The sequence below is a fragment of the Synchiropus splendidus genome, chromosome 17 (assembly GCF_027744825.2).
Source record: "Synchiropus splendidus isolate RoL2022-P1 chromosome 17, RoL_Sspl_1.0, whole genome shotgun sequence".
NCBI classification, from domain to species: domain Eukaryota; kingdom Metazoa; phylum Chordata; class Actinopteri; order Syngnathiformes; family Callionymidae; genus Synchiropus; species Synchiropus splendidus.
This window is the reverse complement of record NC_071350.1, coordinates 19,696,776-19,834,068: the sequence shown is the minus strand read 5'-3', so window position 1 is coordinate 19,834,068 and position 137,293 is coordinate 19,696,776. Positions and strand designations below refer to the sequence as shown.

Genomic DNA, 137,293 nt, shown 5'->3' with positions numbered 1-137,293 from the left:
CAAAGGTGGAGGTCAGCAGGTCAGCAGTGCATTGACAAGGGACAAAAGGAGTGCTGAGGGGAGCCAGCTCTGTCTCTGCCACTCCTCCCACTCGCGCTGCCCTCAGCACAACAGCGGCCAGTGTCAGGAGTCACATCTGAGCGCGTCCTTCAGCCTTCAGCTGGAGTTGTGCGCTTTGTGACTTTGACACGTTCGGATGCCGAGAGAGAAGAGCTGGGGATGGCGACAGCAGCAGTGGGCTGCTGCGTGTGTGTGTGTGTGTTACTGATGGCATGTGTCGCCAGTCTGAGTCACTGGTGGGGATTACATCATCCCGCCTGGATGCTGGAGTTGATCTATCGAGCGTGACGTCGTCACATGGAGGCCCGTGGCCCACACGTTAAGTGGCTCTGAAGGTGCTGCCGACTCCACCGACGGTCTCGGTGTGTCTTTCAGGAAATTGCTGGAATCTATGGAGATCAAGCGATTTCTGCTGTGACTGCAGTTCCATCGATGAGAGAGGAAGGGAAATGACTCGGGTTGAACCTTGTGACCAGGCCCTGTGGTATCGGTGTGTCCGCCGGCGCTGCTGTCCTTTGTGCTGGTATTGACAGCTGCTGGTACAGGCAGGGTTCTGGTCAATGCGCATCCTCTGTGACTGTCGCTGTAATTCAATTGTATTGATGCTTGTCTGCACCACCAACAGGAAGTCCGATTGAGAAGCTTTCACCTATCGATTGCTTATATAACACTTGGCTTGTTTGTCTGTGAGTGTGTTTCCGTGTAACGTGGCCGACCATGTGCATCCTGTATGAATAATGGCACCCTGCTGTTGCCCTGCTCTAACCAGGCCATGCCAGTGTGGACGGCACATGCTGCCTCCTTCAGTCCTGGGCACATCAGTTGTACAGTCCCCCGCTACTGAGGCATCAGTCCTGTGTGGTGCAAGTGCAAGGCTGGCAACATAAACGCCGACAATGTAGTCCAACACCTCCTCATTGGGAAGTGGACGCTTGGGTCCGAGCTTGATGCCAAAGGCTTTCAGCGTTGCATGGTGACACATGAAGCTTTCAATTGAAGCGCATGTTCCGCCTTCCGCAGCCTGTCCTGACGCCATGGACAGCGCAACGCATAGAAGATTTGAGTGGTCAGTTGTCTCCGTGAGACCAAACTGGGACCATTAATCTCCGGAGATGAACTTGGTGGAATCTGGATCGTAAATGTTCAGTGATGGACAATGAAGTGCCAAGCAGCCGGTCAGTCAGGCTCGTTTGAGTTCTGCACACAAGGTTTTAGGAAGACTTGTGTTTCGGATGACAATTTTAGCCTGGCCTTACGTCACCCGTGGCTGCAGCGATTATACACCAATGAACGGGGCTTTTTAACTAACTTAGCAATAGAAGCTAAGTGAGAAGGAGCTTTTCAGATGGTTGGAAACAATTCCAACAGAGCAGACATTTGTGCTGAAGCTCTGACTTGAGTGTGGTCTGCTCCCAGGTATCAGTGAAACCTCTGGCTGCTGAGACTGTTCTTGAGGCACTTAGCAAATGCAGTCAGACAGATGATGCTGAGAGAGGAAGCGGCTGAGCCAGAGCGCCTTCATCCAAAGGTCAAGTGTCATCTAGCGGACGCTCCGACGGATCAACTGGTCTTTAGTTGTCAAAAGCACATCTTGAACTCGTCTGTGATTGATCCTTTTTCTTGCCGTCAAACTGTTGCCAGATTCCTCATACAAAGTGCCGTATTCTTTAGAAGTGACAGCCGCTGTCTGGTTGTCCCCTGGTTAGAGGTTGTTTAGCAGACTTTCAACCAGAGGGCGCCGTGAAAAAATGGCCGCCCTCCAGCACTCCAAACTGGACACCTTGTTTCCTCAGCAGGACGCCCTAAATGTGTTATTAGTGTCTGTATAATGCCCAACTCTCAGTGTCATCTCACTGCTTTACATGAAATTGTCTTTCCGCCTGGTAATTTCGACGAATATGATCCAAATTCACACATCCTTGAACCATTCACAACCGTAATTTGGCCATCGCGGTCGCCATATTTGCATGGAAGCACTGCTATTGGTGAGATCCGTGACGCTGATGACAGCAGGAAACCACAGATAAGTTCCAAACCGCCCGGACGAACACACAGCCCTTTCAGAATGAGAGCAAACTAGCTTCACAGGGGTCAAAATTTGAGTTGTTTTATTGATTAAATCGAGCCACAAGCCTTTACATATGTGTTGTCTGAATGAATGGATGTTGTGGGTGTGACAGTGTAGAAAACCATCACAGCTGATACACCTGCTTATCTGGCATCAATATATGAAACAAGATGGAGACACAAGGCTGGACACACCACGGCTCGTAGTGAGGGAAGGAATCATTATAGAAATGTTTTTATTATAGTAATGAATGAGGCTCAGCCCAGTGAAACAGCTGCCCAGGGACCCCTGCATCTTACAGTGTTACTGTGGCAACAGACTTCATGTCTGTTTATGTTTGTTATTTGACTCAGATGCCTGTTTATCTGTTGTTGATCAAGTTATTTTGGTACAAACAGATGTCCACAGCTGTGTTTTTTACAAAGCAGCTTGTTAGTCGTCAGTCGTTGACATGGTGTGTCGGGAGGGGGCGGGGTTATAGGTTGGGGGCGGGGTTTTGGATGCCCTGTTTCAAAATCCCAGCTAAAAGCCTGTTGTTCAGCTATTACAAGTAATCAGCATTTCATTATGGAAATGTTGAAACATCCAAGCAAGTTATTGTTTTCATGACCTGAAAAAGAGTGAACAGCAGGGATGCAGATCTTCAGAGTTGCTCCTGGCTCCTGCAGCTGATGCTGTGCTATGCTGCACCAGTTTTTGCAGCGCAAATCAGGGGCCCGTAACAGCAGTATAAATAAGGGGAGAGGGTGTATTTAAAGCTGCGTTAAACCTCCTCACGGGCTGGATTTGGCCTCCAGGACAAGAGTTAGGCTTATTTGAACTAGACCTTCATCTTAAAGCCATTTCACTCGCCGTGCAAGTGCCTCGCTGATTTCACTTCCAACCATGTCTAATGCCATTTTTGTATTCTTGAAACCCAAAATGACTGTCGCGTAGCATTTACTTTCAAGGCCCTCCTGACGCGAGAGGCAAAACTGGCTATAATGAGATGGGCGAGTGGGCAAATCAAGCCGAGTCGGTGCTTTCCTCAGTCAGATAAAGAAGGATGTCTGCAGGAAATCTTTAGAGAGGAGCTGAGGTCACGCAGGAGGTAAAGATAGAGCTCTGAGTGAGAAGATGGAGTTTTGTCTGTGGGAGGAAATGTGTCACACAGACCTCTCTGCCCATTTCAGCGATCAAACAGCATTCAATTTGTTGCTGACATCTAGTTCCAGCTAGGTCTGTGTGTTCACCAAAAGACGCAGCGGACCTTGGACCTCATGAGTCCGTGCTCTGGTTTATAATAAGGCAGCACATATCACAGGGTATGGATGGAAATGGTCATTTATTCAGCAGCTTTTGACCTCAAGTTAAGCTTAATTGCACATTTTGAGTCGTGTGGGCTCCTCATGTTACGTATCATTTATCTAAATATAAAGTTACGAGCAAACAACAGTGTTCGCATTCTGCCAAATCAGTAATCTTGCATGTCTGAGGGCGAGTCTGGTGTGGGAGAGGGAAGCTCAGTCAGCTGCTCTCTGTCGCTCTGACACGACAGTGTGGCTGCTCCATCAACGCAGTGAAGGCAGGCTGCTTTGTAGCAACACTAATTCTGTAAATATTTCATGTTTATTAATGGGTCACGCCAAGCCGTCTGTCTGTGCCTCACCTCCTCCATCTTATCTGTGATGAAAAGGACCTGTCTGCACCGTCATGATGCAGATTAGTGGGATTATGAGGTCGTCATCAGGGTCCTCACTAATGGATCTGCGACTCTGGCGTTGTTTTCTCCAACACACGTTTGTGTTTGTCCACTGCCATCTGCTGAATTCCAGCACAGCTCGCCGGCAGTGACTCGGCGCTGGTCACGTGAGCGGTGTCTGAGGGGCAGCGCTGCTTTCTGCATGAGCGAAACTGGAGTGGCGTTCATGTAGCGGATGTCTGCCAGCTATTCAGCCGCTCTCCTCTGAAGTGCATTATCTCATCGCTCACGTTTGCTGCCTCGACATCTGAAGCCTCCTTGGATTTCACTCATTTCTGCACCAGAACTAATGACCATTACTTGTTTATACGGTGAGTGAATTGTCATCCATGGATCCATGCTACGTCCATGAAGCACAAGGAGAAGCTTGTGCTTGCTTCGAAAGGTTACAATCAAGCTAATCCTGCCTGCAGGGCATTAGCTCCACAGGAGAGACCACCTAGGAAAGGAGATGGGGGTGTAAACGCAGGGAGGAGGGCATGGGCGGGGGGAGGTGCAGGTCACAGCAGTGTGTGTTCTGACTCCAGAAAAGTGGAGGATGAGGGTAGATTGGGGGTGAAGACACACGAGTGATGGAAGTGACGCGAGAAAGGAGGAGGTGGGACAGGATGGATGAGATCAAATGGTCAGAGATGTGATGAAGAAGGTGCTCCTGTTCACTCCACGGGGGGTCATAAACCTTCCTGTGGGGTCTTCTCACTCTCTCCCTCTCTGGCCTGCTGACGTGTCCTTTTGGAGTCAGCTTTCCAGTGACTCAAACACAGAAGAGAATGACTTTTGAAGGTGCTTCATGTGATCCAGTTTCACATTGACTTGTTTCAAATGTTTTGCACCTGACTCTCTTCCGTCTGTCGGCTTTCTTTGGTGTCGCGGCCGGTGTTTCGGGAAGAAGCTTCATGTGTGGAGCACCTGACTTAATGTCCACCTGGTGAACGGCAGTAAGAGTGTAAGGATCGTCAGAGTGCATGATGCACTAACTTGTGTTGATGCTCTGCCTCAACACTTTGTGCGCGTTTCAGCTAAAGGTCATGTTGTCCTTGAGCAAGATTTGCTTCTGGTGCAGCCTGAATTGTATTTCCCCATGAGGGAATTAATGCAGTCTAACCTTTCATTTGTCTTTTGTGAAGTTTGGTTCCCTGCAGCGCTCCAGCCTCGTCATTTTGATCTCTTAAGGCTTCATTCGCCACAATTGTGTTTCCCTCTGTTTTTCATTCTGGATGGTAGCGTGAAAGGACGAGGTCTAGACGCTGAGTGAGCGACCCGCTGGGAATCAATTGAAGCATACGAGAACAATTTCATGTCTGGTCTCTGGGCTCCTAACGCAGACCCCTTGGACCTTTTCAGTTGTGTGTGTGGGGTGGGGTGGGGAATGTAGTGATAAATATTTGAGTGGATTTATGCTTCACCTTCATGCATCAACCTCTTGCCTTTCCAGCGCGTTAGAGTCCCGTCCCACTGGCTCCGTCCGCTCTTGCCCTTGCCCGTCTCCTCTCCCAGCGCAGCGGGCCCTTCTCCAGAAGTGTCAGCGTTTTCCCTTCGTCCTTCTTTGGCATCAGATCTTGTCATCACTATCACGGTGTCTGCGCCGCATCAGCACTTCTGTGTTGGGTGATACAAGACTCCTTCCTGACGTCTGTGTTGTTATTCATCTTTTTTTTCATTCCACATTTGCAGCATCCGTTTCTTTTTCTTCGTTCATTTCTCTTCCTGAAAGAATGTAGCGGAATTCTGTGGTCCCACTGGAGATGAGCACAACAGAGCCTCGCCTGGATGAGGTCTGATGTGGGAAGTGGAGTGTCCTTCAATCCTAAACAGTTGCAGATGCACAACAAAGTAGAAATGTCTTGTCAATCTTCTTCCTGTCTGTGTTGAAATCGCTGGTTTTCCCCTCTTAAATGTTATTGTACTAGAAGTGGAGATGCTGATCAGAATCTGCGGTTTTTATGGTGAACACAGGCAGAAGGTTGTTGTGTAGCTTGACGTGTCGGAGGAACAATTATCAACGCAGGTTCAGATGAAGAGATAATTCTTCATGCTGCCGCCGCTGGCCAAGACTCTCAAACTCTGCTTGTCTTTTGAAGTCCACTGCAAAACCCTAGTTGTTTTCACACATAATGTACTTAAACGTCGTCCTAACAGCTTTTCTCATATTGCATGTTAATGTTGTGAAGATGTGTGCCGCCGCAGTAGCTTATCATGTGCATGGATCTTGGCCCCCTGTGGAGCCACTGGGTGCATTAATGTCACCCTTGAAGTGTTTCCAGGACGGCTTTGTCACCAAGTCACCAAAAAGCTTCTGTGCCAGTTCCGCTATGGTGACCCACGCTTCTGCTGAAGGGCTGCGGGAGTCGCCCAGCGCTGACCAACGTGGTCGTCTGTTAATGTTTGACCAGGACTGAAGGTTCTGTGTCACACAGTTTGAGCCGCCTGGGTCCCGGCTGCTCAGCAGAAAGCTCTTCCTCTGTATGAACCTGGAACCTCCTGGCTCATCTGAGGATCTGAGCTCTTCATCTGGGAAAAGATGTTCAGAATAATTGAAGAATTCAAGTGACAAAGGCAATTGGTAAACCTCTCTCCTCTTTAGTCACAGCTGCTGTTGCTCTTCATTTGGACACTCGACCAATCCTGATCAGTTCTTGTGGAGTTTGTTCTTGAGGCGTCTGGAAGTTGAATTGCGTCAAAACATTCTTTAATGTGAAGAGGTGTTGAGAGGTCTCAGCGTCCCTAAAAAGCTATTTCAGAAGACAGCCACAGCAGCGTTCGGTCCTCATTTGCATGCTTGTTCTTCTGGCTGGGCTGTTCTGAAGTTCGACAATAATGCGGTCCAGAGTGGCGTAACTGCCTGGTCTAAGCTATGCTAATGAGAGAGGGGAGTGCTATCAGAGGGAGCAGCAGACAGGCTGCAGTTGTGTGTGGATGTGGATGGGTTCCAGACATGATGAGCGAAAGCTGCTTTACCTGCTTCTTTCTTTTGAAGTATGTCGGTGCGATCAGCCGCTGAGCAGGGGAGCAGTGGTGGTGCGGGCGGAGCTGTCAGGTGCTGCGCTGGCTGCACTGCTGGAAACAGCTGACCGTGGCCGTGACAGGAAGGAGAGGCAGGGGAGTGTGATCAGCAAGTCAATATAGTGGAGGCTTCCTGGACGTCAGTAACAGCAGAAGGAAACACGAGGTTGATCATTGACAGTTTCAGAAAATCCAGGCGGAAACCCTCTTCCTATGTCACCAAAGTCAATCAATAATTCAGCAAACCGATGTTGCAATGTTGAGACTTTTATTTCCTGTTTGAGGTTTGTGTTGGGCCATGAAATAGCCTGAGTACACTTGGCGTGATGAAGCGCTCCATGCAAAATAAGCCTCGCGTTAGTATGTGGTTCAGTCAAGGTGTGGTTCCATCCACTGTGTGTTTCTAATGTCAACGAAACTAACTTCAATAAACTTCAAGAGGGAAGCGTTTTATTGCTGTCAATAAGGTGATAATCTCATGTGATAACTTCCTCTCCTCTCAGGCCCCTCACCATCATTCCATAGGCTGTTGATGTCACTTCCTGACGCCGCTTCTCTCTGCCACCAGGCAGATACAAAGCTCCACTTTTACAACGTGGACTGTAAAAAGGCCATTAGCCACCTTTGCCGCAGGAAGTTTGCATGACGCCCTTAAATGCAAGTCTGATGAAGGTCTGTGGTGTCGACTGCCACCATCCATCTTGCTGTGGATACTGTGTTTAATGATTAATGCCCTTTAATAGAGTCCAGCAGGAAGGAAGTCCATTTTTCATGTCCGCCCAGGAGTCGACTTGAAACGGGCGCACAAAAAAGGACTGAGAAGAGGAAAAGAGATCAGATGAAGTCTCATTTACACTTGGTGTTTTAGAGAGAAGAATACACCTTTGATCTTTTGTATAGGGTGGAGAACCTGTTTAATACATGTGGGTTAGCACCCCTGACTGCAGTGACAGGCAAGGGTGGAACATTCCCAAGTTAAAGAAAGACCCAGGCTGTTAAATTTAGCTTCCCTATGATGAAGTCCACCATCAGGCCATTTGCTGCCACTCTTGCTAAACTCCCCTCTACAGCTTCTGAAGGGACTTGTTCAGCTGTCACTTAGTGATTTGTGCGTCTGCTGCCTGCCTTCATTCAGGAGTACTTCAGGTTTGAAAGAGGATTACTGGGTCAGAAATGTGCTGCGGCTCGAGCTCCTCAAGCACCAACATGTTAAAAACCGGGCCAAGCCCACGGATCTCACTGCCACAGGATGTGAGACTTTTGCTCTGTTGGTGTTGGAGCAGGGAGACACCCCTGACCTCCAGCTCCGGGTCAACACCTCGGGTCCGACCCTCTGAACGGTACATCCATCCGCTTGATTCTGGAGGTGATGGCACGGCCAGCGTCTTGGACTCTATCAGGGTCTTCTCTGTGCGAGTGCAGCCGGGTGACTTGTGTGTCGACCTCTGTCTCTGTAAACATGTAATAACTGCTGCCACTCTGATCCTCTCCAGCCGCTTCACAGCACGCGTCTTTGTTAAATAATAAGTGGTCTGCGCCTCTTTCCTCTCTACGTCACGGAAACGTTGTTTTCCATTTACCATGCGGCGTATTACAGGGTGTCGTCGAAGTGGGTCAGAATGTGACACACCAGCCATTAGAGATAAGTGGCTGCTAAAGATAATGAAGTCACCAAACACAGTGGAGCTGGGTCAAGGATAGAGCGCTGGTGTGGCGCTGTGCTGCTGAGGTGTGTCACGCACCTATGGTGGTGTTTATGAATTAGATTGTTGGTCACAGCAACTGTGGTCGCCCTGGATGTTTTCCCGATTGTTTTGGATGTAAATGAATTCCACTGTAGGGAGGCTCTGATCAGGATAGTTGCTGCTGATCACCGATACCGATCACCTTGATTGACAATGAATTTGTAATCCAAATGATGAGGCCTTCTGAGTACATGATGTGAAAACGTGAACTTCAAATCATTTTAGTTCAGACACGTTTTAATATACCTCTTCAAGGAGGCGAAAATAGAAAAACCTTGCAACTATTCTGTCAAAAGGACTCAACTGAAAAACATGTCATTTGATGTGAGAGGTGGCAGGTGAGTCTCTAGAGACTGTGCTGTGTCCGTAACATAGACAGACTGTAGCGGGACTACGAGACAGAGAGCACTGCAGTTATCAAAGTTTCCACTCCGAACATTTTCAACAGTTTCAGACTCAGGTGGCTGACGAACGCAGCACCTGACTCCAAAACGGCGACGGATCCGGTCGTTTCCGTCTCCACGTAAACAACACCTGAGAAAGGCTGCTCTTCCAGCTCAGTGAAATTAATGATTATTTCTTATCATTCCGAATGTCACACTGGGAGTGGCGGGTGTTGCTCAGCGTCAGCTGCGCTAACAGCTGCGCTAACAGCTGCTGAGCAACCAGCGTTCTCACTTTCATGAGCCCAGAAAACTCTCCGTGCTCCGTCAAGTGCTGGAGCTGTAAATGGCGTGTTTCATTTGAAGGCCCTTCCCTGCGCAGCATTGTCCCCTGCATGTCACACCTGATCAGGTGTTGTGATCGTCATTCACCGATCACGCTGAAATCGTGATCGGTGAGCGATCGATCGATCGGAGCATCCCTAGAACGTAACCATATGAGAGAAAGGAGAGAGCTTTTGTCAGAGCAAGTGGGTTCAGTAAGTTAGCATGGTGTGTGTCTCAGTACAGCATGGGTCTGATGTTGAGACCTTGCTCTTTGCGTCTTTCGTCTCTGCTTTGTTCCTTCGTGTCAGTCTGATGACTGATATTTCTCCACTGCAGACTGGAGTTTCATGACGCACACACCAATCACACACCAACTGGGAGGATTACAAATCTATGCCTGTAGCTTTGTTTGCTCTTCTGGCAGTCAGCAGTTATGTAACGTCCCTGTGTGCACTTACGGCCACATGACTGAAGACACGACGTATGAAACAGATCCATGATGGTGGCGACCTTTGTACGGTCCAATCAGATGTGTGCGCTAGTCAGGCTAGTCTTTCCTTCCTGCGGCGGTGGCCTTGCTGTCCTGAAACAACAGTGTTCTGACTCCAGCTGCTCTGGTTTAGACACAGCGTTCTGTCTGGACGGCCTGCTGACAGCAGCAGCAGCGAGCGAGCGAACGACCGTTGACTTCATATAAAAGTGCTCTAATATGGTCCCACAGGAAGACTTCCCACTCTGTAATTTGTTGACTGCAGCAGTGGGTCTAAAGAGCAGCAATACGCTTTAATGCACTTATAAACTGGAGCATAAACTGGCAGCACTGCCTGCAGACAGACAGGAGAGTGGCGTTCACGGAGGAATGACTGGCTGCCTTTGAATTTCCTCTTTGACGCCATGAGCAGTCTTTTGTCTCGCATGGCGGCTGAAAGAACACGTGACTGTGAGTGTCGTTCTCCTGGAAATGCTTTGATATGGAGGATGGTGCCTCATCTGTGGCATGGGAAACACCATGTCCACATTCAGGTCTCATAAGAATAAGAAGGGTGTACTGGTGCTCAGTGCGCCATCGTTGATGGCAACTTTTTCAATTGGTCGTCACCTTGGAAACAAACAATGGGTCCGACAACAGCGGCGCTTTCTATTGTTTTCGCCTCGGTGTGAATGGCATCGTGTCTCCGGTGTAGATGAGGAACATAGCCTGGACGCGTGATCTCTTCTGCATGAATGAAGAAACCCATCTCCTCCCAAGCTTCTGCGCAGAAGCATCGGCGGCCAGCGTGGCTGGTTGTCTGAGTGAGGTCAGACAACCATGCTCCTCGTGTTTATGTGTTCACGTGGATGTTTGACGCTGTTGTCTTTGTTAGACAACCTCACTAGTAATTGAATTGTTCTTTGGAAACTCATTAAGATTCATGAAGACCCAGTGAGGAGGGGTGGGTGGGGGCGAGGAGGGCTCAGGAAGTCACATCAGAGGGTGAGAGGATGGAGCGAGTGCTGTGCAGCACGCTTCTCTGAGTTTAGCACCACAGTTTCAGTGTTGTTCTGCCCTCCTGCATGCCTGTGGTGGGGGTGAGGGTGGGGGGAGGGACGGAGTGGAGATGCAGAGGTTGCTGCAAGGAGAGGACGACAATATAATGTGACACACCGGGGGATCGGAGGGGGGTTTGGCGGCGGAGGTGCTGTCAGCCAAGCAGCCCGCCACTGGCTGTCACCATGGTGACACTATGGCAACCGCCAGGTGTTTGGCCAGGAATGTTCGTGCTCTTCACTTGTCACTCGACACTGTGGTATTAGCCAAGTCACTTCATGTGTCATTCAAACATCAGTTTCAAAAATACACCGATCCTGAAGCGTGAAATCCTACTTTAATGTTCATGAATCAGCTGCAGCCTCGTAGTGAAGCATCAGTCAGTGAGCAGCACATGCCAAGGCTCATTCATTCATTCATTCATTCATTCAAATGCTCATAGCTGTAATGTACAATTCACAGTAACATATCACTCCCAGTGTACAAATGTAAGCAGACGCAGACGAAGAATGTGAGCCTGTCATTTTGATCAGCTGATCCCGATGATAGTGCTCATGTCAGCCCTGATAAATCAGTCGTTCACCCTGAGATTTAGCCGTTTCAATTGAACCCTTAGAGTTACAGTGTGGGCTAAGACGTCAAACGTGTGGAATTGTTCTCACTGGATCAACAGGAGAGACGCAGCATTTCTAAGCCTCCGCTGCGTTGTTGCCTCCGGCAGCTTCGTCAGCCGATCGCAATCCATGTAGATCTGCTAGTGAAGTTCTTCTCACTACGGCTGAACCTCTCATTTCATCTGGTCCTTTTGAGTAGAAGTACACTGAACTTCCATCACAACAGAGGAACGCTCAAGAGTGCAGGCTGAGCCAGGCAGCTCGCTCCACCGGACGCTTAGTCAGTTCCACCAAATAACTTCCATGATTCAAGAATCTACTTCCTGGTCCGAGACGCCGACCCACCAACTCCCGAAACAATTAGTAAACTCCAAAACCACCATCGACGACCAGGAAAACACCCACCACCTGTTACAGTACAACCACAAGAAACACGACGACACTCATGGCAGCTGTAAGTACAGTTACTACAGCAAACTCAACACTTCTAGTCTTTCCAAAACTGTCTGCAACAAGTACTACCACATCACAGCACAATCACTTCATTGACCTGGCAAAAGTGTACAAAAACACCGCTCTATTTTCAGCCACCGCGCACAGAGCACCTGTGCCACCAATACGTATTTCCCTCCTAAGCGTGAGTGAAGGTACAAGTGCGTGAGTGTAGGTACCAGTGTAAGACAGGACGTTATAATGGCAGCTGGGACTCTGCTTTCAGAAGTGCTTAGACTTAAAGTGAATGCGAGTATTACTGCGCTCGGCCCGTCTCTTGGGGGAGATCGGCGCGTGTCTTTCTCGGGGTCAACTTTGTGGTCAAGTAGAACTTTAATATGATAATCACTAAATGTGCTTTTTTTCTGTGTGTGTTGGTGAGAGTGAGCGTGTGTACGCAGCGTGTGTGTGTGTGTGTGTGTGTCTCCTTCAAGCTTAAACCTTTAAGCTGATTTGATAACATGCTTACAGAGATCTCTGTTTCAATCCAGGGGTGTTACATCACCGCGTGTGCGCGGGTGTGTCTGTCACTCAGCGCTGAGCGAGGTCGGTGGGCGGCGGCCGAGGGGTTGGGGGGACGAACAGATGCTCTGCACATGGAAATACACTTGGAACCACGTCCCACACGTGATGGTCCACAGGCCCTGCAGGCTAGACACCCCAGCGCATGTGAGGCCGCGCTGCACTTGGTCACGGCCGCTGGATGTGGGAGAACACTGAGCTTGACGCCTCACTAATCCAATCCTGAGTTCATGATTGATGTTTGATGACGCATGACGTGAGTCATGTCAGTCACACCTTTGGGGCACGACACTAGTTCAGGTGTGTTTTTGACCCTGAAATATGGAGCCACGTGGACTTGCAGGGTCTTGACGTGACAGTGTATCGTGTGCGTTTTGATTTCGGTCTAAGGTCGTGTTGCCACTGGGATTGTCAGGTCTGGACAGCTCAAGTTTCCACTGCACATGTGAATCCTGTTCCCTCTGGATCTTTTGGACCGAGTCTCTCCTGCCGTCACTTGAACTGGACTGAAGATGAAGGTACAGTCATGACAGACCTGAGATCAGGCACCGGTTCAAGTACATCTTCCACCGCCAGCCAAACCACCGGCCCAAAACAAAGGCTCCCACGGCACCATCACCCGGGCCACTCCAACCTGCAACTGAAAAAGGACAAACTGCTTAAACAGCAATACGGTCGCGAAGGGCCTGTGTGACATCTGCCTCTGCCCCCTGCACGCACGTGCACGCACGCACGCACACGACAGCGCATAGACCATGCGACCATGACTGCAGCCGGACCAGACCAAACTAGCTAACATGCCTTGTCCTTCCTTTGTGTTGCAGATCAACCTCAGGCTCATTTTAGTCAGCGGGAAGACGAAAGAATTCCTCTTCTCTCCCAACGACTCTGCAGCCGACATCGCCAAACATGTTTATGACAACTGGCCAATGGGTGAGTCAGCACATTCTTCTTTGATTGACGCTCGACGTGTTGCTTGAGATCATCGACAGTTATGAAGTTTCATTTCAGTTACCGTGATTCTGAGAGATTTGGCAATGAGGCAGGCATCACCTCGGTGTGACATGAACCTTGACCCCTGCATGTGCTGTGGTGACAAACTGTTACTGTTACTGCAACGTTCTAAAGAAGAAACATGTTGCAGTGATCTACCCAGTCTCATCTCGGACAGGACCACCTCCAGACCTGCCGAATAAAGGGGTTTTATTTTGAAGCTAAGTGCTAAAGTATCCACAGTTTCCCTTAAAGTGGCAGTTTAATTATTGGATGAAATTTATTGGGAGAAAAATTCACAAATGATGATGACGATGAGGAGGTGGAGTTCATTTACAATATCTCTGTCTAAAGTTGACATTTCTTTGGTTCCACTGACCTCTCAAAAGAAAGTGCCAGCTCAGCGGTTCTTCACTTCCCACAGCACATATTGCCGTCAGGCCTCGGCGACAAATGAGCGCAGAAATCTGGCGTGTATAAATACTGCCCTCAAAGTTTCTTAGCGTCATGTGCGGCTTCATGGAATGCTAATTTCTGCCAGCGTTACGAGAGTGCTTGTGGGCGTGAGGAAGTGAGCTGGTGGGAGAATCCGTTTGACTTGGTAAGTGAGGTGTGGGCGAGCCGCTCGGAGGTGTCGTGACTGCCGTCATCATATTGAGTCGAAAATCATTCAAGTGCTGCAGATGGAGTGCAACATAGCCACAACATGGTGGAGGCTTTCGCTGCGTTCAGTGTTATGGATTTGTGCTCGCGACCCGGAGAGACGAGAGATCTGCGTCTGAGTGTGAGAATGTTCTTAATTATAGCCAGCGTTTCTGCGAGTGTCCTGGAACGAGGCTTCGCAGTACGTTGTGTGCAGCACACCCACTCCCTCTGCTCTGCACCGGTGTTCGGATTCACTTGATAGCTCTGACCTAAGTGCTCATTAGCATGGCTTTTCCCACGGTGCCAAAGCTCAGTCACATGTCAGATTAGCATGACGGCGTGCGAGAGCGTTTAATCATGCGGATGGACTGGACTTTGCTTGTGAAGCCGGGCTCCTCCCGACCTCCTCTGAGCCAGGGGCCAACATCTGGAGGGCAGATTCTGCTGCCGTTCACTGCACTCCTGTGTTTTCCCTCCGCCACACTTGTCTTCCTCCAGCTTCTCTTCTGCTTCAGCTCGCTCTCGCGATTCAAACATCTGAGAATATGAGTTCTCACCTCTCAGTTCTCAGTCCTCACCAGACGACACAATACAGAAACTGTTCATGGCTAGCGATTACTTCCTCTGGCTGACTTTGAAGCTGTATTTTCCCAGTGGACTCGAGGAGATGTATCTGGATCGCTGTCGTTAATGTCAAGGTCGATTAGCTCCTCCATTAGCTTTGTCTTCTGTTTCCACCTGAGCAAAGATACCATCATCCATCCATCCTCATCTGCTATCCGTTACCGGGTCGCGGGGGCAGCAGCTTCAGAAGGCCATGCCAAACGCCCTTCTCCCGAGATGTTCCCAGTGTAGAGCTCTCATCCCTCCTCCTGGTCCTGGGTCGACCCCTCGGCCCCCTCCCAGCTGGCCCTGCCTGAAACCCCTCTAAAGGAGGCCTCCAGAAAGAGGCCACCTCAACTGACTCCTCTCAACACAGAGGAGCAGTGGCTCTACTCCGAGTCTCTCCCGAGTGACAAAGCTCCCCACCCTATCTCTGAGGGAGACGACCGCCACCCGTCTGAGAAAACGCATTCCAGCCGCTTGTATGCAGGATCTCATTCTGTCGGTCATGACCACAGGTGAGGGTTGGGATGAAGATTGGTCAGTTAATAGAGAGCTCTGCCTTTTGGCTCAGCTCTCTCTGTCACGCACAATAGTGCGCTGGAGCGACTGCAATACCGCCCCTGCTACACCGATTCACCGACCGATCTCCAACTCCCTCGCCCTCCCCACTCGAGAACAAGACCCCAAGATACTTCAACTTCTCTACTTGAGGCAGCGACTCATTCCTTAGAGAGAGCAATCCACCCTTTTCTGGTTGAGAACCATGGCCTCGGACTCAGAGGTGCTGATCCTCATTCCAGATGCAAACCGATCCAGCGAGAGTGAGTGTGACCAGAATCCAACCACAGCATGAGGCAGTATAGCTGTCACGTGTAATGGCGGGAGGGGTTTTCTGACAGTGGGAGGAAACATGAGTGCGACATGAGAGCTTTGTGATGATGTCACTAAACGTGATGATGCAGTGTGGCCTGCCTGACTGCGCTGTCCACTCTTGACCCTCTTTGTTGTGTTTCAGACTGGGAGGAAGAACAGGTCAGCAGTCCCAACATCCTGCGGCTGATCTACCAGGGACGCTTCCTACACGGCAATGTAACACTAGGAGGTGAGAAAACACTCAGGCAAGCCAGAGAAACGCACACAGAGAATCACGGCAGTGTGGCGCTGGAAACTTCTCCTCTGCGCTCCTGTTTTTTCTCCCCCCGGGCCACACGAACAGAGGAACCTCAGTGCTCCGGACAAGCCGTCTTTGATGGAGCGAGGGAGGAAATGGAGGGAAGGAGAGTGGTCAGGAAAGGGCCAAGGCTGGCCATGAGAGGAGACGTCAAGCAGCACAAAGGCTCTTAAAGCCGCCTTTCAGGGTTTGGAGTCGCTCCTCGGACTCGCCCATGACTCCGCTCTAATCTGCCCCTCATCTCATCATTTGGTCGTCTTCATATCGCGCGCATTCAAAAGCCGTCTGTCAATCAGCCGCTGTTTTTGGCAGCCGCCCTGTTCCAGCCAATAACAGGATGTGACTGGTGCCGCTCGCCAACAAAACACTCTGTACCCGGACTCTTTGGCCAAAAACAGGTCTCCGTGACGTCGGAGGCTCCGCTCAGCTCCATGTCACAGCCTCTTCCTTCACACCAGTTCAGCTGGAACATTATGAGCCCAGACCAGATCAGCCGGTTGCCATGGCACCTGTCCACACCTGGAGCTGCAGGAGTGCCTTTTCACTCGCCGGCTTCTGTCTGGGTGGCTTGGCTGCTGTGCAGCCTCGCAGCCCTTTTTTCCTTTTTGTCTGATGTGCACAGGCCCAGGTCAGGCTACCAGGTGCCGTCTCCCAGAGAGCTCCCGTGCTGTGGAGTGCACAGTGAGCTTCCTATTGGGGGGAACCATGCTGATATGCTACTATTGGCTGGAAATGTTCTCCAGCGACTTCAGCTGCACTCTGGCTGGATAATCCCATTAGATGAGGATGAAATTCATCTCCTGCACTCTCATAAAGCTGAAGGAGGTTTTGTTCAACCTGAGGAAGTCAGACTGTCGAGCATGTGAAGATCAGACCGGGAAGCCATTCTTGGTCTCTCAACGTGCGCCGGAGTGAGCGGCGCGTGGCTCCGTCACTTCGTGCATTTCACACTTCACATGGATTTTGTAAAGAGGAATATTTGGTGCAACCTTGTTGGATGAGCCACTTTCTGTCCACCACAACCTGACTCTCTCTCTCTCTCTCTCTGTCTGTTTGTCCCTCAGCTCTGAAGCTGCCGCTGGGGAAGACCACAGTGATGCATCTAGTTGCCAGAGAGACCTTGCCCGAGCCAAACTCCCAAGGTATGTGTGTCCCTTCACAGGTCGCTCCCTGGCCCAGCCACTGTCCGGCCATGGTTTCCAACCAGACGTGGCCTGTGTTGGAGGAGGCCAGGACAGGCCTCCCTGCTGTGAAGGGCTGGAGATAATAAGAACTGCTCCGCCGTCGCAGGAGCTGCTTTTATTAGCAGCGCTACCAAGAGTGGAACCTTAAATAGGGCCCTTCTTTCTCTCACTGAAGCAATAAATGCAGGGTGGCTGATGCTGGTGTGCAGAGAAATGAGGCTGAAAGTTTCCACCTGCCGCAGCGGCGGCGTCTGCTGGAAACACAGCTGTGAAATACTGAAACAGTGACGCCACTGTTCAGAGCCATTTCACCTCACGTGACTCCAGCGTGTGTTCTGAGTCGGTACTGACACGGTCATGTGACGGACGTAGCAGAGTTCCAGCTCATGATTGACAGGGTCACTGACGAAGACGTGGTCACAGGTCCTCTGACTCACTCCGAGTCTCCCCCTGTGGTGCAGTACTCAGTCTGGCCAGCAGAGGGCGGCAAGCTTTCGTTTCAGAGAGACTGACTACACAGTCACGGGTGTCACCAGTGGGTCGACTCAGCAGCGCCCCCTGCTGCCCCTGTTGTGTATACGCTATATTGAAGTTCACTTTCAAATGAGGACGAATTTCATGTCCCGAGACCTGAAAACAAACAGATATAGCTGCAGGGTTCGAGAACGAAGGCTCTGTTGTTTGGAGGACGCTGAAGCAGTTGATGCGACTGAGATTCCTCCCCCTGCTGGGCCTCTGTCAGAGCAGTGAGGCATCAAGTCCAGACTGGGGCCAAAGCTGGGTCACTTGTGTCCTCACCTCTGACTTTGGACCCATACGGGCTTGGATGTCGTCCATAGAGTGAATGCACAGTCAGGACAAGGTCGCTATGATTTGCTCATGAAATCTGTGTGTGTCTGTGTGTGTCTGTGTGTGTGTGTGTGTGTGTGTCCGTGTGTGTGTGTGTGTGTCTCTGTGTGTGCGTGTGCGTGTGCGTGTGTGTGTGTGTGTGTGTGTGTGTGTGTGTTGTGTGTGTGTGTGTGTGCGTGCGCGCGCGTGTGTGTCTGTGTGCGTGCGTGCGTCCAGGCCAGCGGAACAGAGAGAAGACCGGCGAGAGCAACTGCTGTGTGATTCTGTAAAACTCCCCGCTGCCGACCCGCGACCCGCTCATCATTCTCGCCCTCTTGAGTCCAGGACGTCTGGCGCCGCCCCGTCCTGGAGCCGCCCCGTGCTCCAAACACACACTCTGTTTGCTACACTCATGTTTTGGAGCAGAAATTGACCAGCTGATTCTTTTGTGTTCATTGATTTGTCGTCATGAAATTAGAGGAAGATAATGCATGTGCCGCTTTTCTCGGTTTCTTTGTGCGCAACGCCTTCTGCCACACACACACACACACACACACACACACACACAAGCGGGCGCCGGCCTCTGGTCCGGGCTGGTCGTCACAGCGATGTGGCGGCTGGGTTTGTGCGTCTGTGAGGCCTTGTTGATGCCCTAGTGTGCGCCAGGATTTGAACCACTAACTGTCAGACTCCAACACAACTGCAACACTGTTCACACGCACACACTTGCTAATACGGTGCACGATGACTTTGTGTTGTCTTCTGAGCGGCGCAACACAAAACACTGAGAGCAGACGTTGTGGCGCACCTTTGTTTGACCTTTGTGACTGTGTTTTGACAGTCCAGTGTTTAGCCCCGCCCCCTCAGCCTTCCCAGAGTGGAGGTCAGGAGCCGCTAGCTGTGTGTTGTGAAGGATCCAAACAGGGAATTTAGCTGTCTTGACTCTCGATATTTGCACAAAGGACGCTCCAACAGCAGATGCGTAGAAAAGTTTTCTCCTCTTCAGAGTAGTTCCGACCTCAGCTGTAGAATATATTTAACACGACTCTCGTACACGATATTTCGCTGATATCTTGGTGTGAAGTCTGGTTGTGTCGCTCTTGTACTGGACCAGCGCCTCCCCAGTCCTCCATCACCAGTTCTACTATCTCCTCTACTGCTTCATTCAGCTTGCTCTCATGATTTCATGTCATCATTTGTGTCTTTCTTTTGCTTTCAATACTTGCTTTGTAACAGCTCTAGGTCTTAAAAGTAGTGTTTATATTGATCAGGGTGGAAATCTGTACAGAAATAAACATTTTGGACTGTAAATAGCACTAATGCTCCTCCCAGCCACCGAACGTCAGTGGAAACATCTGTAAACTAAATAAAGGTTATGGAAGTGCGGCGTGTGGCCTCAGGTTTGAACTCATGACACCATGTTCAGCGCCATTTTGGAGCCCCCGACACTCGGAATATTGCAGCAGGTTTAATAAAGTCAAGCCAAGCGAACGAGAATAGGTGGTTTATTTTGGACGTTGGAGCCAGTCGGGGCCGGAAATTCCTTTTTAAACAAGAAGCGAGTCAAACCAGTAACCCTATCTAGTTAGTCGCTGGGCGCTAATCCCGGATAATCCGCCTAAATCCGCAGCCTTGACTGGATTCCTTCTGCAAACTAATGAAAGTCATGACGGATGGAGATTCAGGCGCACGCTGAAGGACACGCCGGGTAGAAGACTGCTCCGAAGGTGCGCCGTGCGTTCAAGACGTGGGGATAATGTTCTTTCACAAGTCAAGACGAATCACGGCTCCATGTTTTCATTTCCATGAATGTGTCACGTGCACTTCACAGAGACGGCAGTTCCGAGCTGCCCCTGAACACACCGTGGAGTTGACGGACAGCCCAAAAGGGATCTAAACCAGAAATGAGTCCACAACGTGTGTGTGTGTGTGTGTGTGTGTGTGTTTTCAATGTCCAAGCATGTCCAAGTTCCCCTCGCCAGTCGTCTGCTCCAGGACACGCTTGGGTGACGTCATGGACGCTTTCCAGGTGAGTCGGCCCTGTCCAGTTTGTTCTAGTTTTCTGCCTCGGTTCCAGTTTCTACACCGTTCAGACGCGACTGGCCGCTCGGGTGTGACGTCATCGGTCTGCATGTTGTGTTGAAGCCCAGGTTCGTGTCTCCTTTGCTGTTTCCTGACCAGCGAGCATGTGCTGATGAAAACGCCATGCTAATGTGGGTTGTTTGGGTTTCGGTGCTGGTACACTGGAACCCTTGCCACAGAATGGAAGGCGTGAGGCTGTGCGTGACCCCTGCAGCCTCACGACGAGCGAGAAGCTTCTGATCCATCTGGAGGTCAGCAGTTGGACTGAGCCTGTCATTATCCTGTGGGGCTGTGTTGCTCACTGGTGCAGGGGGCCTGTCCAGGGAGTGAACCGCAGTATCTTCAGCTCTGACTCATCTAACTGTGACTCCTGAGTCTCTAACCAAGCATCCCCTTCACAAAAGAAGTGTATTCAAGTGGACTGTGCTAAAACTGCGCTCGACACACTACATTTGGAATACTTGAAAGTAGTAGTAGTAGTAGTCTGGCTGAGGTCCGGTGCCAAACACTGGGTGGGTCGGAACGTCTCGTCCTCCTCCAAGTCCCTCCCTGCTGGGACACCATGGCCAGCTGCTGTGTGCCAACCACGTGCTGCTTCTGTGGTAAATATTTGTGTGTTTTGGAGCTGGAACCTCGGCGGAACAATTAGAGTCAAGACGCAGCTCCAGGAGGAGGAGGAGGCAGGCGGAGCCTCGTGAGGCTGACTGCTCTCTGGAGGAGGACGCCGGCGGGGAACCTGGGCTCATGAGCGTTCTTCAGCCCCTCGTCCCCATCACTGCTGCTTCCACTGGCTGATAACTCGCCATGAAGACTGCGGCATGAGTCGGGGGCAGTTAGCGTGTTGCGTGGAAGAGGAAGGTGTCAGCTGGTGAGGGTTTGGTCAGAGAGAGCCACATGCAGAGCAGGAGATCTGGATCTCTGGGAGTGTCTCTGGCAGCCCGGCGTATAAACCCTGGACCTTTCCAAACCCCATGACTTGATGAGTGTCAGTGGAGGAGCTCTGACCTCTTCTGACAGCAGGCCAGACGCCTCGCCTGGTTGGTTGTTGACTTGTGTTTGTCTCACGTTGGAGAGAGGAGCTGGTTCTCCTCAGCCCCGCTGCAGGCCCAGTGCTGTGTTGTGGCCATGTATGTTCGCACTGCTGCGACACTCAAAGATCCAAACTGGAAATGTTGCTCATCTATGTTTGCTCTACTTTCTTGTCATCGGTCCAATACAAATCTAATTTTTTTTAAATCAATTTTGACCTATTTTCTAGGCTTTTAAGAGGTGTAGAGTCCATGTTTGCCAGCTCTGTTCTGCCTCTGACCAGGATGAGGATGTGTGCTCCAGCAGCATGGTCACCAGCAGATGAGCTTCTGGACTCACCTGCTTGGTGACCACTGGGCCACACCCTTCTGATCAGCGGAGTCCAGCAGGCTGTTCTGACAGCATCCAGAGCTGCCACAGCATCTCACACACCTGAGACTGCTGACAGAGCCTGAGTCTGTGGACGGCCTCCAACACCTTCACACTACTGGGACCAACAATACTGCAGTGGCAGAAGATGCAGCCAGTGGTCAGTGGGACCATCGTCCAGAGAGTTTCTCATTGATATCTGTGCCAGAATGATCCCAATAGAGACCTGGGGAGACGCTCTAGAATCCAAGCTCATGCTCCTCTGGAAATGGCAAACATGGACTCTACACCTCTTAAACCCCTAGAAAACAGGTCAAAATTGATTTTAAAAAAAGAGATTTGTATTGGACCGATGACAAGAAAGTAGAGCAAACATAGATGAGCAACATTTCCAGTTTGGATCTTTGAGTGTCCTCTCACCTCTCATACCTGGCTACATGGAGGTGGAGGTGTGGTGTGGTGCTGAGGAGTCAGTTCACGGAGACCTGTGGTCATGCGGTCGTGCCTCTTCAGAGGCCCAGATGTGAGCGTTAGATACAGAGGAGGCTGCTCCAAACACCCCAGGAGCCCATTTCAATCGCTCAGTGTGGCTCCCTCAGGACCGATGAGTCTCTGGGCCCCGGCGCTCCAATAGTCTCCGGAGACGCCTGGGATCATCAGGCCAAATTGAAATCTCCTGGATGGACTGTGGACCAAAGAGCTGGAGGTGGACGGTGCAGGAGCCAGCTCCAGCTCAGCTCTTCCAGGAGTGTTGTTCTCCCTCCAGCAACAACAGGCTCAGGATAATGAGTCCAGGCTTCCCCAGGCAGCTGGTCCTGCGCCGCTGCGCCGCACAGACACTGGTAATTAGACAGAGTTGCAGCACTGTCCCGGGAGAGGAAGCGTTCTGATGCAAGCGTCCCGTGTTGATGAGGTGGAAGGCGACCGGAGAGAAACTCAACTTACAAATGAACCTCAGGTTTGGTCAACTGAAACTCAAGTCAGTGATCTGTTCCAACGGCGTGAGGTGTTTATCCGGACATGTGACGGGTCCAGAGTCACGGCTCGCTCCGCCCCCTGCCCTGGTGATCTGTGCCGCAGTGCTTCATTTTGTCTTCTTTTGTGTGAGACGGATGGTGTGGCGCTCCAGCGAACTGCCGTCTCCACACAGACACAAAGAGCTGCTCCTGCCCAGGTGGCAGGCGCTGCGGTCGCTGTGCCGACGCAGTTTCCCCTGGTGAGAATCGCACCTCACATCCTTCTGCTCTGCCATGAGAGACAGGCCTGCCACCCAGTGCAGAAGAGTAAGGACGTGTTGCTAACGCCGCAGCTACTGTGGTTAGTAGGGATGCTCCGATCCGGATCCGTCGCCGTTTTGGAGTCAGGCGCAGCGTTCGTCAGCCACCTGAATCTGAAGAAAAAAAAACAGACCCTGATCGGAGCCTCCCTAGTGGTTCGCTCCCGTTGTCCACACTTGTTGCAACTTACTTTTCAGAAGCTCACACTTCCTGCTGGTGCTTGTTGCTGCATTTGGGCCATGTTGTCCATTCTCCACTGCGGGGAAACCCAACACCCGGGACACTTGACGTGGCCTTGTGTGTTCGTCAGTCCAGCGTCACAGGCGTCATGGCGTCACGGCTCAGAAGTCAGCCTGCAGGGTTGGACCCCTCAGCCTGGTAGAGGTCCAAACCCGGCGTGAGGCAGAGCAGCAGCCTCAGCTGCCATGCTGCAGGCCTGGTGACTGCTGAAGGCTGTGGCCCCTGGGACCTCCCATCTGGTGAAAACACTGGCTGACCCCTCACAAGGATCTCCAGGTTCTGACCACAGCTGTGAGCAAGGGTTTGGGAGGAACCTGCGGACGCTGGTGCCCAAGCTGCTGGACAGTTTCCTCTTCCATCATCCGTACATGACAATAATGAAGCGTAGATCATTATGTAAATCATTATGAACCATGTGGAAGACAATAGAATGACCTTTGTCCTCTGAGAGCCTCACTAGTGTTCACGCCAAATTCTGTCTCACATCTGCTCAGACGACATTTGAAATCTGCTTTTCTTGAGTTCTATTCTGCAGGTGGCTGCGGGTGGCTGCAGTGCTTGCATGTCTCCAGCAGGGGCAGCAGAGTGCGGTGACAGATCACAAACCAGAACGAGCTTTATTGCCCCAAGAAAGTGTTTCGGTACATCGTGCAGTGCTCAACAACATAAATCATTGAATAAAGACAAACAACAATAACAGATGAGCGTGGTGTTTTCAGTCAACTCTTTAAAATGAAAGCCACCGCCTTTCAACGCTGGTTGCTGCGTGTTTGTTTACGTTTGTCCTGAGTCCTAGATGACGCTCATCTAGGACTCTGAGTGAGTCTGAGGAATCACTCTTCACTGCGGTGTTACAAGGAGATGACGGTGTAACAAATGGCCAAGCCAACTGCTGACATCACAGGATGAAGAGTCTGTTGACATGCGACCCTTGTTTTCTCTTCTGTCTGTCTGGAATATTCCACCATGTTTTTAATGTCCTACTTTGATCCCTTCAGATTAAGGAGGAAGATGCAGCACCACTACAAACGCTGCCGGAAACATTTGTGTGTGTGACGGAGAACATGCGCGTCAATGGAAAACAACGGCAGCTGGTCGGCGATGTGAGCTGGACATGGAAGCGTCTCCATCTGAGATGGCCCCCAGGTCAGCTGAAGTCACTCAAGTCTTTCAAACATGATGTGCCCTGCTTGAACTGGAGAGGTCCGGTGGTGAAAGTGGAACATCACAGTGGCATTTCTTCATGTTGAGCTGCTGAGAGGGGACACTGTTGCCATGACGCCAGCTTTCACCTGCTGTATTTTAAACCCATTCATCCTCCAGTTCGTGGCTTCAGTTGAGTAGTGGGGGGGGCGGAGCTGCACCCCAGCTGCTTGTTGGTGCCTGACGGCAGGGTCAGGTCAGTTAGGTTCCCAGCTCAGTCGTCATTGTAGAACCGCTGCCTGCTGAGGCATCACATCAGCATGGCCTCGGTGGAGGCCCCGGGGCAGAGCCAGGCGGGGCAGCCTGGGAAGTCTCCTCGCTTCCCTTAGCTCAGCGTGACCTTTCTGTACCTGAGCCACCTGTGCTGTTGGTGGTCGGTCGTTTGGGGCGGGCGCAGCCGCTGGAGGGCGCTGAGCTTGGCGACACAGTTTGGCGACAGCACAGTGCAGACCAGACGAGATGATGCAATGGTTTGAGGGCTGTGGCCTCACAGGAGAGCAGCTCGTGGCAGAGGTGACACCCCTCCCTGCCCTGATCTCATAAAGCTCCTCTCACTCGGCTGACGGCTGAGCTCCTCGCCAGAGCTCCAGCCACCCTCGCTCCGTCGCAGGAGCTCCAGTCTTCAGATGGAGTTCTTCAACTCTGCTGCGGGCAGAAACATCACCTACGTGCGCCCGGCACACTTTACCATCGGTGGCCTGGTAGGAATCCCCAATATCCAATACTACTACGTCTGCCTGGTCATCATTTACGTGGTGTCCATGGTGGGGAACACCTTCGTGATGGCTTTGATCGTCTGGGATCACAGCCTGAGAAACCCCAAGTACGTGGTGGTGTTCAACCTGGTGCTGTCCGACGTGCTCTTGAGCACCACGCTGGTGCCCAAGCTGCTGGACACTTTTCTCTTCGACCGCCACGACATCTCCTACAGCAGCTGCCTGACCTACATGTTCTTCATGTTCGTCTTCACGTCCATGCAGTCCTTGAACCTGGTGCTCCTGGCCTTCGACCGGCTGGTGGCCATCATGTTCCCGCTGCAGTACCCGGTCAGGATCACCCACCGGGCCATGCGCAGGCTGGTCCTGCTGATGTGGCTCCTGTCCGCCACCCTCACGCTGACTGCGGTGGGGTTCATCACCAGACTGTCCATCTGCAGGTCCGTGGTGATCAGGAGCTACTTCTGTGACCACGGACCCGTGTACCGGCTGGCCTGCAACGACTACACGCCCAGCAGGGTGATCGCGAACGTCTGCTCGGCCCTGATTCTCTGGATTCCTCTGGTCTTCATCCTCATCACGTACTGCTTCATCGCCAGGGCTTTGATCAAAATCTCCACGCTCCGAGAGCGAGTGAAGGGTCTGAAGACGTGCTCGGCTCACCTCACCCTGGTCTCCATCTACTACCTGCCCGTCATATTCATCTACCGCTTCGCTCCCGTGACTCATCCGAACATCCGGATCATCAACCTGTCTCTGACTTCCATCCTGCCCCCCATGCTGAACCCCATCATTTATGTTCTGCAGACGCAGGAGATCCAAGTGACTCTGAAGAGGCTGCGGAGAGTCGGCGGGCGCCGCCCGCTCCAGGTCAGAAAACAAGTCGTCAAGCCCAGCGAGGATGGAAGGGACTCTTCCCCGCCTCACTGACACCAGAGAGTCAAAGACACACGCCACTTTCCTGTGAAGCAACATGTGAAGGCAACACGCTCCTGTCTCTCCACATCTCAAACCCAAGACCTCTGCCTTACCACAGCCCTCTTTCATGTCTGTGTGACTCGAGTGTTTAGCTTATATGAAACTAAAATCTGACAGGAATCACTCACAGTTCCCTCTCTCAAACGTCGGGCGGACGATCCCACAATACTATTCTGAACATCACTGACAAGGTTTAATTTAATTCAGGTTTAATTTAATTCAGTTCTGAGACAAATGTAAGGATGTATTTCCATGAAAACGCTTGCAGGACAGAGAGTGAAACTCAAACACAGGTGCGCTTCAGTCTCACACCTGCTCCAGGAACCGTCAGTCTCACGTCTCAACTCGGCTGGAGACCTGCTCCGCTGGGTCGGAGTGGCGGGCTGACTCGGACTGCTTGATCAGCTGCTGGCGACTCTTCTGGAAGCTGCTCATGCAGTCCTTGAAGGCTTGCACGTGGCTCTGGCACAGGCGCCAGTCCTGCTGCTCCGCCATACACTCCTGCAGGGCGTAGTGAAGCTGGGCGCAGCCGGTGCGAGAGATCATCCTGTCCAGCGGGTCGTCTTGCTCCTCGCTCCTGCTGCGGTCATGAGAGGCCATGGAGGCGAGTCCCACTGTCGGCAGGTGAAAGAAAGGTCACAGCTCTGCGTCGACACCACTGTCGCCATCATTGGGAAGACACGGAGATACACAGGCTGCTGTTTGAAAACTAACAACACCGCGCTGGCCCTTCAGTCCACACGCTAACGAGGTTTCTCCCCACGATTTCTCGGATACAGCAGACATTATTTTGTGTATTATCAGAGAGACTGAACGCTCTAATGTGAAACTCTGTCACGTGGAAACGTCTCAGCCACACGACCGCGACAGATACATGATTAAACGTCCAGATATCGCGACGATAATGAAACACAAATATCCACGTTGAGCTCTAACAACATTACAAAGCTCTTACCTTTATCACACGTCTGTTTTGCCGTGATTTCGTGTCATAACGTGAGGAGGGTCAGTCGGAACCATTTCAATGTAGCACCATTGTGCAGCTGACAAATAGTTCCGTCTAGAAAAAGTTCCCCCAGCGCGAGTGAAAACGCGTCTCGATGATCTACTGCAGTGTGACGCGGCGAAACCGGACCTGATCCAATTATATTCAGCCTTCATATATGTTCCTCCATGTGTTATGAGCCAGAATGAAAGGTAACAATACGTTCATTGGCAATTATCTCATTTTCGTTCCAGTGACACTCTTATTTATGCTGCTTTTTATTTCATTTTAGCGACTGTTCGCTCATCATTAATGATTTGAAAGGTGGACAACAAAAATAAAGCTGCAAAAATAGTCTCTGACGCAACACTTCCCTCTTGTGGCGCCACAGAAAACAGCCAGCGACATTAAATGTATATACAGTGGGGCCGAAAAGTGTTTCGTCAGCCGCCAGTTGTGCAAGTTCTGCCACTTAAAAAGATGAGCGAGGCCTGTCATTTTCATCACAGGTACACTTCAACTATGAGAGACCAAATGAGAAGAAATAATCCAGAGAATCGCATTGTTCCATTTTTAATGGCTTCATTGGTAAAGTCCTTGGTAAATAAGTATTTGGTCACCTACAAACCAGCAAGATTTCTGCCTCTCACAGACCTGGAGCTCCTCTGACCTCCACTCCTGCTCTGTATTGATGGCTCTTGTTTCAACTGGTTCTCAGTATAAGAGACACCTGTCCACAACCTCAAACCCTCACACGCCAAACTCCACGATGGGCAAGAGCAAAGAGCTGTCAGAGGACCTTCCCCAGGCTGGGAAGACTGAATCTGCACAAGGCAAGCAGCTTGGTGAGAAGAAATCCTCTGTGGGAGCTACATAACAAGAACGCTGAGCAAAAATCCCAGAACCACACAGGGGGGACCTAGTGAAAGACCTGGGGCGGGACACGTCATGCTCTGGGGCTGTGTTTCTGCAAAGGGACCAGGACGACTGATCCGTGTAAAGGAGAGAATGAATCATGTGTCGTGAGATTTTGAATGAAAGCCTTCTTCCATCAGCAAGGGCATTGAGGATGAAACGTGGCAGGGTCTTTCAGCATGACAACGATCCCAGACACAGCGCTCGGACAACCAAGGAGCGGCTTCATCGGAAGCGTTTCCTGGTCCTGCAGTGGCCTACAGCCGGTCTCCACATCTCAACCCCATAGAAACTCTTTGGAGGGAGTTCAGGGGAAAATCCCTGTTGCCCAGCGACAGCCCCAAAACATTGCTGCTCTCGAGGCACTCTGCATGGAGGAACGGGTGAAAATCTTGTGAAGAGTTACAGAAAACGTTTGATCTCTGTCATTGCCAACAAAGGGTATATCACAAGGTATTGAGATGACTTGTTTTTGACCAAAGGAATTGACCAATGAAGCCATTAAAAATGGAACAATGTGATTCTCTGGATTATTTCTTCTCATTTGGTCTCTCATAGTTGAAGTGTACCTGTGATGAAAATGACAGGCCTCGCTCATCTTTTTAAGTGGCAGAACTTGCACTGGCAACTGGCCCCACTGTATATAAAAAAGCTCTTATTGTGACGGATGTGACATCTCAAGTCACTTAAGTGACAGTTGTCATCTCTTATTGTGTGTATGTCCGTTGATGTGATGAGCTCCACGGTCTTTATGTTACATGGCGACTGAAGTGTCCTGGAGACTTGCTGGGATGTAACGCCTCGTTTCACCCACTAGGTCACAGTGACCCCAGAACAAAAGGCGACCCCCGCTGCTCCTTGGATCCTGGGAATCCTGAGCCCCGATTAGACGTCATCATCAAAGAGTTCTGGTAGGTGACCTCGTCTGCAGCAAACACATTTAATCCTAATGAATATAATCTGCAATCCGAGGGAGGGTTTAATTCTCATGGTGAAGAAAGAGGGGATTCTCCATCTTGTTATTTTTACTCAGGATAAACACTGAATGAATACACTGCAGGCGACAGAAGAAGAATCAAGGTGAAGGACTTAGACAGAGGTGCAGGTGTGGTGTCCTCCTCTGGTAGCTCTTGTTTGGGGACTAGCTGCTCACGCTGTCCACCAGTGGCCGAGCCTCCGTGTGGGGGGGGGCTCCTTCAGGATGTGGCCACGCACAGAGGTGTTTGTGCACGCAGCGCTGCTGGTGGAGCCCCATCAGGGAGGGCCGTCCTGTTTAGAAGCTGAGCTTCGGTGATGAGTCCCGCCGCCTCTTGATGGCTGCAGCAGTGAGGTCATCACCAGCGTGGACCTCTGCTCCATCCACAGCCCGTGTTTGACCTCCTGCAGTAAAGTCACAGCTGGCCAGGTTTCATCTTAAAAGTAGGCTCTGTCTCAAAACAGCTGCTGTTGTTGTTGATGCTTCGGTCCAGTCAGCACAACTGGAGCTGTAACTCGCTTCTCTTGAACCCAGGAGGAGAAGATACGTTTGCCAAATGCTCAGATCGAAAGTGTTCTGGAGGAACTAAAGTTATGAAGCAGCATGTCATGTCATGCTGTACATGGAGAAGTCTTTTCATTTTTAAATGTTTCTCCCAAGTCATCATCAGCCCAAATATTTGATGATCTAAGCAGTCCAGTCCAGTCTTCAGCTTCAGGTGAGGCGGATGTGCCTGTTCGGTCTGTGATCCATGATTATTATTCTCACACTTTCTTTCCTCGACAAAATGCGACTAATAAGTCCAGAGACGCCTCCGGAGCAGGTTTGTTTACCAGCAGGCCTCCCTCCCCTGCGGCCCCATTAGTACGTTCTGAGAGGCGTGTGAGGCTCCTTCAGTCCGTGGTCATCGTGCTGCGTTGTGATCAAAGGCGTCTTCTTCCACGTCGGCCTCGGGAAAGTGTCATGCTCCTAAATAAGAGCCAAATCTGGTCATGAGCATCCGCTCCTTTGTGTTGATCAAAGAGGAGTTTAAATAGAAGCGCGGCCTCTAAATGAACAGTGCTGAGTCTTAAGAGCCAGACATGAAGCTGCAGGCTGGAGGTGACCTGTCCTGCTCTCTGACGCCCCTCAGGTCTGCCATCAGACCGACAGGTGGGGACAAACCCAAGTCCCTCAGGCGGCTCCTTGTCAGTCTGGTAGGTGACGTGATGATGCCGATACCATGTGTAGCATGAGCCCCAATAGAAGGCCGTCTCCAGGGAGAACCTGGCAGATGTTGTGGGCTACATGAGGGTTAAAAGTTCATGGGGATTAGTGGTGTTTTTGGTCAGATGAGCCCAAACCCTGGCATCATATTAGGACTCCTCACTTCAGAGCTTCAACATTTTTACAGTCGCTCCGACCTGCCAATGCGAATCCCTGGCTTTTTTGCTTTTGATTGTAGCGGCCAAAAATGTCCTCGCTTTGATGGCAGATCTTTTACAGATGTGGCACCAAAGTTCCAGAGCAACATGATGGGACCATGAGCTTGTGTGTCTGTGTAGTGTTGGGGTGACGCTGCACCAGTGAGTCCCGTCTCTTCCTCCCGCCTGTCCTGCATTTCATTCATGGGAGTCTGCACATTCCTGTCTCACATGTGAGCAGAAGAGTGCACTCACTGGAGCGGCATGTGCTGCTGCAGCAGCAGAGTTCATCCAGTGGTCAGAAGAAGGAGCGGCGCACTTCAGCTGGTGAGCGACGGCTTGTCAGTTTGGAGTTTCCCTGCAGATCGGCAGCTGAAGGACGCATGAAATATTCACAGTGCTCAGCCTTGACCAGTCTGTTGATCCAGCCTCTGGTTCTGTTCTGACATCGTCGGGTATTTCTCCTTAAATATTGACATGACTCGCTAATGAGAGTATTGATCTGTGGTTGGCTCGTGGAGACGCAGCCTCCGGGTCGGAGGCCGATCGACCCCACCGAGCTGTGATCTTGACCTTTGACCTGTGCGGGGGCAGACTCAGGTGCCTCCTCCTGGTTCCCATGCTCTGTGATGCAGACGAGAGCCCTGCGGATCGCTGCTCCTCCTGTCTGGACCGACGTGTGAAGCAGCTGTGAAGAACATCTAACCAGCGAGGCGTGCTGGGGAGTCAAATCACTCGTGTGTCTCTGACGTTGTGCAGCTCCTCCTCTGTGTTTGCTCGTGTGTCTGAAGGGTTTGTTTTGGTGTAGCTCGCCGATGTGAGTGTGTGGAATGGTAGCGGTGTGTTTCACTGTACCTGTGACTGTGCTTTAGGAGGACATTCTGCTGTGTTGTGCTTCGTTGCAATTCAACCCTGTGTAGCACGTGTGTGTGTGTGTGCGTGTGTGTTTAGGAGCTTCATGGTATTGCTGTGTTTTCCGACTGGGTGTTGATGCATTTCCTTGGATAGAAGTGTGATTTGTGTGTGTTTTGATGTTTGTTTTGGGGAGAGAAAGGAGGGTAAGAGAAAATAGAAAATAAAAACCAAGTGATGGCATCATGTGTGATTATGAAACGACACTGCAAAAATGCACATAAAATGTTGGTTTGTCGTGTTTTAGTTAATTTAAACCACACCATTTAAAGATTCTCGATGTGTCTTATGCTTTTCAAAATCTACTTTCAATTCTGATGTATTTTAAGGGACAAGAAATACTCCTAAAACTGTCAACAGGAAAGATGAAGAATTAAGAAAAAGAATCAAATGAGACAGTTGTGTAAACAATGCACCAGACAAAAATGTCAGGTGCAATGGGCCACATAAATGCAGTCAAAGGGCCTCATTTGGCCCCCGAGCTGCAGGTCTGGTCTACAATCTGGCTGGTTGTTTGTGTGGTGGCATGTCAGACTCGGGTTGTTTATGTGTGAAGGAGCCTAGTTATTCAGGAGTGAGCTTGTGTGTGAGAGTCATGTGTGCGCCTCCCTGTTTTGTTGTGCGTCGCTGTTCGCGAGTGACTGTGAGTGAGGCGCAGCGTTGTAGCTCGAGTGTGACGTGGAAGACTGGCGTGAGAGGTTGTCAGGTCTGTCAGCATCCTGTAAACACTAGATCACGGCGGTGAAGTGACCGTTGACTCGACAAACCTGTTTCCTTGGCTGCAGCAGTTGAGCGTGTTTGACGGAGGTGAAAGTCCCAGGATGTGGAGGAATGGCAGGTGTTGCTCCACACGTGTGCTGACTGTAACTGCACACTGATGCAAGTGATACACTGAAACCAGAACCGGCCTCCTCCTGCGTCAGAGGGAGATTTGACCCTTGACCTCAAAACAACTTCATTCCTACATAACAGTGCGGCGAAGAGCGTGTGTTGGGGACAGTCCCACACATGGCTGCTGGCCTCCACAGATGGAGGAGGTTCAAAACTGCTGTTAAATGCCCCCATTTCCTGCCATTCAGTGGGTGAGTCATTCATGAGTCTGACCACTAATGGATCTCGCCGCTGCTCAGCCTAAGCACCGTCCCTTCGTCCTTCCAGAGTCACTCAAGTGAATCAAATCCCTGAATGAAGAGGTGAAAACAGAGCGGGGAGGTGAGAGCGGCGGAGGCTGGGTGCCGGTGAGAACGCCACCGCGAGGACCTTCCGAGTCACTGTCTGGTCCAGAGACCTGCGCTCCTGACAGAGAGGAGCAGCAGGATGATTTGACGACAGGCTTGTCTGAATGAGCCTGTTCAGTCGACGGCTGACGGCCTGGGTGAGGTCACGCTGATGCCCCACCTCAGCGGGGGGAGAGAGAGCAGGCTGGCCGACATGTCGCTGGCTCCAGAGGTGCTCTGCTGCTGCTGTGTTTGGCTCATCACCCCACGCTGCCTTCCACGGTCCTGTCGTGCTGTTGTCGAGGAGAACAGCTCCTCCCAGAGTCACAAATGAGTCGACCTGTCGGAAACTGTCCCGAGCAGCTCTGGCTCTCGTGCGCCGCGTGCTCACAGCAGCTCCTGGACGCTGCGTTGGTTGCTTTCAACATCTACCGTCATTTTCGGACTGTAGAGCGCAGCACCCACTAAACTTAAAAAGGAAAACAGATCTGGTTCATACATGATAATAATGCACCGGCCTAATAGGCCCGGGTGCAGTGGTGCTGTCTGTGCTGTGGACAGGTCAGTGGTGCAGCGGCTTAAGAACGCTGGCTCCAACATGGAGAGTGAGGAAATAGCTGCGTCACACGGAGCCTCTGGATCGCTCCACGCTGCTCCCACAATAGACCAGGTGCAGCTCTCCAGCCCGGATCAAGTCCGCGGACAAAACCCGACTGGCTTGTGTTCACGTCTCAGACTTTTGAGCCAAACGCACTTGGTCTGGAGACAGAGTTGCACATCTTTGATTCACATTAAAGCCCTCAAAATGCCCTGTTTTCTCCCAAGTGTCCAAAGTTCCGACACCGCTGCCGGTCTCAGCGGATGCTTCTGGAGTCCAGAGCTCCAGGAGATCCACTCTGTGGACCGAGCTGTGGACACGTGGACACGTGGGCAGAAACAGTGCGTTTTGAGGGCTTTAAGGGTCAATAAGAAGCCTCTGATTTCATCCATTTGTGCCTGTAAAAAACCATATATTAACCGCACTGTTGTATAAGCCACAGGGCTCAGACCGGCAGAAAAAAGTAGCGTCCTATTGTCTGGAAGTTACGCAGCTGCAGTAGTTATGCACTGGCACTGACTCCATCGATCGATCCACTGGTCCAGTCCGTCTCTTGTCTTGTGCAGCGACAGGTGAAGTGATGGCTTCGTCCCTTCGGTTCCACTTGCTGATCAAAGTTAGGAATCACACACTGCTGCGTCTGGAATCATAAGGAAAGTGATGCCTCTGGGCGGAGCTAAAAACTCGCTGTATTTGTTGGACTAGATGACACGACCTGTAATTCAGAGTTGGGTCCCAGTGGAATCCCAGCAGGCGACTCATCTTCTGTGGTGAGCTCAGTGGTGTTGGAGGTCCTCATCACATCAGCCCAGTGTGGGAGTAATTTGACCGTCTTCAGAAGTGTAATGAGAGGAGCGCATTATTTCACACACGTACAGCCAGGCTCGCCCGCCCGCCCTTTCTGGGTCAGAGGTTTCCTGACCGTGACCGTGAATGGCAGCCATGTTGGAGAGCGCCGCTGACTCCCGCTTCCATGTCATCTTTTGTTGACGTCTTCCTCTGCTCCCCAAACAAGCACCCACCCTCCTGCACCCTCGTGCACCCTCGTTCTGAAGCTGTGAGGTCAGTGCAAGCTTCTGCAGTTACTGACCCTCGGTAATAACCAGACATTCATGACGTGGTGAGCAACGCTGAACAGTGCAGGAGACCCAAACATGGAGCCGCCCTCACCTGAGACAGGACCTTCCTCCAGGCCGACCCCTTCATCAAGGACTTCCACAAGTCGGTTCCATTTTCATCTTTTATTTTGCATTTACGGCATATACTCCTGCTGAGTCATCTACAGTTACGCTTCCTGGTCTAGTTCGCTGATACTAAGTGAGCTGTGATCGTGAAGCTTGGGTCGCGTCGCTCCAAACACGGGCTCAGACCTGAGTCCCAGCAGAGTGACGGGACCTGGCCTCCTCCAGGAACTCCGATTTGCTCTCTGCGCTGTGTGGACTCACAGCAGGTTCCCTGCGTTCGCCCCAAAAAGACGCTTTATCCACTCGTGATTCTCGAGTCTCTCTGAACGAAAACCTGGGAAGGTTTTGCCGACAAGCTTCCTCCGGCTGCCAGTCTCAGATAGGTGAGAGAAAGTGATGGACGTCAGCCGGTGAGGACCTGTAATGATCTCCAGTGTGAGGTGGTTTACTCCAAGTACTCTGGCTCTCGTGGTTCCTAAAATACTGCTGACTCGGTGCATGATGTGGAGGCTGCTGTGATGGCGACTCGCTGAGAGTGAAGTGTGACGCAAGTGTTTCAGTGAATAGTCAAAATAAGTGGTTGATTCTGGTGGTCTGTGATTATAACTCATTGATCAGGGGCCAAATTGGTTTTTGGTTTTGAGTTTCAGTTTTGCATTCAGTCTGTCCATCTGTCCGTTCTCTGACCATAAACCACGGAGTGTTGTCCGCTCTGAAGGTGGATACGGTTGAGTCATGGTGAGGTCTCGGACCTGGCCATGAGAGGTGTGACGGACGAACCAGAAGGGAGGGGATGGGAGTCCTGGGCGTGGGAGCTGCTGGAGCGAGGGCCAGAGCTTCGCTCCAGCAGCTCCTCACACCGCCACGTTCGCCAGCCTCGGGTCAGAGTCCTGCTCGTATCGATAATGGTAGACCTCCATCTGGTCCCTGCACGCCTCCCTGATGTTGTTGAGCCAGCGTTTGATGCCCTCTCGGTTCAGATACAGAACCATGAGGAACACCACTCCGATCAGAGCCAGAACGATCCCCAGGAAGACGTAGGAGACGGCCTCCAGGTTCTCCGTGACGCAGTCCACGTCCTCGCGCCGCAGCTTCTCCAGGGGAAGCCCGCGCTTGCTCTCCGGCTCGCTGCACACCAGCCGCGCGGCGTCCTGGCACTGGGACGAGTTCTTGATCCAGTAGTAGAAGGCCTCCAGCTCGCAGTTGCACCGGAACGGGTTGGCGGCCAGGAAGAGGCGCGTGCGCCGGTGCCGGTCCAGGCTGCTGATCTCCTCCCTCCCGACGCTCTCGATGGAGTTGTTGGTCAGGACCAGGCTGTGCAGGTTGTAGAGGTCGAACCGAAGCGGCGGGATGGACCGGAGCCGGTTTCCCGCCAACTCCAGACGGTGCAGGTTGCGCAAACTTTCCGTGCTGAGCGCGCTGGGGAGCTGCGCGAGCGCCGCCGGCAGCAGGGAGCAGTTGAGGTAGAGGGAGCGCAGCTGCTGCAGCCCGTGGAAAGATCTGGCCGACAGGAAGCCCAGCTGGTTGTGGCTGAGGTCCAGCGAGTGCAGCCGGGTCAGCCCCAGGAAGGCGTACGGCTCGATGCTCCGGATCCCGTTCCCGGACAGCGACAGAGCGGCGACCTCCGACTCGCTGCCGTTGTTCATGAAGGCACCGCGCTGTAAAGTTGACACGTTCCCCCCGCGGAGCACGAAGGTGCGGGTCCACTCGGGGAGTTCTGGCAGCCCCGAGTCCCACCAGTCCTCACAGGTCACCGTCCCCGCGTCTCTGGCACAAACACATCGTGACGGACAGGCGTCGTCCGTCCTGGCAGGACAGGTCAGCAAGCACAGCACCGCTGCCAGGCACAGCCGCTGCCGGCCGGACAAGCCGCAGTCTGTGTGTAAGATCCACGTCTTCTCCTCCATGGCGCTCTCAAAGCGGTGAGCCGTCATCTGAGACGGTCATGACAGAGCTGAGGCTGTAGAGCGCACTTTGCTTCGGGACGTTCAGAGCTGAGGTCCAAACAGGACTAGGTGAGCTGCCGATCCGCGCTCCTCAGAGGGAGGGGGGAGGGGGGTGAGAGGGGGAGGAGAGGGGAGGCGTTTTCTGCCCTTCACTCTGGCTGAGAAACCAAGTATTTCCATGACACAAACAGCGACTCCAGTTGTTGGTCTTCCTGTCGCGAGCCTCGTGAAGGTGCTGGGACGGGTCATTACGGAGGTGCAGTTTGGCTCCAACTCCTCCACATCATCCTCCATGATGGCGGCTGGATCTGTCCCAGCGCTCGCTTCTGGCATCCAGCAGGTCTGTTTAATGAGAGGTTTGCCTCCCTGACTTTCAGATGGACTCGGTCCCCAAAGAGCGGAGTCCAGCCAGCAGCGTCACGATTCGTGCTCGTTGTTTCCGCGTGTTGGATGCTTGCCTCTGCCTCACCAGAGTCGATGGTGGAGGCAAGAGGAACCGCATCTGTCTGTGGCAGGTGTCACAGCAGACGTCGCCTTCTGTGACCTGCTGCCAGCCTGAGCAAGTCACGTGCCAGCCCCACACCTCCGACAAAAAAAAAATCCATTCTCCAAAGCATCAATACTTTTGATTTTTGAATTTGAGGTCATGTAGATCCGTCGCAGGAACACGGTGAAAAGTAACGAAACTACTGAGCTCCTGTCTGGTCTGGAACTGCTTTTCTTCCGCCTGAGATGGTGCGTTATGTTTAATGGCAGACCATAAGAGGAGCCATGTGTGGAGCTACTTCAGCGCCACCAACAGTCAAGAAGCGATGTGTGACGTCTGTAAAAAAAAAAAAGGAAAAAAGAAGATGCAATAGTACGTTTATCACTGAAATAATCTCACCCATCCCAACTTTAGCCTCGACACATCATGTAAGGATTCCTAGGTAATTCACCATGACCTGGGCAAAGTGCGGCCCGGGGGCCATATGTGGCCCGTTTGACGTCAGACTAAAACTATAACTAATATGTCCTCATTTTTCTGCCTTTTTTCGTTCGCTTTTAGTCACCACCACTTCAGCAGTAAATTTCGCATGTTAGCAAATGACTCATCCTTGTATTCTTAAGGAATCGATGTCTGTAATACCAGCCTGAATATTCAGTATCAGTACCGGATCGGAAAGGAAATCAGTGGAATGGAACATCACTGTCATGTGCGTTATTACAACTCAACTTCTATACGGACAACCTTTAAACATGTTCAGAAGCTCTTCTGACAGTCGAGTCCTTCACAAGGCTTCAGCTTTCTGGTTCTGGCTTTCATTCACTTCCAACTAGAATCACACTGACTCAGTGCAGCAGTTCAGCAGACGCACCTTTGCAGACCAGTCCTGACTCCTTACAGCAGAAGTTGTTTGGATTCAGAGGACAGAATAGGAACCAGGCTTCACCAGGGACACGCTCGCACTTCAGCACCATAGACAGCTCCCGAGCAGGTCCTTCCACAGACCTAAATATGTCTGACTTATTTTAATGGAGCTTTAACTGACTTAGGAGTCTTTTAAAGTGACATGTGGCCCTATTGAACACACAACCAGAGATAGTTACTGTGTGACAATGAAGATCAGACCACTGTGAGTCACACAGTCCAGCTCTGATCTGATGCCAAGCTGACACCTCCCAGCCACGGCTTCATCTTAACTGGAGGTGGGCGGGGTCTGAGATGTGCTGGAGGCGGAGCCCAGCCCGCTGTGATGTAACAGTGGGCTCTGCTCTCGTAACCTGTGGAGCGCAGGAAACACAGGCGTGAGTCGGGACAGATGTAGGGATGAGCTGCTCCTTCACAGCTTCTGGTGGACCTTTGTTTACCCTCTGTGAGCTCAGTTTGAATCAGAGCCAGAGTGGCTGGTTGGTGGTGGGAAGTGGGTGTTTGAGGTCAGGTGTGCTTGGTCCTTGTATCTACTCACCATCAGAGTGAAGCGTGCGAGGCACGGAGCTGTCTCTGTGTGGAGCACAGGAAACAGAGTCTAAAAGAATGGCTCTGTGCTGCGCTGCGCTGCCAGACATTGAATCTGCTGGCCGTGGTCGGAAGTAGGGGTGGACGTAGGTCGAGCAGGTCGGATGCTTGTGTACCAAATTCAATCAAATTGAAAAATGTGGCTTCTTGTGGCAAATATCCTGATACCATTAAACTGAGAGATTAGCTGATGCAGCAGTCCAGGTCCAGTCTGCAGGGTGACCTCCTATCAGCACCGAGGGCCGAGGTCCACAAGCACAAGCCCCATTGTGTCTCTTTCACTCCGCGGGTCTGTGGCGCCTGTGATAAAGAGAGCATGAAAGAGGATCCTGCCATTTACTGCCAGCACAAACACGTATGGAAGCGGCGAAGCGAAATCACGCCTCTGAATCCTCATCACAGTGGGCTTCAGCCTGATGATCTTCTGATCTGTTGATGAAGAAAGTGTTTGATGTTCGTGGCTACATTTCATGACTCTCTGGGTGAAGCGTCAGACTGGAGGCACCACTGAGCTGAGGTTCTCCCGAGCCCTGCTGCTGCCGAGGACGCTGACATTGGTGTAAATATCAAGCGCAGCAGAGAAAATGAAGCGGAGACAGAGACACTGTAACTCAGGGAGATAAAGAATGATGGAGCGCTTCTGCTGCTTCTGCTCCCTCTGATAAGAACCAATCCTCAGCAGAATATTGTTTCTCCGACTGAAGTGTTTTCAGGGCATCCGTCCTGGGGTGGTGTGTTCTGTGCAGTCCTCAGCATAACCACTGCTGCGGCCACAACTTGAGTTCCGCCACAGCTGCCCAAATCTATGGCTTGTGTGAGGACCCGGCCAGTGGGCAGCAGCCGGGAGCCCGGGGTGGAGTCGCCGCCGGTCTCTGGGTGGGGAGGGGCCCGATGAGAAGTTGCTGAGGCTTGGACTGGACATGTGACCTGCGACTCTTCTCTCCTAGTGGAGGGAACGTGGAAACGTCGGCTGGTAGACCAGTCATCTAGAGCAGCGTCCTTCACCCTCGTGAGCCATGTCAGGTGTGGCTGCTGGTTCGCCGGTCAATATTTGGGTTTCTGTCCTTTCAATTAGGTTGACTGGCCTCCGCTGCTTATCGCTGCTGCTTCCTCCAGGCCGTTGTTTGTTCTGTGCCGTGAAGCAGTGATCACGTCATGATGGACGAGTAAAGCACAGCGGAAGTAACTGAGTCCCAGGTCTCCCCCTAACACTAGCACTGGGTTGTGAGCGCCCTCCACTGTGAAGCGCCCTCCGACCACCAAGTGAAGCGGCTGACCCCTTGTCATTGGCTGCCGTGCTGCGTTTTGTTTCCTGCATATCCGGTGTTGGAGACAACGTTTTGGAAATGGCAGCTCCAACGTTTCTGCAACCTCTTGCATCTGCGCTGATCATCTCACTTGGTTTGGTGAAACCAATCAAGTCCTTTGGTCTCCTGGACATCTCTCCACACTTCATCTTCCCACTTGGTTTCAAGTCAGCTCCGGAGCTCCCTGGGTTTGAAGGGATCATTTCAAGTGGTGAACGGCCAGTGAGGAGGAGTGGGACACACCACACTGACACGTGAGGCGCTGAGCCCAGGGTTAGAGGGAGGGATGGGACACAGCCTGAGATCTCTCTGGACTCAAGAGAGACTCAAACTAGAGCTGCTGCTCCTCCAGCCCAAGACAAGATGTTAGAGGTTGCTCATTCGTCAGGATGCCCCCGGCACACCCAACACTCAGAGATGCTTCATGTTCTTCCAGGTCCAGTCCAGGTCTCCAGCTGACTCATAGTGGACTTTGAGAGGCTCCTGTCTCAGAGAGAAAGATGATCACGCTGTAGGCGGCTGCTTTCCACAGTGTCAGTTACCGTGGACTGACTTAGTAGGAGCTCCACTCTTGCTGAACCCGGGCCGGCTACAGTGGGAGACGACCTGAGGTCAGCGGCCGGGGAGACGCGTGAGACCGGAGACTCGGGAGAGGTGCGGCTCTGCCGTCACATCCAGTCTGTCTCCCCCTCACACGTCTGCCTTCCACATCAAAGGCAGGATGTCGCCACACCTGTCTCTCCATCTGTCCGCCTGTCTGTCTGTAGAGCTGCCTCTTAAACAGTACTCCAGCGGCGGATGAATAAGAGATGAGGGGATGAGGGAGGCGATGAGAGGACAGAGGTGAGGGAGAAGTGTCGCTCCAGTCCGAGCCTCGCGGGGAGCAGGGTGTAAATGGATCTGGAGGAGACGGTGTCACCTGTCCCGGCACCATCAATTAGTCATTTAGAGTTGTAATGGAGTGAGCTGTAAGCAGACAGTCACAACTGCCCAGGCAACTTTGGGTGGAAACACTGGCACACACGTGCCCTCAGTTTCCAGCACTCACGCATCCCCGGCGCTGCCAACAGGCCGCGCCGGTTACATCAGGGAGGATCAGGGTTCAGGCCCAGGACAGCAGCCAGGGAGTCAATAGCTGAGTCTGGGAGTTGGTCTCCTGCTTCTTGTCACTTTTCCATAGCTCCAGTTTGGTTTCATTCATGTTGATGTATTTTTGTGTGTTATTGGCTTGTTTCAAACCTGAAGCTGTGATTTTGTTTGTTCTCAGTTTGCCTCAGGTGAGTGCAGGAATGATGAGCTTTTATTTGAGGAGAACAGTTGGAGATCAGGAGCGTCCTCCGATGTGGCTGCTGCTGCGATCCGTCCATCATGGAGATGCGCTTCCTGCCGGGGCTGGTGTTGCGTGAGGAGCTCCTCCTCTGATTTGCTCGTGGCTGATCTGCCGGTGCCGCCGTCATCTCGCACTCATCACACACACACACACCTTAAGTTTCAGACGGTGCGAAAATGATACCGCGATTTAGATTGGATTCCGAAACGCTTGATATGTGATGTGACCCCCGTGTGTCCTTCTGGCCGCGGGAGCTGACACTTGTGGGGACCAGTCTTCTGTCTGATGGTTCATGTGTCTGAGCAAACACACTCTCTGAGCCACCTGTCGCCTGTGGTGACTGCCGTGGTAGTTTATCACAGTGTTTAAAATAATATGAAAACTATATATTTACAGTTTGAATAATTCGCATTGAGCCTTTCAATTGTCTTTGAATCATATAGTTCCTTTACATATTTATTCGACAGAATCCTAATGTAATGTAACTCTAGTCAGTGAAGTCACATGACACCATTGAGGGCACTGGATATCAAAGAACTTTGACAAACATTGCTCCTTTCTCGAGCGGATGGATGAGGCTCCTAAGGGAAAGGAAGGAAACACGCGGTGGAACAGCGCAGTGAGCGCTTCATCTGACTGCTCTGATGTCACCAGGCTTCATTTCTGGGCGATTTATGTTCACTTCAGGGTGGATTTGTGTTGCGCCGCGTAGATGTTTCTGTGCGCAGCTCAGAGGGAAGGTTGTTGGGGGGAGTATCAGTGACCCGGCTGCCAGTCTGGGTCGCGGGGTCAGATGCTTCCATGTGACATGATGTTAATAAGATGGAGCCGCTCAGTCATCCAGCTCAGGCTCAAACAGAGCCTCTTCTGCTCCACAAGCTTGCTCAGAAACTCTAGCATCCACAGCTGGGAGGAGGTCCTGGGGCAGACCCGGCTCAGATCGGATGAAAGCAGGCCCAGCAGTTCAGGTCCCTTGATGCACTGCAGCAGCAGGCGCTCTTGTATCGCTGCGCTCGGACCTCTGTTTGTGTTCACGTCGGCGTCAAGTCTTCTGATTTAGTGAGAGAATTTTATTAAGTTCATAAAGTAGCGTGACCTTGAAAGCCTCCTGCAGGATCAACCTATAAACCGCAGCCATTGTTCCCAAAGTGCGACGCACAGGAAGGTATTTATGTTGGGCCCGGTGCGACAACAGCCTCCATCCATCAGCACCGAGGCTGCAGATCACTTCAGCTCGCAGTCAGAGCAAACTTTGAAGGGCAGCCCGCCGTTCCTCTCTCCAGCCGCCGTCATCATGGAGATGGACGACTGGCTGCCCACCACCGTCCAGTGATCCAGCCTGTCATTTGTGGAGTTATTAATGAGGCTGCTGGGAGGGTGTGATGCTGGATGGAAGCTGTGAGTCCGCAGAACACAGAGGACAAAGAGAGGCCACCTTTGTTCTGATAGTCGCACCAAACCTCTTGGTAATCTGCTGCTTCTGCTGTGTCTTAAACGATATTTGCTGGAGAGCAAACTGTCCACTTAAATTAAATTAAAACGATTATACACTTCACCTTCACCTTCTTCTGCCGCTTATCCAGGGTCGGGTTGCGGAGGCAGCATTCGGAGCAGGGAAGCCCAAACTTCCTGGTCCGCACAAACCTCCTACAGCTCCTCCCGGGGGATCCCGAGGCGTTCCCAGGCCAGAGCGGAGACATCATCTCTCCAGCCAGTCCTGGGTCTTCCCAGGGTCTCCTCCCGGTAGGACTAATATTTTAAATATTTTTTATGTTTTTTGTTGTAATTAATTCATCAGAAGTAACTTGTTAAAGTCCCACTAGTAATAAATATATATATATATATATATATATATCAACTCATATGAAGCAATAAAAACTTCATATTATTGCTTCATATTAATGCAACTCATTCACATACTGTATATATATGAAGCAATGAAAACACACACACATATTCAGATATGCTGTCACGAATCAAGGGAAGTAGGAGCGGGAGCCAAAGCCACGTATAGAGGACGTGGAGACTGGACCCAATCGCGAGTGGTGAAAGTCACTGAGGCAGGAGCGAGCTATAATATTTAATAATTAAACAAACAAGAACAGAACAGAAAGCGTCACCGAACCGGGAAGAACTACAAAAGAAACCAGGGAGCACACGGCAAAAACAGGAAGAAAACACTGACTCAGGCACTTCAACACAGAGAACTCCAAAAAACTAGCTAACAGAACAAAAGAAGCAGGGAGAGACACGAGAACCGGGAGTTAGAGCTAGCAAACAGAAGAAAAGAGCCGAACACAGGAAGAGACGCGAGAACCGTCACCGAACCGGGAGTTAAGAGCTAGCTAGCATCAGAGACAGAAACAATAAGAACCAGGAGTTAAACGAGCTAGCTGCATACAAAACAAAAGGAGCCGAACACAGGGAGAGACACGAGAACCAGGAGTTACCACAGGGAACGAGTCAGAGGAAACATCACAGGGAACGTGGAAAACACACAGGGACTACGAGAAGTGGCAGGAAACAAACACAACGATCTGGCACACGTTGCTGGAGCCCAGGTGTTTTTGAAGACAGTAATCATGGGGTAATCGGCTCCAGCCGTGTGCCAAAGGAACAGAGGGAGAGAAGCAAAACCAGGACTCGGAGCCTGGAAGCGGAGCCATGACATATGCATCATCATGTGGTGACAGTAGCTAAGTGTTTATGGCATCGCAACAGAGATCTGGCCCCATGGAGCGTGAAGCGGGGGTCAGCAGAGAGGGCAGGACCAGCTCAAGCCCGTTCTGACCCGCTGAGGAGAGTCGAGCAGCCGCGAGGCGAGAGTTGGACGAAGACTGAGCTGCTGCACCTTCCTCAGCGAGGCCTCCAGCTCAACCTGCCACTGACTCACTGAGGTCCATTGCTCTTCCAGGCCCACACAGGAGGGACGGCTGATGAATGTGCGGGGCCCGGCTCCCGCGCATTCATCAGCCGTCTCTATTTAAAGACGCGGCTCTGGAATAGTGTGGAAGGACAGACACAGATGAGGAGGAGCATCCATATTTCATGCAGGAAGAATTAAAGGAGGAAGATCATCATTCAGAGCTTGGTGACCATGTCCCCACACTGTGACGTGAATCATGCACGCCTTGCTAGTGATAGTGTCAGGCAGAAGCAAGAGCTTTCATTGCTCAGCTGCACCATGAGTTCTGCAGGCAGCAGAGAGGAATGCTGATGCGGCGCAATGTAAACAGAGCGACGAGATGCTTCTCCCCCGAAGGCAGCTCTGTCCTCAGCACCTTTATTGGATTTCAGGGGCGCATCAGCTGCCAGGAGTAGTACCCCTCCTGTCCATTTATGAGCTTGAATTGAGAGAAGGAATGGACTTCGTCCGCCCTCTCAGCTGCGGGCTGTTTCCTCTCTGGTGAAGGTCAGCAACAACAAGCTCACAAAGCAACATTTCAGAGGAAGCTCAAAGGAGACTTTCATTCTTGGCTTGCTGAAGTGAGTGGGATATTTCGGGGAGGTCCTTGACGTGACCCCGGCCTTGTCCAGCCCATCAGAACTGCCAGGTTTGGACTCTCAGTGGAACTTTCATCAGAGGCTGATTGAGGATTCCACCCACGAGCCCGTTGTCCTTCTATGATATGGAAGTTGGAATTGAAGGCTGCAAGAGAGAGCTAATGAATATTTCTATTTTTTCACCTCCGAAAATAAAGTTGAGGACATCTGAGACTTTCCAAACTTTCAAGCCTTTTAAATGCATGGCTGTGTTGAACAGTCCGTCCCAGTGACAGTGATTTACTGGCTCCCATTTCCATAATAGTTGGTAATAACCTTGCGTGAGAGAGTGATGGGGATATTATTTTTACATGAGGACCAACCACATTACCATCCTCTGCATCATGTAGCAGATGTCCACGGCGGCTGCGAGGGGATGTGAAAGATGGAGGGTTAAAAAAAGACAAATCCATTTGAAGACAGGAGGACGAGTCTCGGCGAGGGGTGGAGTCACCTGCGGGTGAGGGAGGAGAGGAAGACCTGGGCGATGGAGGCTTGCAGCAGTGAAGCTCAGACTGGAGGTTCACTGCTAGTCTGGAGGAGGCTGGTCTCCATTAGTCACTGAAGCACAGACTGATTCATTTCTTTCTTTGTGGACTTTTGAGGGTTTATTGTTGCCCATCTTTGTCCAGCAGAAACATCTTATCGCTGGCGAGTCCAGGTGCCACGCTCCTCTTTCTGTAAGATAGGGAACCGGAGTCTTTGCCTCTGTTGGGTCGACGTGGCCTGACCAGCGACTCAGAACGGATCCTCCTCGCCTTCACGCTCTCGTGTCACCGAGTCAGGCGGCGAGTTTTACAACAGTCCAGCTCCATTGTGCTGTTGAACAGAGCCACATGCTACAGACAGCTGCTCACCTGGCTCAGTAGAGTGGTTCAAGCTCATCCCTGTGTGTCACCAGCTTGATGTCTTTTTCAAACTCCTCCATTTGACCCTGATCCTCCTGGAAATATCAAGCGGCGTAGATGTGGGCGCCATTGACTTGACTCCTCTATGTTTGGACGTGGCTCCTGCCACCAATAACGTGGCCCCGCTCTGTCTGTCTGTGTGTGTGTGAGCCACGCTGCAGACTGGAGCCTCTCATCTTCACGGACTTCACCTCCATCAACAGTGAGTCACAGGTGAAACACGTGCCAGAGCTTCAGTTGAGGGAAGGTCAGAGTCAGACGTGGAACTGAGTCATGTCAGTGGTGTTGGTGGTGGATCTGATGAGGCTCCAAGTCTGAGGAGCACCACTCAGCCAGTTGAGTGAGAAGAGCCTGGACACACACCAGAGGAATCAGTGCACGAGGACAGCTCACCTGAGTGAGAGGGGAGAGTGGAGTTACTACTGTATATCAAGTTCATTTAAAAATTAATCGCCAAAGGATTGTTTGCCGACAAGACTGGAGCGAGAGGAGAGGACAGACGAGTCGGCGGGCGATGGTTGGAACAGAGCCCACACACACACACACAGATTTGAGGGTCAGAGTCAAACCGGCGCTTTCTCAACTCCGTGGTGAGCGGACACCCACCGAGCTTCTGCCCATCCACAGAGCAGGACGTGTTTGACTTTCCTTCATGTGGCAGAGGGATCCCTGCGGTGTCTGCTGGCTTCACTGTCTCACAGCTCCTCAGCGGCGGGTCGACCTTGCGAGCGCACGCGCTGCTCGGGTTGGCTGCTCTCCAGCTCCAGAGGATGTTGCTCGCTAGCAGATGCCCTGGACTTCAAGATGGAAATGTTGCTGTTCCCCACTGCCCTCTGCCTCACCCCAGACTCCATGAGATCTTAGTGCTCCAAGTCAGGTTTTTGCTCTCAGATGGGTGGCTGTTGATGTGAAGCCAGAACGAAAATAAACCGTGTCTCACAATACAATAACATTCTGAAAACGACACCCGCAGATAAGACCTCCTGTGAATTGGTGGCTTTGAGTCGGCTGCACTTCACATCTCTGCTTGCTCAAACCAAGGTCACTGACCCCTGACCTTCTGTGTGCCGTCCTGCCTCCAAGCTGAGCGGATCTGAGTCCAAGTCTGTTATGTGACGTTAGGTTTGTCATGCGCACGAGTGACATGTCATCCCGTGACGTCCTGCAAGGCGTGCTGGAAGTTACAGGAAGTCCTGAAGGTCATCTTCAGGCCGGCATCTTTCATGACAAAGTCTTGGCTTGTTCCATTGTCCTGGGACCCTGTGTGTCTACAGACCAGCGGAAGACACGAGGAACTGGTTGAGCCAAAGCCACCAGCATCCTGACCAAAAGTCACCGTCCATTCGAACATGGTGCAGCGTCGCAGCAAGAACCAACGCCGGCTGTTGTGGAGCGAAACCAGTCAGTCCTGAGCGACTGGAGACGAGTTTCACCCGAGACTGGACCCACACAGGCAGAGGGGTTTGCTGAAGGACGCAGGTCGGATCACACACCCAGGCGTGAAATGAGACATGTTGGAAGGATGACTGCTGCCACCCAAAGATCAGACACTGCTCTCTGCCACGCACCCGCTGGCAGCAGCATATTGGCGGGGACAAACGGCTCCTGACGTTGAAGGAAGAGACACTGCCTCACTCTGGCGCCGTGTGTCAGGTCAGTAGCCGGGGATGTCGTGGCACATCTGCTGGTCCAGCAACAAAGTGAAGTCACTGACGGATCCGTCGTGACAGGGGCGTTGCACTCAACTTCAACACACAAACAAGGGGCGGACGGCGAATAGACACTGGACGCCATTTGTCTTGTTGGCTTCATGTGTAGTACCTGCATGCTAGACTTGGTGGCATGTGGCCGGATAACTACCCCACAGCCGGTGAGCAACTGGGGTGCGCGGCTTGAGCCACGAAGCTGTGGAGCGCTGGTTCGCCCGTATGGAAAGCTTGTGTATATGATGTTGATGTGGTGGATTCAGTGGACGGAGATGACGCGTCCACTTCAGTTCACTGGCTCAGCCGCCCCTCAGTCGTGGCGTGGAGGAAACAAGTCACGACACACGCCGTCAGTGTTTGACTTTATTTGCTGTCATCAGGAAGTGATGTGCTCCTGCAGACACCTCTCCATGGCCTGCAGCTCCCTGACCTCATGGCACTGAGGACCACAGTGAAGGCTGAGGAGGCGCTCGGCCCGGGGGATGACGGCGAGCGCCGCCCTCCTGGCTCCGCTGGAAGATCAACACAGTAGATTTGTGTTCAGAGCTGGGAGGGGGAGGCTGGCGCAGGAAGTGTGACGCTCAGGGGACAGGAAACGGCTCCATCTCACCCGTTGAAGTGCAGCTGGGCTAATTTGAAAAGCTGTCGACCCATTTCAACGCTGGCCTGGCCGTACTGGGAGCCAATCACGGCGGCGCTGCGCTCCAGATGTGACGCCGCCTTCGTCCACTCCCCTGCAGCCCGGAGCAAACGGATCCGTGGAAGAAACACACGTCAGTCCAGCACCTCGAGTCGAGTGCGTGCGTGCGTCTGACCCTTGGTGGCGAAGGCTCTGGCCGTGGCATCAGCCAGCTCCCCACGCGTGGGATGCGTCTCCTCAAGTGCCAGCTCTGACTGTCGGCTGGCTCGATCCAGCAGAGCCAGAGCCTCATCTGAGCGGGGACAAACACCAGCGTCCCTCACAGGTCCTGACAGCAGCGTCTCACCCCTGCAGATGGCTCACCTGCTCTGTCGGCCTCCAGCAGGTCCACCGCCTTCACCAGGTCCACCTGAATCGCCTGAAGTGTCCCGCTCGATCCAGACCCGGGGGAGTGACGGCCACAAGGTGGCGCCACACACAGGTGCTCGCGACTGTCACCGCACTGCTGAGAACATCCAACTCCATTAGTTATGTCTCTATATATTTACTTCAAGGTAAATAATGGAGCAAATGGAAAGTGGGAAATTACTGAACAGAAAACAAAACACCACAGCTCGTCCCCATGTTGACCGGAGCCCCTCACTGAAAACAGGAGGAACGTACCTCTAGAGAGCCTCGACCCGCGCTGCATCGCAGCCCCGACGTGTTTGCCCCGCCTCCCTGAGCCCACCTCAGGTGTCTGTCCGGCGACGTGTCCTGCTCCTGCTGGCTGCAGGCTTCACACCGGCACAGGAAGAAGTACTGCTCCTGCAGGAGGCGCCGCCGCTGCGGAGTCGGCATCCGACTGCTGTGAGGACCTACACGAGAGAGAGGACTTCAGAGGTCCAACCGGTCTCCTGGACGGCGTCTCTCACCGTAGCAGTGCAGGATCTCCTGTCCAGGCTGGACGGCCGCGGCCGCTCGGACGGTTGCCGTGACGCCACGTTTACTGCCGGCAGCGTCTCCCTCTGTGGTTTGTCCGGCCGTGAACACCAGGCTGGTGTTGGGGCAACAGGAGTGATTCAGGAGGCTGAGAGTGGAGAACAGAGCCGTGGCGATGCGGACTTCTTGGCTGGACTGCACCAAGGAGTGTGACACACCTGCGGCGTGAAGAGTTGGGGAGAAGATAGAAATGGTGCTAGTTCTGCTGTGAAAAGCTGCTGTGGCTCACCTGTGTCCTGCAGCGCCACCACTGCCTGGGCGTTGCACCTCAGCTGCAGCAAGTGTCTCAGAACCGCACCTCCCAGTGAGCCGCCTGACTCTGCTCCTTCAGTTGTTGGGGCGTCCCAGGACGCCGGCGTCCGTCCCGTGCTGTAAAGCTTCCTGCAGAGTGCAGCCACCGTCACCGCGCACAGGAAGCGCATGCTGCTGCTGAGGGAGTTCAGGTGGTGCAGCAGGTGAAAAATGCTCACGTCCGAGTCCTTGTGAAGCGTTTCTGCGGCATCACCGGTGGCACGGATGGGTCCGGACTTGAGCGCCACCCGGAGAGCCAGGTGCGACAGTACGCCCAGCGCGCGCAGGTGCGCCATCAGCGGACACTCCCAGCGGTGGTGCTCCTGCCAAGCCGCCTCCATACAGGCCGCCGAACAGTAGCGGCTGTAGCTGCAACCCTCGCACGGCACGAGACACAGCGTCTCTCTCAAACACAGGTGACAACGTCTGTGCTCTGTTCCGAAGCCCGCCGTCGCTGAGGGAATGAGGACGCAGCTGTGCGGCTTCTCACGCACTATCACTTCCCCAGCAGCGATCCCGTCTGTGGCCACGAGGTGTCGACCTTTCTCCGTGCTGAAACGAACGTCAGCGCGTGGCGAGAGGCCAAACCGGAGTTCTTCACCTGGCTCTGAGGCGGCACCGTGAGTGAGGCCAGAGAGGTGTTGGAGGCAGGACGCTCGACGGGCCTCCAGTTTGTGAGAGAGATGAGCGGGGTAGCCGCTGCGTCCGGCTCTGTCCACGTCGTCGAGGGATTCCTGACAGTGACGCAGCGCACTTTAGCCACGCCCACCATCACAAACCCGACTGGAGGCTCACCTGGTACCGACGCAGGCGGTGAAGAGCAGCCGATCGGTTGGCGAAACACAAACTCAGCTGAGGAGAGCCTTGAGGCGCCAGACATATCCCCTGGAAGCAGACGGGCATGATTTTAGCGGACCGCACCCAGGCCGCGCTCCTCACCTGGGAGTAGTGCAGGGCTGCTGCTGTGTAGTCCCGGGCCTGGAAGCTGGAGTTCCCTCTCTCCCGGCTCGCAGCCGCCTGGCCGGCGTCCTTGTCTGCGCGGAAGCCCGCAGAGATGTCGTCCAGCTCCTGCACATCCCGCACACTGTGGTGATGAGGACACGAACACGCTTGCAGAGCTCACCCGAGACAGACCGACGCGCGTCCAGCCAGCCCACCAACAGTGACACGTACGTGTGTGTGTGTGTGTGTGTGTGTACTCACGCTGTCAGAGCCGCGGCGCACCTGAACGCACCGTCTATGTCACGCGCAGATGTGAAACTCTCTTTCACGTCTCGATCAAGTCCGACCCATTTACGCGCTACGTAGTCCTGCCACGGAACACAGGGAAGATCCATTTAGAAGTCGAAGTTCACATGAAATGTTTGGCGTTTCAACTGACTGGCGTCGAAGCGTGGAGCACCGCGCTCGTTTGGTGGCGTCCATAACACTTCCGACGTATACCTTCAAAATAAAACACATATGCGTGAAACGCTTGTCATGTTATGCGAACAAAGTGCCTGTATCCGCTGAACTTCCTCGGAAAATGGTCTTGAAACACAATTAATGACATGGTCCGCTGTTGTACTTTCAATATTTATCCTCAACAACTTCCAAAATGAACCTTGTGTTTTTATTTTGAAAAGACACTTACTACTGTACACATGACTACGTCTCGTGTAATATCGCGAGAGCTGTCACCTGTTTTTAGCGACAGACCTTTAAACCTCAGCTTGCAGCTTGTGAAGGCCACACAAACTAAAACAATGAGTGTGAGACTTACTGAAGGAGCGATTGAAGTAAGCGCCTCTTCACATTTCCCTTCAGTTTGTTGTGACGCAGACGTCGAGATTGAGTGATTGTTAGCTACAGCGGCTAATGTTTGGTGACGCAGTGACTTGTTTCGCATCAACTGCTGATGGGTGCAGTCAGTGACGTGCGTGACGCGCTACCACAGTGTTGTTCGTTATTACATGTAATTAGAGCGTCATGGAGCCGGTGACGCCGTGAGTCAACAAAGCGACGTGTCACAGAATGGCTCCTCAAGCATCTGTAATGTTGTGCCCCGTAATTTCCCGTCCACGCGTGTAATCGCCTCTAGCTTCTTGGTGTCTCTTGAGACAAGTGGAGGGTGAAAGCCTCTGACATGGGTCCAATGTTCTGATTCCCAGGCCCTGCTCAATGACTCAGCCGTCCACAATCCTCGACTGCAGCTTCTGGTAAGACGCATTTATACTTCTACGACTACTGCTATGCCACACTACATTTAAATGCGCTCCTGCTTTCTTGTAGAACATCCGGCAGATTGCAAGTGCCAATGATCCACCACGGTATCGCCTGAAGATGAGCGATGGCGTGCACACTTACGCTTGTGAGCGGCTTATCAGGTCTGCTCATGGAGGTTTAAAGCAGATATAAATGAGATTGGTTTGCTTTCAGCATTCCTGTTGGCCAGCCAGTTAAACAAGCTGCCACAGGACGGCATCCTTGTTCCGCTGTCTGTCTGCATGTTGAAGAGGACCGTCAGCAACACTCTGTCCGACGGAAGGTGCCAGACTTTCCAGGTCTTCATTCGTGTTTCCCCCCTTCACTCTATCTTTCTTCCCTTCAGGTGCGTTTTGACCATCATTGATATGGAGGTGGTCGCATCAGCTGCAGACAGCGGAGGCCAAGTTGGTGACCCCATTCCGTACAAACCAGGTATTGCATTGAATTCAGCCGGAATGGTGCAAGTCGACGCTCTGTTTATGTGATGCGTACTTTAAGGTTTGGCTTCATCCTCTCCAACTTCATCTCCGTCGTTTGACGCCTCACCAGGGCCGTCCAGCAGTCACAGTAAGTTCCCGTTGGTGGGTTATTGTTTAGTATGTACTGTGATGTTATGAAGAGACGAGTCACAAGCAAACTCTGATTTGAGGAGACGTCCCTGGGAAGTCCAAGTTGTTTTACTTGGTTATTCCAGCAGGGGGTGCCATGTATCTTTTAAAGAATAGTCCCCAATAGAGTTCCATTTCTAAGATGTTGTCCTTTTAGGATTTTTGTCACAACAGCAATCTAGAATTATGTTTGACTTTTATTTACATTCATTACTTTCATTCATTTTCCATTTATTTAAGTTGTGCTTACGTCACGCATCGAAGGTTTCGGCGTGTATGAAGAATGATTTCAGGCTTTTGATGGGGAAGGATAAAGGTTGGTGTTTTGACTCCTGTAGATGCTCGAGGTGTTACTTTGAGTTCACTGGGCTGATACTTTGTCCGCCACTAGGGGCAGGCACGCACAACACACGTGCCTTTACAGTCTCTGCATGGAAGCACAAACCCAGGAACCAAGAGACGCTCCTCTACATGCCACATGGAGGCAGCACAGTGTTGTCACTCACTGTATTCTGACAGTCACATCAGCAGCACAGCATGACAAGAAACTTGTGTTCGTTCAACGTGTTGATAGAAGAAGTGGATGCTTTATCCTAACAGGCTTCAGCTCAGCACTTATCTCTGTAACCTCTGAGTCCGCGGCGCCTTCATCATCTCGGCGTTAATATTGATTCCTGTGATGAAGCACAAACATGCCCCGCAGTGAAGGCCGGAGTCCTGTGGGCGGATAAGTGTTTGGTGTATGTGTGTTGTGATCGTATGTCCGTGTGTAGGTGTGTGTAGCAGTGAGACAGCCAGTGTGGGCCGAGCGAGGACTGTAGCTCTGTGGAGCGCTGAGAGGTGCAGGAGGCAGGGGGAAGGTCACTCTGACTTTGGTGACCGCGTGGCCGGGTGCTCTTCCGTGTGCTCCGACCTGCCACAGCCTGATGGAGAAACGGGCTGATCTCTAATTGACGCGCTGATTCTCGGGTCCAGACCCAAACCAGCGCGTGATCCCACTGAATGAGAGCCTGATGACTTTCCAATCTTCATCCAATCGCATCTTTCTCAACTTTCCTATTACTCCGGGTCCTAATTACCATTTTGCCCATTTTAATTTGCCTGTGAAGATCATCTCCATCATTCTCGCTTTCCTCAGCAATCAGGGCAGTCATCAGAGCTTTGCTCTGAAAGTTCACGTCACGGTGTCGCTCAGACGTGAGATGAAGGTGGCCACAGAAGACGTGCTGCAGCAGGACGTCTCAGCTTCCACCTGCTGTCTCTGTCACTGATGGATTGTCTTCAGAGCCTGGTGGTGTGATATGTCCCCAGTCAGTCCATCATGGCAGCTGACCTCTCGCCCCGCGCTCGCCTCTCAGCCACATCCGGTGGCTGTTGTCATGGTGGTGACAGACACTCAAACACAGGTGGACAGGTCGGGTTGGATGCAGGGTTCCTGGTGCAGGCAGAGCAGGAGCTGTTGCAGTCCGCAGGCAGGTGGATCTGGAGCTGCACCTTTGGACTTGCCAAAAATGAATGAATGAATATAAACTGATGCAATGAGTCTCAAATGGAAGGACATGCTCATTCAGGCCTGGCCAAGCCGTCGGAGGCTCAGAGCCCCACTGTTTGACTGTGCTGCTGAGCAGAGCCACATGCTCCAAACACGTCAGGCTGTGAGGCTTCACCTGAGCAGCTCCTCACCTGACTCAGTAGAGTGGTTCAAGCTCATCCCTGTGTGTCACCAGGGTCACGTTTCAAACTCCTCCATTTGACCCTGATCCTCCTGGAAATATCAAGCGGCGTAGATGTGGGCGCCATTGACTTGACTCCTCTATGTTGGGACGTGGCTCCTGCCACCAATAACGTGGCCCCGCTCTGTCTGTCTGTGTGTGTGTGTGTGTGAGCCACGCTGCAGACTGGAGCCTCTCATCTTCACGGACTTCACCTCCATCAACAGTGAGTCACAGGTGAAACACGTGCCAGAGCTTTAGTTGAGGGAAGGACAGAGTCAGACGTGGAACTGAGTCCTGTCAGCGGTGTTGGTGGTGGATCTGAGGAGCACCACTCACGTCGCCATTGAACCTGCTCCAAGCCAGGGGGTAACAAAACTAGCTTTGTTCACCAGAACACATGAAATTTGAGGGTCTGCTGAGGACATCAGGTGTTGGAGAGAGATTCTACAGTGCTTGTTTGGTAATGGCGTCATTTCAAAAAGATAATGGAAGTCACTGAAACAAATGTTTATTGAGTTTAAAGTGAGATTTCTGTGAGATTCATAGGGTTGCTTTTTGAGTAAAAGCCAGACTTCTGTTTGTTGGAAGCAAATATTGAGTCCACTGTGCTATTTAAATGTCAAGTGGGCTTACAGTCCATGATGTTGGTCACATGATTCATCGCTGTCTTTCCATCAATGATTTCCTCTCCCCCTATGGCTCTTATGTGGCGCCACACGTGCAGACACCTGTTTGGCCATGAGCGTCACGCTCCTCACATTCACACTGTACAACCTAGCGGCAGAAATGGCACACAGAGAGAGGACATATGGATTTGCTGCGTCGTGACGTTGATGCTTGACTCTTGCTCCCACCAAAAGGTCAAGTGATTTGTCTGATGTCAAACTGTCCTCCTGCTCAAACGTCTGCTCCTTTGCTTCAATGGCTTTTTACGTCGTGAGTATTAGTTATCAACACAAAAAACCTTCAGATGCAAAACGTTTCTTTAAAAAAATGGACAGGGCAAATGTATATATATGTATATCCCACAATGCATTCTGGCTCCTTGCAGCTACTGGCTGGATGAAGATGAAGGTGATTCAGTGGAAGGTGGGATGCTGAAGACATGTCTGAGCTCCCTGTTCCGTTAACAACCTGGAGTGTGTTTCTGAAAAATGAGGCGTTAAATGAATTAATATTTTTACACGCTGTGATGATCCAGCTGACTCAGTGGAGCCGGGGCTTGTGTGGGAGGTGAGCTGACACCTTCTGATTCCCCCGCTCCAAACTGTGCCAGCAGCAGTGACCTGAGTGAGGAAAGAAGTTTGGCGTGACTTGTCAGAGTTGTTGGTCAACTTGCTCATTGGTGTGATGTAGAAATCCACACCTGAATTTGGTTTTGTTCTAAAGCAGGGGTTGGCAATCCGGTCCTCAGAGGCCTGGGGTGGTGCAGGTTTTTGTTCCTACCAAACCAGCTCACACAGTTTGACCAATGAGGTCCAGCAGAAAAGAAACAGCACCTGACTGACAGTCGAGTGATTCTACCCCGCGACCTCTGATTGGTGAAAAGGTGTCCTCTTGATTGGTTGGAACAAACACCTGCACCACCCCAGCCCTCTGAGGACTGGATTGGCCCTATTCTAAAGTCATATCTTGTGATGAATGAAGTCTGTCTGACAGAAGCATGTGAGAAATGCAAGTCCAGGAGGCAGTGGTGAGGTGAAGGGTCAGGTCTTCTTGTTAGTGTTGGAAACGCCTCCATGGACCGTGATGTTTGCAGATGATATGGGGATTGCTGTGAGAGAAAGAAGGAAGTGTTTAGAAGTGTGCAGGTGTGTGAATCTGAGGCAAGATGAAAAGGCAGTGGACAGTTGGGTCCAGTCTTCATGACCGACTGGAAGGTTTTCACGCTGTGGCCCTCAATGTTCCTCTAAGATTGACAGGTTTTTGAAAATATTTTCCTGCAGCCTCAACTTCTTACCGAGGCCAAGGAAGTGGCTTAGTTGGAATGTCGCCCTTGAAGACCTCACCCATGAAGGCCTCACCCATGGAGGCCTCACCCATGAAGGCCTCACCCATGAAGGCCTCACCCATGGAGGCCTCACCCATGGAGGCCTCACCCATGAAGGCCTCACCCATGAAAGGAGGCAGCTCCACAGCAGCACGACCGACAGTGATTTCCATCTCCGACCTTCACCCTTACATCAGCAAGTGAGTGCACTGCTCCATCACTACTCTCTTCCTTTAGTCAGGTGTCAGTCATCAGTGTGGGTTTGTGGGTTTCTGTGGATCTGCCCTGGAATGAAAAGGCACTGTAACTCTGTCCAATCCATCCATATATTTATTTATCTTAACCCTCCTGCTGGGTTTTCTTCACCTGCTCTTTTATGATTGTCATTTCTTTGACCTCAAAGTTTTCGGAAAGAACACAACAAGATGTCCGGGTGGGAGTCAAGTTGGGCCTTTAATCTTGGCTGGATGTTGGCTCTCTAATGATGCTGCAGTGCTGGAAGATGCCCACTGTGAAAAGAACCGTGCCTCAAGGTGCTGTAGTGAAGCGAAGACTGATCCCGCCTTGGAGTCGGTGGAGCTGCAGCAGAGAAGGCGTCTTGTCATTTTCCTCTGTGACATGTGCAGATGCCTTTCCCAGGCTCAACCAGCTGAATTACGTGACACATGATAAAGAGGAGGGCGGGTTTCCTCACTCTTCTCATGTGCTCTGTGGTGGACGGGCCACTCAGATTCTCAGTCGCGACGCGGCCAGTCTGGAAGGGTCTCCCCTAGTTGTTAGTCTACCAGGACCACACTGCAAGTGTGTGTCCTGCGATGGCTTGTCATGTTGTGTGTGTGTGTGTGTGTGTGTTTGTTCTGGGTAACTAATGTGTAGCGACAGCATCTAATTGGGTTTGGATGGGCAGAGTGTCAGTGCAGAAGTGGGGTCCACAGAGACTGTAGTGCTCTGCTAATGGCAGATTGAATCGTCATCAGTGCAGACACAGATGCCACTGCCAGACTGCAGAGCCTCGTGTGCCGCCGTTGAAAACACAACATTTAAAATGTATCCAGCAGTCAGGAGCTGAACAGCAGCAAGTTCATTCTTTGAAACAGAAGTCGCCGTCTTGGCTTTCAAGGGGCTTTAAAGATGTGGCTCCGTTTAACTGCGTTCCTTCCTTGCTGCACTGCTGCACTAGAGTTGGGCTGCTCATTACCTTCGGCTCCAGGGCTGTTTCTGGTGGAGGCTGCTTCACTGCACGTTCTTCATCAGAGCTTCAGCAAATGCAGCACATGTAAACATTCACTCTGAAGTCAGGCTTTGTTTTCTTTTCCCTTGAAACCTTTAAACGAAGCTTCCAACACAGACGAGAAACGGATGTCAGTTTTGTTTGCCACTGTTGCGTCTTCTTCCTTTTCCGTCTTTGACCATCAGCGGTTGCCAAAGCCACCCACCTCCTCCATCTTCACGCTGACTGATGGTCTTGCACTTCACCTTCTCAATCGTTCTTGGGCCAACACTGTCTCTCCTCTACACTTGTCCAAAACATCTCCTCCCTGACTTCATTTCCAAACTTCTCCACATGTCCCTCAGTCACAGTCATTATCTTGTTCTTTCCTATTTCTATTTTATTTTTAGATCCATTTCCTCCATCCTCCTCTCCCTCCATCTTGGCTTGTCCTCCTTTCTGTACTGACTCTCTTTTTCTCAGCAGCTCAAATACACCTCTTCTGTCTTCAAATCACGACATGATCCGCAGACACGACAGACACAGAAGCTTCACATTTCTGAATCTGTGGTTTTCAGTCTTTCTTTCAACTCTGCACTAATATGCAATTCATTTTCAGCGTTTCCTAGAGCAGGTTATGATGTAAACACATATTTCGGTGTCGGAGCTGTTTCATCCATGTGTTCCCCCAGGTGGACCCTCAGAGCCCGAGTCACCCACAAATCTGATGTACGCAACTGGAGTAACTCGAGAGGCGACGGGAAGCTCTTCTCCTTTGAGATCGTGGATGAGAGTGTGAGTCGTGCGTCCGGACCTTCCTTCTCTCCTGGAAATGACAAACCAGTTTAAGGAGACTTGTGACCCCCAGGGAGAGATCAGAATCGCTGCCTTCAACCAGGAAGTGGACAAGTTTTTCTCTCTCGTGGAGCAAGGCAAGGTGAGTCAGCGTCTGCCTCCCTGGGGGTGCCACCCCCAGGTGAAACTGCTGCGGTTTCCTGGTGCAGCGTTTGCTCCAGAGTGTGTTCTGTTGCTGATGTGTGGGCGCGACTGCCTCTGCGCGGAGTCTCACACTCGCTCTTCTGCTCAAGACGACTCACAGATGTTGACTCCTGAACAGTGAGGCCAGTTAACCAGGACCAGCCGCAGAGATTGACTTTAAATTGCACTATTTAATGGAGCCGTTGTCAACAGCTTCTCATTTTCTGGTGAATTAGCGGAGTGATGGAGGTTTGGCAGAGCAGATGGTTTTGGCCTTCATTTCCATGTGCAGATTAATATGTTTGTTTACCTGGTGGCCTCGTTGCTCTTTGTTGCATCATGTGTCGGTTTGGTTTCATTTGAAATCCTCACTTTTCTATTAGCCTCTTGGAAAACACATGCGCCCCAAAACACTGGGAGACTGGGAGGGAGGATAACAGCGCTGAGAAGTTCAAGTGTGTGAGAGGCGTCCCCACAAGCTTCAGACCGTCCTTGTGTTCTAGCTTCTGTGGACGCCGTCCGTAACAACAGCAAATCAGGACGCAAAGGCGTCCATGAAAAAAGCCACTTCCAAAGCTTGTTTTTTGGAGAGTCAAGTTTGTCAGCCTGCTGAAGACATGAGCTTCAGGACTCATGGAGGACAGCACTTGCTGTCACGGACCACAGGTTGCAACTGAGCTCCAGGTGCTGGCTTTCAGCTGTCCTCTACTTCTTTCTGTGAGAGATTTAGTTGCCTGAAAGCAGCCGCGTGGCCTCAGAGGAAGAGAGCAGAAGAGGAAGGATTAGTTCAGGAGCTGAAAGCATAGGGGGCAAACCCGCTCCAGTCGAGTTCTCAGCCACGTAAAACTGTCAGTTACATCATTTCCCTGCATTCGAGCCACTGAGGTCTTCCACACATCCCATGCACTGGTCTCTCTCACTCCATCAGCAGATGACTCAGTTTGCCGTCTTGTTTTTCCGCTGCTATGGTGTTGCTATTTCACTCCTGTATCTGCCTGCAGGTCTACTACATCTCTAATGGAACACTCAAGCCTGCAAACAAACAGTACACGACCGTCAAGAACGACTTTGAAATGACCTTAAATGCCAACTCCTCCATCGTGCTGTGTGACGACAACCAGCGGATCCCCATGGTTCACTGTGACTTTGTGAGCATCGCAGAGCTGGACCACAGAGACAAAGACGCCCTCGTTGGTGAGGCCTGACGTTGGGTAATGTTCATGTTGGTTGCTGGCATCCTGCTGGGATCTGAGTGGCTGAGCGAGTCCAGGAGTCATGCTCATTTGGATGTGTTCTCCGTGGGTCAGACCTCGGGTGGTTATAGATACTTTTGAGTGGCGCGCAGGTAATTGGTCACAAAGTTGTGTCAGCAGCGTCCAGCCTGGTGTCGCGTGATTGGACAGGACGTGTCAGTGCTTTGCCTTGGCAGCGTCCTGAGAGTCTTTTGTTGTCCCGGCATCCCCACGGCTGCTCTCCCTAACACGACGGTTTCGTTAAGTAGCCGGTTATTACATGGTAATGAGAGCTGTCAGCCTGTTCCTGTGTTGATAATGGAGCTCAGAGGTGGATGACATCGTCACCATCATAGTGGAATTCAAGAGGGAGCTAGAGGAAGTTGGCCAAGAGGTGAGCGCAGGACGCAGATGCTGTTTCAGAACTGCCTCTTGATTTTGTTGATATTCAACAAATGAATGGCAGTGAAATCTCCCTGTGTCTTCTGTGGGCCTCTGAAGGTAAACATGAAGACACCTGTTTTTTCCTGATTCAGCAGAAATCTTTGGCAATATTTTCACAGATTTAGCAAATATTTGTTAGATTTGAGACACTGCACTTTAATGTTACGTCCCATTGTTTCATCTCTGTAAAAATCTAAATCTAAAGTCTCAGTTTGAAGGATTTAGACGCCCCTTTCCTCCAAGTGATTCAGGCGCCCCCTGCTGGTCCTAGGATCCTCTGCCCGCCCCTCGGGCTCGCAGGTGTGCAAGTTGCTTATCTGTGATGCCACTGAGGAGGAATGCACCTGGTAGTGCAGTTGCCACAACAGCGCGATTTAGATTTAGATTTAGAGACCTAACATTAAAGTTTAGCATTTCAAAATTAAGAAATATTTGCTGTGAAAAGATTTCTGAAAAGATTTCTGTGTGCCTTTGTTTGTACATTCGGCGCCCCGTAATCTTCATGAGGAGTTAGCTTTGAGAAGGTAAATGAACCACAGTTCATGCTGTTGTTCAGCTGAGATTTTGAGGTTAAAGAGGCATATTTGGTCGACAACCTCTTGTGTAGTGGATATATTTTATGTGTCCACATAAACCCTTCAGCTTTACCTGTTGCCGCTATCGTTTTATGTTTCTGAAGCCACGTAAGTGAATGTGACCTTCTGGGCCGTGCCTTTCAGAGTTCCCTCTGGAGAGCAGTGACTCTGAGTCAAGTGTCGAGGCCTCAGGCTGGAAAGGGAACATGTACTGTGGTTTGTTTTGGTGTTTACATCAGTGTCGTCTCTGCCCTCTGTGATGTCAGCACTTGCAGCTCCAGATCCAAACCAGCGCGTGATCCCACTGAATGAGAGCCTGATGACTTTCCAATCTTCATCCAATCGCATCTTTCTCAACTTTCCAATTACTCCGGGTCCTAATTACCATTTTGCCCATTTTAATTTGCCTGTGAAGATCATCTCCATCATTCTCGCTTTCCTCAGCAATCAGGGCAGTCATCAGAGCTTTGCTCTGAAAGTTCACGTCACGGTGTCGCTCAGACGTGAGATGAAGGTGGCCACAGAAGACGTGCTGCAGCAGGACGTCTCAGCTTCCACCTGCTGTCTCTGTCACTGATGGATTGTCTTCAGAGCCTGGTGGTGTGATATGTCCCCAGTCAGTCCATCATGGCAGCTGACCTCTCGCCCCGCGCTCGCCTCTCAGCCACATCCGGTGGCTGTTGTCATGGTGGTGACAGACACTCAAACACAGGTGGACAGGTCGGGTTGGATGCAGGGTTCCTGGTGCAGGCAGAGCAGGAGCTGTTGCAGTCCGCAGGCAGGTGGATCTGGAGCTGCACCTTTGGACTTGCCAAAAATGAATGAATGAATATAAACTGATGCAATGAGTCTCAAATGGAAGGACATGCTCATTCAGGCCTGGCCAAGCCGTCGGAGGCTCAGAGCCCCACTGTTTGACTGTGCTGCTGAGCAGAGCCACATGCTCCAAACACGTCAGGCTGTGAGGCTTCACCTGAGCAGCTCCTCACCTGACTCAGTAGAGTGGTTCAAGCTCATCCCTGTGTGTCACCAGCTTGCTGGCTCACGTTTCAAACTCCTCCATTTGACCCTGATCCTCCTGGAAATATCAAGCGGCGTAGATGTGGGCGCCATTGACTTGACTCCTCTATGTTGGGACGTGGCTCCTGCCACCAATAACGTGGCCCCGCTCTGTCTGTCTGTGTGTGTGTGTGTGTGAGCCACGCTGCAGACTGGAGCCTCTCATCTTCACGGACTTCACCTCCATCAACAGTGAGTCACAGGTGAAACACGTGCCAGACCTTTAGTTGAGGGAAGGACAGAGTCAGACGTGGAACTGAGTCATGTCAGGGGTGTTGGTGGTGGATCTGAGGAGCACCACTCACGTCGCCATTGAACCTGCTCCAAGCCAGGGGGTAACAAAACTAGCTTTGTTCACCAGAACACATGAAATTTGAGGGTCTGCTGAGGACATCAGGTGTTGGAGAGAGATTCTACATGGCGTCATTTCAAAAAGATAATGGAAGTCACTGAAACAAATGTTTATTGAGTTTAAAGTGAGATTTCTGTGAGATTCATAGGGTTGTTTTTTGAGTAAAAGCCAGACTTCTGTTTGTTGGAAGCAAATATTGAGTCCACTGTGCTATTTAAATGTCAAGTGGGCTTACAGTCCATGATGTTGGTCACATGATTCATCGCTGTCTTTCCATCAATGATTTCCTCTCCCCCTATGGCTCTTATGTGGCGCCACACGTGCAGACACCTGTTTGGCCATGAGCGTCACGCTCCTCACATTCACACTGTACAACCTAGCGGCAGAAATGGCACACAGAGAGAGGACATATGGATTTGCTGCGTCGTGACGTTGATGCTTGACTCTTGTGCTCCCACCAAAAGGTCAAGTGACAGTTTGACCAATGAGGTGCAGCAGAAAAGAAACAGCACCTGACTGACAGTCGAGTGATTCTACCCCGCGACCCCTGATTGGTGACAAGGTGTCCTCTTGATTGGTTGGAACAAACACCTGCACCACCCCAGCCCTCTGAGGACTGGATTGGCCCTATTCTAAAGTCATATCTTGTGATGAATGAAGTCTGTCTGACAGAAGCATGTGAGAAATGCAAGTCCAGGAGGCAGTGGTGAGGTGAAGGGTCAGGTCTTCTTGTTAGTGTTGGAAACGCCTCCATGGACCGTGATGTTTGCAGATGATATGGGGATTGCTGTGAGAGAAAGAAGGAAGTGTTTAGAAGTGTGCAGGTGTGTGAATCTGAGGCAAGATGAAAAGGCAGTGGACAGTTGGGTCCAGTCTTCATGACCGACTGAAAGGTTTTCACGCTGTGGCCCTCAATGTTCCTCTAAGATTGACAGGTTTTTGAAAATATTTTCCTGCAGCCTCAACTTCTTACCGAGGCCAAGGAAGTGGCTTAGTTGGAATGTCGCCCTTGAAGACCTCACCCATGAAGGCCTCACCCATGGAGGCCTCACCCATGAAGGCCTCACCCATGAAGACGTCACCCATGGAGGCCTCACCCATGAAGGCCTCACCCATGGAGGCCTCTCCCATGAAGTTCTCTCCCATGAAAGGAGGCAGCTCCACAGCAGCACGACCGACAGTGGTTTCCATCTCCGACCTTCACCCTTACATCAGCAAGTGAGTGCACTGCTCCATCACTACTCTCTTCCTTTAGTCAGGTGTCAGTCATCAGTGTGGGTTTGTGGGTTTCTGTGGATCTGCCCTGGAATGAAAAGGCACTGTAACTCTGTCCAATCCAACCATATATTTATTTATCTTAACCCTCCTGCTGGGTTTTCTTCACCTGCTCTTTTATGATTGTCATTTCTTTGACCTCAAAGTTTTCGGAAAGAACACAACAAGATGTCCGGGTGGGAGTCAAGTTGGGCCTTTAATCTTGGCTGGATGTTGGCTCTCTAATGATGCTGCAGTGCTGGAAGATGCCCACTGTGAAAAGAACCGTGCCTCAAGGTGCTGTAGTGAAGCGAAGACTGATCCCGTCTTGGAGTCGGTGGAGCTGCAGCAGAGAAGGCGTCTTGTCATTTTCCTCTGTGACATGTGCAGATGCCTTTCCCAGGCTCAACCAGCTGAATTACGTGACACATGATAAAGAGGAGGGCGGGTTTCCTCACTCTTCTCATGTGCTCTGTGGTGGACGGGCCACTCAGATTCTCAGTCGCGACGCGGCCAGTCTGGAAGGGTCTCCCCTAGTTGTTAGTCTACCAGGACCACACTGCAAGTGTGTGTCCTGCGATGGCTTGTCATGTTGTGTGTGTGTGTGTGCGTGTGTTTGTTCTGGGTAACTAATGTGTAGCGACAGCATCTAATTGGGTTTGGATGGGCAGAGTGTCAGTGCAGAAGTGGGGTCCACAGAGACTGTAGTGCTCTGCTAATGGCAGATTGAATCGTCATCAGTGCAGACACAGATGCCACTGCCAGACTGCAGAGCCTCGTGTGCCGCCGTTGAAAACACAACATTTAAAATGTATCCAGCAGTCAGGAGCTGAACAGCAGCAAGTTCATTCTTTGAAACAGAAGTCGCCGTCTTGCCTTCTAAGGGGCTTTAAAGATGTGGCTCCGTTTAACTGCGTTCCTTCCTTGCTGCACTGCTGCACTAGAGTTGGGCTGCTCATTACCTTCGGCTCCAGGGCTGTTTCTGGTGGAGGCTGCTTCACTGCACGTTCTCACGTTCACTCTGAAGTCAGGCTTTGTTTTCTTTTCCCTTGAAACCTTTAAACAAAGCTTCCAACACAGACTGGAAACGGATGTCAGTTTTGTTTGCCACTCTTGCGTCTTCTTCCTTTTCCGTCTTTGACCATCAGCGGTTGCCAAAGCCACCCACCTCCTCCATCTTCACGCTGACTGATGGTCTTGCACTTCACCTTCTCCATCGTTCTTGGGCCAACACTGTCTCTCCTCTACACTTGTCCAAAACATCTCCTCCCTGACTTCATTTCCAAACTTCTCCACATGTCCCTCAGACACAGTCATTATCTTGTTCTTTCCTATTTCTATTTTATTTTTAGATCCATTTCCTCCATCCTCCTCTCCCTCCATCTTGGCTTGTCCTCCTTTCTGTACTGACTCTCTTTTTCTCAGCAGCTCAAATACACCTCCTCTGTCTTCAAATCACGACATGATCCGCAGACATCATCACCCACAGAGGCTTCTCATGAAGCTTCACATTTCTAAATCTGTGGTTTTCAGTCTTTCTTTCAACTCTGCACTAATATGCAATTCATTTTCAGCGTTTCCTAGAGCAGGTTATGATGTAAACACATATTTCGGTGTCGGAGCTGTTTCATCCATGTGTTCCCCCAGGTGGACCCTCAGAGCCCGAGTCACCCACAAATCTGATGTACGCAACTGGAGTAACTCGAGAGGCGACGGGAAGCTCTTCTCCTTTGAGATCGTGGATGAGAGTGTGAGTCGTGCGTCCGGACCTTCCTTCTCTCCTGGAAATGACAAACCAGTTTAAGGAGACTTGTGACCCCCAGGGAGAGATCAGAATCGCTGCCTTCAACCAGGAAGTGGACAAGTTTTTCTCTCTCGTGGAGCAAGGCAAGGTGAGTCAGCGTCTGCCTCCCTGGGGGTGCCACCCCCAGGTGAAACTGCTGCGGTTTCCTGGTGCAGCGTTTGCTCCAGAGTGTGTTCTGTTGCTGATGTGTGGGCGCGACTGCCTCTGCGCGGAGTCTCACACTCGCTCTTCTGCTCAAGACGACTCACAGATGTTGACTCCTGAACAGCGAGGCCAGTTAACCAGGACCAGCCGCAGAGATTGACTTTAAATTGCACTATTTAATGGAGCCGTTGTCAACGGCTTCTCATTTTCTGGTGAGTTAGCCGAGTGATGGAGGCTTGGCAGAGCAGATGGTTTTGGCCTTCATTTCCATGTGCAGATTAATATGTTTGTTTATCTAGTGGCCTCGTTGCTCTTTGCTGCATCATGTGTCGGTTTGGTTTCATTTGAAATCCTCACTTTTCTATTATCCTCTTGGAAAACACATGCGCCCCAAAACACTGGGAGACTGGGAGGGAGGATAACAGCGCTGAGAAGTTCAAGTGTGTGAGAGGCGTCCCCACAAGCTTCAGACCGTCCTTGTGTTCTACCTTCTGTGGACGCCGTCCGTAACAACAGCAAATCAGGACGCAAAGGCTTCCATGAAAAAAGCCACTTCCAAAGCTTGTTTTTTGGAGAGTCAAGTTTGTCAGCCTGCTGAAGACATGAGCTTCAGGACTCATGGAGGACAGCACTTGCTGTCACGGACCACAGGTTGCAACTGAGCTCCAGGTGCTGGCTTTCAGCTGTCCTCTACTTCTTTCTGTGAGAGATTTAGTTGCCTGAAAGCAGCCGCGTGGCCTCAGAGGAAGAGAGCAGAAGAGGAAGGATTAGTTCAGGAGCTGAAAGCATAGGGGGCAAACCTGCTCCAGTCGAGTTCTCAGCCACGTAAAACTGTCAGTTACATCATTTCCCTGCATTCGAGCCACTGAGGTCTTCCACACATCCCATGCACTGGTCTCTCTCACTCCATCAGCAGATGACTCAGTTTGCCGTCTTGTTTTTCCACTGCTATGGTGTTGCTATTTCACTCCTGTATCTGCCTGCAGGTCTACTACATCTCTAATGGAACACTCAAGCCTGCAAACAAACAGTACACGACCGTCAAGAACGACTTTGAAATGACCTTAAATGCCAACTCCTCCATCGTGCTGTGTGACGACAACCAGCGGATCCCCATGGTTCACTGTGACTTTGTGAGCATCGCAGAGCTGGACCACAGAGACATAGACGCCCTCGTTGGTGAGGCCTGACGTTGGGTAATGTTCATGTTGGTTGCTGGCATCCTGCTGGGATCTGAGTGGCTGAGCGAGTCCAGGAGTCATGCTCATTTGGATGTGTTCTCCGTGGGTCAGACCTTTTCAGAACTGCCTCTTGATTTTGTTGATATTCAACAAATGAATGGCAGTGAAATCTACCTGTGTCTTCTGTGGGCCTCCGAAGGTAAACATGAAGACACCTGTTTTTTCCTGATTCAGCAGAAATCTTTGGCAATATTTTCACAGATTTAGCAAATATTTGTTAGATTTGAGACACTGCACTTTAATGTTACGTCCCATTGTTTCATCTCTGTAAAAATCTAAATCTAAAGTCTCAGTTTGAAGGATTTAGACGCCCCTTTCCTCCAAGTGATTCAGGCGCCCCCTGCTGGTCCGAGGATCCTCTGCCCGCCCCTCGGGCTCGCAGGTGTGCAAGTTGCTTATCTGTGATGCCACTGAGGAGGAATGCCCCTGGTAGTGCAGTTGCCACAACAGCGCGATTTAGATTTAGAGACCTAACATTAAAGTTTAGCATTTCAAAATTAAGAAATATTTGCTGTGAAAAGATTTCTGAAAAGATTTCTGTGTGCCTTTGTTTGTACATTCGGCGCCCCGTAATCTTCATGAGGAGTTAGCTTTGAGAAGGTAAATGCCGCTGAGTAACCACAGTTCATGCTGTTGTTCAGCTGAGATTTTGAGCTTAAAGAGGCATATTTGGTCGACAACCTCTTGTGTAGTGGATATATTTTATGTGTCCACATAAACCCTTCAGCTTTACCTGTTGCCGCTATCGTTTTATGTTTCTGAAGCCACGTAAGTGAATGTGACCTTCTGGGCCGTGCCTTTCAGAGTTCCCTCTGGAGAGCAGTGACTCTGAGTCAAGTGTCGAGGCCTCAGGCTGGAAAGGGAACATGTACTGTGGTTTGTTTTGGTGTTTACATCAGTGTCGTCTCTGCCCTCTGTGATGTCAGCACTTGCAGCTCCTGGTGTTGGTGAGAGGAGCACCAGATCAGGTCTCCTCAGTCTGCATGCCCTCTCCATCTCGCGTCTCCTCTCCCTGCAGATGTGATTGGCTTGTGCAAGAGTGCAGATGACGTGTCCCTCATCACCACCAGGGCCGGCAGAGAGGTCTCCAAAAGAGACCTGCATCTCCTGGACATGAGCGGGAAAGAAGTGACGGCGACTATTTGGGGAGACGAGGTACAGGATGGACCCCTGTGATCTGGACCCCTGTGGCCCATGGTTGGCCTTCATGATGTGCTGCCCCCAGGCCTGATGGAGAGTTGGACTAACAGAGTCACGTGCTGATCTGTGTTTGCTCCAACAATCTGACATGAACCTCTTTGAACTGTGTTTCTCATTACTGCCTCTGATGGTTTCTGATTGGTCCTTGCTCGAATGATATCTCTGACCTTCAGGGCTGGTTTGGACAGACGTCTCTAATCTGAGTCTGTGAGCCGAGCCACTCGCACATCTGCGTGAAATGGCGCTATTCTTCACTAAGCCCACTCAATCTCAAAGTTCTAATCCTCCTCCTTCTATCGGAAATGACTTTGAAATTCACTTGTAGGTTGTTCAAAAGTCAAGCTGTGTGATATTGAAGAGGTTTTGGGTGTCGGCTCCAGGCCCAGTGTCTCCTCCATCTTTTGCTCTTCCTCTTTTATCACTGTTCTCCATCATCTGGACCCATCTTTCCCCGCAGGCTGTGAAGTTTGACGGCTCTGGCCAGCCTGTGGTGGTGATCAAAGGCGCGCGCCTGTCCGATTTTGGGGGCCGCTCTCTCTCTGCTTCATTCAACTCCACACTAATGGTCAACCCCGACATCCCGGAAGCTTTTCGCCTGCGCGCCTGGTGAGTGACTCTGCTTTCTGCTTCCTATGTCCAAGGTGTTGTTCAGTGTTATGCTAGCAGACCTTGCCATTGTCTTTGTACTGAACTGGTGGGTTTGGAGACCTGTCCCAACACTGCTGGAGGATGGATGGACTTCATAAGACTCTCAGTCTTGATCAAACACCCCAAATTCCGTACTTCCCTTCTGAACCGGCGTTTCTCTCTCACCGTCTCACCATACTGCGTGAAGTAGCTGTGATCTAGTTCCGTGGCCCTCTGCCCAAGCTCCTCACCTCTGGTGAGTGCAGGATGAAGTTTGGTCCTGTGTGACTCTCTCACGGACCCCAGTGTGTGTGTGTGTGAGTGCTGCTCTGCAGGTGCCCAGTGATGGACAGGCTGTCCCTCACCACCTGTCCTCTGCAGCTGGACGTCCGTGATGGCCGTGGCTGAAGCCTGATCCAGGCAGCTGAACTGTCTGACTCTGCATGCATCAGTCTTTTCCGTGGTTGATCCAGAATGATTTCACTCTGTTGCTGTCCACATTTGTGTTTGTCAGCAACTCTTCCAATACGAGTACACAGTGCCCGCACGGGCAGATTAGATCCTCATCGGTGTAGATGCAGAGGGAGAAGAGTTTCTCAAGTGAGTGTGTGAATTGTGCTGAGTCCACATCTATTATTGAGCTCAAACAAGAAGATGCAGAAGAGGAGCCGTCCTCACGCGGCCCTGTCTGGTCCTGCTCTCCTTTCTGGCTTACATCAGATGAAGATGTTCGGGCCCCTGAAAGGGTACTCTGGCAGTCGACACGCTCAAGCACAAATTCAGACTCTTTCTTATCATCATTCAAATTCAAACTCCCACGCAGCCCTGCACGCCATGTTTCCTGAAGACCGTGATTACATTAGGTGATGGATCACTTGTCAGCAGGTTGGCAGCATGTGTCGGCTGTGTCCCGCCAGAAGTCGAGATCAAACACGGAGAATCTCACAAACAATCCTGAGATATTTTTAGCTGTTTGCTGTGAGTATACAAGCAGACGGGGAGAGGAAAATGCATATTACCTTCCCATTAGTGGCTCCAGTGGAGACTGGAACAATGACTCATTCTCGGGTTTGAAAATCTGAAGTGCAAGTGTGTATCTTTTGGAGGGAGCACAGGCGGAGATGTCACTGTTTGGCTGTTATTATCACTTTCATCACTAGTCAGTGAGTTTCTCCTCACCGTGGTCACATGTTCGTCACCACTCCTGTCGGTTGGTCAAGAGTCAAGCTCCTCTTTCCAGATGTGTTTCACTGGAAAGGCATTATTCAGCCAGTGATGTCATTTCCTTCTGGACAGGCTTGGAAACAGCTGATGCCATCCACAGCAACAACCTTTCTTTAGTCGGAGAGTCAGAGTTTCCCTCTCGCAAACAAGCCTTGAGTGGAGAAACGGTTCGGTAGCCTCAGCCCACTCCCTTTAACCTCCAAACTTGTTGAGGACCTCGCAGGAGAAACACTTGAGAACAGAGTGTAACTCTGTCAGGACTGTCTGTGGGATCAGACCCCGTTGGCCTCATCCTCCAAATCTTCCTTCTGTTCAACGTTAATCCCCCAGATCTCTTATTTTATTCCTGTTTGTTGTTCTACAAGTCGACTGCTGCGTGTGCATGACAACCAACGCTGCCCCTCCACTGCCTTTTCCTCGTCCTCCTGTTTAAGATTTATGTCTGTGCTTTGTGAGGGAGCGACGGCCGGACTCCTGTGGCGGTGACGGCCGCGTGCTGCCGCCACGACCGCGCTGGCGCACGTGACTGAGGGAAGCTGATGCATTTTGATGATGCTTTGATGAGCGAGCGCTCGCCTCCGCTGGAATACAGATCAGACTTGCACAAAAGCCTTATGATTTTGGGACCAACATTAAGACGGTGAGGGGGGAGAGAGAGAGGGAGAGACGCACATTCTGTCTTGGTAAGACGGACGTGATGAGTGAAGCAATTCACTGGTCCTGGCACATCAACAACATGGGGATCTGTTCAGGACATGTGAGATTCAGTCACAGATATTGCACTGGTCCTTTGATGGGTATTAACAGCGCTGCATTCATGCATCCTGCATTTTGAGATTCAGTCTTGAGTGATGCAGCAGACCCACGGTGCGGAGTCAGACGGCTAAATAATGCACGCGGCAGCCACGCCGTTGCTGTCCTGCCAACTCAAGCGCTCTGTGTTGGGTCCCCCACAGGTATGACCGGGAAGGTCACTCGCTTGACAGCCAGTCCCTGACGCAGACAAGGTCGCTGGGCAGAGGGCTGACCACCAACTGGAAAACTCTGAGTGACATCAAAACTGAGCAGATGGGACACACTGAGAAGGTACAGTCAACACAGCTCTGCTGACACTGAAGTGCACCGTCGGCACCTTTTCAGTGAACTTTTAAATGAGTGTATCATACTCACACGTTCTCTTTTGTAAATCTTTATAAAAATCTAGACCAGAACGCTGCTGCAATGTTAGTATGATGTGGTTTCATTTGACAGTCAAACGTGTGTATGTATGTTCCCCTTTTCATCTTGCACTGATGGGCTTCCAGTTCCAACGAGTTACACACAAACAAGCATTCTTCCTCTTCTTCTTATGTTTTTATTTTTGTTTGATCTATTTTGTATTTAACCATGACGCTGCGGAAGAGTTTCCTGCGTCATGTGGGGGGCGGGCTGTTTTCTCCACGACTCCTGCTATGTTTTAGCGCACGTGAATTCTTCTTGACTGAAAAAAGTCCTTTGATCATTGCTAATTCACTAAGCCTCAGGCATACTGGACTCTGCCGGTGAGTCAGGATGTCTTGGTTTCTGTGAACATGGTTTGACTGAAGGCATGGAGAGCGACAGGCACCTGCCGATCAGGTGTGGAGTGGCATGAGCTTGCCCTCTTCTCCTGTCCAACCATGATGAGGTGTTTCTAACGCACAGCAGCTCTCAATCCTGGAGGCCTGTGGTGAGCAGAGCCGGCTCCTCACTGATCTACTTTGCCATCTAAAATTGAAGCGCTTAAGTGGCATCTGAGTGGTGAAAAGCCTTTCACATGAATTAGTAAAGACCTCCATGCAACTTCATATGGGGTTGGGTCTTTGGAGAACATTTCATTTTGGGACTGATGTCGACAGTAGGCATTAAACTCAGCAGGACTCCAGAGTGATGGGAAGCAGCCGAGGCATTTGTGAAGAATTGTCACAAAGTAAGGCAGAGAGGACGCAGCACTGACCTAGTTGACATGTAGCTCAGATGCTGGCTCTCATCCTTTCATGCTGAACACTCAAATCTGATTCGGTGCTTCTCATTCTGGCCCACGCTTGATTCAACAAGTGGCACAGCTTCTGAACTTGATGACGTGTTGTGTTGTCGATAAAATATGTTCCATTATATCAAGTCATATAGTGCTTGGAGCTGTTCATTCTTTAACCAAGTGACGTTAGCGGTGTCAAGCTCCAAGTACTGTCTTGTTCCACACGACGTGTCTCTTCATTTCACTCGACTGAATGGCTTCGTGGAACATCAGTTTCTGATGCTGTGTAGTGAGATGAATGAGCGGGGGGCAGGAGGAGGTGCAGGTGAACGGTGGGGGGCAGCATGTCTGGCCACCGTCCCTCCGTCTGATTTAACTGTGATGAAGCGTCTGCTCCCATGTTTCTGTGGCTTCTCTCTCCATTGACACACCTCTCTAACAAGCCGCTCCTATACCCTTCCAAAATTTGGAATCCTGGTTCTTCACCTCCTCGATCTGACGTGGATGCCCGGCATGTTGACCGTGCCCAGCTGATCTGGATTATTGGGCCTAACAATAATCGTAAGAATATGATGGGATGGTGCTAATGAATGCAGGCAGGATGGGGAACACGCGGCTCCGCATGTCACAGCTCGTGACTCATGCAGCTGCCCACACTCACTCATTTCAAAGACACTGTGTCAGATTGCACTGGAAACGGTTGGAGAAGGAAGGGATTGAGTCTACGGTGGGCCATCTGCCGATGTCAGGGGGGTCCGTGCTCAGGCAGCTTTGGGTGTTTTTTCATTGCCCATCACAATGGGATTGGGTATGCAGTCCTCTGTGCCAACTGGTGTCAGAAGTGGGATGGGACCACACCTGGGTTTGGGGGCCTCTGAAGGACCCTCGGGGATGTGGAGGTGGGCCTGCAGGTTATACTGCAGGAGGAGGGTGGGGACCTGGTTGGCTGGGCCAACTGCTCTCTGCCATCACAAGATTCATATGTTTGTCAGCAGGAGCTTCAGATACAGATGCGAGTGTCGGGTCTCGCTGTGGGTCTCGTGGCTGATGCTCATGATGGTCACTCAGGCGGAGGCAGGTGCCGTCCTTCTTTAGATGTGGCGTTCAGTCCACATGAGGCTGTGTGACATGACGACTCCTGAATCTTGTGTGAACCTGTGGTGTTGACAGTATTTTGTTATTGAGCTTTGAGCAGATGTGGATTACGGGGTCTGCGAACTCTGTCTTAGTCAAATTAGCGTGAAAGCACAAAGGCAAACCCAAATCCAGAGCCCTGGCTCCTCATGACTTCATGGATTAGAGTCATGCTTGTCTTGTTTTTTGCTGCAGCTGCGAGATAGCGATGCTCGAATTTCAGCAGCCCTGCTTGAATATCTGTGCCTGAGAAGAAACACCTGACGGGGACATCTTGAGGTTCTGTTATCCAAGACTCCCGACTCATTAGCTTTAGTGCTGAACTGTAAATGGACCGTGGCTTTTATTTATCTTGAGTGTTGTTAGCCATGTGACCATTGCCACACCAAACAAGGCGCCCTCGGTTAGAGCTGGAACAGGTGATGGTTGGTCGCAGTAACGTTGGTGCTGGGGGGAGAAGAGAGAAAGTGGCTGTGAAGGAGTGGAGCAGACCGTGGCTTCACCAGTCCTGTAAGTTAGGTGACATCCACACACAAGTGAAGTCGCTCCTCCCTTCCCTTTACAAGACGGAGATGATGTGGAGGTGCTCAAAGGTGAAGCAGGGATTTGCTGAAAACTGTGGCTTCCGCCATGCTGATCTTGTGGGTTCCCCTGAGTGTGCAGGAGGCGAGGATGGTTCTATTCTGAGCTCTGACAGGCCTCTGACCTCCTCAGCATCAGTCCTGTAACAACATCCTGCTCTCCCCACCACCTCGCCGGCCTCCAGCGCTCTAATCTGACCGGGTCTGGAAATATGATGAGGCAGGCGTGCGGGCAGGACGTGGGAGTCTGGCGTCGGCGGGTAGAAAGGCTGATGCTCACGGGAGAAATTCTCCTCATTAAGGAACCCTTCTAATAAGTGTTTCGGGGGCTGCTTAATGTGCGGCGTGAGCCCTGGCTCGGTGGAAGGGAGGGGCGACTACTGAGAGGTGAGTCAGCGCTCGCTGAGGGGGGACAACGTGTCAGCAAAGGAAGAGAGTCAGAGTGACGATGGCGGCTGAAGTCAAAGGGTCACGGAGCGTCACGGCCAGAGTGCAGCTCCCATCTCTTTGATGGAGTCATTTAGAGTGTGTTAGTAATGATTTGTACACAGCTCTGTTGAAGTCCTCGCAGTCAAGACCCACTTTTCCCAGCGTGCCTGTGGAGTTGCCCCGCTGCTGGAGTTGTGCTGCTACAGCCGCTGCATCCGTCTTCTTCCCGCCTCACTCCTGATCTGCATGTGTGATGTCGTGGTGAGCATGTTCCCAGGATGAAAGAACACCAGACTGTGTTTACATTTCCAGCCGTTGGTTTGTTGACCAGCTTCTTCTCCGCACGTCATCTGATGTGTGGAAACGTTGACGTCAGTTTGATGCTCCGCGCTTCAGAGACGATATCATCTCAACCTAATTCTACTTCTAGATTTCTCCACAAAGTCCTCATCGCGCTGAGTTGCCTATACATTTCCATGTGTCCTCTGAATGAACTCTGTGAGACAAGAGCTTTGGCAGCAGCTTCATTACATCTGTTTCATATTTGACTCTTTCCGTTCCCATCTAACCACTAAGTTTTTCCTGTTTATGTCACTTTATCGGCACCTCATCTGCCATGCTTTAACCACATTGGCTTGTGTTTCTCAAGAATCATTTTTCACTCCGGGTGTCGGCCTCTTTTGACTCAAAGCTGCTCTGCAGTGGTGGAAATGAGTCAGTTGCCAAAACAATTGTAGCATTTCCATGATCGGCTTTCTCCGAGCCCCTGTGCCTGACTCCTCCACATCTTCAGTAATGTTTGTTGTCTTCACAGGGAACTCTCTCATACTAACAGTGGTATCGCAGAGATCAAAAGGAATTCTGTGTTTTTAATGACCGCGCTCTCGGTCTTTTATGTCGTCTCTGCTCAGGCGGACTATTTCAGCTGTGTGGCAACTGTTGCGTACATTCGGAAAGAGAATTGTCTGTACCGAGCGTGTCCGTCTGCAGACTGCAACAAGAAGGTCATGGAGCTGGAGGCCGGACTGTGGCGGTGCGACAAGTGTGACCGGGAGTTCCCCACCTTCAAGTACAGACTCCTGCTGTCGGTAAGACTGAGGGACTCCTTATTCTTCTTCTGTGTTGTCACAATAACACGCTCTCCCTGGATGTGACCCGCCCTGCGCAGGTCTCCAGGCCTCTGTAGGGCACATGTAGACTCCAGCTGTGTCCCATCTCTCCCTCTAACCCTGGGCTCTGCGCCTCACGTGTCAGTGTGGTGTGTCCCACTCCTCCTCACTGGCCGTTCACCACTTGAAATGATCCCTTCAAACCCAGGGATCTCCGGAGCTGACTTGAAACCAAGTGGGAATATGAAGTGTGGAGAGATGTCTGTATTCTTTCAACCTTCTCTCTCTGTCGCACCATCGCTCAGGTCAACTTGGCCGACTACGGTGATCAGCAGTGGGTGACGTGCTTCCAGGACACGGCCGAGGTTCTTCTGGGTCAGAGTGCTGAATCACTGGGACATCTGCGAGACACAGTGAGACAAGTTTGCTTTTCAGATTCATCCTGCTGGTGTCACTGTAATGAGGCAGCTGCTCCTGCACAGAGACCCTTCTGACCTTTGGTCTGTCTGTCCGAAGGACGAAGCGGCCTTCGATGAAGTGTTCCGGAGAGTCAACTTGACATCGCACATCTTCAAGAACAGAGTGAAGCTGGAGACCTACAATGTGAGTGGAAAGCTGGGCTGTATTTGTTCCGTCCCGTGATGCTGATCCATGTCAGGTCAGTCCAGCATCCCGGGTTTAGACCAGAGACACCGGAGAGCCGAGTTTCTCTCACACAACAAAGTCCTACATGGTGAGGTCCTCATCTAGAGATCAACGAAACGTGACTGATGTCTCAATGAGCTGTTACAAAGGCCGACAGAGTCAGCGGCAGCAGAACTAGACCAGATGTTGTGAGTCTGCTCAGACTCCCCGCAGTGATGTACTCTTCTCTAACAGAACAGTATCTGGGAGCGTTTCAGGCAGTCGGTTTGATCGTCGTGTTCCCCTAAGACGGTGTCGGGGGGGTCTGAAAAACTCAGTCCCCGCTTCGTGATTTTGATTCAGACAGAGAGATTTGAAAACACTGCTGCTTTTCTTTGAGGATTCTTCAGCTGCTCCACAAAGCCTCCTGCAGTTGAAGAGTCATGTGACCCCGTGTGATATTTTAGACTTAGACTTAGACTTAGACTTTCTTTATTGTCATTGCACAAAACATATTACTATATGATGGCAACGAAATTTCGGTCTGAGGCCTCCAGTTTCCAAAAACGAAACGAAATGTCCAAAAATAAATAGATAGATAAATAATAATAAAATAACAGATAAGTGCCAGTCCAGAGGATGTACAATTGAACAAATAAACAGTACTGCAGCTATTGTCCAATGTTCAGCAACCTGACAGCACCAGGAACAAAACTGTTCCTGAATCTGGTGGTTCTGCATCGGATGCTGCGGAACCGTCTGCCAGATGGCAGGAGGGAGAACAGTGCATAGTTTGGATGAGTAGAGTCCGCGATGATCCTTTGTGCCCTGGATAAGCAGCGAACATCTGCTATATCCTTGATGGCAGGGAGCGGGGTCCCGGTGATTTTCTCCGCTGTCCTCACCACCCTCTGCAGAGACTTCCAGTCTGATGCACTGCAGCTCCCAGAGCAGACGGAGATGCAGCTGGTCAGCAGGCTCTCGATTGTCCCTCTGTAGAAGGTGGTCAGGATGGGGGGGGGCAGGGAAGCTCTTCTCATCCGCCTCAGGAAGTGCAGACGCCGCTGTGCCTTCTTTGCCAGGGAGGAGGTGTGGAGTGACCAGCTAAGATCATCTGTGATGTGCACACCCAGGTATTTGGTTGTACTCACCACTTCCACAGCCCTGTCGTTGATGTAAAGAGGGGCATGGCTGTGTCTTGATCTCCCGAAGTCCACGACATTTTGGGGAAGAGGCTGTGAGTGTAAACCAGGCGTCTGTTTCTGAGCCTCATGTCTCACTGGGTGATGTTGACTCCTGAACATGCTTCCACCAGCCTGTACATGGCGACAGGAGGAGGCTGCTGTGCGGCCCTCAGTGGAGCTGTAACCAAAGCTGTGGATGCTCTTGTCCTCATTAGAAGCAGGCCGCTGTTGGTGAAGTCTAATTCTGAAGTCATTACTGCTCACTGTAGCGGCGGCAGCCTCGGAGGTCTTCCTGCTCCCCTCACACTCCTGGCCAACCTTCCTCTTGCACTCCCTCCTGAGCAGGGCTGCTCACCTCGGCTAAACACTGACGGAACTTGTGACGGGAAACATACCGAGGTGAACAGGCTTTTAGCTAGGAGTTTGAAACCCCGCCCCTTCCCACCACACCATGTCAACCACTGACAACCAACAAGTTGCTCTGTAAAAAACACAGCTGTAAGCATCTGTTTGTAGCAAAATAACTTGATCAACAACAGATAAACAAGCATCTGAGTCAAGGAACAAACAGACATGAAGTCAGTAACTGTTGCCAGGGTAACACTGTGAGATGCAGGGGTCCCTGGGCAGCTGTCTCAGCTGTCTCTGGCTGACCCTCATTCATTAAAACAATAATAATAATCATACAATTTTTTATAATGATTCTTTTCCTTCGTGTGTCCAGCCTTGTGTCTCCATCTTGTTTCATATATTGATGCCAGATAAGCAGGTGTATCAGCTGTGATGGTTTTCTACTCTGTCACAACCACAACATCCATTCATTCAGACAACACATATGGGGGGGGTGGGGCAAATATTCCTCCCATTAGAAAGCAGTGAGCTAGTTTAGTGTGGGATTGTTTCAAGTTGGGAACTTCTCTGCGGTTTCCTCCAGATCAAAGGCTCTTTTAACAGCAATTAGCAGCAACGTCTGAAGCCTTGTCCGTTTCATTCCAGCGTGAGTGAGTGTGATCAACCAGAGAGGAGCTCGATGTGTTGGAGACAGGAAGTCATCACGTTGCTTTATCCGCCGCTGTCTGTGCTTTGATTAGCCAGCAGCATGTTCACTAAGAGACCTCACAGCTGAACTCTGCTGTGGCACGGGGAAGCTTGAAGTCACGTGACCTTGTTCGACACAACTAGTGAGACTGCAGTTTGTGAGGCAGTGGGACCAAGGTGGTCAGTCGTCCAGAGAGATGGACAGAGAAGGAGGCGAGGAAGAGAGTGCAGGCAGGGTGGAGACCACTGTCAGTGAAAGGGAAGCTTTGTGTGAGGACATGAAGGTGTGAGCCGGTGGGTGGAGACCACACTGTGATGGGACGTGACCGGAGTAGAGGGAGGCTCCTTTCCCCAGCCCTGAACCAGGACTCTGGACCAGACTGGAACCCAGTTAGAATCACCCAGTCACTACTCCTTTGCCCAGTCCTCATGCTCAGATTCAGGCTTGTGGGGTCCAGCCAAATGTCCCCACAAAGTCATATGGTCCTTACAAGGATAGTGTTTGGTCACAAAGTGGGACAAACAAGCCCCCCACACACAGACTGACTGTGTGACTTTGATCAGCTGAGTTCAAACTTCCGCCGTGTGTTGTTATCGCAACAGCAGGGTGTGAGGAACAAACACTTTTTAACGTTGAGACTCAAATCCCTGCAGTATTTTTGGGATCCTTTCATTCGTCCACATGAACCGTGTGTTTTAATTTCACCTTCTGGTTCAGAACATTCCTCTGGAATCGCTGTTCTGTCAATATATGACGTGTCATGCTTATTACAGTTTCCCAGAGTTGGCTTGATCCAAGATGGCAGCCTGCGGCAGACCCCAACAGAACTGCGCAGTGAGGTTGCTGAACGATAAAATGGAAGCGTCTGCCGCCTGTGCTGTCAGTTGTTGGTGTCCCTAGTCAACCTTTAGGGTCGCCACTCGTGGGGCGCCTTCCATCTTGAGGCAACTCGCGTCATGATCGCTCAGAGAGTCTGAGCCGAGTGCCGGATCGCTGTCTGTGTACAGAAAACTCGAACCTTGAGAGTAAGAATTAACAATAGATTTAATACAAAAAACACAAATAATACACAAAACAGGAATGAATAACTGAGGACGTCGACACCAGAAGTGTAGTGAGGCGGACAAACACATAGGGAAGGGGTGAAAGAAGCAGTTGAATTGAGCTCAAACCTGATTAACCTGAACACTCACACGCAATCGAGCAGACTAAAGACAACAAGCGAGGAGAACAACTAAAGAAGCAGCAGGAAAGATAGAAGCACACACACGAAAAACTGAGATATAAACAGGAGCAACAAGAGAGCGGAGGGTCGAGAGAGAGTTTTACTGTCGGAACACAAAGTGACCATCCGGCAGCGCAGACTGGAACCCAGGTGTAGAAATCAGTGCAGTCTGATCAACGGAATGGGATCCAGCTGCGCTGCTGTCAAGCTAAATCAAAGGATGGAAAAGCAAACAACACACACAGGAAATAGCAAAATATAAGCACACAGAAAAATGAAACAACAATTTGGGACTGAGCCCATGTATCCTCATGCTTTTTCCTGGAACTCCAGTTTCCTCCCTCAAGTGTGTGTGTGGTGTGTGTGACTGCATGATGGCCTGATGACCTGTCCGGGTTTCCCCAGCCTCTCACCCTGGGTAGCTGGGACAGACCCATCAGTGTGATATGTCAGTGAAAGATTGCTTGCTTGCTTCACCTCAACTGTGGGTTTGTGGTGGCCCCACTAGGATCCAGGATCAGAGGAGCGTGCGCTTCAAACATCCAGCTGTCAGTGCTGGTCTTTGAGGTTCAAAGGTCAAAGCGTCCAGCTCGGGTAACCCAACCGCTTGTGTGTCTCCTCCCAGGACGAGTGTCGAGTGAAGGTGACCGTTCTGGAGGTGCTGCCGGTCGACCACAGAGAGTACAGCCGCAGACTCATCCGGAACATCCACAAATTGGCCGTCTGAATGTTATCCGAGGGGAAGCCACTTCCACGAAGGACTGCTTTAAAATCCTGCACCTCCGGTGACTTTTCTAACGTGTCGTTTCATGTGGAGTCTCTCCAACAAGATGGCGTCCGCGGCTTTTTCTTGGTGGCTGGAGCTGGTGGTGGCAGCATGTGTGAATCATCCCTCTGGTTTTTAATGTGCTCGCTGGCTGACAGAAGAGGCTGCCGATGAGTCAGCTTTATGTAATTGCCTTGTTGTTTTATTTTTTCATCAGGAGAATAGATGAGACTCAAGCGTGGGATTTGCACCCCATGTTTAGCGAGTAAGGAAGCGGCCTGTGTTGGCTTGTTTGATCGTGTGTGGTGGATAAAATCGTCTCACCGCTGCTCTGGTCAGGTCTTTCTGTGACGCCTGCTGGGAGCCAGCGTGGCTGCAATCCAGACGGGGAGCAGCGAGGACAGCGCTGAAGCAGCCTCTGCTCCAGTAACGCCTGGCTCAAGGGCAGCAGGCAGCAGTGCCAGAGAGGTGGCCCTTTGCTCCGTCATGTTTGTCAGGTACAGTCAGTCAGTCAGCAGTCACCTCCAAAACAAGTCAAACCGCTGGTCCACAGCTGACCTCGCACTCGCCGCGTCCACTCAGGCAGCATCAGCAGGCTGCCGTGGCAACCAGCCCGTCCAGGTTTGGACCATTTCTCTGTCAACCTGTTTGATGTGAGGGACCTGATGGACTTGGACAGGAGAGTAAACACAGAAGTGCTGGAGGGGTGAAGCAAGCACCAGTCCTCCCTCCATCATCCGTCCATCCCTTTGACCTTCCATCCGTCCGTTTGTCATTTGAACAGCAGGTTCTCCAGAGCTTCTGTGGTGTCACGTGTCGTTGATGATATTTGAGGATTTTTGTTTCCCTGCTGGTGAAACCCCCTGATGAGGCAGAACATGGACAGACGGAGTGAAGCAAAGTTCAAATTGTTCTCAAAGTCATTTCCCGCTTTACGACGGTGACTGAAGATGGAGACGTGTCAATCTGCAATCCCTCAACCGCCCCGGGGCCACATGGGACACGAGCGGAGATTAGGAAATTCTCTCTAAGTCTGCTCCTTGGAGGACTTTATCTGAAGCTGATGTTCCAGGTATCTGCTCCGTGGGAAAGTGGGGCAGCGCTGCAGCCGCGCAGACAGGAAATGGAAATGAGCCGCGCTAATCTCCGAGGTCGCAGGCCGACCTGCGTTTTATCTGTGTCTGGCTCAGTGGAGACACTGGTGTCTTCCAGCTGAATCTCTCCATCATCCAGCTCCTTTCACAGGTTCACATTAGTGGAGCATCGTGTTCATGTTTGACCTGATCGTGTCTCAGTGTGGATGGTTACAGCAGGCCGACGCCTGGGCCGTTGGTTCGTAGGTCAGAAGATCACATCGGGCCTTCAATGGTCTGGCAGTCCATGGAAACAGGTTCAGCCCATCCCTTCGACACAGGAGGACGAGCCATGCCGAGGACCACGAGGTGACATGACATCACAGCTTCCTGGCCGGACACAGGTGGATCACAAGCTTGGCTGGTGCCACACACGCTGGGCCTGGAAGGAACCTGGACCTGAAGAAGTGCTGCTGGGACACAGTATTTTGGAAGGGGAACATCACACCTGAAAAATGGTAGCGTGTCCTGAGAGGTGTGCGGTGTCTCCCAGACTCTACGCGGCTCAGACGGACTGTGATGGGGAGCATCTTTCAAACGTGTTGAGGGAAGGAAGTCTGGCTGTGGAGGAGCGACGTCCTTGGCTGTCGCTCTCTGCTCTTCTCTCATTGGTCCTGAGAGGTGATCAAAGTGGCAGCAGCTTGTCTGGAGGGAGCCGAGACGAAGGAGGGACGGAGATGAGAGAGGAGGCTGGAAGGCGAGAGGAACAGTGGGAGGTAGAAACACCGAGGCAGCTGGCTGAGGGAGGTGGGGCGGGGAAGGTGGTGACGGAGAGGAGCGATGCTGGAGACCAGACGTGGAGGATGGAGTCTGATGCTCCTCACTGTGTGCTGGCCAGGGCCTTCAGAGGTCAAACCGCCGCCCGCCCACCTGATCTTCTGACCTCAGCTCTGTCCAGTCAAGAGGCGCGCAGCCCACTTCCTCACAGGTTGGTGTCACACAGGAAGATGATGCTGGTGAGGAAGCTGGATCTGCTGCTGGAGGCACGTCTCCAGCCACAGTCCGTGATGAAGCAGTTCACTTCTGAGACAAAGGACCAGGAAGACCATCAGTGTGGTGCTTCACATGGAGGGAGAGACTCAGCAGTCCACATGTGCAGCAGCCAGTGAGGAGCTGCTGAGGTCACCGAACCCACACAGCTATCTCAAGCAGCAGCCACCTACTCCGCCTCCTCTCTTCCGCTCCTTCCACGTCGGCTCACTTTTCTAAACGCCCAGGTCCTAATTGGTCAGCGAAGGAGAAGAGATTTGGAGAAACGCGTTTCTGGAGTGTTTGAAGCCATGACCTGACTGTGCTGAGCCCCTTCAGAAGATTCCTCCAACTCAGGCTGGAAAACCTTCCCAGAATGCCACTGTGAGGGACATGATGATGGTGAGCAGTGTGTCTGCTCTGAGCTCCTCACCTGCTCCTGAAGGCTCGGACGGAGGCCAGTGACCTCGCGCCATCGCTGAGAGCCTGGTGAAGAAACCAGCGAGTAGTTTGGACTGTCACAGCCACGGCAGCCTTTCATGGACCCTGCGGAGTCAGGCCCTCATTCACCCTGGAGGTCACGGACGAGTGCTGTCCTCTGCAGAACTGCTGTTCCTCTCTGAGGGACCTGTGGCAGACGCCCACCAGGGAGGCGTGTGTTTCCTGTGTAGAGGTTTTCATGTTTTTATATCTCACCAGGTAGCAGAGATCCTCAAGACCACTCCAGCCATCAGCAAGGTGAGTGACCTGCCCAGGGGGTCACCTGGCTTTCACCCTGGGAAGCTGGGGGATCCTCCCACCACACTGAACCCGTGTTCCACTGCAGGGTTTGAGCTCCCAGCAGTCGCACCCTGCAGCCGTGTTTTCAACTTTCACACTGCGCAACCCGAAGGTCAGAGGTCAGGGCTCACCTCTGCGCTCTCCAGTCTGAGTTGGCTTCACGGCCGTCGCGCTGCAGCTGGGCACCATGACCTACCAATGACCCCAGGGGGATGTGCTCTCACCGGTCGACCTCCCGCTCACCTGGCGCCAGGCTTCTCCTCAGGTCCAACTGTAGTGAGGTTTCCCTGCTAGCACTCTCCAAACTCTTCACTTCTTCCATGAACTCTGCCACTTTTTAACTGTTTTCTTTCTTATCACGCAGCTGCAGGGCTCATTGTGGCAGACTATTAGCACACACACACACTCACAGACGCACACACGTGCTTGCTGGCAGCATCAAGCCAGCAAATAGACCACCTCAGCCGTTTGAGGACACTTTCTGTTTAATGTTATTTATAAACCGCTTTTGAGTCTGCCATCGTTTGATAACCACATACAAAACATTTGGGTTGCACAAAAGAAGACTGGAGCAGAGAAGAATACAGGGGGTGGGGGAGGGGGGTGCAGGCAGGAGAGGAGGAGAGATGCATCAAATAGAAAAGCAGCAGGGCGACGGTGGAGCGCCACCTGGAGTCACTCCGATAAAAAAAAGTCCAGCTGCCCAACTCCTGCTCCAGACCGTCTTCCAGGTTCCTCTCATCCTCACAGGGATTTACACACACGTTCACATGACCTGTGGAATCACAGCAGCACGCACAGGTTCACCAGGAGGGGGCGCTAAATCCTACAGAAGGCCGACTCTGGCGTCAGCGGACACTGAGCTCGTGGTCCCAGGAGTTGGTGTAAACCAGAAGGAACATTGTGCTTGTTTGTTTGTGTCACCAAAAGATGCTTGCATACGGCCAGTTGCAGGTTCCGCTGCTGACCCGGGTCCCCGTCGGTGCTGGAGCCATGCAGATCTCTCCTCACCAAAGTTGAGTCCAGGACTCAAAAAGACCCTCCCAGAACCAGTGGCCTTGGAATCCAGCGAAGGTCTGACTTCCTCTTGAGACACTGGAGTTTCTTCCTCCTGGCTCGACCGGACCGTGACTCGGACGTGGTGGTGGTTGACCTCACTGAGGTGTGGATGGCAGAGTCTCCTCCTGTTCAGGGCAGGGTTCATTCAATCTCACCTGATGATCCAGTTTAGCTCACGGCCAGCACGGAGATCCACCTCCGTCTGCTCGGGAACCTCACCTCCACGCGTCCCTCAACACCTTGACCTCGCTGTCTCTGAGACCCCATGCTCCCCTGACCCAGCGGTTGGAGTCCAACACATGACCTGCTGACTGCCCCCAACACTCATCCCTCCTGGGTTACTGAAAGCTAGCAAGGGTCGGAGCGTGGTTCACGCTGGGTTGATCTTCCGTTTGAGAGACTGGATAAGGCGTTACATTACGACCCCCTGCAGTGTGTAGCGGACCCGCTGAACTGCCCCAGTTGTTGTGCAAGTGTGTTGCTGGAAGGTCACTGTGTGTTAGCATGTGGCGTGGCGCCCTCCCTGACGTCTGCGGCGGCCGGTGACTCGTGAGCGTCTTGAGAACTGAGTTGAACGTTAGATGAAGTTGTAATCGTCACACAGTCGTCCACAGATATGAGAGTCCCCACAAGGCAGCGACCTGCCGACCTCAGCGGAGGACCAGGCAGCAGAGCGACAGCAGGAGCGCAGGCGCCGAGCGCGAGCGTGGTGGCGCTCGGCTCTCGGCCCTCTGGACGCCGCTGGGAGGCCGGACTGAAGTCCTGGGGGCGCACTTGTTCTTCCTCCGGCTGGAGGCCGACTGCTGGTATTTACCTCCCGGGGTGAAGTTTTTCTCCTCACCCTCCCGAAGCAGCTGCACCTCGTTGAGTCCCCCCTTTGCCTTGCGGCCCCGCCGCGTGCAGTTCCTGCGACTCCCCTTCGGGGGTCTGGGGAGAGGTGAGGGCGAGGGCAGGTTGTGCTGGTCGCCGTGAGGCAGGTACGGCCTCTGGTGATGGTTGTGGCGAGCGCGGTGGCCGTTCAGGTGGTTCAGCGACTCGCCGTGCTCGGGCTCCGCCCCTGGCGTGCAGCGCGGCAGCTCCTCCTTCTTCAGCGTCTTCAGGTCCTTCCCCTCCAGCGGGGGCGGGGCGGCGCAGACCAGCGAGGAGGTGGAGCCTCTGAACCTCTGCAGCCAGTCCCACAGCGACAGGGCCTTGCAGTCGCACCTCCAGGGGTTGCCGTTGAGCCGCAGGTACTCCAGGGCCGGCAGGAGGCTCAGGCTGAGGCCCGGCAGCTCACTCAGCGAGTTGTTGAAGAGGTACAGCGTGGTCAGGCGCCGCAGGTCGTGGAAGGTCTGGACGTCGATCCACTGGATCCGGTTCTGATGGAGGAGGAGCCGGTCCAGGACTCCCAGGCCTCGAAAGGTGTTCTGACGGAGACTCCAGAGCTTGTTGCCGTGGAGGAAGAGATGGCTGAGGTTGAGCAGGTCGATGAACAGGTCGTCCTCCAGGAACTCCAGCTGGTTGTCCTGTCAGGGGCGGAGACAGAGGGGAGAGCGGGTCAGTACAACCTGCACCCAGTGGCTCCATAATCTCCCTCATCCAGACCTCGACATGCTCTAAGTGGATTATATGGAGAAGCACTTCTCCTCTGGCGGACTAGGAAGAGTGAGCTGCGGCTTTGTCTGAGCCACTTCACCCAGCCAGCTAATGGCTATTGGTTTTTCATGTATTTCCTTTAATCTCTGGAGGCTCCAGTGTATCATCAGGATAATGCATTCATGAACCTGTCATCCCTTGACCAGAGGCCTCCCTGCTGCCTCAGCTCCCTCTGAGGGGTCTGGGATCTTCCATGTTCCTCTAATCTGTTCCTTATCTTGACTGACCAAGAGCATCTCACCTCATTCATCACTGAGGGCAACTGCTGTCCCTCCCTCCATGAAGCTCCCTCCACTATGAAGCTCCCTTCACCGTGAAGCTCCCTCCACTGTGAAGCTCCACTGTGAAGCTCCCTCCTCTGTGAAGCTCCCTCCACTGTGAAGCTCCCTCCACTGTGAAGCTCCCTCCACCATGAAGCTCCCTCCACCGTGAAGCTCCCTCCACCGTGAAGCTCCCTCCTCTATGAAGCTCCCTCCACTGTGAAGCTCCCTCCACTGTGAAGCTCCCACCACTGTGAAGCTCCCTCCACTGTGAAGCTCCCTCCTCTATGAAGCTCCCTCCACCGTGAAGCTCCCTCCTCTATGAAGCTCCCTCCACCGTGAAGCTCCCTCCACCGTGAAGCTCCCTCCACCGTGAAGCTCCCTCCACCGTGAAGCTCCCTCCTCTATGAAGCTCCCTCCACCGTGAAGCTCCCTCCACCGTGAAGCTCCCTCCACCGTGAAGCTCCCTCCTCTATGAAGCTCCCTCCACTGTGAAGCTCCCTCCACTGTGAAGCTCCCACCACTGTGAAGCTCCCTCCACTGTGAAGCTCCCTCCACTGTGAAGCTCCCTCCTCTATGAAGCTCCCTCCACCGTGAAGCTCCCTCCACCGTGAAGCTCCCTCCACTGTGAAGCTCCCTCCACCGTGAAGCTCCCTCCTCTGTGAAGCTCCCTCCACTGTGAAGCTCCATCCACTGTGAAGCTCCCTCCACTGTGAAGCTCCCTCCTCTATGAAGCTCCCTCCACTGTGAAGCTCCCTCCACTGTGAAGCTCCCTCCACTATGAAGCTCCCTCCACTGTGAAGCTCCCTCCACTGTGAAGCTCCCACCACTGTGAAGCTCCCTCCACTGTGAAGCTCCCTCCTCTATGAAGCTCCCTCCACCGTGAAGCTCCCTCCACTGTGAAGCTCCCTCCACCGTGAAGCTCCCTCCACTGTGAAGCTCCCTCCACCGTGAAGCTCCCTCCACCATGAAGCTCCCTCCTCTATGAAGCTCCCTCCTCTGTGAAGCTCCCTCCACTGTGAAGCTCCCTCCACTGTGAAGCTCCCTCCTCTATGAAGCTCCCTCCACTACGAAGCTCCCTCCACTGTGAAGCTCCCTCCACTGTGAAGCTCCCTCCACTATGAAGCTCCACTGTGAAGCTCCCTCCACTGTGAAGCTCCCTCCACTATGAAGCTCTCTCCGATGACCAAGTGAAGTGACTGACGTCCCTCAGACGTGGGACAACACTTGATGAGGTCATGCGTAAAGACGGCGTGTCATTGGCTGCCGTGCTGTGTCTTGTTTGCTGCATATCCAGTGTTGGAGACAACGTTTTGCAAATGCCAGCTCCAGCGTTTCTGCAACCTCTTGCATCGGTGCTGATCACCTCACTTGGTTTGGTGAAACCAATCAAGTCCTTTGGTCTCCTGGACATCTCTCCACACTTCATCTTCCCACTTGGTTTCAAGTCAGCTCTGGACTCCCTGGGTTTGAAGGCATCATTTCAAGTGGTGAACGGCCAGTGAGGAGGAGTGGGACACACCACACTGAGCCCAGGGTCGGGGGGAGAGATGGGACACGTCCTAACTCTGGCCAGTCACCAATGAAGCAAGGACTATAGCTGATGTCTGGTGAAGGGGATTAGAAAGCTTGGTGGCTGTGGTTTGCTCATGTCTGACCAAGATCTGGAGCTGAGCTGATGTGTGAGACGTGCAGATGAACCATCAGACGAACAGCAGGTGTGTGTGTGCCCGGCCTGCAGGGGGAGCCGTACCTGAAGGTAGAGATACTGGAGGTTGTGGAGGCCAGCGAAGATGCCCGGCGGCAGGCTGATCAAGCCACAGTGGTAGAGGTGGAGAGCGTGGAGGCGGCCCAGGCCCAGGAAGGTGTCGGAGGCCAGGGCCCTCAGGTGCCGGTTGTCCCCCAGGTCCAGTTCCTCCAGCCGCTGGAAGCCGTGGAAGGTGGAGGGCTGGATATAGGAGATGTTGTTGGAGTACAGCCAGAGCATGGAGGTGGTGGGCGAGAAGTGGCCCCGCAGCAGCCGCTGGATCTTGTTGTTCTGCAGGAAGACCCGCTCGCTCTGGGCCGGGATGCCCTCGGGCACGGCGTGGAAGTTGTGCGCCTGGCAGGAGACGGTGCTGGGCGAGGTGTAGCAGATGCAGTGGCGAGGACAAGGCAGCGAGAGGTCCAAGCCACACAGCACCAGCAGCAGCTCCACTCCACCGGATCCTGACCGGAGGCAGGGAGAGAGAGAGAGGTTAAAGGTCAACAGCCAGTCCAAACACATTCAAATTCAGACGTAAAGTTATGATTAGAAATGTAACATGAAGCTGTCGTCATCGATCACACCAGGGCAAAGTGCGGTCCGGGGGCCATATGTGGCCACAAGCTTCCATTCAATATTTAATGGTTCATTTTGTCCACGTGACTCAAGATTTTTTCCCGTCACGTTTCGTAGTCATCGCCACCTTCTTTTTGGCATGATGGCCCCTCACAACAGTTACAGATTATAATGTGGCCCTTTAGGAAATTCAAACCCTATTTGGATCCTGTCGTCGCACCGTATTCATCGACTTCTCTTGTGTTCAGAGAACATGTGATGAAGCTTCAGCGCTGCTGCCGGCTCCTTCTCTACAGTCCTGTTTCCTGCTGCGCTGCAGTTCAGGCCTGGGCTGCGGCGCTGTACATGAACGTGAGTTTCATTTCTTCCCTGCAGTTATCATTGACTCGACTTCAGCCCTTTTAATCAGAGCGCTGATTTCCTCCCGGTCTCCCGCCGCCTTCGTCCTTTTCATCCTGGTCTCCAGTGGATCTGGAGGCTCCTCCTCCCACACAGACACCTGTCACTCAACCAGGGATCCAGAGAATGAAGGATGTAGAGTCAGGAAGGAGAGAGAGGAAGGAGAGAGACAGGGGCCCCGCCAATGATCTCGTCCGGCCAGTCACTGTCACTTCTCAGGGCGTCGAGTCGGGGGCAGAAGGAACCACATTCATTCCACATCAGCATAACACCGTCTCATCGCTTGGCATCCCATTGTTCCAAGTTCAAACCCATTAAATAGAGGCTGGATCGAGGGCGTCCCTCGTACCTCACACAGGTCCACGCCCACATTTGGCCTCTACAGACAAGAGCTTCACGGAGCTGCAGACAAAACAGGCAGGGAGGCGCCGGCAGAGCTGCGTGGTGCAGGCTGGAGGTCCAGCGCTGGGAGGAGGGGGCGGCTGATCCAGCCGCAGCTTAATCCCTGGCTCATTTAAAGAGCGTCGAGTTAATGAGAGATTCTAATGGCACCGCGGCCTCAGAGGTCCCAGCGCTCCATGACCCGCCGCACGTGCCGACGGCACGCGCTGCGCTGCGCTACCCTCTCCACCCCAGACACCCGTCTCCATCCCAGTGACTCGCCGCCGACCCACCGGGCCCAGGCCCAGCTCCCAGTCACAGTCGCATGTCGTCACTTATCGTGGCCTCTGTTCTTCATCATCCTCATCCTCTCACTGTCTGAACCGTCCCGGCCTGTTTACACAACTGCAGAGGTCCACACGTCTGTTGAGGTTCTTCAACCTCTGAAGCCTCTGGCTGTGTGGACACTCTGTGTTCGAGTCGTCCTTGATGTGTGAGGATGACAGGTGTCAGGTTGGATCCACACACACTGATCCTGTGTTGTGACAACTGCGACTCTGCACGGTATTTTGCGGCTGACTCCATCACTTTAGCTCCGGAGGAGCAGCGGCTCGGTGCAGCCGTGGATGTGTGAGGTTACAGGAAGGGAAGCATCTTTCGGCTCTAGTTCCAGAGCAGAAGTCTTCCTTCAACTGAGCGACACACGCCGTGAATGACCTGGGGAGCTGTCGGGTTCTGGACCCGCTGCAGGGGCCAAGGTTTGCAGCGGGGTTCTGGCTGGCTGCTGAGTCAGCTCTGACTCTCACCAGCCGCAGCCACCATAAATCACGCTCACAGTTTCTTCTTCTCAGAATAACAGAAGTGCTCGCGAGGGAGTCGCCTGCCGCCTGAAAGTGATGGCTTCCTGAGCAGAGATGCATCACTCGGTCAGCGCTGCCCTTTAAACCAGTGGCTCTTCACCTTTTGGATCTCAGGGCCCAACGTTTCCAGAGCGAATGGACCCCAGGAACATTCAAGTAATGGAACTGATTCTTCACTTTACGTTTGTGATCAACAACCATATTTCATCTACTGACACGTAAACAAAGCAAAACCTCGTGAAATGACATGAAACCATGTGATCATCGACAAAGATATTTATATGTCATGGAAAAGTCCAACCAGCAGCAGAAGCAGGTGCAGGTCATGTTCATCACATGTACGAAAGAAAAACTTTGTTGAGAGAATTGGAAAAACTGTACGTCGTGAATAAAATTCTGAGTAAAATAAATCATAAAACAATGTATAAATATTGTGAAATAAGAATCATATAAGTATATATTTCAATATAAACTGGAGGGAACCGGATCACGGGCTTCACTGATGGAGTTATAGATCGCTGTGGCGATCCTGGCGTTTGGACCCAGGGAGGATGTCCGTCTCAGATCCAGATCCAGGCTTCCTCTCATACGCCAGACACTCCAGGTCCAGGTGACCCCAGGACACTCCTGCTGGCCTCCTGTAAGTGAAGTCTCAGGGACCACTGGGTGTCGGGGGCCTCCAGAGACGTTGGATGATGGACAGCCAGGCCTCGGTCTCCACCGTGAACCATGAACAAATGGCTTCCCACTTCCTCCCTGGCTAGCTGGAATATTCATGGCCTCTCGACCGGCTCTGACTCGACAGCCGTTCCTCTCCTCTCTGATCATCTGTCTGGCTCTTCTACTGTAGGAGCCGCGGCATTATTGACGCACCAGATCCTGTTGGCTGGGACCCTCAGGACCCTGCCAGAACCTTCTCCTCTGGAGCAGAAATTATTCATCAGATGGAATATTTCATCCTGATCGACTGCACACGCCGAGCGTGTCAGCTGCGCTGGGAAGCGCCGTCTCCATCATCCTGCTGAAGGTTGACACATCAAGGCCAAGTCTCCAGGTTTCAGCTCAGGACCGGAGGAGGACTTGGCTTCAGGGTCTGCTGCAGCTGCCTGAGAGCTCCCGTCGTGGACGGGACGGTGGCGCAGCGGCAGGAAGAGAAGGTGACGGAGGCAGGCGCTTTTTCGTGGTGAGGTGTTGTTGAGACGATACCAGGCTGAGGAACTGTGGACACGGCTGTGAGCTTTAGCTCCGCCCCTCGTGTCACACACATGACCAGTGAATGACCCACGGGTGAGGAGTGGGGACGGGCGATAACACAGTCTCCACGGTGACACTTCTGCATCTCACCATATAGTCGATAAACCCGCGGCTCACTGGCTGCATCAGAGCTGCACACGTGAACATGAGAAGAGAGTGTGGTGGACTTTGCTTCACCACAGTAGTTTGAACCTCTGATCATGACACTGGTGGACTCTGACTCTCTGGATCCCTGTTTCTTTGATGAGATGGAGTGGTCCTCACAGGTTCTCTGAGGCGCTCCTCTGCCTCGGTAATGTTTCCTCAGCAGCATCAAGGAACTGTGTCCAGACTGCTCCATAGTTCAAGTGTTCAGAGACATGAGACACAGCAGACAGACAGACAGACAGACGGCTCCATTGAAGCCCTCAATAAAGCTGGCAGAGCAGCCTGTCAGACACCAGCGGCTTCTACCAGAGACCTGAAACATTGAGTTGCTCATCTCTGCACTGCAGAGTTCACTCTTCTATTGAGACGTCAACAAACCATGGTGTTGGAGACAAACTCCACTCCTGAGTTCCATCATCAAACAGAGAGACTGGAGTGTCCGACACATGGAGAAGCATGAGAGGAAGGTGACGCTCCATCCTCTCTCACTCAGGATATCTGCTCCCTCAGCGCTCGGCCTCACATCTTCCTCCTCAGTTGTCTGACTGGCTCCTCGTGATCTCCATGGCCCGCCACAGAGGTCGCTTCGCTCTGTGTTCGGGGATTAAGCTCCAGCCCAGCAGGGGTCAGAGGTCACAGGAATAAAGACTGCAGGAACATTCAGTCGGATTCGAGACCGGAGAGTTGTTCACCCGCTCTGATGCTGGTTTATATGGTGCAGCTTGTGAGGAACAGTGGCCACAAACTACAGTGCGACAACACAACATTGGTCATTTTTTAAATCACTCTTGCACAAGCTGATACTCAGCAGCTTGTTGTTGTTGAAGCACTCGTCCATGTGCAGTGAATCAAACCAACAAAGCAACGTCAACAGGCGACAGTGCAACTCAACTCTGAGCGTCCATCAGACCTGGGCAAACTATATGACCGATAAGTCGCCATTTTCCTGTCATGTTTTAACACCCTGTTTCTGTTTTAGCCAGCACTGGTTCAACAGTAAGCACAACACATTCATGACTACATTTTTGTTCCTTCTTTGAGTCATTTTAGTATTTTCCACACACACCATGGTGGCTACATTCAAGTTTTTATATCACCTTATTTAAACTAAAGCTCTTAATGTCTTGAAAATATTTGTATAAGAATTTCAGTTTTATAGTATTAAATTATTTTTTTGGTTGTTGTTGTAATTAAGTAATCGTAATTAAAGTCCCAGCACTTGTTCTTACCCGTCAGTTGAATGTCTCTTTTCTCTGTCTATTCTCTCTGTATCAAACATGTTTTTCATAAATATGTACAATATTATCTTCTGAACTTTTTCTGTTTACTCCCTCAGACTTTGGTCCCAGTAGGTGTGACCATGTCCCCCATATGGTCCAGTCCTGGATGTGTCTCTCACGCGGACCGGATCCTGACATCACCCTCAGGTTCCTCCAGACCTGCAGCAGCCTCAGTGCTCCACACCACGTCTGCATCCTGATGTGCCACTGAAGTCACTGAGGAGCAGCGGCTCACTAACAAAGAGGTCCAACTGTGAGGCTGCGCCTCGGCTCCTCTCCGACAGGATCTTCAGAGGCCCGGGCTGGAGCTGTCTCACCAAACTGGGCTGAGTGCTCCTCCAGGAGCTCCACCTCTCTCCCCAGAGACGCTGCTAAATTCAGCCTCCAATTATTAGCCATGAAGCTCATGAGCTCCAGAGGCCGCTCCTCGCACATGTCTCTGGATCCCACAGCTGGGTCATCACAGCCTCACACAGTGACCCCGTACCACATGAATAACTCTGATTGGCTGGTGCTGATGCGGCAACAACCCAGCTGCTGAGCCGAACATCTGTCTGGAGTCAAGCCGGTACCTCAAGATGATCTGGATTTGGAGGGCGCCGCTCTGTCTGCCGAGCTGTCAATCAAGCTCATCTGTGTCATCGGACGCTGGTCCCCACTGAGCTCCAGGTCCATGTCCGCTCTAACCACTGAAGATGCAGCATCAGTGGGATGGAAACCACCACCCTGAAGAGACCCCCGTCCGTCAGACACCCGGATCATCCCAGCCGCTGCAACAGAGCAGTTCAGCTCGGACCATCGTCCGTGTTAGCTAATGTTCCCTGGCTCCGGCACACACTGGTCACATGACTGGTCCAGACCACCATGGTTGATGACCCACACCCCATGAGAGACCAGAGTTTGGTTCTAACGTCCTCACCGCAGCACGTGTTTCACGTCTGCAGCCTCTGAAGTGAACCAGAGCGTGAGGCATGTTGAGAAGCCTCCGTCATCAGGTGAGAGATTTCCACTCCCCACGGAACATCGCTTTCCCTTTGCTCAAGATTCCCTTCCTGTGGCAGCTGGCTCCGCGGCGGGGGACGTGATGGACGGGCCGCCGCAGCCTCACAGGTCAAGGTACCTGAACGACCTCTGGGTAAGCTCTCTTGAAGCCTCCAGTTTCAAGTGCAAACCCTCTGTAATCTAATGTGACGCCCAAAGATGGAAACCTGCTGAAGTTGACGTTTGGGCTTCTCCCATTGAAAACGAATGGGACCTGGACCAAAAATGCTAGAAAGTCCACGAAATAACACGCAAAACGCAGCCCCACTCTTCCTCTGTCGCCCTAAAATAAAGAGCCGAGCAAAGTCCTGTCGTTTGCCCACAAATCAGGGTGAAAGAAGGAGAGATTTGGCAAAAATCAAAACGTTAGAGTGGGCAACTAAGCTGGAGCAGAGGAGGAAAGAAAGGTGGTTTGAAGTTTCTAAACGGTGGGACACAGATCCATCAAAATCTCCAGTTCTGTAGCCACACTTGTCCTCTCTTGTAAAATGTGCTCAGAATTACTGGAGCACTTTCAGAATTTGCGTGAGAGCCGCGGAAGCGCGGTGCATTCACAGGCAGTTCATTCATAAACGGCAGTGTCTAGTTTGCGTGAGAGCTCTCCAACAAAGTTGGGTTGAACATTCCTCATGTGGCATGTGGCTCAGCTGAAGGTGCAGCAGAGGAGACGGAGGATCTCTCGACTGAATGCTAGCTGGTTAGCGAGCTAGCTGGGTGCAGACCTGGTTCACGTCGCATTAAAAGTAAGTTCAGTGAACTGACTTCCATCCAAACGTTGGCTCACTCTGAACCAGCTCATTCTTATTGTCAACACTGAACACAAACAAGGATGAAAATATAAATACCATTGTTCTCATCACGCCAGGCCCCTTTTCTCTCGTTTCTCTAACCGTTTCCATGGAAACAGTGGAATCAAAGTGTTGACTAAACTGGCGCCTAAAGGCTGGCCAGCTGCGGCCCCTCCGCCTGCTGGTGGCAGGTGCTTACTGCACCTGAGCTGATCCCAGGCGGCGGCCGCACGCTCAGCCTCGACTGAGGCAGATTTACAGGCCTTCACTGGACTGGCACAGACACACACCACCTCAGATCCTGCGATGAGCTGCCGCTTCTTCACAGTCTGTGTTTATCAGTCCCTTCCTTCTAATGAGTCAGCAAAACGATGAGCGATGTTGGTGAGGCCGCGTTCATCGGCTCGTCGACTGGGAGCAGCATTCACAGCCAGCCAGGAGGAACACAGGAGAGAGAGAGGAGGAATTTGGAGATGAGGTGTGTGAGGAAAATGGGTCTGCTTTGATGTCAGCCCCGCTGCCGTGGGACTGAGAGGCTTAGTGCGAGCACGCGGGGCGCTAACACGCGACGCTAACACAGCCCTGTGTTGGACCGAGCTGAGGCTGCGGGGCGGCCACTGAGCTGGGCACTTCCTGGCCACTGTTTGGGAAGTTGAACGCCCCGGAGCTGTACGTGGCTACAGTCGCTATTTTCTCCGCCGAACTCCTTACACAACCGTGTTTCATATTTCATACTTCTATTTCAGCCGTGTGACGCGCAGGACAGAGAGGAATATTTCGGGGGAAGAGGCAGAGGAGTTGAGACGGGGCAGGGAAAGGAGGTTGGAGCCGACTCACAGGGGAGAGTCAGGGTTGCCAGGAGCAGCCAGTTCCACAGATCACCCTTCCTTCTTTGGGAAGACTTAAATACATTAGTTCTGCTATATGTGTGTCGGTTCATCTGCAGCTGAAGTGGTGCCAGGCTACTGAAGTGTCTCGTCTCTGTCGCGCCCACGATGAGTCTGAGGGAAAATGGCACTGATACATCCTGGTGTTCTGTGCTGCGACACTGTGCCGATATTTAGCTCAATATACCCGTATTTAATAAGAAATACTCGGATGTGGTTGTGTTTTTGAGTTGTATTACAGCTTACGACCACGAGTTCAAGGTCCCACATCGGTGGTGGAATGTGACCCGATGACATCACATCCGGCAGCTACGATCGGGCTTTAATGAGCCAGGGGAAATTGAAATAAGGGATTTCAAGGCGCATGCTTCACATTTTTTTCCACAAAATACCATGTTTGCCATCGGATTGTTTGCGAAGTTTATGTCCGATCTTCTCCGCGTCGTGATTGGCTGACACGTACGGAGCTTTGTTTTTCTTTGATATCGCACAAAAATCACAACCGACTCCACAGTCGGCACTTACACACCTCCAGATGCATTTGTATTCAGTTGCCGGAGGAAATATGCATCTATGAAGGAGTTGCCACCACTAGCAAGTCGGTCCTAGCACTTCTGCGTTAGATGAAGGACGCGCCGTGATTGGCTGCTCTTCAGAAATGGATTTCAATTCAAGGTGTCTGAGCTGCGTTTCTCCAGGGATTAAAATGCATGAGATGCAATATCTAATGCAACTATCGACTGTGATGCATCAGTATAGATCAAGACTGTGATATGACTCGACGTGTTTTGTGATCCTTTGACCAGGTCTGGATTATGGTACCTAGAACATTTCTAAAACTGTATCTTTACAATTGAAATTAGACGCCAGTGAAATCATTTGAAAATGATGTATCAATACCGTACAACGTATTTGTTGTATGTTCTAAAGTGTTTCACTTGCTTAGTCACAGTTTAACAACAAACTGCTGTGCTTGCTCGTCCTTGGCTGAATGTCATGTTACACTCCCAGTTGTTTGGGGATCAAAGCAAACTTAGAAAAGGTGAGATATTGAAGGACGAGCACCAACGTAGCAGTCTGCGGTCCTGACCCCACCACCAGACTGAGCCAGAACACAGAGACCAGGCTGGTTGGTTGGGTCCTTCATGGTCACATGGTCAGCTGATGGTGGAACCACAGCCCCGCCCCCTGGCCTCAGGCCCCGCCCCCTGGCCTCAGGCCCCGCCCCCTGGTCTTGGTGTTGTCAACACCTCGCCCCGGGACGTCTGCAGCGGCGAGCGCCTGTGTAAAGCATCGGCTCATTTCGGGAAGCTCGCTGTCAGATAAGCAGCTTATGGCGCAGTAAGAGCATCACACAATTAAAGCGAGCTATAAATCATCTCTGGAGAGAGGCGACGTGTCAGAGTGACAAACAACAACACACACGTCACCGGAATAATGGGCCCAAAAACAAGGCTGGTAATCCGCCCGTGCCCTCCCGGAGGTCTTCTGTAATTGGATGCCGCCGTTTTTATTGGCGGGAAAAAAAGCTGTGCTCATTGCTGAGTGTTGATTCAGTCTAGGTTTCCTCTCACTCTCAAAGAAATGAAAACACCGTTTTCTGCCGCAGTGCAAGCCGACTGGAGGGCGACAGGACGGTGTGAGCTCACACCAGCTGGAACTTCAGCTCCAAATCTGGGTCAAAGCCGCGTCCAGGAGACAAATCCAGTCCCTCCACTCCCCTGCGTGGTCACCTGCCGCCGGCTCGCTCCTCTTGGATGGAAGTGGAGCAGCAGGACCTCGGATTCCACCTGAAATCCCATCTCTCAGAGGCCCAGTCAGTCCAGCTCCAGCAGTTCCAGCAGTTCAGGCTCAGGTAAACTCTGGTGCGTGTGACGGGGGAGGGACGGGGAGGGCTCGCCAGAGCCGCCTCCACTGCTCAGTTTACAGACAAGTCATGACCCCCAGAGCGACTGCTCCCCGTTCAGCTGGTCACTGTCGAGCTCATGGCTACGTCTCGAGAAACACAGAGCAGCCATAGTTTGCTTCTAACTTTAAACTGAACCTTCACTCTTAACCAAGCTAAAACCCAATTACTGTATGATCACCCAGCAATTGTGTAGTTTTAACAGGAGGCTTGACAGAGTGAGGACGTGCCACAATGTCCTCACTCTGTTGGTTACAAACTCACACAGGGTCTCACAGAGATACAAGTACAAGAACACGCACAGACAGTGGAAAGGTTCCTCCACAGGAGAGTGACTCCAGTGGCAGACTGATGGCCTTGTGCTCCTCCAAACACACATCCTCCCGACCGTCTCTCCACGCAGCCAAAGGCCGAAGCCTGCCGCTCACTGGAGCCAGCAGCAACTCCCACACGCTGCCGAACAAACAGCAGCCTGGCACATGTGACTACATGAAAACCCTCTTCCGCTGGAGCGTCTGGGGAGAAGCTTGCCAGGCAACATTTGGGGAAAGATGTAGCCGACTTGATGTGCTGCTGAGCGGAGCGTGTAAGGTCCCGCCGACCAGCCGAGCAGGCAGATGGAGGGAGACGCAGCAGAAGAAACAACAGACCAAATTAAAAACCTCCTCACTTCTTCTGCTTTTGGGGTCCAGATCGCTGCAGAGCCGTCTCCACTGAGGCGTGCGAGGACGGTTCTGTACGCTGGTTAGAAGATGGCTACTGATCCAGAATGGAAAGGCACTGAGACGGCGCGCACCTCCACAACTGTGGGTCTCTGTCAAAGCAACAAACTGATATCAGACCTTCACTATGAGGAAGAGACATCTGAGATGCTGGCGGAAAGAAGAGGAGGAGGAGGAGGAGCCACCAGAGAGGACGTGACGGATGAGGACAGGAGGAGGTGGAGATGATCGAGACAGGTGTGGAGGAAACTAAGCTACCTCCAGGAGGATCAACTGAACATGATCCACAAAAGCACAAAGATCAAGCGCCAACATCACCAGCAACGTCTCTCTCCATCCCATCTCCATCCCTTCCTCCTCTTCCAACAGAGATGGCGTCCGATTAAAACCTCCCATGTGTCAAAGATGAAGCTCTGTCTCAAATCTACGTCGGTGCAGCACACACCTGCCCTGGAGACGGATGAGTCGCTGGGCAAGTTTGTGGCTGCTGTGGCGTTAGTCAGGCGCTCAGAGTGGGAGGTGTTGAGAGAACATGACAGACAGTCAGGTAGCGACTCCTCTTCCTCACCTCATCATGTTCAGCCAGCTCAGCGCCCCCACTGAATGAGAAACTGTGGGTCACACAGCATCACACAACATCACTTACACGGGACGTGTTTAAGTCAGGGCCCCGGGGCCAAACACGGGCCCCTGAGTCACTTCATGTGGCCTGTAATGCACTGAAATTCAACAGTGACAGAGAGTGAAGCGGCTCACGTTAATGTTCATGTTAATATCAGGAAGAGTCGGCCTGTTGGGACCCGTCACTGTAGCGTCCCAATAAGAGTCTGCCAGCGACACAGCAGCACAGCTGCCATGAAGAAGAGCGGCCTGCACCAGCTGTGCCAGACCAGCCGTCCCTTAATCACTCTGGAGGAGGAGGAGAAGAAGAAGGAGGAGGAGAGAGGAGGAGGCCTGAGGGCAGGATGGAGGAGGAGGGGGAGGAGGACTGAAAGCACAGAGAGGAGTGGGCCTCACAGGCCCGGAGCGAGTGGCCCGGTCCTGGGCTTGGCCCTTGCTTTCCTCCCAGAGAGCTGGAGGAGTTCAGACATGGGAGCGATGGCTGAATCTCTTCAGCCTCCAACAGCAGCAGAGTGGCCTCAGGATGACGGAGCAAACAGCCAGTTAGGCATGAACTCTCCATTCGTCACCAGCTGGCGCCTGTTTGGCAGCAGTTTCCCTCATTTCCCCGCTTCATCTTTTCAGGTCAAGATGGCAGCTTAAGAAGATTAATCCAGTCGGCTAAATGGGGCGGAGAAATGGAGCGTGGGCCGAGGATGTCTCCACCCTCCACCACCATCAGCTGACCCCTGCCTGACCCCCTCAGACGGGCCGCACCCGAGGCCACTGTACCCTCCCAAACATCATTCATCCTTTCATACGAAGCAGCTGAGTCGAGCGGCAGTTGCAGGCTCTGCTGCTCTGACAGAGCCCTGAGGGGGTTCGTGCTGCCCACAGTTCCCTCATGGTGTCACCTCCTCCATGTCAACGACGCCTTCATGTGTTCATTCTCCTCATCTGTTCAGTTGGACCACGGATTCATTTTGAGCTTTGAACTCTGCAGGTCAAAGTTCAGCGTGGGGGGGGAGCGGAAGCACCTGAAGGCTGAGACGGGGTCAGGAGCAAGTTAGCGCCAAGTCAGCCAGGTCATTTCCAGTCTCAGAAGAGAAACCCTGCGCTGGTGGCTTCACCATGGGCTGCAGCACACGTGGTTTCTCCACTGAACAGCCGCAGCAGAGGCAGCAGGCCACGCTCCTGGGATTCATCGGGGCGTGCGCGTCCCAAGACCATTGTTATGTAAAAGCAAGTGACATCAACAAACACACTCACACGTCTCAGTAAGGAGAGCGCTATGAAGAGGCAAACAAGCGGCGGCAGCAGACAATCCTCTCTCTCTCTCTCTCACGTCCTTCAGCCGATCCTTCTCTCTCCAACACAGACTCCTACAAAATGAAAGCCTTTTCTAATTTGGGCTCCTCCTGCGTCAGCATCTCTGTGCGACTGGCTGCTGCACCTCAGCCTGGGCCGCTTCCGTCTGAAAGCAAAGTCAGGATGGGAGTCGGAACAGAGCAGTTCAGTCCGGGCGAGGACAGCCAGCTGCGTCCCGCAGCAGCAGCAGGGTTTGTTCTCGCTGGTCAGGTGGACCACGTCAGCTGTCAAACACTGTCAAACACATGCAGATTCTACAACTTTACGTTCCACTTGAACAAGTGTCGGCGTAAGACATGACTTGATGGGTGGACGGAGGGCGGCCCCACACAGAGGTCAGAGCACTGAACCACTGACCAAACATGGTGAAACAGCACTTTCAAATCTTACATTTACATGTTGTCTTCCATAAATATGTGACCAAGACCTAAAATACTTCAGTGGTTTCACACTGTGGGCTCTGTCTCGGGTGGCCGATGCGCCCCCTGCTGTGCAGCCTCCACCACTGCGCCTCAGGCCTTTTTTTCTCCTCAGCTGGGGGCGCTCTGTGCAAAGTAGCTGGTTTGTGACCCACGGCGAAGCACGTCTCAAGGAACCTGTTTACCACACCATCGGCTCGACCTCCTTATTTCTCACTTCGTCCTCACCTCAGGACTGAACTGATGACGGAGCTGAGCCAGGGCTGGAACAGAATGTGGCGTTTCACATCCAAAACTAAACATGAAAGAGTCTTGTCATGTTTGTTTTACAGGGAAATAGTGGAAACTAGCTGCGTAATACGGGGCGTCTGGATCGGTCCACGCTGCTCTCACGACACCTTGACCACAGTGAGAGAGATGACTGAGGATGGAGAAGGTTCTAGTCAGTGAAGTCCAGATCCAGACCGCAGAGATGATCCATGAATGGTCTGGTGATCTTGTCGTGGTCCTGGTGCTACCAGTCTAACGTCCTCCGACCTCATCTGAAGTTCTGGAGCTGCCAGCTTCAGTGAGGAGGCTTCCATCAAGTGACTCAGCAAAGTGTCTCTTTGTCTCCACAGCCCGTCCACGGTGAGCAACACAGTGTCTCAGTTCCAAAAGAGCACTGAAGAGGAGTGTGAGGATCCGCGCAGGCAGATGGGCTGCAGCTACAGAGTTACATAAGCAGAGCTGCTTCCTTCTGTCCTCACTGCTGAGGAGCTGATGCTCGTGGTCCTGGGTTCTCCTCCAGCCGCCCTCACGCTGGGCCGCAGCTGCCTCTGGCTGGGAGGAAAACGGAGTGCCACAAGAAACTACAGCCGTTTCTCTCCATGCATTTTAATAACGCAACACTTGGACGCTGGCGTGTCGACAAAACAGCATGAATAATGAAAGTCAATGGCTCGGCTCCACCAACAAGAAGCAGTGTCCATGGATCATGTGAGACTTCCAACACGCAGCCTTTGTTACGCACATCAGGGCAGCGGAGGAGCGATTCAGCAGCGAGTCACAGCGATGATCCGGCGCTAACTGAGACCAGAACATGGATCTCAGGAAACATCGTGTGGCGGTGCAGCGGCACAGCAGAATAAAAGCTGCCGCGCCATCACATTTATGATCTTTTTCAAGATGTTAGAAGTATAAATCAGAGTTCTGCACTGGCATTTCCCTGGCATGCTGAGGAGGACTCCGCCTCTTAAGGTAGTCTGTTAAGGAGGAGCGGTAGAGATGAAGCTGTCGTCGTTCATCTCCCCTCCTCCGACACATCGGCTCACTGGATCGTACTGTAGTTCTGAACACACTCCGAACACACGAATCTCACTGGTGACACCAGCAGTTACTGAGACCCTGAGTCAGAGTTGGTTTTGTGAGACGGAGTCAAGCATCAGTCCAGATGCACTCGTCTGACTTGGATCAGATCAGTGATCTGCACTTGATGTAAAGTTAGCAACAGACTCAAGAGGATCTGGAGTGACAAGGGGGCGCTCAAAACGTCACTCAAACACACTCCACGTGACAGTTCAGATCAGTGGTGTGCCACTCGCAAAGTGAACCAGTCGACTCTAGGGGGCGCTCTCAGTGACAGGCTTTCTTCCACACTGACTTCCATGTCATGAAGCAAGAAGGTCTTCAATCCTTACAAGAAAGCATCAGTTTTGTTGCATGTTTTGGCTCCTGTATCTCTTCAGTATTGAACGAGATCATGTTCCTTTAGTTCCTTTCACATTCACCACTGTTTTCATTTTTATGACCTGATTTTATTTTTATTTTTCTTGTCTCATAGATTTCAAAATCTTCAATGGGCAAGAACTACTCCGAGGAAGTTATGTTCCACTTGCACCGTAATGAACAAAAATCAATGTCAGTTTTATACTTTGACTGACTCTGACTCCACACAGTCAAAGGGCCGCACTTTGCCCAGGTCGGGGTTAGAGGTTTGAAAGAAGTGCAAGAAACAATTACAGGAGCTCATGTTCCTGTGTGTTTGTGTGCTGCAGGTCTGGATTCAAGGTCACTGTAGAGTGAAGGATCGCACAGAATGGAAGGACCTGCAGAGCATGATGGGAAACAGGGCCGACCGCTCCACAGACCCGCCGGATAAACACAACTTGGAAAAGTTTCATTTCCGTGCCAGAAAGCAGCTGCAGGAGAGCAGGGCTGATCACAGCCTCAGGATCTGAGGGACAATGGCGCAGTGGCATGCAGCGCGGCGCGGCGCGGCAGGACACCTGGAACGTGAGGGCACCGAGATAACAACGTGGAAGGAGAGGAGCGGCTGAACCTGGGGATGCGCTGAGACATGTGGAGCCCAGACGCCTCATCGGGAACCAAAAGACTGATCAATTATTCAACAGGTACAGAGCGAACCAGCTACAGGGATGGAGGGGTGTTGAAATGTTTTCTGTGTTTTACAGAGAAACGGACAAAGGCAGACGTATTGAGCTGGACCTGCAGGGCCTGAGGAATCTCTCCAGCAGCGGGACTCCCTCAGGAGGGGGCTCGAGTCTCTGCTCCCCGGGGAGCAGCGCCACAGCTCGCCAGGGTCGGACGGTCCCGGACGTCTCCAGGGACAACGTCAATATTGATGTGAAGGAGGTGCGTGGACAACATGAGCAACACAGCTGAATCAGCAAAAACAAGCCGACAGTAAGGATCCGTGTCCTCGTGGGTTCACAGCGGGTTGGACAGATGCAGTTCCACAGGAGCTTTGGAATGACGGGATGCTCTGAGAACCAGGGCTTCAGACACACGGTTGTTCCACTCGCACGTCACCTTCCAGATATTCACAGCACTCGCGTCAAACACGAGGCCCCGGGGCCAACTCTGGCCCCCAACATCATTTGCTGCCTGAACCGTTCCACTTGTCAACTGGATTTTTGAAGCATCGTGCTGTGAAAGCAACCACGGAGCACCAGTTATATAACCGGATAACTGCCTCATGAGACCGACACCCACTTTCTTTCCAGTTTCCTCTGTGAATCAGATTGTTCTGGGGGCAAGTGAGGGGGTCACAGGTGGGGAGGAGGCTGCCCCAGCCACGGTCCCGCGCACACGCGGCGATGCTAGCTCAGTCAGAACCCACCAGCAGAGGGCCGGCTGGATTTGAACCAGAGACCTTCCTCAGGCGACACACTGCACAAACCAGTGGTGTGAAAGAGGAAGCACAAACTCTCTCCCAGGGTCGTGAGTCCGACTGTTGACCAGCTTTAGCATGTTGCAGACTGATGTCCTGCAGCCATCAACAGGCACTGGCACTGGACCCGGCCAGGTCTCCTGATGGGGACTAATGTCCCGTTTGAGTCGGCTCTCTGTTCAGCCAGGACCGGCTGCTGCGAGAGCACCTGCCTCCCAAGTCCACATTAGATCTGCTGTACTTCATGCAGTTCAGCTCTCCCACTGGCCGTTGGATCGGAGGCCTGTTCAGCACAATGCCTTTAACCCTTGAACTTCAACACGTGCTCTTCACCGTCGCAGGGCTTCACTCTGCTCTCTGGAATGATTCCTCATGCCACTCCGGACCCTCCGACCCACAGGCCTTGCTACACAGGAATTCTAATGAAGGTCCAACAGCTTGTGAGATTTAGCTTCTATTTTTTTTATTGAACTTGTGTCTTGTTAATGGGAATCTCACCAGCAACCCTGGAGAGCAGCTGGAGGAATAAGGGTTTCTGTCCGTGACCTTGAGTCCAGGTGCGAGGAGGGTCACCTCCAGACTCCTGCCTCTCTGGTGTTGCCTCCCATAAGCCCTCTGGGATTCAGACCTGGAGTAAAAACACACACCTCACACGAACCTCTGAGAGGAACGGAGGAACGATGCTGACGGAGATTTTCAGCTTCGTCTCCACCATTCGGTGCTCGTCGACCCGAATCAACATTTTCTCACTAATCCACATGCTGATTTGCTCCGCTGAGGCTTGAGCAGATGTGGACGCACACGTGCAGCCTGGATCTTGAGGAACAGGACTTCAGAATGAACACGCCGCTCCTGGATCGCAGGATCTCCGTCCACGGAACTGAGGCATTTACATGAGCTCAGCCCCAGGACTCACTTCTCATGTCATGGTTTCTCCTCACCGCGCTGCAGCCGTGGCACTATTGGTGGCACTGACCCAAACACCCAGTCACTAGAGATGGGCCATATGGACAAATGGTTTGTTGACGTCTCAATAGAAGAGTGAACTCTGCAGTGCAGAGATGAGCAACTCAATGTTTCAGGTCTCTGGTAGAAGCCGCTGGTGTCTGACAGGCTGCTCTGCCAGCTTTATTGAGGGCTTCAATGGAGCCGTCTGTCTGTCTGTCTGTCTGTCTGCTGTGTCTCATGTCTCTGAACAGTTGAACTATGGAGCAGTCTGGACACAGTTCCTAGATGCTGCTGAGGAAACATTACCAAGGCAGAGGAGCGCCTCAGAGAACCTGTGAGGACCACTCCATCTCATCAAAGAAACAGGGATCCAGAGAGTCAGAGTCCACCAGTGTCATGATCGGAGGTTCAAACTACCACAGTGAAGCAAAGTCCACCACACTCTCCACAACTGTCACACGCCACGGAGCTGGAGAGCGCGGCGCCGTCACAGTCTTCATCAGAGAACCCTCTCTGTTTGAGAGGAACGGCCATTGATAACTATCAGCGTCAGTTGGGAAGATTGTTGTCATTTCTTCCATCAACAGCTCCTCCCACTTCCATCCAGTCCCTCAGAGGGAGGACCTTCCTGCCTCTGGGCTGAAGTCTAGCAAGGCTACAAGGAGCCAGGATCCAACCATCAACTGCACCACAGATGAGCACAGCAGATGAAGCGTGACTCACTCCTCTGTTTGGACTGAGCGTGGAGGGTGATGCGAGGTCCTGTCGGAGCACGTCAGCGTCTGGTGCTCTTTCTCCATGCTTGTGTCCTTCATTATTCTGGACAACACAGTCAGTCCTGGGCGCAGGCTCGGGCTCCGGCCGGGCTCTCTACCTGGTTCACACGGCTGGAGCCAGGGAGTTCTGGCACATGTCGACCACAAAATGCCTCCTTAAGTCATGACCCTTGACCTGTGGCGGAGCCCAAGAGCCGCTCCTTCCCACAGCATAGTTTCCCTAACCAGAAACCAACCAGAGCCAAACCAAACTGGAGAGAGAAGATCTGAGGATGCAGTGTCCAGGTTGTCAGTGTGAGGTTCCACTGACTGAAAAGACTCTGTGACACCGCGGTGCGTTTGAAACCTTCAGGACGCGAGATCTTTCCCTCTCACCACACTGCAGAGCTGTGGGCCAGGGGGCTGAAATCCAGCTTCAAAGAGGAGGAGAAACAAAGCCTGGGCAGCTTCCCAACGCAGGCCGCGAGCGAAGAGCCAGTCAGCCTGCCAGGCCTCTGCTCTCCGGCAGGAACCGGCCGAGCACAGAGACGCAGTCGCGGCGGCTTCACCACACAACAACACCGCTCCTGCCGCTCCTCACGCCATCATCTGGTTTCACCTGGAGCGGCGTAGATAACTGCATCTCGCCAATGATTCCGGGTTTTATCGCTGTTCCTGACAGCCACGTGTTTGTAGGAGGAGATGTGAAGCATCTGCCTCCACCTCCGTCTGTGTGTGGGTCAGTGGGCGTGCGCTCCCCAGCTAACTGGCAGGAAGATTCAACATGAGCTTGGATCTTCTCAGGCATCGAGCCTCCGCTGCCACACACGCACTGATCACCTGAGCCCAGGGCCACCACCGGAGCCGGAGTCGCACCTGAGCTGGAGCCACAAATGACAGACAGCCAGCGTCTCTGTGACAGACTGTCTTCTTCTCTTCTGCTCTTCACGCGGAGAAAGGTCTCGACAAGCTTGGACTTGCCTTCTACTGCCCAGCCATTCATGGGAATGTCAACAGCCTATTGCACCTGCACTGCACCTTGTCTGCCGTCAAACTCGACCCACTCATGCAACTCTCCGGGGCTCTTTAATGCCCAGCCCAAGGGCCCTTCAGCAGATGTTCTGACCTTCCTTATGTGTTCATTTGCTTCAGTCCACTATTTCAAAAGGCAATTTTCAAATCAAACATCACATTCTTTTGCGTGACCAGTGAATCGACAGCGTGACGTATCGGGGACATTGGGAGGAAACTGGAGAGAGCGGCAGGTCATCGACACTGGACATGACCGAGGCTCTGCTCCGGAACTTCACGTAACTGTGGAAGAGCGAAGCACACTCGACTCTGCAGCCCAGTGAGCCGTGACCAGCACGTGTTTCCTCTTCTTCTCTCTTCCAGCCTGTTCTATTGGGCTGAGGTTTTGCTCACTCACTTCGTTCATGTTTTCTCTCCAGGCTCGGTGACGCCCCTGGTTCCTCCTCCTCGTCTGGCTCTGTTTATTCGCTTCTATCCACGTTAGTAAACATCGACAATCGTACTGCCGCTTGTTCCCAGCCTCTGTCTCCCGTCGCTGCAAGCCTTGGAGTCTGGTACTTCTGGGTTTCGTGACAGTCCCGACCCAATTCACCTACTGAAGACCAATAGAACGATGCAAGATAAAATGACTGATGTATTTGACAGTTCTGTAGCAGTCTTTACTGGATGGTTTTCTGCTTGTCCATAGTTGGATTTTAGACTGCTTCAGAGTCTGATGAACTGTGCGGTGTCATGAAACCAAGACTCATTCATGTCTTTCTGGGGCCCGAGTCAAAGCTGCTGAAGAGTTGAACAAACATTCCTGTGACACTCTCGTGCACATCGCTGTTTTGTTTCTCCGCTCTTCACTACAACATCGAGTCTCCGAGCGGAACTTCGTCGAGGGCCACGCGGGTCGCAGCCTTCAGACGCGCGCGCCAATAAAGACGCGGTGAAAGCGTGAACTTTCGTGCTCGTCCTGAACACGTGAGCCGCATCCGTCAGAACCAACCTCGTCCAACTCCGCCAAACTGCAGTGCGGCAGCTATTCTGGGAATGTTTCACGTGAACCTGATGAATATTTGATCGCGCGGCGGGTGAGGCGGCAGCGACGCGTCCTACCTGGCCTGAACATGTTGGCGGCGCGGCGCGGCTCGTCTAACGGCGTCTCCTCTGGACGATCATGCTCCCGGCGTCGGCTCGGTTCTGCTCCGGTCCAGCTGGCCCCGCGGTCACGTGACTGGCTCAACTCCCCATCCTCCCGGTGACCCGCGAGCTGCTCGGTCCGCTGGAGTTGTGCAGAGCGGCGGTCCTCCTCCCTGGCCGAGCAGAGAGTGGCGCGCGCGCGCGGCTGCTCTGCCTCTCCCTCTGCTCCCTCTCTCACTCTCTCTTCTTCTCCACTCACCGCCTCCTCCTCACACACGCCTCTGCTTCGTCCACTCTCTCTCTCTCTCTGCCTCACACGCAAACTCCTCTGCTGATAACATCCGTCCATCCACCTACTGCAGCTCCACTTATCCACACGCACACTTGTCTCTCTGTCTTTGTGGGGACCTCTCCCCGCCACAAAGCACTTGGCTAAGCAGAACCAGGGCTCTGGACCAGACTGGAACCCAGTCTTCTTCCTCACATTGACCCTTGGACTCGTGAGGTCCCGACTAAGGAGGTGTGTTTCCAAGAATGGGTCCTCACAAGAACAGATTATACCGATCCCACAGCCAGGTGGATGGTGCAGAAGTCCCGCGATCATGAGCACGTGCGCGCCACCTGATCCTCCCACACGTCTGCCTCCCTTCGCTCACCTCTGAGCTTGTTTGCATGGTTTGAGGTTCTACACATGGAAGGGGAGACAGCAAGGGCTCCTGTGGAGACGTCTGGTGATGACACCTTAACTTGACTCAGCATCAACACGTGGAGCTGCTGAACTGAGAGACACCATGTGGGCTAAAAACTGAGGACAAGAGCTTCTTTCAAATCTTCAAACAGGTCCACGATGGCCGGATAGAGCTGCTCAATAGGTGGAGGCCTGTGAGGTCCATTTGTACTGCAGAAGTCAGTGTTGGCTCTCCAGAGTTCTCCACCCGTCTGAGGCCACAGTGGTCTTCACTGCCTTCAGAGAAGGTCAGATGAGCTGAGATCTGAGGCCAAGTGTCTCCGTGACACCGTCCACTCATGGACCTGACTCACCTGGACTCCAGCTCCAATGAGCCCAGAGATGAAGGCCCCACACCGGCCTCACGGAAGACGAGGGTCTGGACTCCGGAGCATGACCTGACTCTCTTTACTGACTGTTTCCTGGCCCAGATCTGGAGTCATTTCTTCCCATGACTGACTTCACCCTCTAGTGGAGATTCAGCCTGCTGCAGCAACTGTTTACTCCACTTCTCCATATTGTCATGCGCTTCCGTCGATTCTCCAGAGTTTTCATCAATTCTCAAATCTCGTTAAGCTCCCGGCCCCGTTTATCTTCCGCCGCTATTTGTGTTTTCCTCTGACACTCGAGTCCTAATCTGCTGTAACGGGCGAGTCCATAGAATTGAGCTGCCAAACCAGGAACAGGTGCGGCTCAAATCTTAAGAAGCGCTTGACATGTGCCAGGGAGTCGGTCCTCTGAAGGGTCGGGGCAGGAGCGGCGCACGTGTGCGTGACCTTCACACACGCAGCTGGACGCTCGACGTCATAGATGGATTTTGCTCTGAAGTGGGGGCTCGTTCTCATGTTAAACCGTGACTTTCCCATCACGCCACATTCACCCGTGCGTTCATGTGCGTCACGTGACGGACGGCAGCGAATGACTTCAGAATTGTAAGGCACTGTCTGTGTAAGTCATAATTGACTTTATTCAGTTTTGTTTAAAAAGCCTAGTAAAGTCGTTTCATTGCGTATAATCAGGATCGAAAAACGTTAAATTATAAAAAAAATAAATGTGAAAAAAAGGAACCAACAGCGAGGTAAAGATGTGAATTGCAGCGTGAAGAATGAAGCTGCAAGCGACTGAGGGCAGCGAATCCATGCAGGCAGTTTGAAGGTCTGACCTGCAGGGGGCGGAGCCAGTGGCCCCCAGGCTTGGCTTTGCCTTGAACAAAATGACATCATGTTAATTCATGCTTATATAATCCCCTCCTTACATAAGGAGCAGATTGTCTCTATGGCCGCGTCCACCTGTCCACCATGGTCCCCATCAGGTCTGCTCTTATCTGGGCCGCCGTCTCCGCGCCAGGTTCAGCGCCAGTCCAGTGAAATTTTCAGCGGAAATGTGTTCCACGTCCAGCGTTTTGAAATCTGAAGCGGTCGTCCGCCATCTGTCGCCGCGGCCGCTGCCAACCCTGGTTTATTCTTATCTTCTTACTGGTCACTGGCAGGACACCAGCCTTTGTTTGTGGAAGCTGCTTCAGGACAAAGCGATGGCGGCGCTTGGACCGCCGCCAGATGAAGCCGAGCAGCCCAGGTTACCTAATGGTTTGACAGATATTCCCTCCATGTTCCGGCCTCACGCCGTGTCCGGCAGCACCTCCTGCCAAAGCCTCAGTAAAGTTTTCAAGTGAGTCATGGTGAGAGCGACTCGAGTCAGCGCCGCTCTGGACACGACTCCATTTCAGATGGAGGAGAGCCAATCAGGCTGGGGGACGAGCTGATGACTCAGCAGGGGAGAGGTTAAACAGGCGGAGCCAAAAACAGCCTGTCCTCGCCGCTGCTCCGAGCCTCCCTTCCATACAGACAAGGCCCCAGTGAAACGACCGGCCGATCCCGCGTGTCCTCGGAGCACGGCCGACTTCCTGAAACTGCTCGGACCAAGGCGGCTCAGAGAGTGCGTGAGATGAGGAGGCTCCCCATGGCGTCGCCTCCACCTCCACACGGAGGAACGCAGCCCAGAACGCGTCTGGTGTTTTCAAGCAATTCTCAATGATGAAATGCTTCAGTAAATTCCCCAACACAAGGAATCGCAGCTTCAAACCACATCTGTGCAGGATTTTTCTCAACTTAAAGTTGTAAAAGTAGCTGGACTGTAGTTGTCAACGTTAGCTGATGGCAGCTAATGTGGCGCCCCGGACCTTAGATGGAGGGCCACGGCTGGCCCCCGGACCAGGCCTTCACCAGCCCAGCCTTCAGCACCTTGTGAGAGATAAAGATTGCTGTCTGTGCCTGTGACGTGCTGCTGGGGGTCAAGTGAAGGTCAGGACCTGAGAGACTGGACGTTGGAGCTTCACCCTGATGATGCTGAGAGCCACGGTTCCTAACTGCTGAAGAGTCTCACAGCCACGTTCTTCTGAGGCCTTCACATGTCCTGCTCCCTGCGTCTCGCCCTGAGCGCAGACTCCATGAATCCTCCACCGACGTGAACGAGTCTCGGCATAGGTCATCACCGGGGTGATGGACAGGTGATCTCCGTGACCCCTGTAACCTTTCTGTGACCTTTCAAGGCATTCAGACGCAGGAATTAGTGCGGAGTGCGTCCGGCTGTGATGAGCCTGGAGACGGAGGCGGTTTGCACGACCTTTTCAGCCGAAAGGTCCGCTGCCTGCTCCGCTCCTGCTGCGCTGGTCGTCTCCCGGCTCTGAAGGGTGACCTGGAGAGACTTATCGATGTCGTGCGCCGCAGACGTGAGCGTGGCTCCGCAGCACCTGTTCTTCTCTGTGACACGTGAACAAAGCAAAACCTTGAGAAATGACATGAAACCATGTGATCACCCACCAATATATTTATTTGTCTTGAAGAAGTCCAACCAGCAGCAGAAGCAGGTTCATCAAATTGAAGAAAAATGACTGAAGAAAAGAAAAGTTGAGAAAATCGGTGCACTGGAAAAATTGGAAAAACTGTCCGAGAGGTTCTTGCACTATTTTGTCTTTTTCTTGTATTGTTTTTAACCACTTTATTCTGTCGATCAGCAGCTCATGCGTCTCCCTGCTGCTGGGTCCCTCGGACCACAGGAGCCTGGTCCCTGTGTGAAGCCGCCTCTGCAGACCGAAGGTTGGCTGCTTCACTTCAGTGCCATCCAACTGGATCTGATAGCAGCTAATGACTCCAGAAGCTAATCCCTCTTTCATTTCTGCTCCGCCTCCATCACTAGGCTTTTGGATTTGCGTGATGATATTAACGGTTCCCCCCTCAAACGGCCCCCTTTCATCCGCATCAACAATCGCGGCGCCGTGTTGAACATCCGATGTAATGAGATGCTTTAATCTGCTCCGACAAGTCAGAGCCGCACTTTCTTTGAACATGTCGGGAGATACTGACCACTGCGGCCCAGCATCAGGTGAGCGTGTGTGTGTGTGTGTTACACTCTGGAGTTTCTTCGTACAGAATTGAAGCTATAGAACTGACTCATGACTCTTGACTTCATTTGTGATCAACAACCATATTGAATCTACTGACACATAAACAAAGCAAAACCTTGTGAAGTGACATGAAACCATGTGATCATCGACAAAGATATTTATATGTCATGGAAAAGTCCAACCAGCAGCAGAAGCAGGTGCAGGTCATGGTCATCACATTCACTAAAGAAGAAAAGAAGAAAAAAATGCACTTGATGCAAACTGTTGAGAAAATTGGAAAAACTGAATAAAATTCTAAATAAAATAAATATTACATTATTTAAATGCCAAAGATATAAGTAAAGTGTAAATGAAATTATCTCCATAAAATGTTCTAATCCATTTTCAAACCTGCTCCAACAGGTGAACAGTGTGTACTGTAGGGGGCGCCACCACTGTCTTCATCGTTGTTTCTTTCCAAGAACTTCTCCATAGTTGGTGACTATCACAGATGTGCAGCTGTCAAGTCACTTCACTGACTCACTGCTGCCACCATACGTGGCTCATGGGTTCAGACTCAGCCTCTCACGGCCCACAGGGCTGGAACAGGACACTTCTCGCGGCCCTCTTGGGGGCGCTGGCGGCCCTGAGGTTCAGAGTCACTGGCTCAACACAGGCAGCTGTTCAAATGTGAGCCATGGCCTCTGTGATGACAGTTAGGACTCATGATGAAGACCAGAGGATGTAAATAAGGAACGAAAAGGAGGTGAAACCAATGAACGGCCTCCACCTTCACTCAAGGTCGTCTCTCCCGCTCTCTCCCTTCTTCTCTCTCTCGCTCTCTGATAAGCTTAATTGAAGCGTGTAACGAGCAGCAGGGACGTGTGAGTGCAGCGAGGCACGAACACCGCAGCACCTGAGTGGAGCTGCTCACCAGCATGTCTCACGCTGAGCCAGCTGCTTAGCATGGGGCCCATTCAACGGTGACGTGTGAGTGGTGCTGCTCAGACTTGGAGCCTCATCAGATCCACCACCAACACCACTGACAGGACTCAGTTCCACGTCTGACTCTGTCCTTCCCTCAACTAAAGCTGTGGCATGTGTTTCCCCTGTGACTCATTCACGTTATCAGTTCATGTGGAAGCGCGTCGCTTTTCTCTCCACAGTCCGGAGTTGATATGGACCTCTTCTCTTCAAGGCCATCGCTGGTCTTCGCCCTCGCAGGTTGAGCCTCTGCTTTTGGGCATCATTTTTCCCAGTGCAGAGCTGAAAGTGTGACCCCACTGCTCGCCGCACTCTCACAGGTGTGGTCGACTCTCGTGGCTAACTCGGATAGCACCAGCAGGTCGCTGCCTTCTTCACTTTTCTGCCTCCTGTGTCTCCTCTTGGTCTTGAATATCAGTGTTGTATTCCCTCATAAAGAGCGCGCAGCATCACAGGACTGGAGGTCAGCGCTGGAGAGCCTCAGCAGCAGCAGCTGTGTTTTTAGCTCTCCCTACTTGTCATGTGCATCGTGACACAGCAGCCAGGCTGCCAGCAACAGAGGAGCTTTTGTGCGGCGCTGCCAGGAAGCGCCGGCCGTCTCTCTCCCTGCCTCCCCACAGATGAGAGTGCAGGAGCAGGTCGGCGCTACCTGAGCTGCGACTGCACCTGCTCAGCAGCAGCAGCAGCAGCAGCAGCAGCAGCAGCTCTGAGGCCGGCTGGTTAGACCTGCTTCTCTCTCCTTTCCACCATCAGCTTCAAGTGATATCCACCAGTTAAGGCTGCCTGTTCGCATCCATGAAGCAGCTCATCCCTACAGAATACAAGGGAGAGAGCTTCTCCAGAGGACCAGCGTCTCCAGCTGCTGACAGCAAAACGAGCTGTTGAAGCACATGTGCAAGACTTTGTTTCCTTGTCATCGGTGCGATATGAGACGAGGCGACTGAAGTGAAGTCGACGACGGCGCGAGGGCAGGGGGGGATTTCCTTCACTCAGCGTTTGATTCCCCCCTGCTGAACCTACATTTTCATTTCCACGAGTGACATGGTGGTTTATCCGCCGCCGACGTTTATCAGTTTGATCTCTTTGATCACATTTGTAAAGGACGGTGATCGCCTCAAGCCAGCCATCGCTCTCCAGCCATGGAGGCCGCGCTGCAGGTGCCACTGGCGCCTGGTCTGAAGACAGGCTCAGCTTGGAGGGGTCTGCGTCCACATCAGTGGGTTCGGAAGTCTGTTCGAAAACGCAGAATTGTGCTTTGTTTTTTTTTTCCCGCTTCACACAAACTGGCCTCACGAGAGTCCACTGTATCCAGATGCAGATGATGGGACCATCAGCTCGGAGTCGGTGGAGGACAGTGAAGCAGGAGGCAGGTGACCAACAGCAGCCTCAGCAGGGTGTCCAGGTGAGGTCCTAACCGCCCTGAATCCGTGTGACCGTCCTCCTGAGTGAGGCCTACATGGGCAGCTCCGGCGAGGATCCTGAGGCCACACACGCACATGTCACGGTGGGAACAGCGCAGACTGTTTAACGGTGTGTTTAACCCAGGCCTCTGTGACCTCTGACCCTTCTGGTCCTGATCTCCTCAGACTCTGTGAGCCTCTGCTGCAGGTTTACTCCTCCTCAGTGAGTTCACGACTCGTGTCCCCCCCATCGAGCGTCAAGTCTTACACCATTGTTACCGTGCAATGCATAATTCCCTCTTAATGATCACTGCGAGGCCATACATTAGCACATGCCATGGATCACTTTGTTCTTGAGTCATTCAAGCCAAATGTTATTGACTTCAGTGCACTACCGCCGCCTTGCGCCCGACCTCTTCAATGGCATGTTCAGCACAGACCATTCTGTTTCTGTATTTCAAGAAGATGTTTATATATTTGAAGCGTTCGCAAAGTAGCTGCACAAAAACACAGCATGGTGGTCCGCCTCGTCCTGCTGAGGTCGCAGGGGGCAGAAGCTGGTCCCAGCTACCTGGGGCAAGAGGCAGGGTCCCAGAAAACCTACACACTGGAAAGAGAAAAAAAGACCCGTACGACTTGGACTTTTGTCTCCTGGGTTTTTCAAGGAAAACGTGCAGCAGACTCACAAGTTAAATGCGCAATTTCCTCTCAAGGCAGTGAAGTGACAGATTGTTAGCTCAACACTGCCACCATGCGACGGAACCGTGACACAGCACCACAAATCTGTCATCGACACATCACGTTACCTGGCGGTTCTGACGCGTTAGTTGATGAAGTCAGGCGCGTATCTTTGTGTAAACATAACGCATAGGGGGAAATAGCGATAATACAGTGTCATGTATCGATGTATTTATTTGTTTCATTGCCGTTACAGTCCTGAAAATCACTGGCGAATCACCACCAAACTACACCCACCACACCCTGTCGTTCTCTTCTAATCGCACGAGAAGGAGAAATAAAAGGGCGCTGAGCTGGTGGTGACTTATTTGGGGGGTCACGGTTCACGTTACTACTACGGACTTCCTGTTTTACTTTGAAGCTTGCAAGCGGAAGTGGCTTGAGAAGTTGTGCCACAAACTTGAGGAAGTCCTTGAGGAGGTCCGTGAGTGAAGTGAGTTCAAACTTGTCATGAGCGGCTCCTAACACTGAAGTGAGTCCGTTTACAGCGCCGTGTTGTTGTGCGTGACGTCAGCCTCCCCGAGCCAGCTAGCTAGCTAGCCCGGCTAGCTAACGGGCTGTCATGGCGCCGCTGCGGGTCTTGTGTGTTCACGGCTACCGTCAGAACAGCGCCTCGTTCCGGGAGAAGACCGGCGCGCTGAGGAAACTTCTGAAGAAGCAGGTGGAGCTGGTGTTCGTCACGGCTCCACACCGCGTGCACGGTGCCCGGGCAGGAGGTGAGTCCCCCGCGCGTCCTGCTGTGACGTCTGCGGATCAGACGCGTGCACTTCTGTCTTCTCCATGTTGCATGGCGTTTAACGAGTGCCCAATATTTCATACTGCCTTTGTCGAGGAAAATACAAAGCTATTTAATTCAAGATTCAATGTTTCCCGAGCACAGCTATGAGCGATTTCACTTTTTTTACGGCTTGAAAATGAAGAAAAGCTCCGTCTTTCCAGCCAGAATTAAGATTTGAAGATTTTTTGAACCTTGATAGTGTGTGTATCCTTTTTCATATTCATGTGTTAGTTTGTAGTATTTAGTTATTTGCTTTGTTACGTAAGTCTATCGCTATCTAAGGCGATACATGTTCCTTCTGTCATCAAATTTCAATGTTTTATTCATGACATATTTGATACATTCATATTTTAATATCTAGTGGAATTAGGTTTTTTTTTTTTTTTTTTTGCACAGTTTGATTGAATTTGAAATTGCAACGAAATTTCGGTCTGGGGCTTCTATATGTCCAAAATAAATAAAATAAAAAAATAATAATAATAATAATGATAAAACAATAATAATAAAATAAGTTATATATATATATATATATATATATATATATACTAAATATAATAAACAGTGCTGCAGCTATAGTCCAACGTTCAGCAACCTGACAGCACCAGGAACCAAACTGTTCCTGAATCTGGTGGTTCTGCATCGGATGCTACGGAACCGTCTGTCGGATGGCAGGAGGGAGAACAGTGCATACTGCGGATGGCTCATTTTATGTTTCCTTTAACAGTTATTCTATATCACCATATCTATTCTCTGCCTCACAAGTGTCTGTGTTGCCTCTAATTTTGGACTCAAGCGCACCCGGTAGACTTCCCCGTGTCCTGTAACGGCTGTTCCGACTGTGCGTCCTCATCAGATCCGCTGAGAGAGAGCGTTCCCAGCAGCAGCTGTGAGACAGAGGAGGAGGAGGACGACGTCCGGGGTTGGTGGTTCTCCGACACCCAAGCTCGGAGCTTCAGCGCCCAGCAGGCGTGCGAGGAGAGTTCGGGGCTGGACGAGAGCGTGGCGGCTGTCCGAGAAGCCGTGGAAAGCCAGGGTCCCTTCGACGGCGTCCTGGGCTTCAGCCAGGGGGCGGCCCTGGTGGCCATGCTGTGCTCTCTGCAGGAGCAAAAGCTGGAGCCGCTCTTCCACTTTCGCTTTGCCGTTCTGGTGGCTGGCTTCCGCAGCGCCTGCGCGGCGCACCAGCGGTTCTACAGCGCCACCATCCGAATGCCCTCGCTGCACGTGTTCGGGCAGGAGGATCGGGTCATCCCTGAGGCCATGAGTCGCGACCTCCTCCCGACTTTCCTGGACCCACAGGTCCTCACTCACGCGGGCGGCCATTTTGTGCCTGCGGCTTCAGCGCACAGACAAACCTACCAAGACTTCCTCAGGCGCTGCGCTGCAAGCTGACGTGAGCGCCATGAAGACGTGCTAATAAACGGAGCCTGCACTTGAGCACCACCTTGTGAGAGTTCCTTCTTGCTTCATAGTTCGATTGATCGAAGCTCTGGCCCGGAACCGCCCGCTTGTGCTCGTCCAACCTGCGGCTCTCTTGCTGCCAGAAGACCGAATGGGACGATGTGGAGTCTTTTGAAGAGTGAAACAAGCGGGTTTGTTATGAAAGATGTTGTTCTGGAGCAGCTGAAGAGCGCCGCTCCATGCTCGACGGAACACACCAGAGTGGAGGGACATGTTGTTCTTTTAAAGCTGAAGCATGTGCGTGTTGGCCTGCGATTGTTTCCAGATGCTGCTGCTCTCCTCTCGCTCCTTCTCTGCTGCTTTCATCTGCTCTCCACCTCCCGTCCAGCGCCTCAACATCTCCTGCCCGTCCACATCCCGTGTGCTTCCTGTTTCACCCACCTGCTGCCTGGTGTTTCACCAAGGTCAAAAGACGGGGCGGAGGCGTCCCAGGTGGTGGTGTGTTCAGAGACTCAAGAGTCAGAGAGGATGGACCTGATCAGAAATGAGTCTGTCAGAGAGATGTGAGGAGAAGTTTGGAGGCAAAGTCAGGGAGGTCAGCCAAGGAGGTCAGAGATGGAGGAGACACTGATGGGGAGGATATAGCGCCTCCTGATGGCAGGTAGAAGAAGCTGGCTGTCGTCTTGCGCCCGTGATCTGTTTATCTGAACATGGGTGATACACTGTTGACCCTGTGACCCTCCTGCTGGGGCTAATCTGATCTGATGTCTCCTGTCAGTGCTGTGTTTGTATGATCAAGATCTTCGTGTTTCCTTCAGCACTCAGGTTTCCTCCCATCCGTCTACCTCAGTTCTCACAGCTGACTGGCTCAGACCTCCGGAGCCCAGCGGCGGCTCCGGGACGGCAGTGTGTGACTGTCGTGGTTCCCACTTGAGAGTCAGAAAACAAGCTGATCAACGGGAGGATTCTGTTGTGGGAAGCCCTCTGCAGAGCAGGAGACGGAGCTGAGGCCCCCCCCTCCCCGCTGGCCGAGCCTGGCCGTGCCGCTCCTGACTCCCCTGTGGCCCTTGTGTCCCTCCAAGACCCCACTCCACACAACACACATGGTTTCGATAACAAGCGCCGAGCGAAGGAAGCAGTCAAAGAAAAACAGAGGGTCATTCTTGCCAGTAAGTTTTACAACAGAGCTGTGACTCTCTTCTCAGGAATCCGTTCCCCCTTGTTGCACAACAGCCGGGAAGTACAAGAATGAGACGTGGAGTCCAAGAAGGGTGGAGTTGCTCGCTCCCCTCTTCAGGCGCTCGCTCTTGTGGTGAGCAACACTGGAGCTGCCGCCGCTGCGATGGACGGATCACTTTTTCCTGGGGATGAGGAGAGGAGCGCGCAGGGGTGTGTCGCCTCACCCACCCGCTCTATTTTGACTCCAAACTTGTGTTGTCCTGGGAGACGGGGGCGGGGCTTCTGCTGGAACTATAAAAGATGAGCAGCAAAACTCTGAGGAGCCTGGTCTTCCCACCGACCGGACCCCGTCGCCAGGAGAGGAGTCTGGGCGCGGAGCCCCGCCGCCGAGCGAGTGGCCCCTGAAGTGCGTGTGTGTTGGGCATGTGTGGGGATGATGCAACCGTGTGTTGGCCGGCCGCCAAACTTGGATTCCTCTTTTCTCTGCCTCCAAACAGCTGATCTGAGTTGGGCTGAGTCACTTGATCTTGCCGTCAGCCTGCACGCTGTGATCCGAGCTGCTGCCAGGACGGGGAGCGGCGGCAGGGTCGGCGTGTGACCGCGTCCTGCAGCAACAGGGTAAATCTTAGTCGCGATGGCAGGAGTGAGACGCTGCTGAGGCAGGCAAGCACGTCACGGACCCAGAGATGAAGCCGTTTCCAGGCCATGGCTGCTCCGTGTTCCGCTTTCCAAGCTTGGTTTGCTCTGCACTCTGATGTTGACAAATCAGGCCCCATGTTTGTTAAGTTGCTGGAGCTGCTGCGTCTGTTCTGTGGCTCTCACTGTGCTCTCTCCTGACCCCTGCTGGGGCTTCATACAACTAACCCTGTACCAAGTGACTGCTGCTGCCGTGTGGGATGGTGGGATGAAGATGTTGTGGACTTCACAAGTGACGACCTGCACGCTGGGAGCTCGAGCGCTCAGTCGCTCAAGACGCAGCTCTTGGGTCACAGGAAGTCATGGACCATATTCGGCCCCGGGGCCTTGGATTTGACACACGCGCGGCTCCAATCCTGGCTGTGTTCAGTCACGCGGAAAGGAAGTGTTCGAGCTGTTGCTGCGCGATGTGTTGAAGCGCGAGGAGCGTCTGTGGAACCACCACTAGGTGTCACTGTCCTCCGTAACGAGAGGTTCGGTGCATCCCGTCCCGGAACTTTCCTTCTGCGCTCCGAACAGTAAGAGTTTATGTGCTGTTGTCCTCTGCCAGCACATGAGCTTTTACTGTGCAGAGCGGAGCGAGACGCGCAGCCCCGGCCGCTCAGACGTGGATTCTTCATGATGATGATGGTGAGTGCGGAGAAGTTCAATGCACCTCTGGGGGGTTCGGCAGCAGAAGTTCCGTGTTTGAGTTGTGAGTCCGTGTCTGCAATGTTCTCCATGGCGTCTGGGGTCTCACAGTATTCCCAGCAGTGTTCAGATTTAACTCGGCCCCTCACTTTTCACATTCTGACAGCCAAGCTCGCAGACCAAAAGGCTTTTCATTTCAAAAGTGCACTGCTATTTTTGAGTGAACTCTCTTCGACCTGTGCGCAAAAATGGGTCCGCCATCTGTTGATTTATTCATACAGAATAATGCTTTTTATCCCCCTCACTTCCTGGTGTTATAATTAAAACCTTTTCTGAGTGACGACACTTTTCGTCATGTAACATGACGTGACGCCTCTGCGGTTTCATTCAAGGAGCGTCTGTACTTCGGACCCAATAAATGGACACGACCACTGAAGCTGCTTGTTTATTCGTTTATTGGCGCCACGGCGCCGTCTGACCAGCAGGGGTCAGGCTTTCTCTGCGCATGTGTGACCGAACAGCAGCGGAACAGGGGGAGACGACTGAGTCATCTGCTGATTCACGCGCTGCTTCCAGTGTAGTAAGCAAAAGTTTGTTTGGAGGTGAAGGCAGACGATGTTTCCTTCCCGGTGACATCTGCCCCTAGCGACCATGGCTGTAGACTGTTACCATGGTGCTGATGCTAGAGTAACAATCTAAAGCCACGGTCGCCATGGAGACAGCAGGGTGGAGGATGAGCAGCAGTTGGCATGGTAACTGGAAAGCACGAGGCCTCATTGGTTTGAAGAGTGATGCTGCGCATGGAGACGGTGGAGGAGTCCCCCAATGGCAGCAAGGAGACCAGCGCTGGAGCCGTCCCGAGGTTGGACGCATCGCCAGGCTTCAGTAGCCATGACTGTAGACTGTTACTGTACTGTGACACTGTGGAAGCAGTAAGCAGTCTAAAGCCAAGGTGCTGATGCGCTGGCCGCCGGGGCCCCTCCTGGCGTGAGACCCTGCAGAGGGGACATGTGCAGTCATGACGTGAGAGAAGGAACCAGGTCCAGCTTCTGAGGCTGAGCTCCTTGTTACTAGATGGAAACGTGCTCTTCCGAGTGAAAAGTTTGTCTGACTTTCGAGTGGAGACAAACTGTATCTAACCTTTACCCGTGTCGACCTCAAACGCTCAATAAAGAAGTTATATCGACAAAGATAGAGCTGAGATGAAAGTGCGGCCAGGGCGAAGGATCTGGTCTTCAAAAACCAAGACCTGAGCAGCAACAGGTTCAGCACCAAGGAGTCCGGACAGCGACTTGGTGTCGCGTGACTCGCTGCTGTCCACGGTGCTGACGCCGTTCCCCCAGCCCGTCCGCTGTTCTGGCCCAGTTACAACTCCGCCGTGGTTACCGCCTGGCCACGTGACCTGCTTCGTCACCCTTCCGCGGGTCACGATGGCTGCTATACGTCACTTTTACAACGAGCCAATGGGCGCGCGCCTGGTCCCACGGCTCGACTTATCAGCGCGCGTGGGCAGCGGCCGGGTCTGGCTCGGTTTCCATAGCACCCGGGAGAAACCTGCCCCACCGGAAGGATCAGATCCGTGACGCTGGCGTGTGACTTCACTCGCGGTTTGAAACCGTCCAAAATGAAGAAGAAAAAAAAAGAAAATTTAAAATACATCAAAACTTGTCGAGCAGTGGCGCTGCTGACCCGCCCACTTCCTCCCTCGTGCCGGGGCTCCTCTGAGCGCGCACGCCCGAGGAGCCCACCGCAGTGCGCGCGATGCCTTTATAAGTGTTACGGTAGGTGACTGCGGCGTGCGCAAGCGTGACGCGGGACTGACGTCACTGGAGGACCACGTCACAGAGCTGAGGGGGGCACAGGCGAAGTCCGAGAAAATAACCACCGGAAGTGGGGGCGGGGGAGAGGGGGGTTAATGTGGGAGGCTGAGGAGGATGAAGAGGAGGAGGAGGAGTGTGTCGCCACGCCGGAAGCCTCCCACCTCTCCGCGCGCGTTTCATGTTCCTTACGGTCCTGTCATCACCTGTCCGCTCCAAAACCAAACAAATCTAAAGACTCGGTCCGTGACGGAGCGATGAAGCGGCGCCTGGGCTCCGCGCCGCAGGCTGAATCACGCACCTGACTCGGGAGTGAGTCACACTGCAGCAACTTCCACGGACGCGCCGCGGAGCCGCGCCACCAGTCACCCCGCCAACATCAGCCCCGACCCTCCGAACCGTCGAGAACTCACCCCAAAAGTTGCCTCCTGCCGGTGGTCCGCGCGTCCGGTCCGGTGCCTGTGCTCCCGAGCCTCCTGCTCACAGACCGGGCTCTCCCATCATCCCAGGGCTTTTTATAGAGATGCCGTAGTAACTGGGCGAGTAGAGGGAGGGAGGGAGGCAGGGAGGGAGGGAGGGGGAGCTCATTCAAAGATTCACCTACACATGTACGCGCGGGGCCCACGTCATTGAAGGAGCGCAGCTATTTCTAAAAGGACGGGCGCCCAACCACGCTGGCTTTCTGGCCGGGGAGGATGAAAATAGCAGCGTTCACTGGCTTCCACCATGGTTCACAGCAGCAACAACCCGCGGGCGCCATTCACGTTTACACGTTTCCAGAATAGTCTTTAACTGGTGTGGTTCATCTGCAGCGCCGCGGCTTCGTCTCATGATACGGTCGCGAATATGCGGAGTAAGACAGACCTGTCTTCAGTCTGTATTGTCCGTATAAAAAGTGATGCGGCTCGCCGTCGAGTGGTGCCTTCAGGCAGCAGCGGATTCTGCCGTGACTCCTTCATTCTCACCCAAACATGCTTTGGAACAAAAAAATAACGCTGATAATGAATTGACACGTGATGTTGTTTGCAAAAAACGCCGTCTTTTATTCGGGGTTTTGTCATCTGCTCGGTGAAAAACGTGCACGCGGATAGAGAAGGAAGGTGATGTCAAGGTCAGCATCTCGCCGGACTTCCACAAGTTTCTCATTTCACACAGAAACCAGCCGCGTGCGTCGCAGAGTGCTTGGTGAAATGTCAGAAAGTGAGCAACCGTCCTCATCGTTGAGATTCCGCAGGTGTCCCGGCTGGTGACGTGCGCGCGGGCCCCGCCTCCAGATGAAGATTTCGGGGTTACCCTCGTGTGCGTGGATCAGTGTGTCAGACGTGCGTAGGCGAGCGCCGCCGACAGCACCACCGGACTCCAAATGGCCCAACAATGCAGCTGCAGTCAAGCAGAATCAGCGCGGATTCACACCAGAGCGGAGTCCCACCGCCGGCAGGAGCGGAGTGGTTCCACTTCTCATGAGCTCGGTTACCGAGGGCCCCTGAGCAAGCTGCAGCTCTCCTCCACTGAGATTCACCACAGCCCAGTAAAACATCTGGCACCCTGCATTTCCTGTGACTGGACAGAGAAGTGAATAACAACATCTGGACTTGGATGTTCCGCAGCCAGAGTGGAGCCTGTTTCCAGCAGAATGCAGTTCTACTCTGACTCTCTGATCTATCTATCTATCTGTCTGTCTGTCTATCAATCTATCTATCTATCAATCTATCTATCTATCTATCTATCTATCCATCTGTCTGTCTGTCTGTCGATCTATCTATCTATCTATCTATCTATCCATCTGTCTCTCTGTCTATCTATCTATCTATCTATCTATCTATCTGTCTGTCTGTCTGTCTATCTGTCTGTCTATCTATCTATCTATCTGTCTGTCTGTCTGTCTGTCTGTCTATCGATCTATCTATCCATCTATCTGTCTGTCTGTCTGTCTATTTATCTATCTATCTGTCTGTCTGTCGATCTATCTATCTATCCATCTGTCTGTCTGTCTGTCTATCTAGTCATGGTCCTGTACAAATCAGGGTCCACCTACTACGAGTCCCATGATGCACTGCAACACCTGAAGGTTTTGACAGCATCGTCCGTGTTAGACAGTTGAGTCAGTGTCCATGAGGGAGCTGAACATCTCCAGCTCAAGCCTCACTTGAGAGCGAAGAGAAGCTGGCGAGGGCTGAGTCACTGGACGGTTGGAGGTGAAATGGTGAGGTGGCGTAACTCACCCCTCCAAATCCATTAGTCACTCTTCACTCTTCAACTTCAGTGAGGAGCTCTGGGTCAGAGCCGAGAGGAGGAGCACGTGTGTCATGGGTTCAGGGAGGACGTGTGAGGGACAAAGCTTTGAGAGGCCAGGTGGTCTGGACCAGTGGGGAGGAGAGACGGTGTTAGAACGCTGGAGATGGAGAGGAGCACAGAGAGGTTCCTGCAGAAGGATGAAGGTGGAGGAGTCACAGGAGGGAAGTGCAGAAGCTTCCGAGCAGCTGCAAGTGGAGAAGTTTGGGGAAACCAGAGGACAGTCTCTGGAAGGGTGGAATGTTTGTCCTGCTGAGTTGGGCTTCTCTGCCACATCAACGGCCTTGGTCAGCTGATCCTTCCCTCACCTGTGTCTCCAGCTCCTCATCTGTATTCCAAACCGTCAACGCAGTCAGAGAAAAGAGAGAGAGAAAAAAACCCTTCCCATTCACTTCTCTATCTCTCACTCCTCGCAGCCGCCCACCTCACATCCCACCTCCCCTTCTCCCGCTCTGACTCATACTGAAATCCCAGTGAGCCCCCCCCCCGCCCCGCACCCCTCTCGCACCCCTCCACCCTCATTTGTGCTTTCTCTCTCTTTGATTGCCGGGCTGGCTCCTCGCGGGGCAGGGGAGAAGGAGCGAATGAAGAAAGAGGCTGGAGACAGAGGAGGAGGAGGAGGAGGACTCCTGCGCTGCCAAACGTGCCTGTAATGAGGATTCTGTCAGCGGGGAGGGCAGGGGAGGGGGGGGCTTCAGGAACGCGTGGGCGTTGTTTAGTGAAACCCCTCTCGTCCCCTCCTTTCTGCTGCCAGTGGAGCTGCTCCCACGCACACATGCGACACCTTCAGCAGCCGACGCAGTCGCAGGAGAGAGGTTCACCGAAGTCTGACGTGACCTGCCTCACACGGCCTTTTAAAAGTGTAGGAGGAGGTTTGTGTGTGTTGGGGAGGGAGGGAGTCTCCTCAAGTTCACTGGGGAGATCTTCGCTCGAGATGTTTCACCAACTCCAGTGGAAGGTTGTCACTGTCTCACGCACACACATCAGAGCTGTGTGAGGTCAGAAGCTGACGCCCACAACTGTCTGTGAGGTGGACACATCCTGGGATCACTTCTCCAATACTCCAGAAAACTGCCTGATCACATTGGCCTGCTGTAGCCTCAGGGGGGCTCAGCTCGCCCGGACCGTGGGGAGGTGCTGCTGAAAACACCTGATCATGAGCTCAGTCATTGGTGAGGGACCTGGAGCAGGGCTGAATCAACAGGTTGCTGGGCCAAGTGCTGCTTGAAACAGGAGCCTTCACAGTGACGGTGGCCATGGAGGTTGAGGTGTGGAGATAGGACAGTCAAACCTCGGCTCTTCCTCGTGAAGCAGATGCAGTTTGACTGGCTCGAAAATTCAGTCCAATACAGGCGCCTGAGTATTTTAAAATTTCACTGGTTGTTCATGCCTCGGCTAAGTGTCTCCACTAGGTGGCCTGGTCAGTGACCTTTTGAAACGGGGTTGACCTTTGAGCCTGCAAGGAACCCAGCAATGGGGAAGAGGAAGTGGATCTTTCCTTGACCTCCAACACTTGTTGGTTGCCACCTCTAATCGATGCAACCCTTTTGCGTGGTGATCTTTGCGCCTCACGTTGCGCTTCAGCCCGGTTCCTCCGTCAAACGTCGAGCCGTCAGAGGGAAGTTTTTAACGGTGCTGTTGTTGCTGACTCTTCCACGAGACAGGCAGCTGAAACAGACCCTCTCCAGCTGGGATGCGTCACCGTCTCCTGTCCGCAGTCCTTTTCTCTGCCGGCGTGTTTGTCTCTCCCACACACTCTGGTACTACACATGTGGCTCCTGTTTCCCAGCGCAGACTCAGCCAGGGGATGATCATTCGGCTGTCCCACACTTGTCTCCTGATTGTCCTCCCCCTCCTGCTCACAAGTCATCTCTAAAAGTCACATCCTCCCACCTCGCAGAGTCCCAGTGGGTGGAATGAGGGGGTTGGGGAGTTGGGAGGAGCAGGAAGGGGAGCGGGAGGGCTGGAGATGTGCTTGGACTGGAGAAACCCCCTGCTGTTGGAAATTCACCTGCAAAACTCCCTGCTTTCCTCATCTGTATTCTCAGCTCCCTGCTCACCTCTTTCCTTCCTTCCTTCTCTCCATCCTTCCTTCCCTCCCTCCTTCTTTCCTTTCCTCCCTCCCTCTCTTCCTTCCTTACCTTCCTCCTTCTTTCCTTCCTTCCTTCCCTCTCTCCCCCTTCCTTCCTTCCCTCTCTCCTTCTTTCCTTCCATCCTTCCTTCCCTCTCCCTCTCTCCTTCCTTCCTTCCCTCCCCTCCTTCTTTGCTTCCTTCCCTCCCTCTTTCCCTCCCTCCTTCCTTCCCTCTCTCCTTCCTTCCCTCTCTCCTTCTTTCCTTTCCTCCCTCCCTCTCTTCCTTCTGTCCTTTCTTTCCTTCCCTCCCTTCTTCCTTCCTTCCCTACCTCCCTCCCTCCTTCCTTTTTTCCTTCCCTCCCTCCCTCCTTACTTCCTTCCTTCCTTCCCTCCCTCTCTCCTTATGTCCTTCCTTCCCTCCCTCCTTCTTTCCTTCCTTCCCTCTCCCTCTCTCCTTCCTTCCCTCCCTCTCTCCTTATGTCCTTCCTTCCCTCCCTCTCTCCCTCCTTCCTTCCTTCCCTCTCTCCTTCCATCCTTCCTTCCTTCCCTCCCCTCCTTCTTTGCTTCCTTCCCTCCCTCTCTCCCTCCCTCCTTCCTTCCCTCTCTCCCCTTCCTTCCTTCCTTCCTTCCCTCTCTCCTTCTTTCCTTCCTTCCTTCCTTCCCTCCCTCCCTCCTTCCTTCCTTCCTTGCCTCCGTCCTCTGCTCCCCATCATCCCTCCTGTCTGTCCCTCGGTGTCTCTCATCACCCTGCATTGCTTCACCTGCACTGTGGTGCAGCACTGACAGTCAGGGCTCTGAACACACACACACACACAGAGGGAGACACACGCCCACCACTTCCGGCAGCCCCCCCCTCCCATTCCCACCTCTCCACTGCAGACACGAAACACTCTACAACCCCTCCGTCAGGAGACAACTGCTGCTGTAGATTCACGGAGCAGCCGTCGACCCACAAAGTGCCCCTGAACACACCATGATGCCGAGGACTGGAGTCAGCTCCGGCGTGGCACCGCAGGATCAGCTGCGAGGTGTTGGAGGAGTTTGGTGTGTACAGACAGGAGTTCACTGACTGGTTAACACAGACGGACTGGATCTGTTGTGATGCGATGAGGAGCACAGCTCTGAGAAAGCCACCTGCCGGCCTGCCTCGGGGTGTCACCTCCTCTTCCTGTACGAGAGCTACAGTGAGCATCTTCCTCACCTGAGTGAGGCTCCTGGCTGAGGAGGAGGCCACACGAAGGTGATGCTCAGCAGCCATGAATGAAAGTGACGCGGCTCCGGCAGATGACCGTCCTCAGCAGAAGCACCAGCCATCACTGGACAGACAGCTGATGGGGCACGCCCGGCTGATGGCCTTGACACTCGTGAACGCTATAAGATCTCAACGGTCTGGCGCCACACGTCACAGTGAGCTCGACGTTACATGAATAAATCACGTTTACTTGTCAATGATTCTCCACATCTTGAGGCATGATTTGCTTCTACTTCCGTTGTGAAAGTTGCTTCGGAGTTTCAACTGACAGTTACGGGCGACACTGACATCTAGCGGATTGTTTTTGCACGTGCGCGTGTCTCACTACACTTCCGCCCGTGTTGAATGTAGGTCAGCGCTGACGTGTTTATTGCGTAACTACATTAGCTTGTCATGTTTTTTTCATATTGGTATAAAAAAAATACCAATATGAAAAGCAAATCTATAACTTTACATTTCATATTCAGGTTTGACCGAGAGAGAGAGGGCGACAATGAGCAGTAGTTTGTGTGAATAAGTCATATGGAGCTGTTACAACTAAACAATTCACTGACATTGGCTCATTGTTTTTATTTCCTCAACACATATGAAAAATAAGTAGAACTTGTCAATTTTAAATGTGATTTGTCTTGTGGTCTGTTGCTGACCCTTGATTTCTGTACGTTTCTCTGGATAGTTGTCCTCCAATAATCGGTTTCATTTCACAGTACTCCCAATAAATCGTGTCTTCGCCTTTATATCTCGTAATCTTCCTCTGATATTGTCATTTCACACGACTGGTTTTCATACGGTACTCGATAGTTTTTGGGTCGTATGTTTTTCTGTGGTCAACTTTTATATGGTCTGGTAGAATATATGCAGATAGCAACACAAGTTAAGGCTTGCTGCTCAAGTTTCCCTGAGTTTCTAAACGTGTTCCATCGAAAACCTCAGACATGGAGGTGTGTTCGAGGCGCATGAGTCGTCTTTCAACTACGTTACCCAGGTGGCCCTGCTGTGACGTCACGTGAACGCCTTTTGATCTCTCCGCGGCACCGTACTTGTTGTGTTCTTTCGCGAGCTTGAAACAAAGATGGCGGACGACTTGGACAGAGTGCGAATCTCAGCCGCGGAACTTCGAGCCGAGGCGTCGAGTTCCCTTAATACGTCGGACTGTCGGAAAGGTACGAGCGTCTGGGGTGAGGACGAGGCCGTGGCCTGCTGGAGAGGCGCGCCGCGTGTCGGCACAAGTGCTGTGCAGCTGTTGTCCAACTGGAGTTGCTAAGTTAGTTTGGGCTAACGTGTGTGTGCTAGCCGTCCGTGCGTCCATTCGCAGAGTCGCGCGGTTTGTTTTGAACCTCGCGTCCAGTCGAAGCAGCACGTTTTACTCGGATATCTCGGTTGATTCACAGAGTCGTGTCGTTTCTCGCCGCTAGTCTTTCATTCATTTGTTTTGGGCGACATTGACGTCAGTTTGCTGTCAGTAAAAAGCTCTCTTCTTCAGTGCATTTCCGTCTCTGCTGGTTATAGCGCGCGATGTTTCTCCTGCAGAAGCTCGAGCTTTACTTCTGCATCAAAATACGCCGTGTAGAATTCATGCACGGTTTTGATTTCAGTTACATTGACGGAGGCGGTCGTCACTTTGGGTGGTTGACACGAGTCTTGTAGAGGAGTGACGTCAGACTCCTAATGTCGCCGTGACGTATTAAAAGCTCGGAGTCAACGCAAACCTTGTGTATGGATTCCGATTCAATTAAGCCCAACTTACTTAACAAAGAAGATCAATAAAAGGGTTACAAGCGGGAATTTGCCCTCACGGGACCAGTAAATGAAGATCCGTGAGACATTAACGGGCGATATTTCGTTGTTAGAAATGTTTATATCTGAATGTGGGATACAATAGGGTAACATGAGCTGACATTTTCTCCCATCCCCTCCACTGAGGTCAGACAGCATTTGAGGAAGTCCAACAGGTGGCTGCCAATGAGCTCTGGCCTGTCAGATCGGAATTGTTTCGGTGGTTCACCAAAGGCAGTCCTGAGACCTGTTGATCTGACCGGTAACCAAAACCATGAGGAAACACAAGCTACAATTGCCTGTTGTTGTGTCCCTGTTTTAAAGTGCTGGTGGTTTGCTGCTGTGCGTGCCTACATATTCATGTAATGTGGACCTCACACTTCTCTCTCCTCGGCTTTACTCTGCGATTGAACAAGCTACTATAACCAGGCGAAAAGACAGTCCTGAAAATTGAGCTTTTTGTGATTTGGTCGTTGTGTAAATGAATCCGGAATAAGTTAACGGCAGGAACCTGACCTTTTAATAATTTCTCCTGTTTTCTCCTCTCAGCTGAAGAGCATCATGTAAGCAAGCATCACAGAAAGCGTCCAGATTTGCAGCGCTACCAGCCAGTACTGGGACATGGACGACATCGTCGTGACAGTGAAGAGGGTGACGCTGGTCTAAAGGATGACTGCATCAGTCCTTCCTCTGATCCCCAAAGGCCGGATCGGAAATCAAAAGTGAAGAATGCTAAAGGGAGTAATTCTAATAAACAAGAGTCCATGGAAGGTGTTGTGGAGGCAAATAAAAGATCTGAAGACAGAATAAGAGGTGATGGTAGTAACTGTCAAAAGGAGACTCAGCCACAGACCAAAATGGAAAAAAGTCAAGGAAATGACTCTTTGGACAACAACAGAGAACACCTTGAAGCTGCAGCCTCTGTAAAGCCAACAAAGAAAGTCCGCAAACCTGACCGGGAATTTTACCAGCCTGGGGGCCGGCGAAACGTCCAGGTACAGGGCAGCACAGTTGGGAGAGAGCAAGAAAAGCCCTTGTCACAGAAGTGCGACCGGACACCTGAGCCACACTCCAAGGGGAGTGCTGCGGAAACGGGGGATAAACCAAACACCTGCAACCAGAAAAATGAAGGGAAACTGACCAAAGGAAAATCAGCTGTGGACGCCAACCAAAAACCCAGGGAGACAGAAAAACCTCCTTTACCATATGATGGTGCACTGGAAAGGATTTCTAACAGAGTGGAAAAACTCAGCATAAAGGAGAAGAGTAAAACTGTAAGTGAAAGCAAAAAGTCCATGCAGGAGGATGTCAGAAAAGGGGACGTGCACAAGGCAAAGAAAGAGCAGACAGATTCAGCAAAAGTAGGGGAAGGAAGAGAAGAAAAGAGCCGCCGAAGGAGGGGGGGTGAGCGGGCGAGAGAGTGGAAACCACATCCCAGAAGAGAAGATCAGATCAGCGATGGAGGTAAAACGGAGTCGGGTGAGGCTTTCAGGGAGAAGGTGAGAAAAACCTCAGAGTCTGATAGGCACAGCAAGTCTGGTAAAATCGACGACAGCTACCAGAGCAAAGGCCGAGGGAACCACCGGGAGGCCAGGAGAGGGGAAAACAACAACTGGCATGAAAAGGATGTCAAGACACAGAGAAACGATGAGAAGAAAACGTCAACCACTCCAACCTCCAAGCGCTATTCTAAATCAGACATTCGACACTCTCGCAATCGAACCTACAGCAGCAGTTCGGCTAGTAGTTTGGACACTTCTGGACGTTTAGAGACGGTTGGACACCGTCGTCCTCTAGCCAGCTGGACCGGGAATGGTGACTCCTCTTCAGAATCCATGGAAGGGGAGATGAGTGACCCGGTGGAGGACAGGAGGAAGCGATCGAAAGCCAGAGACATTCATTTAAAGGCACGGCGAGCAGAAAAGAGCAGTGGAAAAGCAAACAGAGATGGAGGTCGAGGATTCGTTAAAGTCCCTCTGGAAAAGCAGTCTGGAACTTTTTCACAGAGAAATGAGATGCCGAAGCAAGGACAGACTCCTCGAGGCAGAGGTGGAGGAATCCTGGTGCTTCCTGCGCGTACAGACATCATCAGTTCACCTGAAGTGGGACAGAGGATGCTCTTTGGAAGGATGAGAGGGGGGGCAGCCAGTAGGAGTCGAGGAGGGCGGGGCGGCGGCGTCAGACGACTCTGGGATCCCAACAACCCAGACCAGAAGCCCGCTCTCGCTCGCACTCCACCTTCTCAGCAGTCGCCTCTCCAACAGTCTCTTTACCTTCAAACTGGAACGGCTTATGGGCAGCTTCACTTCCTGGACACTGATGATGAAGTCTCGGGGAGTCCACCTGTTGCAAAGAATGAGCATCTCCGGTCACAGCAGGCTGCAGCAATGGCTTATTACAAGTTCCAAAATTCAGACAACCCCTACGGCTACCCAGTGACCCCCAGCAACCCCAACACCAGCAGCAGCCAGCGATTCCACGCTCCTTACATGTCTCCCACGTACCAAGTGGCCAACAGTGTGTACATGGGCCCCGGTGTTGGGCAGTACTGTGGGAATTACAGAGGTGCCAGCTATTCACAGCCGTGTGCCGCTGGGCTGACGCCAGAGGAGGCGGAGCAACACATTAGAGGGGAGATGGGGCGACTGCTGAGGGCTGCTGATGCTCAAGAGCTGCAGCTCAGTAACCTGCTGTCCCGAGACAGAGTGAGTGCAGATGGACTGGATCGCATGGCGCAGCTCAGGTGAGAGCAAGGTTCTATTCAACCAGTGTAGCAGTAACAATGGTCTACAACTGTGCTTTTTTCCAGGGCGGAACTTTTGGTGTTGTACGAGCAGGTGATCTTGTCCGATATTGAACTCTCCGACTCTCAAAACGTGGATCAGGCTCTGTGGAAGAATGTCTTCTACCAGGTGATAGAGCGTTTCCGCCAACTCCTCAAGGACCCAACCTCGGACAACAGCTCTGAGATCAGGAACATGCTGCTTGTTTTGCTCGATGAGGTAAGGAAGCGGGAACATGAACATGAATGGATGGATGCCCAAATGGAACGGATCATTGATGACCTGGTCATTCTTTGAAGGGGGCGATATTCTTCGACGCTCTTCTTCAGAAACTTCAAACTGTGTACCAGTTTAAGTTGGAGGATTACATGGACGGCATGGCGATCCGGGCTCGGCCCTTAAGAAAGACGGTACTGTCCAGAAGTTGTAAATAATTTTCATGAGAGATGAACATTATTTTGTATTGTAAGGTGGTCAATGAAGGTCTGTCATTCAATTGCAGATGTGCATTGTAACTGGATGTATTCACTGTAGGGAATCATCTGTGGTCTTGTGATCCGCAGTAACTGTGCTGCCGTTATTGGACCTATACAAGCCATGAATCATGTCTGTTCTCCAGGTCAAGTACGCTCTCATCAGTGCACAGCGCTGCATGATCTGTCAGGGAGATCTCGCACGTTACCGCGAACAGGCCAGCGACTCCGCCAATTACGGAAAGGCACGCAGGTCTGCAGCTTCTTCATTATGATTCACATACTGTGTCATGACCAGGTTTTTAGCTAGGGTTTTGGAACAAGGCGTCAAAAACCCCTAACTCCACCCCCTCCGACTCTAATTTTGATCCCTGTGAAGCTCTTTTGCGCTCATTCTGAAAGGGCTGTGTGTTCGTCCACTCGCCGCTGGGATGCGGGGGGGGAGAGCCAAATATTCCTCCCCTTAGAAAGCAATAGGTTAATTTTGTGAACGATTATTTAAAGTTTGCAACTTATCTGCGGTTTCCTCCTGTCATCATCGTCTGACATCCCATCAATAGCAGCGCGCTTCCATCCCGGGAGTGTCATGACTCGCAAGATGTGGATCACCGCGAGATTACAGCGGGAATAATACATATAATATACAATAATACATTTAGGTTGCTGAGGAAACAGGGCGTCCGGTTTTGAGTGCTGCAGGGCGGCCATTTTTTCCCATGTTTTGCAGTTTAGACGCCTTCTAGCTAAAAGCCTGGTCATGACTTGTATCTGAAGAAGTCTTCCACAAACGTTCCCCTACTGTCTCCAAGTAGCTTTGATTTCAGCAACAGTTGGTGTAGGCTTGTTGTTTAGAGGTTAGGCAAAGCTTCACACCTGTTTTCATTGTTCCTGGGTTTTGTCACAGCTGGTACCTGAAAGCTCAGCAGATTGCGCCTAAAAACGGCCGTCCATACAACCAGTTGGCTCTTCTGGCTGTTTACACGGTAGGACATGTGCACAGAACACATTCCTCTACCTCACTCTAAAAATCAATAAAGACTTGACTCACTTTCCTTCTCTCCCTCTTCCACTCTTGTTCTCTCTCCCCCGTAAAGAAGCGGAAATTGGATGCTGTCTATTACTACATGCGCAGCCTTGCTGCCTCCAACCCGATCCTCACTGCAAAGGAAAGTTTGATGAGTCTGTTTGAAGAGGCCAAACGAAAGGTGGGTTCTGCTGCCTTCATTGAAAACTACTAAAGGAGGTTGTGTGTTTTCTGCTCTATCAGAGTAAAGCGAAGGCTTTTGCAGCCCAGGTGGCAGAAGTTGACAGTTTGCTTGTGCAGGCGGAGCAGCTGGAGAGAAAAAGGCGACAGGAACTAGAAGGAGGATCAGAAGGTCCAGCTGTCAAGGGCAGAGGCAGAGGTGTCGAAGGCGCCCGTACTGAGATTTGGGTTCGACCAACTGGACAAGCTACAAACCCGTCCTCGCAGAGAGGAGGCAGTGAGTCCAGCCGAGACTCAGAGCAGGACGGAGAGCTGGGCTCCCTCAGCGCAAGTGATGTAAGAGCCACCTCCATCACCTTTGAACTTCAGTGTCGGAGTGTGTTCGCGTCACTCATCTCCAGAGATGGTGTATTGTAGCCTAACACTCATGTTGCCCTCAGTTAAATCCTCTTCTCTTCCTCTCTCTAGCTGAATAAAAGATTCATTCTGAGTTTTCTCCATACACATGGTAAACTGTTCACCAAAGTGGGGTAAGTGCCGTCTGCTGAGTCTCATTTTCAAGTCCTGATCTGAAGAAAGTGACGGTTTTCTGTGTGGCCTGCACAGCATGGAGTCTTTTCCCAGCGTAGTGAGCCAGGTTCTGCAGGAGTTCCGAGCTCTCCTCCACCTCGGCCCCTCGCTGCTCGGCAGCATGCACATGCTGCAGATCATGACGGTCAACATGTTCACAATCCATAACGCTCTCTCCCGAGGTAGCGCTGCGCTGGAGACACAGCTCTGACTCGTGCTCTCTGGGTGCTCAAACATTGTCGTGAGCTATCTTTGTGTCTTCCTCTGACAGGCGAGGAAGGAGACGTGCGCTCGGTTTTGCAGGAGCAAAGCACCGCCCTTGGGCTGGGCATGTTTGCTCTGATGGTACAGCGCTGCACTGAGCTGCTCAGAGATACTCCCACAGGTACAAACGCTCCCGGATCAGATGCTCACTCGCGTCTGGAGAATTTCAGAAAACTAAAGCTGCTTAATGGTTTGACCCTGGAGAGAAATCCCAGAGAACATCACAGGAGAAATCAAAACAAGATTCTGTTGCTCACTGCCCGGAGTATTCATGAGCCTGAGTTTGAATTACCGTATTTTACTTTTTCTCGTAGTCTGAACCCTGCGGCTTACACAACAGCGCGGCTAATATATGGATGTTTACTTGGGATGCTCCAATTGATCGGCCACCGATTATGAAAGGCTGATCTCGGCGTGATCGGTGAACGTCAATCACATGTGACAGCCGGCGCTCTGATGAAGTACCGCCCGCGGAAATAATCCTTCATTTCACAGAGCCAGATGACCAGCCTTTCTTGGGTATCGTTTTAAGATGGAATCGACCGAATCCGCTGCTTCCACTCAGTGCACTCCCTCAGTGTTACAGTCTAAAGAGCGTCATGCTGGCAACAATGTTGAGTCTCGCCACATCAAACCCATGACATCACAGGCCTATTGTTTACCTTTAAAGCGCTCAAGTTTTCGCCTGCGTGTCCACAGCTCTGCCAACAGAGATGATCTACTGGAGGGTGAACACAGCGCATTTTCAGCACTTTAAATGTAAATAAGATGTGAGGAGTTCATGGCTCGGGTTCAGAACATTGCCCAGACTGTTTCATGAGTCAGTCTCAAAACTAGAACTAGACAATCACTAGGAGTGATCCTCGTTTTCCGTGGCGCAGACAGCACCAGTGCTCCGGCGGCTTCAGGACCAGTGCGGGTTCTGTACCAAGAAGATCTATTTTCCTTCATAAATTTTGTGGGTGCGACTAATATTCCTGTGCACTCTATAGTCCGGGAAATACAGTAGTTGTTAATATATTACAGCTGTGGCTTAAATGAGGCTAAAAGTAGAGATTTCACTGGCCTTGCTAACCTGGTATTGTTTGTAGAGCCAATGTCTAGCTCTGACAAAGAGGAGCGCGAAGATCTGGACGGGATGGTGCGGGTGTCGGACTTCCCTCTGGACCTCAGGGAGCTGCTGCCGAGCATCAAAGTCTGGTCTGACTGGATGCTGGGACACCCTGAGCAGTGGAACCCACCACCGTGTAGTTTGGAGTGAGTCTCCTCTTCTTAGAGTGTGAAGGTTTGGCGTTTGTTTTCTCACAGCCGCCTGTGTTCTTGAACCCAGGGGCAGCCCAGATGTGTGGCAGTGCCTGGCTGACCTGTGCAACGCTCTGGCTCGCGTCGACCACCAAGAACTGCCCCTGTACAAAGGTGACACCGAGGAGGGGGAGGGAGATGACGAGCTGAGCGTCCTGCAGCTGAAAGAGGACAAGCTGCTGGCTGGCTTTGTTCCCCTGCTGGCTGCACCCCAGGAGCCCTGTTACATTGATAGGCACACTGATAAGGTGATCTCAAAATAGACTAGTTTGATGAGAGCCTGCTGTTTGGATTCCTTCTGTCCGTCATTGAAGCCTGTGCTTTGCTCTTCAACAGGTGATAGCTGCGGACTGCAAGAGGGTGACAGTACTCAAGTACTTTTTGGAAGCGTTGTGTGGTCAGGAGGAGCCGCTGCTGGCCTTCAAGGGAGGAAAATACGTTTCAGTAGCAGATTCTGTGACCAACCATGCGACGGAAACCGGGACCCGAGATGATTCTTTAGCTGAGAAGGAGGTGAGGCTTTCATGTCCAGTGTTGACTCCAAAATCCCGGGCTCCTTCGCCTGAAATGGTTTTGTGTGTGTGCCAGGGTGATGATGTCATAGTGGAGGCGGAGTCGTCGTTCTCGGCCTCAGAAGGAGACGACGACATCGAGGAGGCGGGCGACAGTGAAAGCGACATCAGGCAGCTGAAGGCTCGGCGCCATGCGCTGGCCAACAAGCTGGCCCTGCAGCAGAAACGCAGAGACAAGATCCAGGTCCGTCTTCAAGACCACACTTTTCTTCTGATGGACGCGCGGCTGAAAGAGGTTCTGCGTGTGGTTCCAGGCCGTGCTGCACACAGGAGGACGGCTGCAGCTGGAAGTCAGACCACTTTACCTGGTGCCAGACACCAACGGATTCATCGACCACTTGGAGGGTCTGAAGAAGCTGCTGCAGTGTGGAACGTACATCATTGTCGTGCCTCTTATTGGTGAGAAGGAAGCCTTCCACAATGAATGTTACAGTGATGATCAGCTGTTCCTCAGTTCAGTGAAATATCAATGAGTCAATGGCAATGTGTTTATACCAGGACTCGCTGAAGATGACCCTGTCGTGAATTCTGTGTGTTCCAGTGATTACAGAGCTGGACGGCCTGGCTAAAGGCCAGGAGACCTTCGGTGGGGGTCAGGGGTCAGGGCGTGGCCCGGGGGGGCGGAGCAGCTCCAACATCAGTGCGGCTCATGCCCGGGCGGTGCAGGATAACTCCCGCTCGGCTGTGGCTTTCTTAGAAAAAAGCTTTGAAGAGCGCGAGCCAAACCTCCGAGCTCTGACCAGCAGGGGGAACCAGCTGGACTCCATTTCTTTCCGCAGTGAAGACACATCCGGGCAGCAGGTTCGATGCCGCAGGAGATGCCAGTGTTGGAGGGTTTTCCACAATCATTGGCTTTTATTCTGCTGACGCTTTCCTCTCTCCCCAGGGGAACAACGACGATGTGATCCTGTCCTGCTGTCTCCACTACTGTAAGGACAAGTCCAGGGACGCCGCGGCGCAGCCCAGAGGTTCGTCGCTCTCTGTTGCCGGTTTAAGCCCCGATGCTGCGTCTCAGCAACTTCAGTCATTCTTGTCGGCTTCCTCGTGCAGATGAGACGGTGAAGCTGCAGAGGGAGGTGGTCCTGCTCACAGATGACCGGAACCTGCGTGTCAAAGCTCTGACGCGGAACGTGCCGGTCCGAGACATTCCCGCTTTCCTCAGCTGGGCCAAAGTGGGCTGAGCGGCGCAGAGGTCCGGTGACAGGAACGCCACTGCTGGAGCACGCTTGCTACTCAGCCGCGAGAGAAGACACACTTGAGCTGGGGATGAAGAGACGTAGAGGGGCGGAGAGCAAAGCGCCACCGCACGAGTAGTGAGAGCTGGGTGGCTCTAGTGAGCTTCCACTCCCCTCATGTTGAAGTGTGTGTGTGTGTGAGTGTGTGTGTTTGTGAGAGGGAGAGAGTGCGTCTTCAGATGGCTGATCTTCCTCATAGATGGCAGACTCGATAAGCAGCAGGAAGGCTGGTCCTCGAGAAGAAGGAAGGAAGGAAGGCCATTGAAAGGGAGTGATGTGACTGTCGGGTCCAGTCTTGGTCACCGACTGTGATCTGAGGTGGACTGAGGAGCGATTCGGGCGTTAGTTGCTGCGAGGAGCATCACAGCCGCCGGCTCTTCTACGCTGTGCAAACTGCCCGACCCTGTGTGTAGAGCTGGTGCAGTGACTGTGGCGGATGCTGGGGAGGCGTGAGTCTCCAACATGGTGTTTTGGACGTCCTAACTTGCCATTCATCGAGTGGCGTCAACCTTGTTTGGAAGCTTCATTTCTGAAAGAAGCCGTCTACCCAGCATCGTCGCTGACAAAGAGTTGTTTGGCTTCAAGTCAACCTGAGAACAGGGCTCTTTGTTTTGTAAAATCTCTTTTGTTCTTGGGCTCAGTGCTGTCTTGGTTTATCTGTCCTTCGTTCTCATCTTCATGTTTCGTATTAGTGGGTGCACATTTTTGCTGACTTGTGTTTAAGCTATTTCACACACAGGATGTTTTCGTTGCTAGACTGAGGTTGGTGCCGCTAGTGTCACATGACATCACCCAGGCAGCCACTGAACACATGCATGTGTGTCTGGATTTGAGATGTTCATCACCAGCTACAGTGTGTGAATCACATACAGGTGGTTTTGTTTGAAGTGACTTTTGATGCAGCTGTCGTGTCCTGTGCAGTCTCCTGCAGTGATGGTGCTTCAGTGTTTGTTTCAACAAAGCACAGTGGATCCATCTGACACCAAACCTCAGCTTCATTGTTTATCATTAAACTGTTCTAGTGACAAACAAAGTGGAAGTGATTTGTCGGGTATATCCGCTTCAACATAGGAGCACAGACGGATGTGTGCGGCGCTGAAGACCCGCCGCTACACACAGGTTCCATAACGGTCTCCTCTGATGCCTGAAGAAGTGCTGGGGTGGTGTTTCAACGTCTTGCTCCGTGTGGGGATGGATGGATGGATGGATGTAGGTAGGTCTGACACAAGATCATTCCAATATGTCCTTCGATCTCAAACACCCCGACTGTAAATGATCGTGAACATGACGGCACCAAGCTGCGGCGTGTGAGGAGAGATGCTGTCGATCTTTTCCTCCTGCGGGTGTTTTTGCTCACAGGTCAGGTCTCTGCTGGGAGTCAGGCTGTCGGGAGTGAACCTCACGGCCTTTTCATGGATGGTTGATGACAGGAACTCTTTTAATTGTGCTGTGGCCTTCATCTTGTCTTTTTGTAAATGTGACCAGTGTACGTCCAGCAGCAGCAGCAGCAGCTCCGCGGCCTCACAGTCAGGCTGTGTAGCAGGTGCTTCTGCGACTGTCGGGGATGGTGAGTTCTCCATCTCCTCCATCCTCCGTTTCTGTGCCTGGATACAGACCTCCAGCCAGGAACCTGATACCCATCATCATGACAACAGAGCGACCTGTTGACCAATCACGGCGCTCCGCGAGCCCTCCTGGATGCTGATTGGATGATGGGCTTCGGGCTGTTGTGGAATGCCCACAGCATCTATACATCCTGGACACACATGACGCCGGAGTCACGTTGGAATGGCCCCTGTCACGCAGGTCTCACTTCGACGTCCATGTACAGGTGCCGCTTTCTGCCCCATGTTTGGCGATTGTTTATATATATATATATATATATATATATAT

At 52.1% G+C, this 137,293-nt stretch overlaps 10 protein-coding genes and 1 long non-coding RNA gene across 19 annotated transcripts in view; 7 read left to right on the top strand and 4 right to left on the bottom strand.

Moving 5' to 3' along the window:
* The window catches only part of ubl3a (ubiquitin-like 3a), a 24,045-nt gene extending 4,824 nt beyond the window's left edge, over nt 1-19,221 (top strand). The window contains exons 2-5 of the mRNA XM_053846595.1: nt 13,308-13,416; nt 15,743-15,829; nt 16,963-17,040; nt 18,148-19,221. Coding sequence (XP_053702570.1) covers nt 13,308-13,416; nt 15,743-15,829; nt 16,963-17,040; nt 18,148-18,200 — 327 coding nt within the window. The 3' untranslated portion in view covers nt 18,201-19,221. The remainder of the gene's footprint in view (nt 1-13,307; nt 13,417-15,742; nt 15,830-16,962; nt 17,041-18,147) is intronic.
* Nucleotides 19,222-24,679: 5,458 nt separating this feature from the next.
* Nucleotides 24,680-42,287, top strand: LOC128748151 (olfactory receptor 1500-like). 2 transcript variants are annotated; one of them, XR_008412757.1, is made up of 3 exons: nt 24,680-27,001; nt 28,522-28,615; nt 42,160-42,287. XR_008412757.1 is itself a non-coding variant. In XM_053846593.1 (2 exons), exons 1-2 carry the CDS (start codon nt 24,737-24,739, stop codon nt 28,591-28,593), a joined length of 1,032 nt encoding a protein of 343 aa, XP_053702568.1. In that variant the 5' UTR covers nt 24,680-24,736; the 3' UTR covers nt 28,594-28,622. The 2 variants fall into 2 exon arrangements, 1 of the variants encoding a protein (XP_053702568.1); XM_053846593.1 differs by lacking the exon at nt 42,160-42,287 and having other exon boundaries at nt 24,680-25,696; nt 28,522-28,622.
* On the bottom strand, nt 26,013-26,835 carry LOC128748153 (cytochrome c oxidase assembly factor 4 homolog, mitochondrial). The gene is made up of 2 exons (XM_053846596.1): nt 26,760-26,835; nt 26,013-26,418 (listed from the first exon to the last, which is right to left on the bottom strand). The coding sequence occupies exon 2, from the start codon at nt 26,402-26,404 to the stop codon at nt 26,138-26,140; it is 267 nt and encodes an 88-aa protein (XP_053702571.1). The 5' UTR covers nt 26,405-26,418; nt 26,760-26,835; the 3' UTR covers nt 26,013-26,137.
* waif2 (Wnt-activated inhibitory factor 2) lies at nt 34,282-35,928 on the bottom strand. Its single transcript, XM_053846509.1, has one exon. It carries the CDS (start codon nt 35,926-35,928, stop codon nt 34,849-34,851), a length of 1,080 nt encoding a protein of 359 aa, XP_053702484.1. The 3' UTR covers nt 34,282-34,848.
* A 4,795-nt stretch (nt 42,288-47,082) lies between the features above and the next one.
* Nucleotides 47,083-50,959, bottom strand: smyd4 (SET and MYND domain containing 4). 5 transcript variants are annotated; one of them, XM_053847050.1, is made up of 11 exons: nt 50,408-50,553; nt 49,849-50,088; nt 49,585-49,729; nt 49,441-49,530; nt 48,584-49,379; nt 48,288-48,512; nt 48,037-48,230; nt 47,737-47,878; nt 47,549-47,665; nt 47,344-47,467; nt 47,083-47,245 (listed from the first exon to the last, which is right to left on the bottom strand). In XM_053847050.1, exons 2-11 carry the CDS (start codon nt 49,980-49,982, stop codon nt 47,110-47,112), a joined length of 2,103 nt encoding a protein of 700 aa, XP_053703025.1. In that variant the 5' UTR covers nt 49,983-50,088; nt 50,408-50,553; the 3' UTR covers nt 47,083-47,109. The 5 variants fall into 5 exon arrangements, with proteins under 5 accessions (XP_053703025.1, XP_053703026.1, XP_053703022.1 ...); XM_053847051.1 differs by having other exon boundaries at nt 49,441-49,713; nt 49,849-49,955; nt 50,027-50,088; XM_053847047.1 differs by having other exon boundaries at nt 49,441-49,729.
* Nucleotides 49,524-84,479, top strand: LOC128748360 (replication protein A 70 kDa DNA-binding subunit-like). 2 transcript variants are annotated; one of them, XM_053847046.1, is made up of 21 exons: nt 49,524-49,814; nt 50,796-50,843; nt 50,917-50,995; nt 51,064-51,172; nt 51,236-51,324; nt 51,391-51,459; nt 55,162-55,405; nt 57,108-57,210; nt 57,284-57,352; nt 58,395-58,587; nt 62,015-62,273; nt 63,957-64,059; nt 64,133-64,201; nt 65,244-65,436; nt 66,517-66,653; nt 67,156-67,304; nt 69,506-69,635; nt 73,601-73,777; nt 74,104-74,211; nt 74,315-74,401; nt 78,496-84,479. In XM_053847046.1, exons 3-21 carry the CDS (start codon nt 50,968-50,970, stop codon nt 78,595-78,597), a joined length of 2,418 nt encoding a protein of 805 aa, XP_053703021.1. In that variant the 5' UTR covers nt 49,524-49,814; nt 50,796-50,843; nt 50,917-50,967; the 3' UTR covers nt 78,598-84,479. The 2 variants fall into 2 exon arrangements, with proteins under 2 accessions (XP_053703021.1, XP_053703019.1); XM_053847044.1 differs by lacking the exon at nt 49,524-49,814 and adding an exon at nt 50,274-50,423.
* LOC128748362 (reticulon-4 receptor-like 1) lies at nt 80,918-106,435 on the bottom strand. The gene is made up of 3 exons (XM_053847052.1): nt 105,853-106,435; nt 86,226-86,680; nt 80,918-84,082 (listed from the first exon to the last, which is right to left on the bottom strand). The coding sequence occupies exons 1-3, from the start codon at nt 106,223-106,225 to the stop codon at nt 83,228-83,230; spliced, it is 1,683 nt and encodes a 560-aa protein (XP_053703027.1). The 5' UTR covers nt 106,226-106,435; the 3' UTR covers nt 80,918-83,227.
* LOC128748363 (uncharacterized) lies at nt 97,443-105,990 on the top strand. The gene is made up of 4 exons (XR_008412790.1): nt 97,443-99,822; nt 100,667-100,804; nt 100,881-101,237; nt 101,298-105,990. It is a non-coding gene; the product is annotated as an uncharacterized LOC128748363 (long non-coding RNA).
* Nucleotides 106,436-112,486: 6,051 nt separating the features above from the next.
* ovca2 (OVCA2 serine hydrolase domain containing) lies at nt 112,487-117,574 on the top strand. 3 transcript variants are annotated; one of them, XM_053847375.1, is made up of 3 exons: nt 112,487-113,527; nt 113,596-113,823; nt 114,739-117,574. In XM_053847375.1, the coding sequence occupies exons 2-3, from the start codon at nt 113,670-113,672 to the stop codon at nt 115,272-115,274; spliced, it is 690 nt and encodes a 229-aa protein (XP_053703350.1). In that variant the 5' UTR covers nt 112,487-113,527; nt 113,596-113,669; the 3' UTR covers nt 115,275-117,574. The 3 variants fall into 3 exon arrangements, with proteins under 3 accessions (XP_053703350.1, XP_053703351.1, XP_053703349.1); XM_053847376.1 differs by having other exon boundaries at nt 112,487-113,540; XM_053847374.1 differs by having other exon boundaries at nt 112,488-113,823.
* Nucleotides 117,575-126,273: 8,699 nt separating this feature from the next.
* On the top strand, nt 126,274-136,446 carry smg6 (SMG6 nonsense mediated mRNA decay factor). The gene is made up of 19 exons (XM_053847796.1): nt 126,274-126,384; nt 127,547-129,740; nt 129,807-129,999; nt 130,080-130,190; nt 130,400-130,506; nt 131,158-131,236; nt 131,348-131,458; nt 131,578-131,793; nt 131,926-131,987; nt 132,064-132,209; nt 132,299-132,412; nt 133,383-133,548; nt 133,622-133,841; nt 133,930-134,106; nt 134,182-134,349; nt 134,420-134,564; nt 134,707-134,966; nt 135,052-135,133; nt 135,216-136,446. The coding sequence occupies exons 1-19, from the start codon at nt 126,294-126,296 to the stop codon at nt 135,344-135,346; spliced, it is 4,773 nt and encodes a 1,590-aa protein (XP_053703771.1). The 5' UTR covers nt 126,274-126,293; the 3' UTR covers nt 135,347-136,446.
* A 738-nt stretch (nt 136,447-137,184) lies between these two features.
* LOC128748620 (serine/threonine-protein kinase TAO1-like) overlaps nt 137,185-137,293 on the top strand; it is a 22,966-nt gene continuing 22,857 nt past the window's right edge. Inside the window, exon 1 of the mRNA XM_053847560.1 lies at nt 137,185-137,231. The gene's annotated coding sequence lies outside the window, so the exon portion shown is untranslated. The remainder of the gene's footprint in view (nt 137,232-137,293) is intronic.

Excerpts from the sequence above, each read along its gene's own strand:
- LOC128748151 (XM_053846593.1), top strand. The coding sequence starts at position 24,737 with ATGGAGTTCTTCAACTCTGCTGCGGGCAGAAACATCACCTACGTGCGC. Across the intron at positions 25,697-28,521 it reads GCGGGCGCCGCCCGCTCCAG|GTCACAGTGACCCCAGAACA; the intron begins GTCAGAAAACAA and ends TTCACCCACTAG.
- LOC128748153 (XM_053846596.1), bottom strand. The coding sequence starts at position 26,404 with ATGGCCTCTCATGACCGCAGCAGGAGCGAGGAGCAAGACGACCCGCTG.
- waif2 (XM_053846509.1), bottom strand. The coding sequence starts at position 35,928 with ATGACGGCTCACCGCTTTGAGAGCGCCATGGAGGAGAAGACGTGGATC.
- smyd4 (XM_053847047.1), bottom strand. The coding sequence starts at position 49,982 with ATGGATCTTCCCTGTGTTCCGTGGCAGGACTACGTAGCGCGTAAATGG. Across the intron at positions 49,730-49,848 it reads TGCGCCGCGGCTCTGACAGC|TGTGCGGGATGTGCAGGAGC; the intron begins GTGAGTACACAC and ends TCATCACCACAG. Across the intron at positions 47,879-48,036 it reads CGGGTCGAGGCTCTCTAGAG|CAGTGCGGTGACAGTCGCGA; the intron begins GTACGTTCCTCC and ends GGATGTTCTCAG.
- LOC128748360 (XM_053847044.1), top strand. The coding sequence starts at position 50,289 with ATGACTACGTCTCGTGTAATATCGCGAGAGCTGTCACCTGTTTTTAGC. Across the intron at positions 66,654-67,155 it reads CGACTATTTGGGGAGACGAG|GCTGTGAAGTTTGACGGCTC; the intron begins GTACAGGATGGA and ends CTTTCCCCGCAG. Across the intron at positions 69,636-73,600 it reads AGATGGGACACACTGAGAAG|GCGGACTATTTCAGCTGTGT; the intron begins GTACAGTCAACA and ends GTCTCTGCTCAG.
- LOC128748362 (XM_053847052.1), bottom strand. The coding sequence starts at position 106,225 with ATGGACGGATGTTATCAGCAGAGGAGTTTGCGTGTGAGGCAGAGAGAG. Across the intron at positions 86,681-105,852 it reads CGCCAACATGTTCAGGCCAG|GATCCGGTGGAGTGGAGCTG; the intron begins GTAGGACGCGTC and ends GCCTCCGGTCAG. Across the intron at positions 84,083-86,225 it reads TCCAGTATCTCTACCTTCAG|GACAACCAGCTGGAGTTCCT; the intron begins GTACGGCTCCCC and ends CGCCCCTGACAG.
- ovca2 (XM_053847375.1), top strand. The coding sequence starts at position 113,670 with ATGGCGCCGCTGCGGGTCTTGTGTGTTCACGGCTACCGTCAGAACAGC. Across the intron at positions 113,824-114,738 it reads GCACGGTGCCCGGGCAGGAG|ATCCGCTGAGAGAGAGCGTT; the intron begins GTGAGTCCCCCG and ends CGTCCTCATCAG.
- smg6 (XM_053847796.1), top strand. The coding sequence starts at position 126,294 with ATGGCGGACGACTTGGACAGAGTGCGAATCTCAGCCGCGGAACTTCGA. Across the intron at positions 134,107-134,181 it reads ATTCTTTAGCTGAGAAGGAG|GGTGATGATGTCATAGTGGA; the intron begins GTGAGGCTTTCA and ends TGTGTGTGCCAG. Across the intron at positions 134,967-135,051 it reads AAGACACATCCGGGCAGCAG|GGGAACAACGACGATGTGAT; the intron begins GTTCGATGCCGC and ends CTCTCTCCCCAG.